The sequence below is a fragment of the Oncorhynchus mykiss genome, chromosome 32, assembly GCF_013265735.2.
Source record: "Oncorhynchus mykiss isolate Arlee chromosome 32, USDA_OmykA_1.1, whole genome shotgun sequence".
NCBI classification, from domain to species: domain Eukaryota; kingdom Metazoa; phylum Chordata; class Actinopteri; order Salmoniformes; family Salmonidae; genus Oncorhynchus; species Oncorhynchus mykiss.
In genome coordinates, this window is record NC_050572.1 from 35,449,104 (window position 1) to 35,558,073 (window position 108,970).

A 108,970-nucleotide genomic window follows, 5' to 3' on the forward strand; every position below is an offset into this window, starting at 1 on the left:
TCCACAAAAATAGTACTGACCACCCCATCAAACACATCCTCAGGTGGTGTACATGTAGGGGGTGTCGGAGGGCATGACTAAGGGGAGTAGAAAGGAGGGCTGTGAGGCATAGAGTCTTCAGGGTCTGGTACCCACAACGTATCGGAGTCCTCATATGGCATATGAATATCCATGGTATATGCTGAAATGAAGAACCGTAGGAGTTATGGTCACCCCTTTTATTGTTGAACCATTCCTTTGGGATCGGGGCGTGGTTACTTGGTTTTTTTCAGGGGTTGACACTTCTGGGGGTTCCTTTGAATCAACATCCTTAGTATTCATATGTATAATGCACTGGCTCTGTAACAAGAGAGCATCCACTACCTAAAAACTATTTCAATTCCATTATTATCCCAACCTTTAAAAGAAATAAGCATACCTAACCTAAAATCCCCTGTCAGCCCACCATCACTGAAGTTCCTGTTGTGTATTTTCTCGTTGCTGATATAGAACTCTACACGAGTCCACAAGGAAGTCCAATTCTTTCTTTGTATTTTCACCCTATGAAATATTCTTCCTGAGGAGGCAGGGGCAACTTCCCAATGGGCCTCCTAGCCCGTGTACACGTTATAACCCTTTGAGCTAACTCTCAGTTCAGGACACACCACCTTGCGAAACACATGCCAGTCTTCAATCCTGTGGTCCACTCCTAAGGTCTGGTCTGTACGTTCTTCTCCTTCGGCTAAGGTATAGAGTTTCACTTTACAGGCCGGGTAATTAAACATATACCTCCACAGTTGTCCATTAGACATCAACACTTGATCTTTCAGTCCAGTTACGGGAGGTATTTGGGTTCTATACAAATTTTGAAAATGCCTTTTTTGACGCATCATATATTGCTGATTTATACTCAACGAGTTTTCTGAAGTTTATCTCTCTTGAGGTTTCTTGTCGCTCGTAGTGTTCACAGGTCTTACTTATACTCAGGCATACCTACCACGGAAATAGCTTTTTTTTTCATTCTACAGGGGCTCACAAGCTTACTCCATAAGTTTACTACAAACATTTACAACTGTTTAAACTTTTCAAACACATTCAACGGTTCAACAAGGTCACTACACATCAATTAACATGACATTTTTATTGCAAACATATGCTTTACTTCAAAGGAACAGCTGCACTATCATGTTACATAAGCACTCACTCGATAGCGTGAGAACATCTGGACAGGATGTCCATAGCGTGAGAACATCCGGACAGGATGTCCATAAAAGGGCATAAACACGTGACACTTAAAATAGATCATCAATCACTTTTGGACACATGCTGTCTACTATATTCTCTCTGTCATACATAATTCATAGATGCACCAAACATCTTTTGTTTGGTCATTATTGTCATTATTCCTGGTAGAGAGTACTGGTTATGATTAATTATTCCTGGTAGATACTACTGGTTATGATTCATTATTCCTGGTAGATACTACTAGTTGTGATTGCAGACAGAGCCCAGAGAATGGGATGGTGTAATATTTAATTAGTCATATATTGATAAGGTGCATGCATGGGGATGTCCACGTCAGCCAGAGATATACCCATGATTTAGAGATACAGCTAGCGGACTGAAACTTCACTGTTGTAGGCATAATACAGCTAGTGCTATCTAGGCTTGCGCTGGCAAACAAATCCATTACATTAGCTAACTAAATGTGAAGTAAACTGAACTGAGTAATGGAGACTTTTAACTTGAAAACGTGCAGGATACTTTCCGTCTAATCACAGGAGGATTCAGGAGCCTGCTCTCAATGAGTGTAGACAGGCTGCTACTGCCTGCTGCCACTCAGTTAATCGTCAGATGGGGAGGAGAAGAGGTGGTAGGGCACAAGTGGTAAATGGGAGGCCCTGCATTGATTGGGTAACTACACTGAACAAAAATATAAGTAATGAATTGGTCCCATGTTTCATGAGTTGAAATAAAAGATCCCAGAAATGTTCCATACGCACAAAAAGCTTATATCTCTCAAATTGTATGCACAAATGTGTTTACATCTCTGTTAGTGAGCATTTCTCCTTTGCCAAGATAATCCATCCACCTGACAGGTGTGGCATATCAAGAAGATGATTAAACAGCATGATCATTACCCAGGTGCACCTTGTGATAAGGACAATATAAGTTAACTCTAAAATGTGTAGTTTTGTCATACAACCACATACAACCACAGATGTCTCAAGTTTTAAGGGAGCGTACAATTGGCATGCTGACTGCAGATATGTCGACCAGAGCTGTTGCCAGAGAATTTAATGTTAATTTCTCTACCATAAGACGCCTCCAACATCATTTTAGAGAGTTTGGCAGTACGTCCAACCAGCCTCACAACCGCAGACCACGTGTCACCATACCAGCCCAGGATCTCCACATCCCGCTTCTTCATCTGTGGGATCGCCTGAGACCAGCCACCTGGACAGCTGAGGAAACAACCAAAGAATTTCTGCGCAAACTATCAGAAACGGTCTCAGGGAAGCTCATCTGCGTGCTCGTTGACCTGACCAGGGTCTTGACCTGGGTCTTGATCAACAGCCTGATCAACTTTATGTGAAGTAGATGTGTCGCGCTGCATGAGGCAAATGGTGGTCACACCAGATACTGACTGGTTTTCTGATCCACGCCCCTACCTTTTTTAAAGGCACGGTGCATTCGGAAAGTATTCAGACCTCTTGACTTTTTACACATTTTGTTACGTTACAGCCTTATTCTAAAATGTATTAAATGAAAAAAATCCTCATCAATCTACACACAAAACTGTTTCATATAAAAATGTTTTGGCAAACTTATTTACATAAGTATTCAGACCATTTGTGATGAGACTCGAAATTGAGCTCAGGTTCATCTGTTTTCCATTGATCATCCTTGATGTTTCTACACCTTGATTGGAGTCCACCCGTGGTAAGTTCAATTGATTGGACATGATTTGGAAAGGTGCACACACCCGTCTATATAAGGTCCCACAGATGACTGTGCATGTCAGAGAAAAAACCAAGCCAAGAGGTCGAAGGAATTGTCAGGTAGAGCTCCGGGACAGGATTGTGTCGAGGCACAGACCTGGGGCAGGGTACCAAAACATTTCTGCAGCATTGAAGGTCACCAAGAACCCCATGGCCTCAATTATTCATAAATGGAAGAAGTTTTGAACCACCAAGCCACTTTCTAGAGCTGGTTGCCCGGCCAAACTGAGCAATCAGGGGAGAAGGACCTTGGTCAGAGCTCCAGAGCTCCAGAGTTCCTCTGTGGAGATTGGAGAACCTTCCAGAAGGACAACCATCTCTGCAGTGCTCCACCGATCAGGCCTTTATGGTAGAGTAGACAGACGGAAGCCACTCCTCAGTAAAATGCACATGACAGGCCGCTTGGAGTTTGTCAAAAGGCACCTAAAAGGACTCTCAGACCATGAGAAACAAAATTCTCTGGTCTGATGAAACCAAGATTCAACTCTTTGGCCTGAATGACAAGCATCACATCTGGAGGAACCTGGCACCATCCCTACAGTGAAGCATGTGGTAGCAGCATCATGCTGTGGGAATGTTTTTTCAGTGGCAGGGACAGGGAAACTAGTCAGGATTGAGGAATAGATGAACCGAGAGATCCTTGATGAAAACCTGCTCCAGAGCACTCGTCATGTTTGGAGGACAAAGAATGCTGAGTTGCATCCAAAGAACACCATACCTACTGTGAAGCATGTTGGTGGAAACATCATGCTTTGGGGCTGTTTTTCTGCAGAGGGACCAGGACGACTGAACTGTGTAAATAAGGAATGAATGGGGCCATGTATCATGAGATTTTGATTGAAAACCTCCTTCCATCAGCAAGAGCATTGAAGATGAAACGTGGCTGGGTCTTTCAGCATGACAATGATCCCAAACACACCGCCCGGGCAACGAAGGAGTGGCTTCGTAAGAAGCATTTCAAGATCCTGGAGTGGCCTAGCCAGTCTCCAGATCTCAACCCCATAGAAAATCTTTGGAGGGAGTTGAAAGTCCGTGTTGCCCAGCAACAGCCCCAAAACATCACTGCTCCAGGGGAGATCTGCATGGAGGAATGGGCCACAATACCAGCAACAGTGTGTGAAAACCTTGTGAAGACTTACAGAAAACGTTTGACCTCTGTCATTGCCAACAAAGGGTATATAACAAAGTATTGAGATAAACTTTTGTTATTGACCAAATACTTATTTTCCACCATAATTTGCAAATAAATTCATTAAAAATCCTACAATGTGATTTTCTGGATTTTTTCCCCTCATTTTGTCTGTCATAGTTGAAGTGTACCTATGATGAAAATTACATGCCTCTCTCATATTTTTAAGTGGGAGAACTTGCACAATTGGTGACTGACTAAATACTTTTTTGCCCCACTATATATATATTTATATACATAAATTAGCAAACATTTCTAAACCTGTTTTTGCTTTGTAATTATGGGGTATTGTGTGTAGATTGATGAGTGGGAAAAAAAACAATTTAATACATTTTAAAACAAGGCTGTACATAACAAAATGTGGAAATAGTCAAGAGCTCTGAATTCAAATACACTGTAAATGTCAATGGAAAACAGGTAAAACAAATTTAAAGGGACTGTTCGCTGTCATTTCAGAGTTTGATGTGACTGGGTTAGCTTTTGTTAGCTATTCAATTCTAAAATCCCTATTACACTTTGGGGTAGGGATAGAACCCTCACGGTTCTTTGCCTTCACTGGGTATATATATAGCCTTTTTTAGTAAATGGTCCTTTAATCTCGTCCAAAGAACCCAACAATTATATAGAACCCTAAAAAAAAGTGTAAGCACTTCACGATCAAGGGATACAACAGTGTGGAGTATAGGATACTACAGAATTCTATAGTAATGTAAGGGATTTCTTCCATTGACGGAGAGGCGGACCAAAGCGCAGCGTGGTTATTTTGACTCATGTTTTAATAAATCACTTCACATGAACAAACTAACAAAAACAAGAACCGTGAAAAACCCAAAACAGCCCTATCTGGTGCAAAACACAGAGACAGGAACAATCACCCACAAACACACAGTGACACCCAGGCTACCTAAGTATGATTCTCAATCAGAGACAACTAATGACACCTGCCTCTGATTGAGAACCATACTAGGCCGAAACATAGAAATACCCAAATCATAGAAAAACAAACATAGACTACCCACCCAACTCACGCCCTGACCATACTAAATAATGACAAAACAAAGGAAATAAAGGTCAGAACGTGACAAGTAAACTAGTATTTGTGGGTAGTGATTCAGTTACCTCTGTCCCTTATTTTAATGTCAACCCTGTTACGTGAACTGAACTCTCATTTTAATATGGTGAAACTTTTTTTAAATATCTTTTACAATGAAACGTTGAACATCTAATAGGAAAAATAGTGTAAAAGCAGGTGAGCTGGTTCTGCTATTTCCGGCCATTATCTGTTTTTTTGTGGTTGATAACTGAGCAGGTCGAACATAACACGTCAACCCTGGCTCCTTTAGATAGACAGGCTAGAATGTTTTAACAATACAAATGTTTGGTGAAGCTTGCATTCAATTGCCGCTTCCTGTTGCACACAAGTTTCCATTCAAATCAAATCAAATTTATTTAAATAGCCCTTCGTACATCAGCTGATATCTCAAAGTGCTGTACAGAAACCCAGCCTAAAACCCCAAACAGCAAGCAATAGAAGCACCCTGTCACAATGGGATTTATGGCTGATTTAAGATGAAATTGTCAACCCTGTTACCTGATATGGCACTTAATCGGCACTTACTATGGTATTTTATTTATTTAACCTCTTTAGATGGGAAAACATAATTTTTTATTAAGTTGAACATGTGCTTATGACAGAATGTTAAAATCCACCCCCCCCCCCCCCCCCCCAATCAAATTGGTGGAACGACCCGTCACTGGAAGCATTTTCAGGTGTCCTCTATTCAATGATAATAAGTGCTGTCCTTCTGCTGAATACCCTTACTAGCATGGCTCAGCTAGAGCTCCTCTACACATTTGATATTTCAACAGTGATACCTGATGATTGGAGCTGCTTTACACAAGAAAGCAAAAAAAGAGACCATGTTTATATGCGGCTTTATTAACTCAATGATAATGAGCTTTCATTGTCTTCTTATATGCCCACTTTATTTATCCTACAGTTCAGACTTGGTGTACAGGGAGAATACTGTAAGAATGGCCCATTTTCTGAAATCTATATTGTACATTTAGTTACAGTTGAAGTTGGAAGTTTACATACACCTTAGCCAAAGACAATTAAACTCAGTTTTCACAATTCTTGACATTTAATCCTAGTAAGAATTCCCTGTCTTAGGTCAGTTAGGATCACCACTTTGTTTTAAGAATGTGAAAAGGCAGAATAATAGTAGAGAGAATTATTTATTTCAGCTTTTATTTATTTATTCACATTCCCAGTGGGTCAGAAGTTTAAAGACACTCAATTAGTATTTGCCTTTAAATTGTTTAGCTTGTGTTCAACATTTCAGGTAGCCTTCCACAAGTGTCCTACAACAAGTTGGGTTCATTTTGGCCCATTCATCCTGACAGATTTGGTGTAACTGAGTCAGGATTGTAGGCCTCCTTGCTCGCACACGCTTTTTCAGTTCTGCCCACAAATGTTCTATAGGATTGAGGTCAGGACTTTGTGATGGCCACTCCAATACCTTGACTGTGTTGTCTTCAAATCATTTTGCCACAACTTTGGAAGTATGCTTGGGGTCATTGTCCATTTGGAAGACCCATTTGCGAACAAGCTTTAACTTCCTGACTGATGTCTTGAGATGTTGCTTCAATTTATCCACATAATTTCTCTACCTAATGATGCCATCTATTTTGTGAAGTGCACCAGTCCCATCCATACAGTGCCTTGCGAAAGTATTCGGCCCCCTTGAACTTTGCGACCTTTTGCCACATTTCAGGCTTCAAACATAAAGATATAAAACTGTATTTTTTTGTGAAGAATCAACAACAAGTGGGACACAATCATGAAGTAGAACGACATTTATTGGATATTTCAAACTTTTTTAACAAATGAAAAACTGAAAAATTGGGCGTGCAAAATTATTCAGCCCCCTTAAGTTAATACTTTGTAGCGCCACCTTTTGCTGCGATTACAGCTGTAAGTCGCTTGGGGTATGTCTCTATCAGTTTTGCACATCGAGAGACTGAATTTTTTTCCCATTCCTCCTTGCAAAACAGCTCGAGCTCAGTGAGGTTGGATGGAGAGCATTTGTGAACAGCAGTTTTCAGTTCTTTCCACAGATTCTCGATTGGATTCAGGTCTGGACTTTGACTTGGCCATTCCAACACCTGGATATGTTTATTTTTGAACCATTCCATTGTAGATTTTGCTTTATGTTTTGAATCATTGTCTTGTTGGAAGACAAATCTCCGTCCCAGTCTCAGGTCTTTTGCAGACTCCATCAGGTTTTCTTCCAGAATGGTCCTGTATTTGGCTCCATCCATCTTCCCATCAATTTTAACCATCTTCCCTGTCCCTGCTGAAGAAAAGCAGGCCCAAACCATGATGCTGCCACCACCATGTTTGACAGTGGGGATGGTGTGTTCAGTGTGATGAGCTGTGTTGCTTTTACGCCAAACATAACGTTTTGCATTGTTGCCAAAAAGTTCAATTTTGGTTTCATCTGACCAGAGCACCTTCTTCCACATGTTTGGTGTGTCTCCCAGGTGGCTTGTGGCAAACTTTAAACAACACTTTTTATGGATATCTTTAAGAAATGGCTTTCTTCTTGCCACTCTTCCATAAAGGCCAGATTTGTGCAATATACGACTGATTATTGTCCTGTGGACAGAGTCTCCCACCTCAGCTGTAGATCTCTGCCGTTCATCCAGAGTGATCATGGGCCTCTTGGCTGCATCTCTGATCAGTCTTCTCCTTGTATGAGCTGAAAGTTTAGAGGGACGGCCAGGTCTTGGTAGATTTGCAGTGGTCTGATACTCCTTCCACTTCAATATTATCGCTTGCACAGTGCTCCTTGGGATGTTTAAAGCTTGGGAAATATTTTTGTATCCAAATCCGGCTTTTAACTTCTTCACAACAGTATCTCAGACCTGCCTGGTGTGTTCCTTGTTCTTCATGATGCTCTCTGCGCTTTTAACGGACCTCTGAGACTATCACAGTGCAGTTGCATTTACACGGACACTTGATTACACACAGGTGGATTGTATTTATCATCATTAGTCATTTAGGTCAACATTGGATCATTCAGAGATCCTCACTGAACTTCTGGAGAGAGTTTGCAGCACTGAAAGTAAAGGGGCTGAATAATTTTGCACGCCCAATTTTTCAGTTTTTGATTTGTTAAAAAAGTTTGAAATATCCAATAAATGTCGTTCCACTTCATGATTGTGTCCCACTTGTTGTTGATTCTTCACAAAAAAATACAGTTGTATATCTTTATGTTTGAAGCCTGAAATGTGGCAAAAGGTCGCAAAGTTCAAGGGGGCCGAATACTTTCGCAAGGCACTGTAGGTACACCTCTAATTGACTCAAATTATGTCAATTATCCCAACAGAAGCTTCTAAAGCCATGAAATCATTTTCTGGAATTTTCCAAGCTGTTTAAAGGCACAGTCAACTTAGTGTATGTAAACGTATGACCCGCTGGAATTGTGATACAGTGAATTGTGAGTGAAATAATCTGTCTGTAAACAATTGTTGGAGAAATGACCTGTGTCATGCAGAAAGTAGATGTCCTAACCGACTTGCCAAAACTATAGTTTGTTTAACAAGAAATTTGTGGAGTGGTTGAAAAACGAGTTTTAATGACTCCAACCTAAGTGTGTGTAAACTTACGACTTCAACTGTATGTTGACTACATCCGTCTTAGCTCACTCATTAATGTCTTAATTGAAATTACAGATATTGCCTCTTATCTGCTCGTCTTCCCCTTATGCCATAGTCATTACATCGCAATTGTCAGTAGAAACCACATTTTTAAGCAAGTCAGCCATATCAGCTATGTTTTTTTAAAAGGCAGTAACTTAGTCTGAATGAACTGTTTTGCTACCAGACAAGTCTGATAACCAGGTGTAGCGGTGGTAAGGATTCACTCCATGGTGCTGAAAAGAAAGACAGCTTTATGTATTGCCCTAACAGTTTCTGTGCACCGTTGTTTACCGTTATAGTGCAATTAATTTAATGTTTAGTGTTGTGTTGTGCCTTTGCTGGCATGCATCTAAAAAATAAATGATGAGTTTGTCCCACCAAGATTTACATGCTAAAATCGTCACTGTTGTGTTCACATTGTTATTTTGCAAGTTCTAGGTTGGGGACTTTGGGTTGTCTGGCACCATGCCAATCAAAGGGCAGAGATGGACCCCACCCTTATCAGAGAGGGCCAGACTAAGGGCAAGATGCGTATTAAGATATTTTACCACCCCTGCGTTGCCTTCCAACCAATCAAACGGAAGCTCACTTTCTGTTACATTTATCCACCTTCAAATGAAGTGGACACCAATGGTGTGGAAAGAGAAGATATCAAATGTTTATGAAACCTCTGCCTATTTGCTTTCTCTGGTATGACTGCAAAACCTACACTAACACCACATCAGACAAGTAAACGGAATAAATTCTACTCACAGATCAGCGACTACTAAGGTGAGTTGTTGTTTTAATTGACTCAGATAAGATACTATATACTTTATTGGTACAGTCTAGATGGAAAAGTGTCTTCTGCTTTTTCCCCAACTCCTCTGATATGACATACTGTAGATTATCTACCAATACACCAATATATTAAATATTATTTTCTATAAAAAATGTGTACTACAAAAAAACTGAACCAAAACCTTATAGAGAAAATTCAGGGACATACAGTAGGGAGGACAGAAGTGAGAAAGTTGTTCTTTGAAAAAAAGAAACGGTCTTTAAAGGTGTTATTTTTTGGCATATCAATATGTTGTGTAAATGTGAAATTTGAAACCTATTTCTCATCTTGTCGTGATATTTTTGTGTGAATCATACTATATGAGTATAAATATTTGGGGTGTATGCATGCGCGCGCGCGTGTGAGCCTGCCTGCGTGCGTGTTCAAACTGAGTTTGATAACATAAAGCCACCTTATCCATTTCAACCAGGCCAGTGATCTCATGGACAGCAGCCCCCTAAGGAACATTGGAAGAGGCAAACATGGCAAAATCAAGAAACCACGGTACAATTTGCGTTCTGCAAAACAGTATATACCCTTTTGCTCTTCAGGATTGAGTTCTTCTTCTTATTTATATATATATAATATATATTATATTATTTTCAATGATTAAAAATGAAACTATAATTCTATTTTGTGGCATCTTTCGATATGTGTTTGTGATTGACAGTTCACCCTTGGCATGTGTGTGCATTGAATCATATAATAATGACATCTAGAGCAAGTAAAAATGACAATTTATTCAGTTTGTACTTATCAGGAGTCGTCTGTAACTATATAAAATTGTATAGAATCTTACAAAAATCTTAACCAGTTATACTTCAAATAAAGCTACATGATAATGAATTAATTAATACATTCAGCAACTCATTGAAATTAATTGATTTAATCCTAGTGGGGGACTTCTTGGAGGAGTTCAGAGAGCAGATCATTGCGCAGGTGAGATTATCTGGGCCCATAGTAGACGCTGTGATCTCACAACATCTTATCCCAGAAGAGCTGGCACACAGCGTCCGTGCAGCCCAGACCACACAAGACCAGATGAGGGCTCTGTTTGAAGCCGTAGAGAGAGAGACACCACAAACCAAACTTGCATTCCATCTGATATTGAGACGGAAAGAGCCTGAACTCATGGACAAGCTAGGTAAGATTAATTCATATTTCTAATCTTCGGTCCACTTTATTATAAAATTGTTGGAACATTCTAGGCATGCTCTTCACCATAAATGTATCTGCCATAAAGTTGTTATTAAACGAACAAACAACACAGTTGTTTTTTTTTAAATGAAGACGAGCAAGATTTTGTTGACGGCGGTTTTTAAGTTAATTTCCTGCAATTCTAAACTTTTTATCATGAGGTGTAAAGAAAATATTGCTGTTTTAAAGAACGTTTCTGAAAATTCTGAAATGTTTATACAAATTTCATGCAATTCTACAAATTTTGCCATGGATCAGTGATCTTTTTTTGTTGCTGTTTTACAGCTAATCTCCTGCAATTCTACCCATTTTGCCATAGGGTGTAGAGAAATCTTTTCCGTTTTAAACAGGGGTTGGAACCGGTTCAGGGAACAAAACCTAAAACCGGAAAATAGTAAACATTTTCGAGGAACGAAACAGAACCAGGCATGAAAGAAATCTCTAGTGTTCCGGAACAGAAACATTATTTTGAAAGCATAGGAACTGGTTAATAATGTTCCAAGCATTTTTTTTTCAGTCCCTCAAAAAACTCAATCAAAGCACCTAAACAAGCACCCATTCTGTCACTCAGAAACGTCTCCTTCCAGTTTCTGCCTACTCGTTTTCTAGGCTAGCTAAGGATACTATAGTTATCACGTTTCACGTTGGATGTATTACCTACAAAAAGGTGAGACGTGTTTTAAATTCCAGCGTTGCTGGGAACACAAACTTGTTCGCTATCTCTGGTCCAGGGCGTTGATCTAGCCTTAGCGTTGAGCCAACTCTCAGACGTTCAAAGTTCCTCCATATTAGCTGCTCTTCCGTAGGTATCTAGCTAGTATATAATTATATAATTCAGTTAAGTAATGATAGGCCTACTAATATCGTAAATATATTATAATGCACGTCAAATCATGATGCCCAGCGCTTCAAACCAAGCCTCAACCATTTCAGTTGCATCTCGCAGCCCTACACTTGTCTGTCCATCAAGCATGTAAAGAACTACCTTGCCCGTCCATGGAAAGCTGCTCTATCTGCACTGATTAGTGGACTAATAATGAGCTAAATGTAAAAACAATGTCAATTTCACAAATACTGGTTCCTTGTCAGAATGAAACGATAAGGAAAATTATTTTGGTTCCAGCCCCTGGACAATTTCCTGCAATTCTACACATTTTTCCATGACTTATGCCATGTAATATTATATCTGAATTGGAGTGACAAACAAAATCAATGACCCCCTGGAGGTCAGGGTCCTTGGTCACCTGCCCTGCGTGCCTGGTCAGTATTCGGCCATGATTACTACAAGTTTTGATAGCTGGCTAGACTAACTTAGGAATTCAAAAATTGTTAGCTGACATGGCTAATTGAGTAACTGTCAGTGACTGATATAACAAGAGAAAAACTTCTCATGAACAACCATATTTCGAAATTGCACCTTATATTCTACTATGCTAACTCTAAACAGTAAGTTGAGACTTCAATATGTCCCCGCCCCAAAAAATAAAGTACATTTTTGCATGTCTACTTTGGGTCACGACCCATACTTTAAAGGAGCTATATGTAGAGATTTTGAATTGTAACTGCAGAAAATGTCCATAATACAGTGCCTTGCGAAAGTATTCGGCCCCCTTGAACTTTGCGACCTTTTGCCACATTTCAGGCTTCAAACATAAAGATATAAAACTGTATTTTTTTGTGAAGAATCAACAACAAGTGGGACACAATCATGAAGTGGAACGACATTTATTGGATATTTCAAACTTTTTTAACAAATCAAAAACTGAAAAATTGGGCGTGCAAAATTATTCAGCCCCTTTACTTTCAGTGCAGCAAACTCTCTCCAGAAGTTCAGTGAGGATCTCTGAATGATCCAATGTTGACCTAAATGACTAATGATGATAAATACAATCCACCTGTGTGCAATCAAGTCTCCGTATAAATGCACCTGCACTGTGATAGTCTCAGAGGTCCGTTAAAAGCGCAGAGAGCATCATGAAGAACAAGGAACACACCAGGCAGGTCCGAGATACTGTTGTGAAGAAGTTTAAAGCCGGATTTGGATACAAAAAGATTTCCCAAGCTTTAAACATCCCAAGGAGCACTGTGCAAGCGATAATATTGAAATGGAAGACCACTGCAAATCTACCAAGACCTGGCCGTCCCTCTAAACTTTCAGCTCATACAAGGAGAAGACTGATCAGAGATGCAGCCAAGAGGCCCATGATCACTCTGGATGAACTGCAGAGATCTACAGCTGAGGTGGGAGACTCTGTCCATAGGACAACAATCAGTCGGATATTGCACAAAAATGGCCTTTATGGAAGAGTGGCAAGAAGAAAGCCATTTCTGAAAGGTATCCATAAAAAGTGTAGTTTAAAGTTTGCCACAAGCCACCTGGGAGACACACCAAACATGTGGAAGAAGGTGCTCTGGTCAGATGAAACCAAAATTTAACTTTTTGGCAACAATGCAAAACGTTATGTTTGGCGTAAAAGCAACACAGCTCATCACTCTGAACACACCATCCCCACTGTCAAACATGGTGGTGGCAGCATCATGGTTTGGGCCTGCTTTTCTTCAGCAGGGACAGGGAAGATGGTTCAAATTGATGGGAAGATGGATGGAGCCAAATACAGGACCGTTCTGGAAGAAAACCTGATGGAGTCTGCAAAAGACCTGAGACTGGGACGGAGATTTGTCTTCCAACAAGACAATGATCCAAAACATAAAGCAAAATCTACAATGGAATGGTTCAAAAATAAACATATCCAGGTGTTAGAATGGCCAAGTCAAAGTCCAGACCTGAATCCAATCGAGAATCTGTGGAAAGAACTGAAAACTGCTATTCACAAATGCTCTCCATCCAACTTCACTGAGCTCGAGCTGTTTTGCAAGGAGGAATGGGAAAAAATGTCAGTCTCTCGATGTGCAAAACTGATAGAGACATACCCCAAGCGACTTACAGCTATAATCGCAGCAAAAGGTTGCGCTACAAAGTATTAACTTAAGGGGGCTGAATAATTTTGCACACCCAATTTTTCAGTTTTTGATTTGTTAAAAAAGTTTGAAATATCCAATAAATGTCGTTCCACTTCATGATTGTGTCCCACTTGTTGTTGATTCTTCACAAAAAAATACAGTTTTATATCTTTATCTTTGAAGCCTGAAATGTGGCAAAAGGTCGCAAAGTTCAAGGGGGCCGAATACTTTCGCCGCAAGGCACTGTATATCTGCAGTAATACTGGAAGGATAGTGTGGAGAGGGGAGGGGGGGGGGGGGCAAAACAAAATCACATTCTAAAATGCAGACTTTCTATTTGACAAGATGGGAAAACTGCACTTTCCCTCTCTTCCATCGGCATCGCTAAGAGGCGTGGTGGTCATGTCCTCCTCGAGCACAGCGAACAATGGCAGCCTGTGGAAAGTGGCCAATGTAGAAATAGTTTCCTGGTTGCAAAAATGTCCTGCTTGCTAAAATTCTACACTCTTCACAGACATACATTTCAGTTCATGTGAGAAAACAATACACACTGTTCAATACATACCATCCAAGAAGGCTCAAGGTCATTACCCACTGATAAAATGACGTCAAATCACGTTATATCTACAGTTGCTTTGATTGGACTCAACATCATACTTTCAAAATCTTAACTAGCTGTTATCATCATGAATCAAGCTAACAATCTACTGGCAAATCCTTTTCAATCCTTGTCATATGAAGAGAAATTGGACATAAACATACACAACAAGACGGAAATCGCAAATTCAACAATGAGTAGTTTGGAAGGAATCAGTGGCTAACTGCAAGCATTGCAATGCAATCACTAGCCTTAACGGTCTTTTTTCCAAGCTTAAATTATAAACATTCAACATTGGCCATGCTCTCAAATCTGACTTCAGTGAGTTCAAGACAACTGGGAACTCAGGGGAAAAACGCAATCCGACTGGGAAAATACATTTCCAACTCGGAATTGTAAGTCGGGAACTCAGGCCTCTTTCTAGAGGCAATACTTGTTTTTTTCCCAGTTGTCTTGAAAGCATCATAAATCCAGAGAATGCTAGACTTTGATGACAAAGTTTCTTGACAAAATTTGTCCACGAAGGACCGTCGCGCCACCTTCCTGTTCAAGTGAGTCCAAAAATGTATTGTATGCTGCTGCTATAATGATGTAATATGCCAGAGAGATACTGTATGTATACTGTAGCTAAGAAAGTAATACTAAATGTATGTTGTGTAGTAAGCTATTAGTAGCCCATGTGCCTCACCCTAATAATCTGGTCTATTTTCCCCTCTTAATTTCGCCTACTGTTCTGACTTGGTGGTGCACATGTAGTCTAGAACCACTTTTAGAGAAATGTAATCATCAAATATTTTAAGAGCTTTCATTGTCTTCTTATACACCCCCTTTATTTATCCTACGGTTCTGACTTGGTGTACAGGGAGAATACTATAAGACCGGCCCATGTTCTGAATTCTGTCACTGTACATTTCAAAAGTGCTGAACAAATACTTATACTGACTACATCCGTCCTAGCTCGCTCATTAATATCTTTATCGATATTGCGGATTGCTTCTTATCCACTTGTCGTCCCCTTATGCCATAGTTTGTACATCTCAATTGTCAGTAGAAACAACATTTGTTTAAGAAAGTCAGCCATATCAGATGTGTTTTTTTTTAAGGCAGTAAATGAGGCTGAATGAACTGTTTCGCTGCCAGAAAAGGCTTGGCTGGTGTAGCAGTGGTAAGGTATTGGGACTCCTGTTGGGGCTCTGCGGTTGGGACAGCTTAAGGCCCTACCAGTTTGTGGGCACCGTTTGTTACCGTTATAGTAGAATTAATGTATTGTTTAGTGTTGTGTTGTGTGTGTGGGGGGCTAGTTGTTGTTGCAATTCATCTAGCTTCCACATGGGTGAGACATTCTGCATGTAGCACCTTTAAGAAAGGCCGCTTTAAAGTATGGCCAGGTGTTCTTTATCTGAAAAAGTGCTCACCTTTTTATAAATGCTATGATCACTGGTTTGCTTTGAGAAAACTCTGATGTATTGCTCTTCCTCACCCACAACAGAGCAGAGACAACGAAACAGTAAGATGACACAGACAGGATTGGATCAAAGGTATGGAGATACCACAACATTAGAGGATAAGACCACACCAAAACTTGGCATACAGACAAAAAAGGAATCTCTTAAGAGACGAAGACAAGAAACAATGCAAGCAATTGAGGAGATTGAAAAACTTTGGGAGGGGTCAAGAAGGGAGAGAAATGAAACTAACTACATGAAAGCAAAGATTAAGCAACAACAAGAGGAAATAGAAAGGCTAATGGCTGAGAAACAAGAGCAAAACACAAAGATGGAGCTGATGAGGATGGAGATCCAGAATGTGAATGAAAAACTGAAACAGAACATGGAGGAAATAAATATAGAGAAAGACGGAATACGACAAATGTGGGCTGATGTCCAAACAGAGAAAGACATTCTGGAGAGAAGATACAATGAGACCATTAACGAGAGACAGAGTTTGGAATTGATCAAGTATGAGACATTGAGAGCAAAAGAGGAGATGGAGCACTGCAAGGAAACAACCAAACAAGAGCAGGAGAAAATGGAACAGATTAAGGCTGACATTCAGGGACAGATAGAGGACATGGAAATAAGAATTGCAGAAACCAATCAAGTAAAAGAAAAAATGGAAGCGATGAAGGCCGATGTACACAGGGAGCAAGGTCAGCTGGAGACAAAAAGAGATGACATTAAAAGACAAAAAGAACAGTTTGAGCAGATTAAATGTGAGATAAACAAAGTAAAAGAAGAGATGGATCGAAGGTGGTATGAAACGGAGAAAGAAGAGCTTGAGCAGAGAGTTAGGATCCAGCAAGAGAAAGAGGAACTTGCCAACGTAAAAGCTGAGCTGCAGAGAGCAAAAGAGGAGGTTGATCAAAACAGGGAGAAGACGAAGCAAGAGAAGGACCTGGTCAACAAAATGAAAGCAGAAATTCTTCTAGAAAAGGATTCACTTGAGAAGGACAAACAAGAAACATTACGAAAACAAAAGGAGTTGGAGCAGATCAAGTATGCGATTCAAATGGACAAAGAGGAGATTGAGCAAAACAGAGAGGAAGCAAAGCGAGAGAATGATAAGATGGAACAGAGGGAAGCTGAACTGCAGAGACAAGTGGAAAAGATTGAGAGAAACATTGAGGAGACAAAGCAAGAAAATTACAGAATGGAAAACGTAAAAGCAGAGATACAGAGAACGAAAGAAGCCCTGGAGAAACAAAAAGATGACACCAGGCGAGTGAAGGAGGAAATGGAGAAAAGAAGGTATGAGACTGTCAAGGAGGAGCTGGAGCAGAGAGCTGAAATACAGAGACAGAGAGAAGAAGTGGAAATGCTCAAGTCTGAAATGCAGAAAGCCAAGGACGTTGAAAAAACAAGAGGAAACCGAGAGAGAGAGGAAGCCAAAAAGTGGAGTGAAGAAGTAAAACGACAGAGAGATGGGATCAAACAATTGAGAGCTGAAGTTCAGAAGGAAAAAGACAACGTGGAGAGGAAAAAGCAAGAGACAATGAGAGAGAGACAAGAATTGGAGAGGATTCATTTTGAAACGCTGAGAATGAAAGAGGAGAATGAGCAAAGCAGGGAGATCACAAGAAGAGAAAAGGAGCAAATGGAGCAGATGAAAGTTAATATACAGAGACAGATAGAAGATATAGAAGAAAAAGTTACAGAGACAAAACAAGCAAAAGACAAAATGGAAGAAATGAAAGCAGAGATACAGAGACAACGTGAAGATTTGGAGAGTAGAAGGGAAAAGACAGAGAAAGAGAGAGCGCATTATGAAGAGGTTAAGTGTGAGATAATTCAATTGAAAGAGGAAATGGAAAGGAAATGGTGTGAAACAGAGAAAGACGAGGTGGAACAGAGAGCAAGAGCGCAGCAAGAGACGGAAACACTTGAAAGGTTGAAGGAGGAAAAACAGAAAGTGCGAGAGGAAATAGAAAGAAACAAGGTGGAAACGCAACGAGAAAGAGAGAACCTAGAAAAAATGAAAGCCCGTGTGAAAGACGAGAAGAACATTGCAGAGAAAATATCAGAAGAGGCCAAGATAAAGAATGAGGACTTAACGGAAATGGAGCGTAACCTTCAGGAAGAAAGGGAAGAGATCGAGAGGAGCAAGCAAGTCACAAAGCAAGAGAAGGAAGAGATCGTAGAGATGAAGGCTGAACTCCAAAGACAAATGACAGAAATAGAGAACCGTGTGAAGGAGACAAACAGAGCAAAATATGAGGTGGATCAGGCAAAGCTGGTCGTACAAAAAGTGGAGTCCCAGCTGAAAAAGCAAAGAGACGAGGCTGGAAGAACAAAAGAGGAAATTGAGAAACAGAGATATGAAGCAGTGAAAGAAGAGCTTGAGCAACGAGCTGAAATCCAACGAGAAAGAGAAATGTTGGAGAAAGTAAGAGACGAGATACGGAGAGCCGAAGAAGACTCCGAAAAAACACAGCTTCAGAGCGAAAAAGGGGACTTACAAAAGAAGATGGATGAAATACAGCAAGAGAGGGAGATGCTTGAGCAAATTAAAACAGAGGTTTTGTCAGAAAGGGCCATGTTGAAAAGACAAATCCATGAAACCGCAAGAGAAAGAGAGGACTTGGAATTGCTTCGGTGTGAGACCCTGGAGAAAAAGCTGGAGCTTGAGAAAAAGAAGGATGAAGCTGTCAAGGAAGAGCTTGAACTGAGAGCTGAAATGCAGAGAGATAGAGAGGAGATAGAGAGAACCAAGAAGAAAATAGAGAGGGAGTTAAAACAAGGCAGGGATGCCACAAGTCTAGAGAGAGGCGAAGTGGAACTGATGAAGGTTGAAGTACAGAACCAGCATGAGGAAATGACTAGATCCATTGAGAGGACAAGGCAAGCCAGAGACGTGATGGAACAGATGAAGGATGAAATTCAGAGAGAAAAACAACTTTTGGAGAGAATAAGGGAAGAAACAATAAGAGAGAAAGAACCCTATGAAACGGTCAAGGATGAGCTAAACAGAGTAAAAGAAGAGATGGAAAAACTCTGGGACGAGGTACAGAGGGACGACCAGGAAGAGAGAGCCAAACTGCATCAAGAAAATGTGGAGCTGAATAAGAGAATGGAGGAAATTAAGACAGAGATTAGCCAGATAGAAACAATTAAATTTGACCTAGAGAGACAGAGAGATGAGATTGAAGCAAGGATGGAGAAGACAAAGAGAGAGATGGACAAGCTGGAACAAACAAAGGCTGAAATACAAAGACAGAAAGAGGACATTGAAAACAAGATGACAGAAACAAAGAGTGAGAAAGAGGAGATGGAAAAGATCAAATCTGAGATACAGAAGCAGAAAGAGGACATTGAAAACAAAATGCAACAAGCAGAGACAGAAATGGATGAGCTGAAAAGTGTGAGGGAAGATATTCAGAGGCAGAGACAAGAGGTTGAGAACATGATGCAGAAGGCCAAGAGAGAGATTGGAGAGATGGAACTAGTGAAGACTGAGATGCAAAGGAAGAAAAAGGACCTTGAACAGATGATGAGAAAGACTAAGAGAAAAAAGGAAGAAATGGAAAAGATGAAGGATGAAATAGAGAGAGCGGAAGAAGAGATGGAACAAAGAAGGGAAGAGACCAAAAGGGAGAGAGATGCAATTGAACAGGCGAAGGCTGAAATAGAAAGAGCAAAAGAGGAACTGGAGATTCGTCTGGAAGAGGGCTTTAGAGATATTGATGAGAAGGAACAGATGAACGCTGAGATACAGAGATTAATCCAAGAGGTAGAGCGAACCAGAGAAATGGTACGACAAACAAAAGTGGCAATGGAAAACAGGATGGAAGAAAGCAATATGGAGATGTGTGACAAAGACAGAGTGAATGCTGTAATCCAGAGGTTGATTCTAGAGGTGGAACAAACCAGAGAGGTGTTAAGAAGGGTGAAAGAAGAAATGGAACTGAGCAAGGGGGAGTTAAAAGGGGAAAAGGACAAAATCAGACTGATGAAGACGGAGACACAAAAAAGAAAAAAAGAGCTGGAGCAAAGGATGGAGAAGATCATGCGAGAGAGGGATGAGTTAGAACTGGTGAAGTCAAAGATACAGAGACAACGGGAAGAGCTGAAACAGAAGATGGAAGATGGAAAGACTGAGAGTGAAAAGATGGAACAGATGAAAGATGAAATTGAGAAACAGAGATGTGAACAACGAGCTGAAATCCAAAGAGAAAGAGAAATGTTGGAGAAAGTAAGAGACGAGATACGGAGAGCCGAAGACGATTCCGAAGAAATACAGTTTCAGAGCGAAAAAGGGGACTTACAAAAGAAGATGGATGAAACAAAGCAAGAGAGGGAGATGCTTGAGCAAATTAAAACAGAGGTTTTGTCAGAAAGGGCCATGTTGAAAAGACAAATCCATGAAACCACAAGAGAAAGAGAGGACTTGGAATTGCTTCGGTGTGAAACCCTGAAGAAAAAGCTGGAGCTTGAGAAAAAGCAGGAGGAAGCTGTCAAGGAAGAGCTTGAACTGAGAGCTGAAATACAGAGAGATAGAGAAGAGATAGAGAGAACCAAGAAGAAAATAGAGAGGGAGTTAAAACAAGGCAGGGATGCCACAAGTCTAGAGAGAGGCGAAGTGGAACGGATGAAGGTTGAAGTACAGAACCAGCATGAGGAAATGACTAGATCCATTGAGAGGACAAGGCAAGCCAGAGACGTGATGGAACAGATGAAGGATGAAATTCAGAGAGAAAAACAACTTTTGGAGAGAATAAGGGAAGAAACAATAAGAGAGAAAGAACCCTATGAAACGGTCAAGGATGAGCTAAGCAGAGTAAAAGAAGAGATGGAAAAACTCTGGGACGAGGTACAGAGGGACGAGCAGGAAGAGAGAGCCAAACTGCATCGAGATAATGTGGAGCTGAATAAGAGAATGGAGGAAATTAAGACAGAGATTAACCAGATAGAAACAATTAAATTTGACCTAGAGAGACAGAGAGATGAGATTGAAGCAAGGATGGAGAAGACAATGAGAGAGATGGACAAGCTGGAACAAACAAAGGCTGAAATACAAAGACAGAAAGAGGACATTGAAAACAAGATGACAGAAACAAAGAGTGAGAAAGAGGAGATGGAAAGGATCAAATCTGAGATACAGAAGCAGAAAGAGGAAATTGAAAACAAAATGCAACAAGCAGAGACAGAAATGGATGAGCTGAAAAGTGTGAGGGAAGATATTCAGAGGCAGAGACAAGAGGTCGAGAACATGATGCAGAAGACCAAGAGAGAGATTGGAGAGATGGAACTAGTGAAGACTGAGATGCAAAGGAAGAAAAAGGACCTTGAACAGATGATGAGAAAGACTAAGAGAAAAAGGGAAGAAATGGAAAAGATGAAGGATGAAATAGAGAGAGCGGAAGAAGAGATGGAACAAAGAAGGGAAGAGACCAAAAGGGAGAGAGATGCAATTGAACAGGCGAAGGCTGAAATAGAAAGAGCAAAAGAGGAACTGGAGATTCGTCTGGAAGAGGGCTTTAGAGATATTGATGAGAAGGAACAGATGAACGCTGAGATACAGAGATTAATCCAAGAGGTAGAGCGAACCAGAGAAATGGTACGACAAACAAAAGTGGCAATGGAAAACAGGATGGAAGAAAGCAATATGGAGATGGGTGACAAAGACAGAGTGAATGCTGTAATCCAGAGGTTGATTCTAGAGGTGGAACAAACCAGAGAGGTGTTAAGAAGGGTGAAAGAAGAAATGGAACTGAGCAAGGGGGAGTTAAAAGGGGAAAAGGACAAAATCAGACTGATGAAGACGGAGACACAAAAAAGAAAAAAAGAGCTGGAGCAAAGGATGGAGAAGATCATGCGAGAGAGGGATGAGTTAGAACTGGTGAAGTCAAAGATACAGAGACAACGGGAAGAGCTGAAACAGAAGATGGAAGATGGAAAGACTGAGAGTGAAAAGATGGAACAGATGAAAGATGAAATACAGAGAGCGGTTGCAGAGATAGACCTGGCAAGGGAGGAGATACAAAGGGAAAAAAGGAAGATTAAAGAGGACAATGCAAGGGAAGAGAAGGTATGTACCGAATTATTGTGTTACATATTTTTTACAAGATTTATAGGGCCAACATCCCAAAGATTGGTTGTCAAATTTGTTGTGGAAAAGTCTCTGATTCACACGCAAAAATCTCTGATTCATTCACAAAAAATGCAGGCCTGCTAATTAAAGTCCAAACTCAAAATAAATCAGAACAGGAATTGAAGTAAACAGAAACTTGCAATTTCTTTGGAATGCCATCAAGAAAATATACTGGAAAGAAAATATGAACGCAACATGTGAAGTGTTGGACAAAAAACATATTTCTCTCAAATGTTGTTTACATCCCTGTTTGTGAGCATTTATCTTTTGCCAAGTTAATCCAAGAAGTTGATTAAACAGCATGATCAGTACATAGGTGCACCTTGTGCTGAGGACAATAAAAGGCCACTCTAAAATGTGCAGTTTTGTCACACAAGACAATGCCACAGATGTCTCAGGATTTGAGGGAGCATGCAATTGGCATGCTCACTGCACGAGCGTCCATCAGAATTGTTGCCAGATAATTGAATGTTAATATCTCATAAGCTGCATCCAACGTCATTTTAGAGAATTTGGCAGTACATCCAACTGGCCTTACAACCGCAGACCACGTGTAACCACGCCAGCCCAGGACCTCCATATCCGGCTATTCACCTGCGGGTTGGTCGGACAGCCATCCGGACAGCTGATGAAATTGTAGGTTTGCACAACCGAAGAATTTCTGCCCAAATTGTCAGAAACCACGTCAGGGAAGCTAATCTGCGTGCTCGTCATCCTCTCCAGGGTCTTGACTTGACTGCAATTTGGCGTCATAACCAACTTCAGTGTGCAAAGGCTCACCGTTGATGGACACTGGCACGCTGGAGAAGTGTGCTCTTTACGGATTAATTCCGGTTTCAACTGTACCGGGCAGATGGCAGATGGCGTCGTGTGGGTGAGCGGTTTGCTGAGGTCAATGTTGTGAACAAAGTGGTCCATGGTGGCGATGGGGTTATGGTATGGGCAGGCAAACACAATTGCATTTTATCGATGGCAATTTGAATGCACAGAGATACCGTGCCAAAATCCTGAGGCCCATTGTCATGCCATTCATCCGCCACCATCACCTCATGTTTCAGCATGATAATGCACGGCCCCATGTTGCAAGGATCTGTAAAAACAAATCCTGGAAGTTGAAAATGTCCCAGTTCTTCCATGGCCTGCATACTTACAAAATATGTCGCCCATTGAAACATGTTTGGGATGCTCTGGATCGACGTGTACGACAGCGTTTTCCAGTTTATGCTAATATCCAGAAACTTTGCACAGCCATTAAATAGGAGCGGGACAACATTCCACAGGCCACAATCAAGTCTATGTGAAGGAGATGTGTCGCGCTGCATGAGGCAAATCGTGGTCACACCAGATACTGCCTGGTTTTCTGATCCACACCCCTACTTTATTTAAGGTATCTTTGACCAACAGATGCAAACCTGTATTCCCAGTCATGTGAAATCCATAGATTAGGACCTAATGAATTGATTTAAATTGACTAATTTCCTAATATGAACTGAACTGAAATTGTTGCATGTTGCTTTTATATTTTTGTTCAATGTATATTTCAAAATGAATCAGATAAGTAACTTTAAGTAACTATGTATATGGAGCTCTCCATCCTCATTACCGTTATCCACAGGGTGAATGTCAAACTGTGAAATTTGATTCATTAAGACATAATGTAGTTTCTATGTAAAGTGCCCAAAAGGCAAGTTTCTATGCTCAAATCAATTTTCTGCTTTGGAAAGGATATGATGGAGTCTATGAAAGCTGAGCTTGACAGACAGAAAGAGGGAAAAAACAGAAGGAAAAAAGAAATGCCAATGATGAAGACCACGGTCCAGAGGCCACAGGATGAAACAGAGAAAGCCTACCTTGGAGATACAACAACTGAGATACCATTTGAGTCACAAGAGCTAAGAACCGCCATTGAAAAAGAAAGAAGAGACTTGGAACGCAGAGAGAAAATGATTATGAGAGAGAAGTATGACCTGGAAAAGTCAAAAGCCGAGTTTGAGAAGGAAAAGGCGGGGATGGAGAACATGATCACAAAACAACGAGAGGAGAGCAGACAAATGATTGAGGACATAGAAAAGAAAAAAGAAAATCTCGAGCAAATGGATGCAGAGATGCAAAGGAAAAGACAGGTCATCGTAAGGGAAATGCAATATAAAACACAAAAGATGCAGGATTTAAAAAAAGCAAAAGATAAATTTAAACAAACGCAAGTTAAATTTAGCAAAGAGAAAATTGAAATGGGAAACATCAAAAAGGCTACCTTGGCGGAAAGAAATAAACTAGCAGTAGAGCAAGCTTACATAGAGAAACGTAAGGAGGAGATGGAAGCCATCCTGGAAACGACAAAGAAGGAGAATGAAGATCTGCTGAACTTAAAAGCTCAAATAGAGGGATGGAAAGAAGACAAAGACGAACGGGGTGAACGCCTGAACAGGGAGAGAAAGGAACTTGAATATCTGAAAAGTAAGATTCAAAAAGAAAAAGAGGATACGATAAGAAACAGGAACATTTCGGAAAAAGAGAAAAAGGACTTGGAGCTGATGAGATCTGAAATGCAGAAAGAAAAGGGGAAGATGGAACAAGAGAAGCTTAAGGTACAAGTTGAGAGACAAAAGCTTGAACAAATGAAACTGGAGTTACAGAGAAAGTCCAACGACCTAGATATGATCATAGAAGACACAAAGAGGGAGAAAGTCAGTGCATCACAAATTCCTGTCCAAATACAACAACAAAAGAACCAAATTGATTGTTTTGTGGAAGAGACAAAGAGGAGTAAAATCGAAGAAGAATTGATGAGCGCTGAAATAAAAAGACAGAAAGAGGAGATAGACAGCAAACAAGACATTCTATCAAATGAGAGAGAAGATCTGAATAAACTCAGAACAGAGGTAAACAATCAGAGAGAAGAGATTGAAAATATCACGCAAGAGCAAATTAAAGAAACATTTCTAATTAATCAGACAAAGACAGAGATGGAAAAAGAGAGATGTGAGATGGACAGAATAAAGAAAATGATAGAGCAGAATATGGATGAGCTAGAGCAGAGAAAGTGTGAGATGAGAAAAGTAGAAAACATAATTATCGAACTGAGAAAAGAAGAAGAGAGTATAACGAATGAGATGAACAGGATGAGAAAGAACACAGAGCAGAAAAGTTTTGAAATGCAGAGACGGTCTGAAGACATGAATCAGCTAATGGATGAGACAAGACGGGAGAGGGGGAAGGTTGAAGAACTGGCTATCCAAACTCAAAAACAAAGAGAAGAAATGGTGGGTTTTATGGAAAAGAACAAACAAAAGCAGAACGAACTGGAACTCATGACTGACAAGATTGAAAGAGAGAAACAAGACATCGAAGACAGTCGGGATGTGCTAACAAAGGAGAGAGAGGAGCTGGAACAAATGAGGAGTGAGATACAGCAACAGAGAGAGGAGACAGAATCTCACATGGAAGACCAAAGGAAAGAGAAAGAACATTTGGAACAAATGACGACGGACATGAAAAAACAGTTGCTAGAGGTGGACAATGACAAGGAAATGATACAAAGCTCAATGGGTGAACTGAGAGTGAAAGAGGCAGAAATGGTGAGAGAAAAAGACAACATGGATAACAAGATGGCTAGGCTCAAAGAGGAAGAGGATAGAATGCGGGAAGAAATAGGAAGGAAGATGGACATCTTAAAGCAGGAAAGTTGTGAAATCAAAAGACTTAGAGATGAAATTGACAGTGAAAAGGACCAGCTGAATGCAAAATTGCTTGAGTTGGAAAAAATGCATGAAGAACTAGATAGAGAGAAGAAGGAAGTGAAAGACAGGAAGGATGAAACACTGAAAGAGAAAGATCAGTTGGAAGAGAGGCGAGGTAAGATAAGTAAGGAGAAAGAGGAATTGGATATCAGTCTTGATCTGATGAAAAGACAAAGGGAAGACTTGATGAGCTTGAAGGCTGAAGCAGAAGTACAGACCGAGCCTATGGAAACAGACTGGAAGGAAAAGCTCACGAGGGAAAGACAACAACTTGAAGATGTAAAGGAGGAGATACAGAAGGAAAAAGAAGCCTTTGAGAGAAAGAAGGGATTGACCGTGAAAGAAAGAGATGAGTTTGATCTGATGAAGTCTGAAACCCAGGGACAATTGGAGGAAATAGAACAAAACAAACAAGACATTCGTGTGGAGAAGGAAAAGCTGGATCAGATCAAAGCTGAGTTAGAAAGACGGTCTGAAGACATCAATCAGCTCATGGATGAGACAAGACGGGAGAGGGGGAAGGTTGACGAACTGGCTGTCCAAACCCAAAAACAAAGAGAAGAAATGGTGGGTTTTATGGAAAAGAACAAACAAAAGCAGAACGAACTGGAACTCATGACTGACAAGATTGAAAGAGAGAAACAAGACATCGAAGACAGTCGGGATGTGCTAACAAAGGAGAGAGTGGAGCTGGAACAAATGAGGAGTGAGATACAGCAACAGAGAGAGGAGACAGAATCTCACATGGAAGACCAAAGGAAAGAGAAAGAACATTTGGAACAAATGACGACGGACATGAAAAAACAGTTGCTAGAGGTGGACAATGACAAGGAAATGATACAAAGCTCAATGGGTGAACTGAGAGTGAAAGAGGCAGAAATGGTGAGAGAAAAAGACAACATGGATAACAAGATGGCTAGGCTCAAAGAGGAAGAGGATAGAATGCGGGAAGAAATAGGAAGGAAGATGGACATCTTAAAGCAGGAAAGTTGTGAAATCAAAAGACTTAGAGATGAAATTGACAGTGAAAAGGACCAGCTGAATGCAAAATTGCTTGAGTTGGAAAAAATGCATGAAGAACTAGATAGAGAGAAGAAGGAAGTGAAAGACAAGAAGGATGAAACACTGAAAGAGAAAGATCAGTTGGAAGAGAGGCGAGGGAAGATAAGTAAGGAGAAAGAGGAATTGGATATCAGTCTTGAACTGATGAAAAGACAAAGGGAAGACTTGATGAGCTTGAAGGCTGAAGCAGAAGTACAGACCGAGCCTATGGAAACAGACTGGAAGGAAAAGCTCACGAGGGAAAGACAACAACTTGAAGATGTAAAGGAGGAGATACAGAAGGAAAAAGAAGCCTTTGAGAGAAAGAAGGGATTGGCCATGAAAGAAAGAGATGAGTTTGATCTGATGAAGTCTGAAACCCAGGGACAATTGGAGGAAATAGAACAAAACAAACAAGACATTCGTGTGGAGAAGGAAAAGCTGGATCAGATCAAAGCTGAGTTAGAAAGACGGTCTGAAGACATCAATCAGCTCATGGTTGAGACAAGACGGGAGAGGGGGAAGGTTGAAGAACTGGCTATCCAAACTAAAAAACAAAGAGAAGAAATGGTGGGTTTTATGGAAAAGAACAAACAAAAGCAAAACGAACTGGAACTCATGACTGACAAGATTGAAAGAGAGAAACAAGACATCGAAGACAGTCGAGATGTGCTAACAAAGGAGAGAGAGGAGCTGGAACAAATGAGGAGTGAGATACAGCAACAGAGAGAGGAGACAGAATCTCACATGGAAGACCAAAGGAAAGAGAAAGAACATTTGGAACAAATGACGACGGACATGAAAAAACAGTTGCTAGAGGTGGACAATGACAAGGAAATGATACAAAGCTCAATGGGTGAACTGAGAGTGAAAGAGGCAGAAATGGTGAGAGAAAAAGACAACATGGATAACAAGATGGCTAGGCTCAAAGAGGAAGAGGATAGAATGCGGGAAGAAATAGGAAGGAAGATGGACATCTTAAAGCAGGAAAGTTGTGAAATCAAAAGACTTAGAGATGAAATTGACAGTGAAAAGGACCAGCTGAATGCAAAATTGCTTGAGTTGGAAAAAATGCATGAAGAACTAGATAGAGAGAAGAAGGAAGTGAAAGACAGGAAGGATGAAACACTGAAAGAGAAAGATCAGTTGGAAGAGAGGCGAGGTAAGATAAGTAAGGAGAAAGAGGAATTGGATATCAGTCTTGAACTGATGAAAAGACAAAGGGAAGACTTGATGAGCTTGAAGGCTGAAGCAGAAGTACAGACCGAGCCTATGGAAACAGACTGGAAGGAAAAGCTCACGAGGGAAAGACAACAACTTGAAGATGTAAAGGAGGAGATAGAGAAGGAAAAAGAAGCCATTGAGAGAAAGAAGGGATTGACCATGAAAGAAAGAGATGAGTTTGATCTGAAGAAGTCTGAAACACAGGGACAATTGGAGGAAATAGAACAAAACAAACAAGACATTCGTGTGGAGAAGGAAAAGCTGGATCAGATCAAAGCTGAGTTAGAAAGACGGTCTGAAGACATCAATCAGCTCATGGATGAGACAAGACGGGAGAGGGAGAAGGTTGAAGAACTGGCTATCCAAACTCAAAAACAAAGAGAAGAAATGGTGGGTTTTATGGAAAAGAACAAACAAAAGCAGAACGAACTGGAACTCATGACTGACAAGATTGAAAGAGAGAAACGAGACATCGAAGACAGTCGGGATGTGCTAACAAAGGAGAGAGATGAGCTGGAACAAATGAGGAGTGAGATACAGCAACAGAGAGAGGAGACAGAATCTCACATGGAAGACCAAAGGAAAGAGAAAGAACATTTGGAACAAATGACGACGGACATGAAAAAACAGTTGCTAGAGGTGGACAATGACAAGGAAATGATACAAAGCTCAATGGGTGAACTGAGAGTGAAAGAGGCAGAAATGGTGAGAGAAAAAGACAACATGGATAACAAGATGGCTAGGCTCAAAGAGGAAGAGGATAGAATGCGGGAAGAAATAGGAAGGAAGATGGACATCTTAAAGCAGGAAAGTTGTGAAATCAAAAGACTTAGAGATGAAATTGACAGTGAAAAGGACCAGCTGAATGCAAAATTGCTTGAGTTGGAAAAAATGCATGAAGAACTAGATAGAGAGAAGAAGGAAGTGAAAGACAGGAAGGATGAAACACTGAAAGAGAAAGATCAGTTGGAAGAGAGGCGAGGTAAGATAAGTAAGGAGAAAGAGGAATTGGATATCAGTCTTGAACTGATGAAAAGACAAAGGGAAGACTTGATGAGCTTGAAGGCTGAAGCAGAAGTACAGACCGAGCCTATGGAAACAGACTGGAAGGAAAAGCTCACGAGGGAAAGACAACAACTTGAAGATGTAAAGGAGGAGATACAGAAGGAAAAAGAAGCCCTTGAGAGAAAGAAGGGATTGACCATGAAAGAAAGAGATGAGTTTGATCTGATGAAGTCTGAAACCCAGGGACAATTGGAGGAAATAGAACAAAACAAACAAGACATTCGTGTGGAGAAGGAAAAGCTGGATCAGATCAAAGCTGAGTTAGAAAGACGGTCTGAAGACATCAATCAGCTCATGGATGAGACAAGACGGGAGAGGGGGAAGGTTGAAGAACTGGCTATCCAAACTCAAAAACAAAGAGAAGAAATGGTGGGTTTTATGGAAAAGAACAAACAAAAGCAGAACGAACTGGAACTCATGACTGACAAGATTGAAAGAGAGAAACAAGACATCGAAGACAGTCGGGATGTGCTAACAAAGGAGAGAGAGGAGCTGGAACAAATGAGGAGTGATATACAGCAACAGAGAGAGGAGACAGAATCTCACATGGAAGACCAAAGGAAAGAGAAAGAACATTTGGAACAAATGACGACGGACATGAAAAAACAGTTGCTAGAGGTGGACAATGACAAGGAAATTATACAAAGCTCAATGGGTGAACTGAGAGTGAAAGAGGCAGAAATGGTGAGAGAAAAAGACAACATGGATAACAAGATGGCTAGGCTCAAAGAGGAAGAGGATAGAATGCGGGAAGAAATAGGAAGGAAGATGGACATCTTAAAGCAGGAAAGTTGTGAAATCAAAAGACTTAGAGATGAAATTGACAGTGAAAAGGACCAGCTGAATGCAAAATTGCTTGAGTTGGAAAAAATGCATGAAGAACTAGATAGAGAGAAGAAGGAAGTGAAAGACAGGAAGGATGAAACACTGAAAGAGAAAGATCAGTTGGAAGAGAGGCGAGGTAAGATAAGTAAGGAGAAAGAGGAATTGGATATCAGTCTTGAACTGATGAAAAGACAAAGGGAAGACTTGATGAGCTTGAAGGCTGAAGCAGAAGTACAGACCGAGCCTATGGAAACAGACTGGAAGGAAAAGCTCACGATGGAAAGACAACAACTTGAAGATGTAAAGGAGGAGATACAGAAGGAAAAAGAAGCCTTTGAGAGAAAGAAGGGATTGACCATGAAAGAAAGAGATGAGTTTGATCTGATGAAGTCTGAAACCCAGGGACAATTGGAGGAAATAGAACAAAACAAACAAGACATTCGTGTGGAGAAGGAAAAGGTGGATCAGATCAAAGCTGAGTTAGAAAGACGGTCTGAAGACATCAATCAGCTCATGGATGAGACAAGACAGGAGAGGGGGAAGGTTGAAGAACTGGCTATCCAAACTCAAAAACAAAGAGAAGAAATGGTGGGTTTTATGGAAAAGAACAAACAAAAGCAGAACGAACTGGAACTCATGACTGACAAGATTGAAAGAGAGAAACAAGACATCGAAGACAGTCGGGATGTGCTAACAAAGGAGAGAGAGGAGCTGGAACAAATGAGGAGTGAGATACAGCAACAGAGAGAGGAGACAGAATCTCACATGGAAGACCAAAGGAAAGAGAAAGAACATTTGGAACAAATGACGACGGACATGAAAAAACAGTTGCTAGAGGTGGACAATGACAAGGAAATGATACAAAGCTCAATGGGTGAACTGAGAGTGAAAGAGGCAGAAATGGTGAGAGAAAAAGACAACATGGATAACAAGATGGCTAGGCTCAAAGAGGAAGAGGATAGAATGCGGGAAGAAATAGGAAGGAAGATGGACATCTTAAAGCAGGAAAGTTGTGAAATCAAAAGACTTAGAGATGAAATTGACAGTGAAAAGGACCAGCTGTATGCAAAATTGCTTGAGTTGGAAAAAATGCATGAAGAACTAGATAGAGAGAAGAAGGAAGTGAAAGACAGGAAGGATGAAACACTGAAAGAGAAAGATCAGTTGGAAGAGAGGCGAGGTAAGATAAGTAAGGAGAAAGAGGAATTGGATATCAGTCTTGAACTGATGAAAAGACAAAGGGAAGACTTGATGAGCTTGAAGGATGAAGCAGAAGTACAGACCGAGCCTATGGAAACAGACTGGAAGGAAAAGCTCACGAGGGAAAGACAACAACTTGAAGATGTAAAGGAGGAGATACAGAAGGAAAAAGAAGCCTTTGAGAGAAAGAAGGGATTGACCATGAAAGAAAGAGATGAGTTTGATCTGATGAAGTCTGAAACCCAGGGACAATTGGAGGAAATAGAACAAAACAAACAAGACATTCGTGTGGAGAAGGAAAAGCTGGATCAGATCAAAGCTGAGTTAGAAAGACGGTCTGAAGACATCAATCAGCTCATGGATGAGACAAGACAGGAGAGGGGGAAGGTTGAAGAACTGGCTATCCAAACTCAAAAACAAAGAGAAGAAATGGTGGGTTTTATGGAAAAGAACAAACAAAAGCAGAACGAACTGGAACTCATGACTGACAAGATTGAAAGAGAGAAACAAGACATCGAAGACAGTCGGGATGTGCTAACAAAGGAGAGAGAGGAGCTGGAACAAATGAGGAGTGAGATACAGCAACAGAGAGAGGAGACAGAATCTCACATGGAAGACCAAAGGAAAGAGAAAGAACATTTGGAACAAATGACGACGGACATGAAAAAACAGTTGCTAGAGGTGGACAATGACAAGGAAATGATACAAAGCTCAATGGGTGAACTGAGAGTGAAAGAGGCAGAAATGGTGAGAGAAAAAGACAACATGGATAACAAGATGGCTAGGCTCAAAGAGGAAGAGGATAGAATGCGGGAAGAAATAGGAAGGAAGATGGACATCTTAAAGCAGGAAAGTTGTGAAATCAAAAGACTTAGAGATGAAATTGACAGTGAAAAGGACCAGCTGTATGCAAAATTGCTTGAGTTGGAAAAAATGCATGAAGAACTAGATAGAGAGAAGAAGGAAGTGAAAGACAGGAAGGATGAAACACTGAAAGAGAAAGATCAGTTGGAAGAGAGGCGAGGTAAGATAAGTAAGGAGAAAGAGGAATTGGATATCAGTCTTGAACTGATGAAAAGACAAAGGGAAGACTTGATGAGCTTGAAGGATGAAGCAGAAGTACAGACCGAGCCTATGGAAACAGACTGGAAGGAAAAGCTCACGAGGGAAAGACAACAACTTGAAGATGTAAAGGAGGAGATACAGAAGGAAAAAGAAGCCTTTGAGAGAAAGAAGGGATTGACCATGAAAGAAAGAGATGAGTTTGATCTGATGAAGTCTGAAACCCAGGGACAATTGGAGGAAATAGAACAAAACAAACAAGACATTCGTGTGGAGAAGGAAAAGCTGGATCAGATCAAAGCTGAGTTAGAAAGACGGTCTGAAGACATCAATCAGCTCATGGATGAGACAAGACAGGAGAGGGGGAAGGTTGAAGAACTGGCTATCCAAACTCAAAAACAAAGAGAAGAAATGGTGGGTTTTATGGAAAAGAACAAACAAAAGCAGAACGAACTGGAACTCATGACTGACAAGATTGAAAGAGAGAAACGAGACATCGAAGACAGTCGGGATGTGCTAACAAAGGAGAGAGAGGAGCTGGAACAAATGAGGAGTGAGATACAGCAACAGAGAGAGGAGACAGAATCTCACATGGAAGACCAAAGGAAAGAGAAAGAACATTTGGAACAAATGACGACGGACATGAAAAAACAGTTGCTAGAGGTGGACAATGACAAGGAAATGATACAAAGCTCAATGGGTGAACTGAGAGTGAAAGAGGCAGAAATGGTGAGAGAAAAAGACAACATGGATAACAAGATGGCTAGGCTCAAAGAGGAAGAGGATAGAATGCGGGAAGAAATAGGAAGGAAGATGGACATCTTAAAGCAGGAAAGTTGTGAAATCAAAAGACTTAGAGATGAAATTGACAGTGAAAAGGACCAGCTGTATGCAAAATTGCTTGAGTTGGAAAAAATGCATGAAGAACTAGATAGAGAGAAGAAGGAAGTGAAAGACAGGAAGGATGAAACACTGAAAGAGAAAGATCAGTTGGAAGAGAGGCGAGGTAAGATAAGTAAGGAGAAAGAGGAATTGGATATCAGTCTTGAACTGATGAAAAGACAAAGGGAAGACTTGATGAGCTTGAAGGATGAAGCAGAAGTACAGACCGAGCCTATGGAAACAGACTGGAAGGAAAAGCTCACGAGGGAAAGACAACAACTTGAAGATGTAAAGGAGGAGATACAGAAGGAAAAAGAAGCCTTTGAGAGAAAGAAGGGATTGACCATGAAAGAAAGAGATGAGTTTGATCTGATGAAGTCTGAAACCCAGGGACAATTGGAGGAAATAGAACAAAACAAACAAGACATTCGTGTGGAGAAGGAAAAGCTGGATCAGATCAAAGCTGAGTTAGAAAGACGGTCTGAAGACATCAATCAGCTCATGGATGAGACAAGACGGGAGAGGGGGAAGGTTGAAGAACTGGCTATCCAAACTCAAAAACAAAGAGAAGAAATGGTGGGTTTTATGGAAAAGAACAAACAAAAGCAGAACGAACTGGATCTCATGACTGACAAGATTGAAAGAGAGAAACAAGACATCGAAGACAGTCGGGATGTGCTAACAAAGGAGAGAGAGGAGCTGGAACAAATGAGGAGTGAGATACAGCAACAGAGAGAGGAGACAGAATCTCACATGGAAGACCAAAGGAAAGAGAAAGAACATTTGGAACAAATGACGACGGACATGAAAAAACAGTTGCTAGAGGTGGACAATGACAAGGAAATGATACAAAGCTCAATGGGTGAACTGAGAGTGAAAGAGGCAGAAATGGTGAGAGAAAAAGACAACATGGATAACAAGATGGCTAGGCTCAAAGAGGAAGAGGATAGAATGCGGGAAGAAATAGGAAGGAAGATGGACATCTTAAAGCAGGAAAGTTGTGAAATCAAAAGACTTAGAGATGAAATTGACAGTGAAAAGGACCAGCTGTATGCAAAATTGCTTGAGTTGGAAAAAATGCATGAAGAACTAGATAGAGAGAAGAAGGAAGTGAAAGACAGGAAGGATGAAACACTGAAAGAGAAAGATCAGTTGGAAGAGAGGCGAGGTAAGATAAGTAAGGAGAAAGAGGAATTGGATATCAGTCTTGAACTGATGAAAAGACAAAGGGAAGACTTGATGAGCTTGAAGGCTGAAGCAGAAGTACAGACCGAGCCTATGGAAACAGACTGGAAGGAAAAGCTCACGAGGGAAAGACAACAACTTGAAGATGTAAAGGAGGAGATACAGAAGGAAAAAGAAGCCCTTGAGAGAAAGAAGGGATTGACCATGAAAGAAAGAGATGAGTTTGATCTGATGAAGTCTGAAACCCAGGGACAATTGGAGGAAATAGAACAAAACAAACAAGACATTCGTGTGGAGAAGGAAAAGCTGGATCAGATCAAAGCTGAGTTAGAAAGACGGTCTGAAGACATCAATCAGCTCATGGATGAGACAAGACGGGAGAGGGGGAAGGTTGAAGAACTGGCTATCCAAACTCAAAAACAAAGAGAAGAAATGGTGGGTTTTATGGAAAAGAACAAACAAAAGCAGAACGAACTGGATCTCATGACTGACAAGATTGAAAGAGAGAAACAAGACATCGAAGACAGTCGGGATGTGCTAACAAAGGAGAGAGAGGAGCTGGAACAAATGAGGAGTGAGATACAGCAACAGAGAGAGGAGACAGAATCTCACATGGAAGACCAAAGGAAAGAGAAAGAACATTTGGAACAAATGACGACGGACATGAAAAAACAGTTGCTAGAGGTGGACAATGACAAGGAAATGATACAAAGCTCAATGGGTGAACTGAGAGTGAAAGAGGCAGAAATGGTGAGAGAAAAAGACAACATGGATAACAAGATGGCTAGGCTCAAAGAGGAAGAGGATAGAATGCGGGAAGAAATAGGAAGGAAGATGGACATCTTAAAGCAGGAAAGTTGTGAAATCAAAAGACTTAGAGATGAAATTGACAGTGAAAAGGACCAGCTGTATGCAAAATTGCTTGAGTTGGAAAAAATGCATGAAGAACTAGATAGAGAGAAGAAGGAAGTGAAAGACAGGAAGGATGAAACACTGAAAGAGAAAGATCAGTTGGAAGAGAGGCGAGGTAAGATAAGTAAGGAGAAAGAGGAATTGGATATCAGTCTTGAACTGATGAAAAGACAAAGGGAAGACTTGATGAGCTTGAAGGCTGAAGCAGAAGTACAGACCGAGCCTATGGAAACAGACTGGAAGGAAAAGCTCACGAGGGAAAGACAACAACTTGAAGATGTAAAGGAGGAGATACAGAAGGAAAAAGAAACCTTTGAGAGAAAGAAGGGATTGACCATGAAAGAAAGAGATGAGTTTGATCTGATGAAGTCTGAAACCCAGGGACAATTGGAGGAAATAGAACAAAACAAACAAGACATTCGTGTGGAGAAGGAAAAGCTGGATCAGATCAAAGCTGAGTTAGAAAGACGGTCTGAAGACATCAATCAGCTCATGGATGAGACAAGACGGGAGAGGGGGAAGGTTGAAGAACTGGCTATCCAAACTCAAAAACAAAGAGAAGAAATGGTGGGTTTTATGGAAAAGAACAAACAAAAGCAGAACGAACTGGATCTCATGACTGACAAGATTGAAAGAGAGAAACAAGACATCGAAGACAGTCGGGATGTGCTAACAAAGGAGAGAGAGGAGCTGGAACAAATGAGGAGTGAGATACAGCAACAGAGAGAGGAGACAGAATCTCACATGGAAGACCAAAGGAAAGAGAAAGAACATTTGGAACAAATGACGACGGACATGAAAAAACAGTTGCTAGAGGTGGACAATGACAAGGAAATGATACAAAGCTCAATGGGTGAACTGAGAGTGAAAGAGGCAGAAATGGTGAGAGAAAAAGACAACATGGATAACAAGATGGCTAGGCTCAAAGAGGAAGAGGATAGAATGCGGGAAGAAATAGGAAGGCAGATGGACATCTTAAAGCAGGAAAGTTGTGAAATCAAAAGACTTAGAGATGAAATTGACAGTGAAAAGGACCAGCTGTATGCAAAATTGCTTGAGTTGGAAAAAATGCATGAAGAACTAGATAGAGAGAAGAAGGAAGTGAAAGACAGGAAGGATGAAACACTGAAAGAGAAAGATCAGTTGGAAGAGAGGCGAGGTAAGATAAGTAAGGAGAAAGAGGAATTGGATATCAGTCTTGAACTGATGAAAAGACAAAGGGAAGACTTGATGAGCTTGAAGGCTGAAGCAGAAGTACAGACCGAGCCTATGGAAACAGACTGGAAGGAAAAGCTCACGAGGGAAAGACAACAACTTGAAGATGTAAAGGAGGAGATACAGAAGGAAAAAGAAGCCCTTGAGAGAAAGAAGGGATTGACCATGAAAGAAAGAGATGAGTTTGATCTGATGAAGTCTGAAACCCAGGGACAATTGGAGGAAATAGAACAAAACAAACAAGACATTCGTGTGGAGAAGGAAAAGCTGGATCAGATCAAAGCTGAGTTAGAAAGACGGTCTGAAGACATCAATCAGCTCATGGATGAGACAAGACGGGAGAGGGGGAAGGTTGAAGAACTGGCTATCCAAACTCAAAAACAAAGAGAAGAAATGGTGGGTTTTATGGAAAAGAACAAACAAAAGCAGAACGAACTGGAACTCATGACTGACAAGATTGAAAGAGAGAAACAAGACATCGAAGACAGTCGGGATGTGCTAACAAAGGAGAGAGAGGAGCTGGAACAAATGAGGAGTGAGATACAGCAACAGAGAGAGGAGACAGAATCTCACATGGAAGACCAAAGGAAAGAGAAAGAACATTTGGAACAAATGACGACGGACATGAAAAAACAGTTGCTAGAGGTGGACAATGACAAGGAAATTATACAAAGCTCAATGGGTGAACTGAGAGTGAAAGAGGCAGAAATGGTGAGAGAAAAAGACAACATGGATAACAAGATGGCTAGGCTCAAAGAGGAAGAGGATAGAATGCGGGAAGAAATAGGAAGGAAGATGGACATCTTAAAGCAGGAAAGTTGTGAAATCAAAAGACTTAGAGATGAAATTGACAGTGAAAAGGACCAGCTGAATGCAAAATTGCTTGAGTTGGAAAAAATGCGTGAAGAACAAGATAGAGAGAAGAAGGAAGTGAAAGACAGGAAGGATGAAACACTGAAAGAGAAAGATCAGTTGGAAGAGAGGCGAGGTAAGATAAGTAAGGAGAAAGAGGAATTGGATATCAGTCTTGAACTGATGAAAAGACAAAGGGAAGACTTGACGAGCTTGAAGGCTGAAGCAGAAGTACAGACCGAACCTATGGAAACAGACTGGAAGGAAAAGCTCACGATGGAAAGACAACAACTTGAAGATGTAAAGGAGGAGATACAGAAGGAAAAAGAAACCTTTGAGAGAAAGAAGGGATTGACCATGAAAGAAAGAGATGAGTTTGATCTGATGAAGTCTGAAACCCAGGGACAATTGGAGGAAATAGAACAAAACAAACAAGACATTCGTGTGGAGAAGGAAAAGCTGGATCAGATCAAAGCTGAGTTAGAAAGACGGTCTGAAGACATCAATCATGTCATGGATGAGACAAGACGGGAGAGGGGGAAGGTTGAAGAACTGGCTATCCAAACTCAAAAACAAAGAGAAGACATGGTGGGTTTTATGGAAAAGAACAAACAAAAGCAGAACGAACTGGAACTCATGAATGACAAGATTGAAAGAGAGAAACAAGACATCGAAGACAGTCGGGATGTGCTAACAAAGGAGAGAGTGGAGCTGGAACAAATGAGGAGTGAGATACAGCAACAGAGAGAGGAGACAGAATCTCACATGGAAGACCAAAGGAAAGAGAAAGAGCATTTGGAACAAATGACGACGGACATGAAAAAACAGTTGCTAGAGGTGGACAATGACAAGGAAATGATACAAAGTTCAATGGGTGAACTGAGAGTGAAAGAGGCAGAAATGGTGAGAGAAAAAGACAACATGGATAACAAGATGGCTAGGCTCAATGAGGAAGAGGATAGAAAGCGGGAAGAAATAGGAAGGAAAATGGACATCTTAAAGCAGGAAAGTTGTGAAATCACAAGACTTAGAGATGAAATTGACAGTGAAAAGGACCAGCTGAATGCAAAATTGCTTGAGTTGGAAAAAATGCGTGAAGAACTAGATAGACAGAAGAAGGAAGTGAAAGACAGGAAGGATGAAACACTGAAAGAGAAAGATCAGTTGGAAGAGAGGCGAGGTAAGATAAGTAAGGAGAAAGAGGAATTGGATATCAGTCTTGAACTGATGAAAAGACAAAGGGAAGACTTGACGAGCTTGAAGGCTGAAGCAGAAGTACAGACCGAACCTATGGAAACAGACTGGAAGGAAAAGCTCACGAGGGAAAGACAACAACTTCAAGATGTAAAGGAGGAGATACAGAAGGAAAAAGAAACCTTTGAGAGAAAGAAGGGATTGACCATGAAAGAAAGAGATGAGTTTGATCTGATGAAGTCTGAAACCCAGGGACAATTGGAGGAAATAGAACAAAACAAACAAGACATTCGTGTGGAGAAGGAAAAGCTGGATCAGATCAAAGCTGAGTTAGAAAGACGGTCTGAAGACATCAATCATGCTCATGGATGAGACAAGACGGGAGAGGGGGAAGGTTGAAGAACTGGCTATCCAAACTCAAAAACAAAGAGAAGACATGGTGGGTTTTATGGAAAAGAACAAACAAAAGCAGAACGAACTGGAACTCATGAATGACAAGATTGAAAGAGAGAAACAAGACATCGAAGACAGTCGGGATGTGCTAACAAAGGAGAGAGTGGAGCTGGAACAAATGAGGAGTGAGATACAGCAACAGAGAGAGGAGACAGAATCTCACATGGAAGACCAAAGGAAAGAGAAAGAGCATTTGGAACAAATGACGACGGACATGAAAAAACAGTTGCTAGAGGTGGACAATGACAAGGAAATGATACAAAGTTCAATGGGTGAACTGAGAGTGAAAGAGGCAGAAATGGTGAGAGAAAAAGACAACATGGATAACAAGATGGCTAGGCTCAATGAGGAAGAGGATAGAAAGCGGGAAGAAATAGGAAGGAAAATGGACATCTTAAAGCAGGAAAGTTGTGAAATCACAAGACTTAGAGATGAAATTGACAGTGAAAAGGACCAGCTGAATGCAAAATTGCTTGAGTTGGAAAAAATGCGTGAAGAACTAGATAGACAGAAGAAGGAAGTGAAAGACAGGAAGGATGAAACACTGAAAGAGAAAGATCAGTTGGAAGAGAGGCGAGGTAAGATAAGTAAGGAGAAAGAGGAATTGGATATCAGTCTTGAACTGATGAAAAGACAAAGGGAAGACTTGACGAGCTTGAAGGCTGAAGCAGAAGTACAGACCGAACCTATGGAAACAGACTGGAAGGAAAAGCTCACGAGGGAAAGACAACAACTTCAAGATGTAAAAGAGGAGATACAGAAGGAAAAAGAAACCTTTGAGAGAAAGAAGGGATTGACCATGAAAGAAAGAGATGAGTTTGATCTGATGAAGTCTGAAACCCAGGGACAATTGGAGGAAATAGAACAAAACAAACAAGACATTCGTGTGGAGAAGGAAAAGCTGGATCAGATCAAAGCTGAGTTAGAAAGACGGTCTGAAGACATCAATCATGTCATGGATGAGACAAGACGGGAGAGGGGGAAGGTTGAAGAACTGGCTATCCAAACTCAAAAACAAAGAGAAGACATGGTGGGTTTTATGGAAAAGAACAAACAAAAGCAGAACGAACTGGAACTCATGAATGACAAGATTGAAAGAGAGAAACAAGACATCGAAGACAGTCGGGATGTGCTAACAAAGGAGAGAGTGGAGCTGGAACAAATGAGGAGTGAGATACAGCAACAGAGAGAGGAGACAGAATCTCACATGGAAGACCAAAGGAAAGAGAAAGAGCATTTGGAACAAATGACGACGGACATGAAAAAACAGTTGCTAGAGGTGGACAATGACAAGGAAATGATACAAAGCTCAATGGGTGAACTGAGAGTGAAAGAGGCAGAAATGGTGAGAGAAAAAGACAACATGGATAACAAGATGGCTAGGCTCAAAGAGGAAGAGGATGGAATGCGGGAAGAAATAGGAAGGAAGATGGACATCTTAAAGCAGGAAAGTTGTGAAATCAAAAGACTTAGAGATGAAATTGACAGTGAAAAGGACCAGCTGAATGCAAAATTGCTTGAGTTGGAGAAAATGCGTGAAGAACTAGAAAGAGAGAAGAAGGAAGTGAACAACAGGAAGGATGAAACACTGAAAGAGAAAGATCAGTTGGAAGAGAGGCGAGGTAAGATGAGCAAGGAGAAAGAGGAATTGGATATCAGTCTTGAACTGATGAAAAGACAAGGGGAAGACTTGACGAGCTTGAAGGCTGAAGCAGACGCACAGACCGAGGCTATGGAAACAGACTGGAAGGAAAAGCTCACGATGGAAAGACAACAACTTGAAGATGTAAAGGAGGAGATACAGAAGGAAAAAGAAGCCTTTGAGAGAAAGAAGGGATTGACCATGAAAGAAAGAGATGAGTTTGATCTGATGAAGTCTGAAACCCAGGGACAATTGGAGGAAATAGAACAAAACAAACAAGACATTCGTGTGGAGAAGGAAAAGCTGGATCAGATCAAAGCTGAGTTAGAAAGACGGTCTGAAGACATCAATCAGCTCATGGATGAGACAAGACGGGAGAGGGGGAAGGTTGAAGAACTGGCTATCCAAACTCAAAAACAAAGAGAAGAAATGGTGGGTTTTATGGAAAAGAACAAACAAAAGCAGAACGAACTGGAACTCATGAATGACAAGATTGAAAGAGAGAAACAAGACATCGAAGAAAGTTGGGATGTGCTAACAAAGGAGAGAGAGGAGCTGGAACAAATGAGGAGTGAGATACAGCAACAGAGAGAGGAGACAGAATCTCACATGGAAGACCAAAGGAAAGAGAAAGAACATTTGGAACAAATGACGACGGACATGAAAAAACAGTTGCTAAAGGTGGACAATGACAAGGAAATGATACAAAGCTCAATGTGTGAACTGAGAGTGAAAGAGGCAGAAATGGTGAGAGAAAAAGACAACATGGATAACAAGATGGCTAGGCTCAAAGAGGAAGAGGATGGAATGCGGGAAGAAATAGGAAGGAAGATGGACATCTTAAAGCAGGAAAGTTGTGAAACCAAAAGACTAAGAGATGAAATTGACAGTGAAAAGGACCAGCTGAATGCAAAATTGCTTGAGTTGGAAAAAATGCGTGAAGAACTAGATAGAGAGAAGAAGGAAGTGAAAGACAGGAAGGATGAAACACTGAAAGAGAAAGATCAGTTGGAAGAGAGGCGAGGTAAGATAAGTAAGGAGAAAGAGGAATTGGATATCAGTCTTGAACTGATGAAAAGACAAAGGGAAGACTTGACAAGCTTGAAGGCTGAAGCAGAAGTACAGACCGAACCTATGGAAACAGACTGGAAGGAAAAGCTCACGATGGAAAGACAACAACTTGAAGATGTAAAGGAGGAGATACAGAAGGAAAAAGAAGCCTTTGAGAGAAAGAAGGGTTTGACCATGAAAGAAAGAGATGAGTTTGATCTGATGAAGTCTGAAACACAGGGACAATTGGAGGAAATAGAACAAAACAAACAAGACATTCGTGTGGAGAAGGAAAAGCTGGATCAGATCAAAGCTGAGTTAGAAAGACGGTCTGAAGACATCAATCAGCTCATGGATGAGACAAGACGGGAGAGGGGGAAGGTTGAAGAACTGGCTATCCAAACTCAAAAACAAAGAGAAGAAATGGTGGGTTTTATGGAAAAGAACAAACAAAAGCAGAACGAACTGGAACTCATGAATGACAAGATTGAAAGAGAGAAACAAGACATCGAAGACAGTCGGGATGTGCTAACAAAGGAGAGAGTGGAGCTGGAACAAATGAGGAGTGAGATACAGCAACAGAGAGAGGAGACAGAATCTCACATGGAAGACCAAAGGAAAGAGAAAGAGCATTTGGAACAAATGACGACGGACATGAAAAAACAGTTGCTAGAGGTGGACAATGACAAGGAAATGATACAAAGCTCAATGGGTGAACTGAGAGTGAAAGAGGCAGAAATGGTGAGAGAAAAAGACAACATGGATAACAAGATGGCTAGGCTCAAAGAGGAAGAGGATGGAATGCGGGAAGAAATAGGAAGGAAGATGGACATCTTAAAGCAGGAAAGTTGTGAAATCAAAAGACTTAGAGATGAAATTGACAGTGAAAAGGACCAGCTGAATGCAAAATTGCTTGAGTTGGAGAAAATGCGTGAAGAACTAGAAAGAGAGAAGAAGGAAGTGAACAACAGGAAGGATGAAACACTGAAAGAGAAAGATCAGTTGGAAGAGAGGCGAGGTAAGATGAGCAAGGAGAAAGAGGAATTGGATATCAGTCTTGAACTGATGAAAAGACAAAGGGAAGACTTGACAAGCTTGAAGGCTGAAGCAGAAGTACAGACCGAAGCCTATGGAAACAGACTGGAAGGAAAAGCTCACGATGGAAAGACAACAACTTGAAGATGTAAAGGAGGAGATACAGAAGGAAAAAGAAGCCTTTGAGAGAAAGAAGGGTTTGACCATGAAAGAAAGAGATGAGTTTGATCTGATGAAGTCTGAAACACAGGGACAATTGGAGGAAATAGAACAAAACAAACAAGACATTCGTGTGGAGAAGGAAAAGCTGGATCAGATCAAAGCTGAGTTAGAAAGACGGTCTGAAGACATCAATCAGCTCATGGATGAGACAAGACGGGAGAGGGGGAAGGTTGAAGAACTGGCTATCCAAACTCAAAAACAAAGAGAAGAAATGGTGGGTTTTATGGAAAAGAACAAACAAAAGCAGAACGAACTGGAACTCATGAATGACAAGATTGAAAGAGAGAAACAAGACATCGAAGACAGTCGGGATGTGCTAACAAAGGAGAGAGAGGAGCTGGAACAAATGAGGAGTGAGATACAGCAACAAAAGAGGAGACAGAATCTCACATGGAAGACCAAAGGAAAGAGAAAGAACATTTGGAACAAATGACGACAGACATGAAAAAACAGTTGCTAGAGGTGGACAATGACAAGGAAATGATACAAAGTTCAATGGGTGAACTGAGAGTGAAAGAGGCAGAAATGGTGAGAGAAAAAGACAACATGGATAACAAGATGGCTAGGCTCAAAGAGGAAGAGGATGGAATGCGGGAAGAAATAGGAAGGAAGATGGACATCTTAAAGCAGGAAAATTGTGAAATCAAAAGACTTAGAGATGAAATTGACAGTGAAAAGGACCAGCTGAATGCAAAATTGCTTGAGTTGGAGAAAATGCATGAAGAACTAGAAAGAGAGAAGAAGGAAGTGAACAACAGGAAGGATGAAACACTGAAAGAGAAAGATCAGTTGGAAGAGAGGCGAGGTAAGATGAGCAAGGAGAAAGAGGAATTGGATATCAGTCTTGAACTGATGAAAAGACAAAGGGAAGACTTGACAAGCTTGAAGGCTGAAGCAGAAGTACAGACCGAACCTATGGAAACAGACTGGAAGGAAAAGCTCACGATGGAAAGACAACAACTTGAAGATGTAAAGGAGGAGATACAGAAGGAAAAAGAAGCCTTTGAGAGAAAGAAGGGTTTGACCATGAAAGAAAGAGATGAGTTTGATCTGATGAAGTCTGAAACACAGGGACAATTGGAGGAAATAGAACAAAACAAACAAGACATTCGTGTGGAGAAGGAAAAGCTGGATCAGATCAAAGCTGAGTTAGAAAGACGGTCTGAAGACATCAATCAGCTCATGGATGAGACAAGACGGGAGAGGGGGAAGGTTGAAGAACTGGCTATCCAAACTCAAAAACAAAGAGAAGAAATGGTGGGTTTTATGGAAAAGAACAAACAAAAGCAGAACGAACTGGAACTCATGAATGACAAGATTGAAAGAGAGAAACAAGACATCGAAGACAGTCGGGATGTGCTAACAAAGGAGAGAGAGGAGCTGGAACAAATGAGGAGTGAGATACAGCAACAAAGAGAGGAGACAGAATCTCACATGGAAGACCAAAGGAAAGAGAAAGAACATTTGGAACAAATGACGACAGACATGAAAAAACAGTTGCTAGAGGTGGACAATGACAAGGAAATGATACAAAGTTCAATGGGTGAACTGAGAGTGAAAGAGGCAGAAATGGTGAGAGAAAAAGACAACATGGATAACAAGATGGCTAGGCTCAAAGAGGAAGAGGATGGAATGCGGGAAGAAATAGGAAGGAAGATGGACATCTTAAAGCAGGAAAATTGTGAAATCAAAAGACTTAGAGATGAAATTGACAGTGAAAAGGACCAGCTGAATGCAAAATTGCTTGAGTTGGAGAAAATGCATGAAGAACTAGAAAGAGAGAAGAAGGAAGTGAACAACAGGAAGGATGAAACACTGAAAGAGAAAGATCAGTTGGAAGAGAGGCGAGGTAAGATGAGCAAGGAGAAAGAGGAATTGGATATCAGTCTTGAACTGATGAAAAGACAAAGGGAAGACTTGACAAGCTTGAAGGCTGAAGCAGAAGTACAGACCGAACCTATGGAAACAGACTGGAAGGAAAAGCTCACGATGGAAAGACAACAACTTGAAGATGTAAAGGAGGAGATACAGAAGGAAAAAGAAGCCTTTGAGAGAAAGAAGGGTTTGACCATGAAAGAAAGAGATGAGTTTGATCTGATGAAGTCTGAAACACAGGGACAATTGGAGGAAATAGAACAAAACAAACAAGACATTCGTGTGGAGAAGGAAAAGCTGGATCAGATCAAAGCTGAGTTAAAAAGACGGTCTGAAGACATCAATCAGCTCATGGATGAGACAAGACGGGAGAGGGGGAAGGTTGAAGAACTGGCTATCCAAACTCAAAAACAAAGAGAAGAAATGGTGGGTTTTATGGAAAAGAACAAACAAAAGCAGAACGAACTGGAACTCATGAATGACAAGATTGAAAGAGAGAAACAAGACATCGAAGACAGTCGGGATGTGCTAACAAAGGAGAGAGAGGAGCTGGAACAAATGAGGAGTGAGATACAGCAACAAAAAGAGGAGACAGAATCTCACATGGAAGACCAAAGGAAAGAGAAAGAACATTTGGAACAAATGACGACAGACATGAAAAAACAGTTGCTAGAGGTGGACAATGACAAGGAAATGATACAAAGTTCAATGGGTGAACTGAGAGTGAAAGAGGCAGAAATGGTGAGAGAAAAAGACAACATGGATAACAAGATGGCTAGGCTCAAAGAGGAAGAGGATGGAATGCGGGAAGAAATAGGAAGGAAGATGGACATCTTAAAGCAGGAAAATTGTGAAATCAAAAGACTTAGAGATGAAATTGACAGTGAAAAGGACCAGCTGAATGCAAAATTGCTTGAGTTGGAGAAAATGCATGAAGAACTAGAAAGAGAGAAGAAGGAAGTGAACAACAGGAAGGATGAAACACTGAAAGAGAAAGATCAGTTGGAAGAGAGGCGAGGTAAGATGAGCAAGGAGAAAGAGGAATTGGATATCAGTCTTGAACTGATGAAAAGACAAAGGGAAGACTTGACAAGCTTGAAGGCTGAAGCAGAAGTACAGACCGAACCTATGGAAACAGACTGGAAGGAAAAGCTCACGATGGAAAGACAACAACTTGAAGATGTAAAGGAGGAGATACAGAAGGAAAAAGAAGCCTTTGAGAGAAAGAAGGGTTTGACCATGAAAGAAAGAGATGAGTTTGATCTGATGAAGTCTGAAACACAGGGACAATTGGAGGAAATAGAACAAAACAAACAAGACATTCGTGTGGAGAAGGAAAAGCTGGATCAGATCAAAGCTGAGTTAGAAAGACGGTCTGAAGACATCAATCAGCTCATGGATGAGACAAGACGGGAGAGGGGGAAGGTTGAAGAACTGGCTATCCAAACTCAAAAACAAAGAGAAGAAATGGTGGGTTTTATGGAAAAGAACAAACAAAAGCAGAACGAACTGGAACTCATGAATGACAAGATTGAAAGAGAGAAACAAGACATCGAAGACAGTCGGGATGTGCTAACAAAGGAGAGAGAGGAGCTGGAACAAATGAGGAGTGAGATACAGCAACAGAGAGAGGAGACAGAATCTCACATGGAAGACCAAAGGAAAGAGAAAGAGCATTTGGAACAAATGACGACGGACATGAAAAAACAGTTGCTAGAGGTGGACAATGACAAGGAAATGATACAAAGCTCAATGGGTGAACTGAGAGTGAAAGAGGCAGAAATGGTGAGAGAAAAAGACAACATGGATAACAAGATGGCTAGGCTCAAAGAGGAAGAGGATGGAATGCGGGAAGAAATAGGAAGGAAGATGGACATCTTAAAGCAGGAAAGTTGTGAAATCAAAAGACTTAGAGATGAAATTGACAGTGAAAAGGACCAGCTGAATGCAAAATTGCTTGAGTTGGAGAAAATGCGTGAAGAACTAGAAAGAGAGAAGAAGGAAGTGAACAACAGGAAGGATGAAACACTGAAAGAGAAAGATCAGTTGGAAGAGAGGCGAGGTAAGATGAGCAAGGAGAAAGAGGAATTGGATATCAGTCTTGAACTGATGAAAAGACAAGGGGAAGACTTGACGAGCTTGAAGGCTGAAGCAGACGCACAGACCGAGGCTATGGAAACAGACTGGAAGGAAAAGCTCACGATGGAAAGACAACAACTTGAAGATGTAAAGGAGGAGATACAGAAGGAAAAAGAAGCCTTTGAGAGAAAGAAGGGATTGACCATGAAAGAAAGAGATGAGTTTGATCTGATGAAGTCTGAAACCCAGGGACAATTGGAGGAAATAGAACAAAACAAACAAGACATTCGTGTGGAGAAGGAAAAGCTGGATCAGATCAAAGCTGAGTTAGAAAGACGGTCTGAAGACATCAATCAGCTCATGGATGAGACAAGACGGGAGAGGGGGAAGGTTGAAGAACTGGCTATCCAAACTCAAAAACAAAGAGAAGAAATGGTGGGTTTTATGGAAAAGAACAAACAAAAGCAGAACGAACTGGAACTCATGAATGACAAGATTGAAAGAGAGAAACAAGACATCGAAGAAAGTTGGGATGTGCTAACAAAGGAGAGAGAGGAGCTGGAACAAATGAGGAGTGAGATACAGCAACAGAGAGAGGAGACAGAATCTCACATGGAAGACCAAAGGAAAGAGAAAGAACATTTGGAACAAATGACGACAGACATGAAAAAACAGTTGCTAGAGGTGGACAATGACAAGGAAATGATACAAAGTTCAATGGGTGAACTGAGAGTGAAAGAGGCAGAAATGGTGAGAGAAAAAGACAACATGGATAACAAGATGGCTAGGCTCAAAGAGGAAGAGGATGGAATGCGGGAAGAAATAGGAAGGAAGATGGACATCTTAAAGCAGGAAAATTGTGAAATCAAAAGACTTAGAGATGAAATTGACAGTGAAAAGGACCAGCTGAATGCAAAATTGCTTGAGTTGGAGAAAATGCGTGAAGAACTAGAAAGAGAGAAGAAGGAAGTGAACAACAGGAAGGATAAAACACTGAAAGAGAAAGATCAGTTGGAAGAGAGGCGAGGTAAGATGAGCAAGGAGAAAGAGGAATTGGATATCAGTCTTGAACTGATGAAAAGACAAAGGGAAGACTTCACGAGCTTGAAGGCTGAAGCAGAAGCACAGAACGAGGCTATGGAAAAAGACTGGAAGGAAAAGCTCACGATGGAAAGACAACAACTTGAAGATGTAAAGGAGGAGATACAGAAGGAAAAAGAAGCCTTTGAGATAAATAAGGGATTGACCATGAAAGAAAGAGATGAGTTTGATCTGATGAAGTCTGAAACACAGGGACAATTGGAGGAAATAGAACAAAACAAACAAGACATTCGTGTGGAGAAGGAAAAGCTGGATCAGATCAAAGCTGAGTTAGAAAGACGGTCTGAAGACATCAATCAGCTCATGGATGAGACAAGACGGGAGAGGGGGAAGGTTGAAGAACTGGCTATCCAAACTCAAAAACAAAGAGAAGAAATGGTGGGTTTTATGGAAAAGAACAAACAAAAGCAGAACGAACTGGAACTCATGAATGACAAGATTGAAAGAGAGAAACAAGACATCGAAGAAAGTTGGGATGTGCTAACAAAGGAGAGAGAGGAGCTGGAACAAATGAGGAGTGAGATACAGCAACAGAGAGAGGAGACAGAATCTCACATGGAAGACCAAAGGAAAGAGAAAGAACATTTGGAACAAATGACGACGGACATGAAAAAACAGTTGCTAAAGGTGGACAATGACAAGGAAATGATACAAAGCTCAATGTGTGAACTGAGAGTGAAAGAGGCAGAAATGGTGAGAGAAAAAGACAACATGGATAACAAGATGGCTAGGCTCAAAGAGGAAGAGGATGGAATGCGGGAAGAAATAGGAAGGAAGATGGACATCTTAAAGCAGGAAAGTTGTGAAACCAAAAGACTAAGAGATGAAATTGACAGTGAAAAGGACCAGCTGAATGCAAAATTGCTTGAGTTGGAAAAAATGCGTGAAGAACTAGATAGAGAGAAGAAGGAAGTGAAAGACAGGAAGGATGAAACACTGAAAGAGAAAGATCAGTTGGAAGAGAGGCGAGGTAAGATAAGTAAGGAGAAAGAGGAATTGGATATCAGTCTTGAACTGATGAAAAGACAAAGGGAAGACTTGACAAGCTTGAAGGCTGAAGCAGAAGTACAGACCGAACCTATGGAAACAGACTGGAAGGAAAAGCTCACGATGGAAAGACAACAACTTGAAGATGTAAAGGAGGAGATACAGAAGGAAAAAGAAGCCTTTGAGAGAAAGAAGGGTTTGACCATGAAAGAAAGAGATGAGTTTGATCTGATGAAGTCTGAAACACAGGGACAATTGGAGGAAATAGAACAAAACAAACAAGACATTCGTGTGGAGAAGGAAAAGCTGGATCAGATCAAAGCTGAGTTAGAAAGACGGTCTGAAGACATCAATCAGCTCATGGATGAGACAAGACGGGAGAGGGGGAAGGTTGAAGAACTGGCTATCCAAACTCAAAAACAAAGAGAAGAAATGGTGGGTTTTATGGAAAAGAACAAACAAAAGCAGAACGAACTGGAACTCATGAATGACAAGATTGAAAGAGAGAAACAAGACATCGAAGACAGTCGGGATGTGCTAACAAAGGAGAGAGAGGAGCTGGAACAAATGAGGAGTGAGATACAGCAACAGAAAGAGGAGACAGAATCTCACATGGAAGACCAAAGGAAAGAGAAAGAACATTTGGAACAAATGACGACAGACATGAAAAAACAGTTGCTAGAGGTGGACAATGACAAGGAAATGATACAAAGTTCAATGGGTGAACTGAGAGTGAAAGAGGCAGAAATGGTGAGAGAAAAAGACAACATGGATAACAAGATGGCTAGGCTCAAAGAGGAAGAGGATAGAATGCGGGAAGAAATAGGAAGGAAGATGGACATCTTAAAGCAGGAAAGTTGTGAAATCAAAAGACTTAGAGATGAAATTGACAGTGAAAAGGACCAGCTGAATGCAAAATTGCTTGAGTTGGAAAAAATGCGTGAAGAACTAGATAGAGAGAAGAAGGAAGTGAAAGACAGGAAGGATGAAACACTGAAAGAGAAAGATCAGTTGGAAGAGAGGCGAGGTAAGATAAGTAAGGAGAAAGAGGAATTGGATATCAGTCTTGAACTGATGAAAAGACAAAGGGAAGACTTGACAAGCTTGAAGGCTGAAGCAGAAGTACAGACCGAACCTATGGAAACAGACTGGAAGGAAAAGCTCACGATGGAAAGACAACAACTTGAAGATGTAAAGGAGGAGATACAGAAGGAAAAAGAAGCCTTTGAGAGAAAGAAGGGTTTGACCATGAAAGAAAGAGATGAGTTTGATCTGATGAAGTCTGAAACACAGGGACAATTGGAGGAAATAGAACAAAACAAACAAGACATTCGTGTGGAGAAGGAAAAGCTGGATCAGATCAAAGCTGAGTTAGAAAGACGGTCTGAAGACATCAATCAGCTCATGGATGAGACAAGACGGGAGAGGGGGAAGGTTGAAGAACTGGCTATCCAAACTCAAAAACAAAGAGAAGAAATGGTGGGTTTTATGGAAAAGAACAAACAAAAGCAGAACGAACTGGAACTCATGAATGACAAGATTGAAAGAGAGAAACAAGACATCGAAGACAGTCGGGATGTGCTAACAAAGGAGAGAGAGGAGCTGGAACAAATGAGGAGTGAGATACAGCAACAGAAAGAGGAGACAGAATCTCACATGGAAGACCAAAGGAAAGAGAAAGAACATTTGGAACAAATGACGACAGACATGAAAAAACAGTTGCTAGAGGTGGACAATGACAAGGAAATTATACAAAGTTCAATGGGTGAACTGAGAGTGAAAGAGGCAGAAATGGTGAGAGAAAAAGACAACATGGATAACAAGATGGCTAGGCTCAAAGAGGAAGAGGATAGAATGCGGGAAGAAATAGGAAGGAAGATGGACATCTTAAAGCAGGAAAGTTGTGAAATCAAAAGACTTAGAGATGAAATTGACAGTGAAAAGGACCAGCTGAATGCAAAATTGCTTGAGTTGGAGAAAATGCATGAAGAACTAGAAAGAGAGAAGAAGGAAGTGAACAACAGGAAGGATGAAACACTGAAAGAGAAAGATCAGTTGGAAGAGAGGCGAGGTAAGATGAGCAAGGAGAAAGAGGAATTGGATATCAGTCTTGAACTGATGAAAAGACAAAGGGAAGACTTGACAAGCTTGAAGGCTGAAGCAGAAGTACAGACCGAACCTATGGAAACAGACTGGAAGGAAAAGCTCACGATGGAAAGACAACAACTTGAAGATGTAAAGGAGGAGATACAGAAGGAAAAAGAAGCCTTTGAGAGAAAGAAGGGTTTGACCATGAAAGAAAGAGATGAGTTTGATCTGATGAAGTCTGAAACACAGGGACAATTGGAGGAAATAGAACAAAACAAACAAGACATTCGTGTGGAGAAGGAAAAGCTGGATCAGATCAAAGCTGAGTTAGAAAGACGGTCTGAAGACATCAATCAGCTCATGGATGAGACAAGACGGGAGAGGGGGAAGGTTGAAGAACTGGCTATCCAAACTCAAAAACAAAGAGAAGAAATGGTGGGTTTTATGGAAAAGAACAAACAAAAGCAGAACGAACTGGAACTCATGAATGACAAGATTGAAAGAGAGAAACAAGACATCGAAGACAGTCGGGATGTGCTAACAAAGGAGAGAGAGGAGCTGGAACAAATGAGGAGTGAGATACAGCAACAGAAAGAGGAGACAGAATCTCACATGGAAGATCAAAGGAAAGAGAAAGAACATTTGGAACAAATGACGACAGACATGAAAAAACAGTTGCTAGAGGTGGACAATGACAAGGAAATGATACAAAGTTCAATGGGTGAACTGAGAGTGAAAGAGGCAGAAATGGTGAGAGAAAAAGACAACATGGATAACAAGATGGCTAGGCTCAAAGAGGAAGAGGATAGAATGCGGGAAGAAATAGGAAGGAAGATGGACATCTTAAAGCAGGAAAGTTGTGAAATCAAAAGACTTAGAGATGAAATTGACAGTGAAAAGGACCAGCTGAATGCAAAATTGCTTGAGTTGGAGAAAATGCATGAAGAACTAGAAAGAGAGAAGAAGGAAGTGAACAACAGGAAGGATGAAACACTGAAAGAGAAAGATCAGTTGGAAGAGAGGCGAGGTAAGATGAGCAAGGAGAAAGAGGAATTGGATATCAGTCTTGAACTGATGAAAAGACAAAGGGAAGACTTGACAAGCTTGAAGGCTGAAGCAGAAGTACAGACCGAACCTATGGAAACAGACTGGAAGGAAAAGCTCACGATGGAAAGACAACAACTTGAAGATGTAAAGGAGGAGATACAGAAGGAAAAAGAAGCCTTTGAGAGAAAGAAGGGTTTGACCATGAAAGAAAGAGATGAGTTTGATCTGATGAAGTCTGAAACACAGGGACAATTGGAGGAAATAGAACAAAACAAACAAGACATTCGTGTGGAGAAGGAAAAGCTGGATCAGATCAAAGCTGAGTTAGAAAGACGGTCTGAAGACATCAATCAGCTCATGGATGAGACAAGACGGGAGAGGGGGAAGGTTGAAGAACTGGCTATCCAAACTCAAAAACAAAGAGAAGAAATGGTGGGTTTTATGGAAAAGAACAAACAAAAGCAGAACGAACTGGAACTCATGAATGACAAGATTGAAAGAGAGAAACAAGACATCGAAGACAGTCGGGATGTGCTAACAAAGGAGAGAGAGGAGCTGGAACAAATGAGGAGTGAGATACAGCAACAAAAAGAGGAGACAGAATCTCACATGGAAGACCAAAGGAAAGAGAAAGAACATTTGGAACAAATGACGACAGACATGAAAAAACAGTTGCTAGAGGTGGACAATGACAAGGAAATGATACAAAGTTCAATGGGTGAACTGAGAGTGAAAGAGGCAGAAATGGTGAGAGAAAAAGACAACATGGATAACAAGATGGCTAGGCTCAAAGAGGAAGAGGATGGAATGCGGGAAGAAATAGGAAGGAAGATGGACATCTTAAAGCAGGAAAATTGTGAAATCAAAAGACTTAGAGATGAAATTGACAGTGAAAAGGACCAGCTGAATGCAAAATTGCTTGAGTTGGAGAAAATGCATGAAGAACTAGAAAGAGAGAAGAAGGAAGTGAACAACAGGAAGGATGAAACACTGAAAGAGAAAGATCAGTTGGAAGAGAGGCGAGGTAAGATGAGCAAGGAGAAAGAGGAATTGGATATCAGTCTTGAACTGATGAAAAGACAAAGGGAAGACTTGACAAGCTTGAAGGCTGAAGCAGAAGTACAGACCGAACCTATGGAAACAGACTGGAAGGAAAAGCTCACGATGGAAAGACAACAACTTGAAGATGTAAAGGAGGAGATACAGAAGGAAAAAGAAGCCTTTGAGAGAAAGAAGGGTTTGACCATGAAAGAAAGAGATGAGTTTGATCTGATGAAGTCTGAAACACAGGGACAATTGGAGGAAATAGAACAAAACAAACAAGACATTCGTGTGGAGAAGGAAAAGCTGGATCAGATCAAAGCTGAGTTAGAAAGACGGTCTGAAGACATCAATCAGCTCATGGATGAGACAAGACGGGAGAGGGGGAAGGTTGAAGAACTGGCTATCCAAACTCAAAAACAAAGAGAAGAAATGGTGGGTTTTATGGAAAAGAACAAACAAAAGCAGAACGAACTGGAACTCATGAATGACAAGATTGAAAGAGAGAAACAAGACATCGAAGACAGTCGGGATGTGCTAACAAAGGAGAGAGAGGAGCTGGAACAAATGAGGAGTGAGATACAGCAACAAAAAGAGGAGACAGAATCTCACATGGAAGACCAAAGGAAAGAGAAAGAACATTTGGAACAAATGACGACAGACATGAAAAAACAGTTGCTAGAGGTGGACAATGACAAGGAAATGATACAAAGTTCAATGGGTGAACTGAGAGTGAAAGAGGCAGAAATGGTGAGAGAAAAAGACAACATGGATAACAAGATGGCTAGGCTCAAAGAGGAAGAGGATGGAATGCGGGAAGAAATAGGAAGGAAGATGGACATCTTAAAGCAGGAAAATTGTGAAATCAAAAGACTTAGAGATGAAATTGACAGTGAAAAGGACCAGCTGAATGCAAAATTGCTTGAGTTGGAGAAAATGCGTGAAGAACTAGAAAGAGAGAAGAAGGAAGTGAACAACAGGAAGGATAAAACACTGAAAGAGAAAGATCAGTTGGAAGAGAGGCGAGGTAAGATGAGCAAGGAGAAAGAGGAATTGGATATCAGTCTTGAACTGATGAAAAGACAAAGGGAAGACTTGACAAGCTTGAAGGCTGAAGCAGAAGTAAAGACCGAACCTATGGAAACAGACTGGAAGGAAAAGCTCACGATGGAAAGACAACAACTTGAAGATGTAAAGGAGGAGATACAGAAGGAAAAAGAAGCCTTTGAGAGAAAGAAGGGTTTGACCATGAAAGAAAGAGATGAGTTTGATCTGATGAAGTCTGAAACACAGGGACAATTGGAGGAAATAGAACAAAACAAACAAGACATTCGTGTGGAGAAGGAAAAGCTGGATCAGATCAAAGCTGAGTTAGAAAGACGGTCTGAAGACATCAATCAGCTCATGGATGAGACAAGACGGGAGAGGGGGAAGGTTGAAGAACTGGCTATCCAAACTAAAAAACAAAGAGAAGAAATGGTGGGTTTTATGGAAAAGAACAAACAAAAGCAGAACGAACTGGAACTCATGAATGACAAGATTGAAAGAGAGAAACAAGACATCGAAGACAGTCGGGATGTGCTAACAAAGGAGAGAGAGGAGCTGGAACAAATGAGGAGTGAGATACAGCAACAGAAAGAGGAGACAGAATCTCACATGGAAGACCAAAGGAAAGAGAAAGAACATTTGGAACAAATGACGACAGACATGAAAAAACAGTTGCTAGAGGTGGACAATGACAAGGAAATTATACAAAGTTCAATGGGTGAACTGAGAGTGAAAGAGGCAGAAATGGTGAGAGAAAAAGACAACATGGATAACAAGATGGCTAGGCTCAAAGAGGAAGAGGATGGAATGCGGGAAGAAATAGGAAGGAAGATGGACATCTTAAAGCAGGAAAATTGTGAAATCAAAAGACTTAGAGATGAAATTGACAGTGAAAAGGACCAGCTGAATGCAAAATTGCTTGAGTTGGAGAAAATGCGTGAAGAACTAGAAAGAGAGAAGAAGGAAGTGAACAACAGGAAGGATAAAACACTGAAAGAGAAAGATCAGTTGGAAGAGAGGCGAGGTAAGATGAGCAAGGAGAAAGAGGAATTGGATATCAGTCTTGAACTGATGAAAAGACAAAGGGAAGACTTGACGAGCTTGAAGGCTGAAGCAGAAGCACAGAACGAGGCTATGGAAAAAGACTGGAAGGAAAAGCTCACGATGGAAAGACAACAACTTGAAGATGTAAAGGAGGAGATACAGAAGGAAAAAGAAGCCTTTGAGATAAATAAGGGATTGACCATGAAAGAAAGAGATGAGTTTGATCTGATGAAGTCTGAAACACAGGGACAATTGGAGGAAATAGAACAAAACAAACAAGACATTCGTGTGGAGAAGGAAAAGCTGGATCAGATCAAAGCTGAGTTAGAAAGACGGTCTGAAGACATCAATCAGCTCATGGATGAGACAAGACGGGAGAGGGGGAAGGTTGAAGAACTGGCTATCCAAACTCAAAAACAAAGAGAAGAAATGGTGGGTTTTATGGAAAAGAACAAACAAAAGCAGAACGAACTGGAACTCATGAATGACAAGATTGAAAGAGAGAAACAAGACATCGAAGACAGTCGGGATGTGCTAACAAAGGAGAGAGAGGAGCTGGAACAAATGAGGAGTGAGATACAGCAACAGAGAGAGGAGACAGAATCTCACATGGAAGACCAAAGGAAAGAGAAAGAACATTTGGAACAAATGACGACGGACATGAAAAAACAGTTGCTAAAGGTGGACAATGACAAGGAAATGATACAAAGCTCAATGTGTGAACTGAGAGTGAAAGAGGCAGAAATGGTGAGAGAAAAAGACAACATGGATAACAAGATGGCTAGGCTCAATGAGGAAGAGGATAGAAAGCGGGAAGAAATAGGAAGGAAAATGGACATCTTAAAGCAGGAAAGTTGTGAAATCACAAGACTTAGAGATGAAATTGACAGTGAAAAGGACCAGCTGAATGCAAAATTGCTTGAGTTGGAGAAAATGCGTGAAGAACTAGAAAGAGAGAAGAAGGAAGTGAACAACAGGAAGGATAAAACACTGAAAGAGAAAGATCAGTTGGAAGAGAGGCGAGGTAAGATGAGCAAGGAGAAAGAGGAATTGGATATCAGTCTTGAACTGATGAAAAGACAAAGGGAAGACTTGACGAGCTTGAAGGCTGAAGCAGAAGCACAGAACGAGGCTATGGAAAAAGACTGGAAGGAAAAGCTCACGATGGAAAGACAACAACTTGAAGATGTAAAGGAGGAGATACAGAAGGAAAAAGAAGCCTTTGAGATAAATAAGGGATTGACCATGAAAGAAAGAGATGAGTTTGATCTGATGAAGTCTGAAACACAGGGACAATTGGAGGAAATAGAACAAAACAAACAAGACATTCGTGTGGAGAAGGAAAAGCTGGATCAGATCAAAGCTGAGTTAGAAAGACGGTCTGAAGACATCAATCAGCTCATGGATGAGACAAGACGGGAGAGGGGGAAGGTTGAAGAACTGGCTATCCAAACTCAAAAACAAAGAGAAGAAATGGTGGGTTTTATGGAAAAGAACAAACAAAAGCAGAACGAACTGGAACTCATGAATGACAAGATTGAAAGAGAGAAACAAGACATCGAAGACAGTCGGGATGTGCTAACAAAGGAGAGAGAGGAGCTGGAACAAATGAGGAGTGACATATACCAACAGAGAGAGGAGACAGAATCTCACATGGAAGACCAAAGGAAAGAGAAAGAACATTTGGAACAAATGACGACGGACATGAAAAAACAGTTGCTAAAGGTGGACAATGACAAGGAAATGATACAAAGCTCAATGTGTGAACTGAGAGTGAAAGAGGCAGAAATGGTGAGAGAAAAAGACAACATGGATAACAAGATGGCTAGGCTCAAAGAGGAAGAGGATGGAATGCGGGAAGAAATAGGAAGGAAGATGGACATCTTAAAGCAGGAAAGTTGTGAAACCAAAAGACTAAGAGATGAAATTGACAGTGAAAAGGACCAGCTGAATGCAAAATTGCTTGAGTTGGAAAAAATGCGTGAAGAACTAGATAGAGAGAAGAAGGAAGTGAAAGACAGGAAGGATGAAACACTGAAAGAGAAAGATCAGTTGGAAGAGAGGCGAGGTAAGATAAGTAAGGAGAAAGAGGAATTGGATATCAGTCTTGAACTGATGAAAAGACAAAGGGAAGACTTGACAAGCTTGAAGGCTGAAGCAGAAGTACAGACCGAACCTATGGAAACAGACTGGAAGGAAAAGCTCACGATGGAAAGACAACAACTTGAAGATGTAAAGGAGGAGATACAGAAGGAAAAAGAAGCCTTTGAGAGAAAGAAGGGTTTGACCATGAAAGAAAGAGATGAGTTTGATCTGATGAAGTCTGAAACACAGGGACAATTGGAGGAAATAGAACAAAACAAACAAGACATTCGTGTGGAGAAGGAAAAGCTGGATCAGATCAAAGCTGAGTTAGAAAGACGGTCTGAAGACATCAATCAGCTCATGGATGAGACAAGACGGGAGAGGGGGAAGGTTGAAGAACTGGCTATCCAAACTCAAAAACAAAGAGAAGAAATGGTGGGTTTTATGGAAAAGAACAAACAAAAGCAGAACGAACTGGAACTCATGAATGACAAGATTGAAAGAGAGAAACAAGACATCGAAGACAGTCGGGATGTGCTAACAAAGGAGAGAGAGGAGCTGGAACAAATGAGGAGTGAGATACAGCAACAAAAAGAGGAGACAGAATCTCACATGGAAGACCAAAGGAAAGAGAAAGAACATTTGGAACAAATGACGACAGACATGAAAAAACAGTTGCTAGAGGTGGACAATGACAAGGAAATGATACAAAGTTCAATGGGTGAACTGAGAGTGAAAGAGGCAGAAATGGTGAGAGAAAAAGACAACATGGATAACAAGATGGCTAGGCTCAAAGAGGAAGAGGATGGAATGCGGGAAGAAATAGGAAGGAAGATGGACATCTTAAAGCAGGAAAATTGTGAAATCAAAAGACTTAGAGATGAAATTGACAGTGAAAAGGACCAGCTGAATGCAAAATTGCTTGAGTTGGAGAAAATGCGTGAAGAACTAGAAAGAGAGAAGAAGGAAGTGAAAGACAGGAAGGATGAAACACTGAAAGAGAAAGATCAGTTGGAAGAGAGGCGAGGTAAGATAAGTAAGGAGAAAGAGGAATTGGATATCAGTCTTGAACTGATGAAAAGACAAAGGGAAGACTTGACAAGCTTGAAGGCTGAAGCAGAAGTACAGACCGAACCTATGGAAACAGACTGGAAGGAAAAGCTCACGATGGAAAGACAACAACTTGAAGATGTAAAGGAGGAGATACAGAAGGAAAAAGAAGCCTTTGAGAGAAAGAAGGGTTTGACCATGAAAGAAAGAGATGAGTTTGATCTGATGAAGTCTGAAACACAGGGACAATTGGAGGAAATAGAACAAAACAAACAAGACATTCGTGTGGAGATGGAAAAGCTGGATCAGATCAAAGCTGAGTTAGAAAGACGGTCTGAAGACATCAATCAGCTCATGGATGAGACAAGACGGGAGAGGGGGAAGGTTGAAGAACTGGCTATCCAAACTCAAAAACAAAGAGAAGAAATGGTGGGTTTTATGGAAAAGAACAAACAAAAGCAGAACGAACTGGAACTCATGAATGACAAGATTGAAAGAGAGAAACAAGACATCGAAGACAGTCGGGATGTGCTAACAAAGGAGAGAGAGGAGCTGGAACAAATGAGGAGTGAGATACAGCAACAGAAAGAGGAGACAGAATCTCACATGGAAGACCAAAGGAAAGAGAAAGAACATTTGGAACAAATGACGACAGACATGAAAAAACAGTTGCTAGAGGTGGACAATGACAAGGAAATGATACAAAGTTCAATGGGTGAACTGAGAGTGAAAGAGGCAGAAATGGTGAGAGAAAAAGACAACATGGATAACAAGATGGCTAGGCTCAAAGAGGAAGAGGATGGAATGCGGGAAGAAATAGGAAGGAAGATGGACATCTTAAAGCAGGAAAATTGTGAAATCAAAAGACTTAGAGATGAAATTGACAGTGAAAAGGACCAGCTGAATGCAAAATTGCTTGAGTTGGAGAAAATGCGTGAAGAACTAGAAAGAGAGAAGAAGGAAGTGAACAACAGGAAGGATAAAACACTGAAAGAGAAAGATCAGTTGGAAGAGAGGCGAGGTAAGATGAGCAAGGAGAAAGAGGAATTGGATATCAGTCTTGAACTGATGAAAAGACAAAGGGAAGACTTGACAAGCTTGAAGGCTGAAGCAGAAGTACAGACCGAACCTATGGAAACAGACTGGAAGGAAAAGCTCACGATGGAAAGACAACAACTTGAAGATGTAAAGGAGGAGATACAGAAGGAAAAAGAAGCCTTTGAGAGAAAGAAGGGTTTGACCATGAAAGAAAGAGATGAGTTTGATCTGATGAAGTCTGAAACACAGGGACAATTGGAGGAAATAGAACAAAACAAACAAGACATTCGTGTGGAGAAGGAAAAGCTGGATCAGATCAAAGCTGAGTTAGAAAGACGGTCTGAAGACATCAATCAGCTCATGGATGAGACAAGACGGGAGAGGGGGAAGGTTGAAGAACTGGCTATCCAAACTCAAAAACAAAGAGAAGAAATGGTGGGTTTTATGGAAAAGAACAAACAAAAGCAGAACGAACTGGAACTCATGAATGACAAGATTGAAAGAGAGAAACAAGACATCGAAGACAGTCGGGATGTGCTAACAAAGGAGAGAGAGGAGCTGGAACAAATGAGGAGTGAGATACAGCAACAGAAAGAGGAGACAGAATCTCACATGGAAGACCAAAGGAAAGAGAAAGAACATTTGGAACAAATGACGACAGACATGAAAAAACAGTTGCTAGAGGTGGACAATGACAAGGAAATGATACAAAGTTCAATGGGTGAACTGAGAGTGAAAGAGGCAGAAATGGTGAGAGAAAAAGACAACATGGATAACAAGATGGCTAGGCTCAAAGAGGAAGAGGATGGAATGCGGGAAGAAATAGGAAGGAAGATGGACATCTTAAAGCAGGAAAATTGTGAAATCAAAAGACTTAGAGATGAAATTGACAGTGAAAAGGACCAGCTGAATGCAAAATTGCTTGAGTTGGAGAAAATGCGTGAAGAACTAGAAAGAGAGAAGAAGGAAGTGAACAACAGGAAGGATAAAACACTGAAAGAGAAAGATCAGTTGGAAGAGAGGCGAGGTAAGATGAGCAAGGAGAAAGAGGAATTGGATATCAGTCTTGAACTGATGAAAAGACAAAGGGAAGACTTGACAAGCTTGAAGGCTGAAGCAGAAGTACAGACCGAACCTATGGAAACAGACTGGAAGGAAAAGCTCACGATGGAAAGACAACAACTTGAAGATGTAAAGGAGGAGATACAGAAGGAAAAAGAAGCCTTTGAGAGAAAGAAGGGTTTGACCATGAAAGAAAGAGATGAGTTTGATCTGATGAAGTCTGAAACACAGGGACAATTGGAGGAAATAGAACAAAACAAACAAGACATTCGTGTGGAGAAGGAAAAGCTGGATCAGATCAAAGCTGAGTTAGAAAGACGGTCTGAAGACATCAATCAGCTCATGGATGAGACAAGACGGGAGAGGGGGAAGGTTGAAGAACTGGCTATCCAAACTAAAAAACAAAGAGAAGAAATGGTGGGTTTTATGGAAAAGAACAAACAAAAGCAGAACGAACTGGAACTCATGACTGACAAGATTGAAAGAGAGAAACAAGACATCGAAGACAGTCGGGATGTGCTAACAAAGGAGAGAGAGGAGCTGGAACAAATGAGGAGTGAGATACAGCAACAGAGAGAGGAGACAGAATCTCACATGGAAGACCAAAGGAAAGAGAAAGAACATTTGGAACAAATGACGACGGACATGAAAAAACAGTTGCTAAAGGTGGACAATGACAAGGAAATGATACAAAGCTCAATGTGTGAACTGAGAGTGAAAGAGGCAGAAATGGTGAGAGAAAAAGACAACATGGATAACAAGATGGCTAGGCTCAAAGAGGAAGAGGATGGAATGCGGGAAGAAATAGGAAGGAAGATGGACATCTTAAAGCAGGAAAATTGTGAAATCAAAAGACTTAGAGATGAAATTGACAGTGAAAAGGACCAGCTGAATGCAAAATTGCTTGAGTTGGAGAAAATGCGTGAAGAACTAGAAAGAGAGAAGAAGGAAGTGAACAACAGGAAGGATAAAACACTGAAAGAGAAAGATCAGTTGGAAGAGAGGCGAGGTAAGATGAGCAAGGAGAAAGAGGAATTGGGTATCAGTCTTGAACTGATGAAAAGACAAAGGGAAGACTTGACAAGCTTGAAGGCTGAAGCAGAAGTACAGACCGAACCTATGGAAACAGACTGGAAGGAAAAGCTCACGATGGAAAGACAACAACTTGAAGATGTAAAGGAGGAGATACAGAAGGAAAAAGAAGCCTTTGAGAGAAAGAAGGGTTTGACCATGAAAGAAAGAGATGAGTTTGATCTGATGAAGTCTGAAACACAGGGACAATTGGAGGAAATAGAACAAAACAAACAAGACATTCGTGTGGAGAAGGAAAAGCTGGATCAGATCAAAGCTGAGTTAGAAAGACGGTCTGAAGACATCAATCAGCTCATGGATGAGACAAGACGGGAGAGGGGGAAGGTTGAAGAACTGGCTATCCAAACTAAAAAACAAAGAGAAGAAATGGTGGGTTTTATGGAAAAGAACAAACAAAAGCAGAACGAACTGGAACTCATGACTGACAAGATTGAAAGAGAGAAACAAGACATCGAAGACAGTCGGGATGTGCTAACAAAGGAGAGAGAGGAGCTGGAACAAATGAGGAGTGAGATACAGCAACAGAAAGAGGAGACAGAATCTCACATGGAAGACCAAAGGAAAGAGAAAGAACATTTGGAACAAATGACGACAGACATGAAAAAACAGTTGCTAGAGGTGGACAATGACAAGGAAATTATACAAAGTTCAATGGGTGAACTGAGAGTGAAAGAGGCAGAAATGGTGAGAGAAAAAGACAACATGGATAACAAGATGGCTAGGCTCAAAGAGGAAGAGGATGGAATGCGGGAAGAAATAGGAAGGAAGATGGACATCTTAAAGCAGGAAAATTGTGAAATCAAAAGACTTAGAGATGAAATTGACAGTGAAAAGGACCAGCTGAATGCAAAATTGCTTGAGTTGGAGAAAATGCGTGAAGAACTAGAAAGAGAGAAGAAGGAAGTGAACAACAGGAAGGATAAAACACTGAAAGAGAAAGATCAGTTGGAAGAGAGGCGAGGTAAGATGAGCAAGGAGAAAGAGGAATTGGATATCAGTCTTGAACTGATGAAAAGACAAAGGGAAGACTTGACGAGCTTGAAGGCTGAAGCAGAAGCACAGAACGAGGCTATGGAAAAAGACTGGAAGGAAAAGCTCACGATGGAAAGACAACAACTTGAAGATGTAAAGGAGGAGATACAGAAGGAAAAAGAAGCCTTTGAGATAAATAAGGGATTGACCATGAAAGAAAGAGATGAGTTTGATCTGATGAAGTCTGAAACACAGGGACAATTGGAGGAAATAGAACAAAACAAACAAGACATTCGTGTGGAGAAGGAAAAGCTGGATCAGATCAAAGCTGAGTTAGAAAGACGGTCTAAAGACATCAATCAGCTCATGGATGAGACAAGACGGGAGAGGGGGAAGGTTGAAGAACTGGCTATCCAAACTCAAAAACAAAGAGAAGAAATGGTGGGTTTTATGGAAAAGAACAAACAAAAGCAGAACGAACTGGAACTCATGAATGACAAGATTGAAAGAGAGAAACAAGACATCGAAGACAGTCGGGATGTGCTAACAAAGGAGAGAGAGGAGCTGGAACAAATGAGGAGTGAGATACAGCAACAGAGAGAGGAGACAGAATCTCACATGGAAGACCAAAGGAAAGAGAAAGAACATTTGGAACAAATGACGACGGACATGAAAAAACAGTTGCTAAAGGTGGACAATGACAAGGAAATGATACAAAGCTCAATGTGTGAACTGAGAGTGAAAGAGGCAGAAATGGTGAGAGAAAAAGACAACATGGATAACAAGATGGCTAGGCTCAAAGAGGAAGAGGATGGAATGCGGGAAGAAATAGGAAGGAAGATGGACATCTTAAAGCAGGAAAATTGTGAAATCAAAAGACTTAGAGATGAAATTGACAGTGAAAAGGACCAGCTGAATGCAAAATTGCTTGAGTTGGAGAAAATGCGTGAAGAACTAGAAAGAGAGAAGAAGGAAGTGAACAACAGGAAGGATAAAACACTGAAAGAGAAAGATCAGTTGGAAGAGAGGCGAGGTAAGATGAGCAAGGAGAAAGAGGAATTGGATATCAGTCTTGAACTGATGAAAAGACAAAGGGAAGACTTGACAAGCTTGAAGGCTGAAGCAGAAGTACAGACCGAACCTATGGAAACAGACTGGAAGGAAAAGCTCACGATGGAAAGACAACAACTTGAAGATGTAAAGGAGGAGATACAGAAGGAAAAAGAAGCCTTTGAGAGAAAGAAGGGTTTGACCATGAAAGAAAGAGATGAGTTTGATCTGATGAAGTCTGAAACACAGGGACAATTGGAGGAAATAGAACAAAACAAACAAGACATTCGTGTGGAGAAGGAAAAGCTGGATCAGATCAAAGCTGAGTTAGAAAGACGGTCTGAAGACATCAATCAGCTCATGGATGAGACAAGACGGGAGAGGGGGAAGGTTGAAGAACTGGCTATCCAAACTAAAAAACAAAGAGAAGAAATGGTGGGTTTTATGGAAAAGAACAAACAAAAGCAGAACGAACTGGAACTCATGACTGACAAGATTGAAAGAGAGAAACAAGACATCGAAGACAGTCGGGATGTGCTAACAAAGGAGAGAGAGGAGCTGGAACAAATGAGGAGTGAGATACAGCAACAGAAAGAGGAGACAGAATCTCACATGGAAGACCAAAGGAAAGAGAAAGAACATTTGGAACAAATGACGACAGACATGAAAAAACAGTTGCTAGAGGTGGACAATGACAAGGAAATGATACAAAGTTCAATGGGTGAACTGAGAGTGAAAGAGGCAGAAATGGTGAGAGAAAAAGACAACATGGATAACAAGATGGCTAGGCTCAAAGAGGAAGAGGATGGAATGCGGGAAGAAATAGGAAGGAAGATGGACATCTTAAAGCAGGAAAATTGTGAAATCAAAAGACTTAGAGATGAAATTGACAGTGAAAAGGACCAGCTGAATGCAAAATTGCTTGAGTTGGAGAAAATGCGTGAAGAACTAGAAAGAGAGAAGAAGGAAGTGAACAACAGGAAGGATAAAACACTGAAAGAGAAAGATCAGTTGGAAGAGAGGCGAGGTAAGATGAGCAAGGAGAAAGAGGAATTGGATATCAGTCTTGAACTGATGAAAAGACAAAGGGAAGACTTGACGAGCTTGAAGGCTGAAGCAGAAGCACAGAACGAGGCTATGGAAAAAGACTGGAAGGAAAAGCTCACGATGGAAAGACAACAACTTGAAGATGTAAAGGAGGAGATACAGAAGGAAAAAGAAGCCTTTGAGATAAATAAGGGATTGACCATGAAAGAAAGAGATGAGTTTGATCTGATGAAGTCTGAAACACAGGGACAATTGGAGGAAATAGAACAAAACAAACAAGACATTCGTGTGGAGAAGGAAAAGCTGGATCAGATCAAAGCTGAGTTAGAAAGACGGTCTAAAGACATCAATCAGCTCATGGATGAGACAAGACGGGAGAGGGGGAAGGTTGAAGAACTGGCTATCCAAACTCAAAAACAAAGAGAAGAAATGGTGAGTTTTATGGAAAAGAACAAACAAAAGCAGAACGAACTGGAACTCATGAATGACAAGATTGAAAGAGAGAAACAAGACATTGAAGACAGTCGGGATGTGCTAACAAAGGAGAGAGAGGAGCTGGAACAAATGTGGAGTGAGATACAGCAACAGAGAGAGGAGACAGAATCTCACATGGAAGACCAAAGGAAAGAGAAAGAACATTTGGAACAAATGACGACGGACATGAAAAAACAGTTGCTAGAGGTGGACAATGACAAGGAAATGATACAAAGTTCAATGGGTGAAGTGAGAGTGAAAGAGGCAGAAATGGTGAGAGAAAAAGACAACATGGATAACAAGATGGCTAGGCTCAATGAGGAAGAGGATAGAATGCGGGAAGAAATAGGAAGGAAAATGGACATCTTAAAGCAGGAAAGTTGTGAAATCACAAGACTTAGAGATGAAATTGACAGTGAAAAGGACCAGCTGAATGCAAAATTGCTTGAGTTGGAAAAAATGCGTGAAGAACTAGATAGAGAGAAGAAGGAAGTGAAAGACAGGAAGGATGAAACACTGAAAGAGAAAGATCAGTTGGAAGAGAGGCGAGGTAAGATAAGTAAAGAGAAAGAGGAATTGGATATCAGTCTTGAACTTATGAAAAGACAAAGGGAAGACTTGACGAGCTTGAAGGCTGAAGCAGAAGTACAGACCGAGCCTATGGAAACAGACTGGAAGGAAAATCTCACGAGGGAAAGACAACAACTTGAAGATGTAAAGGAGGAGATACAGAAGGAAAAAGAAGCCTTTGAGAGAAAGAAGGGATTGATCATGAAAGAAAGAGATGAGTTTGATCTGATGAAGTCTGAAACCCAGGGACAATTGGAGGAAATAGAACAAAACAAACAAGACATTCGTGTGGAGAAGGAAAAGCTGGATCAGATCAAAGCTGAGTTAGAAAGACGGTCTGAAGACATCAATCAGCTCATGGATGAGACAAGACAGGAGAGGGGGAAGGTTGAAGAACTGGCTATCCAAACTCAAAAACAAAGAGAAGAAATGGTGGGTTTTATGGAAAAGAACAAACAAAAGCAGAACGAACTGGAACTCATGACTGACAAGATTGAAAGAGAGAAACAAGACATCGAAGACAGTCGGGATGTGCTAACAAAGGAGAGAGAGGAGCTGGAACAAATGAGGAGTGAGATACACCAACAGAGAGAGGAGACAGAATCTCACATGGAAGACCAAAGGAAAGAGAAAGAACATTTGGAACAAATGACGACGGACATGAAAAAACAGTTGCTAGAGGTGAACAATGACAAGGAAATGATACAAAGCTCAATGGGTGAACTGAGAGTGAAAGAGGCAGAAATGGTGAGAGAAAAAGACAACATGGATAACAAGATGGCTAGGCTCAAAGAGGAAGACGATGGAATGCGGGAAGAAATAGGAAGGAAGATGGACATCTTAAAGCAGGAAAGTTGTGAAATCAAAAGACTTAGAGATGAAATTGACAGTGAAAAGGACCAGCTGAATGCAAAATTGCTTGAGTTGGAGAAAATGCGTGAAGAACTAGAAAGAGAGAAGAAGGAAGTGAACAACAGGAAGGATGAAACACTGAAAGAGAAAGATCAGTTGGAAGAGAGGCGAGGTAAGATGAGCAAGGAGAAAGAGGAATTTGATATCAGTCTTGAACTGATGAAAAGACAAAGTGAAGACTTGACGAGCTTGAAGGCTGAAGCAGAAGTACAGACCGAGGCTATGGAAAAAGACTGGAAGGAAAAGCTCACGAGGGAAAGACAACAACTTGAAGATGTAAAGGAGGAGATACATAAGGAAAAAGAAGCCTTTGAGAGAAAGAAGGGATTGACCATGAAAGAACGAGATGAGTTTGATCTGATGAAGTCTGAAACCCAGAGACAATTGGAGGAAATAGAACAAATCCAGAAAGAAAGGGAGGAAATGAAAAGTGTTATTGAAGATATCAAGAGAGCAAAAGCTAATCAGGAAGTGATGGAATCTGAGATTGTGACAAAGAAACGAGAAACAGATAATATCATGGAAATTATCTCAAAAGAAAAAGACAACATGGACAAAATTAAGATTGAAGTGGAAAGGGAGAGTAACGAATTTGAGATCACCAAGGGCAAGATGGTGACGGAGATGGATGAGCTGGGACAGAGAAAAGCTGAGATCGAGAATGATAAATATGAAGCAGAAATGTTGATGGCTGAACTGAAAGAGGAAGAGCAAAGAATGAGGGAAGAAATTTGCAAGATGAAAGACAGTCTCGAGCAGATCAAAGCTGAAATACAACCACAGAGAGAAGACATTGAAAGCAAGATGGAGGAGCTGAATGTCCAAAAGGCTGAGATGGAAAGTGTTATGACAGATATCGACAGACAAAAAAAGGACATGCAAAACCAAAGACAGCAAATTGAACAAGACAAACAAAAGATGATCAAGGAAAAGGATGATCTGGAAAGGATTAAGATGGAGATTGCTGAATTGAAGGAGGAACACCAAAGAATGAGGGAGGATATCAGGAAGATGAAAGAAAACCTAGACACTGAAATACAGCTGAAGAGAGATGGTATTGAAAGTAAAATGGAAGAGTTGGATGTCAAAAAGAGAGAGCTGGAAAACATGTGGACCGATATTTACAGAGAAAAGGAGGAACTACAAAACCAGAGAAAGGAAATAGAAGAAGACAAACAAAATATACTAGATGAAAAGGGTGGGCTGGAACACATCAAGGCTGATTTACAAATGAAGAGCAGAAAGGAGAATGTTGAGGGCATGGCTGTCCAATTCCAGATGGAAAAGGAGGAAATTGAAAGTGTCATGGTAGAACCCGAGATAAGAAGACAAGTACTGGAATTTACAAAAGTGGAGGTAGAGAAGGAAGAAACGGAGAACATCAAGGACATTGTATTAAAGGATCAGAAATATCTGGAAAAAATGAAGATTGAGATGGAAAGAGAAAGAGAAGAAATTGATAATACCAAGATCAAGATAGCAATCGATATGGAAAGGCTGGAAGCGACAAAGGTTGTAATAGAGAGACAACTGAAAGAAGAACAACGACAAATGAGGGAGGATATCGAGAAGATGAAAGACAACCAAGAGCAGATCAATGCTGAAATACAATTACAGCGAGAGGACATTGCAGCCCAAATGGCTGAGTTAAATGTCAAAAAAGCAGAGTTGGAAAACATTCAAGCTGATCTAGACAGACAGAAAGTAGAACATGATGACATGAGAAAATACATATTTGTGGGAAAGAATCCACTGGACGAGAGGAATGCTGCCTTGCAAAAACAAAGGGAGGAGATGGATAAAATCATGGAACCAACAGCTGTGATAAAGGCTGAAGCACAAACACAGACAGAGCCCATGGAAGACAGCTTGGAGGAACAGCTCAAAGGGGACATGGAAGAAGTTGAAGGTCATGACATAGACAAAGAGAAAGAGGACCTGGAACAAACCAACAGGCTGGCAATGATAGAGAGGGATGAGTTGGAATCCATGAAGTCTGAAATAGGAAAACAAAGACAGGAAATAGAGGAGAACAATCAAAAGATACAGGATGAGAAGGCTGAGATTGAAAAGATCAAGAATGATTTACAGAAACGGTCAGATAATCTAGACAACCTCGTGGAAGAGACAAAGAGGGAAAAGGAGAATGTTAAGGACAGGGCTGCTCAAATCCAGAAGGGTCAGGAGGGAATTGAACGTGTTAGTGAGGATATCAAGACAAAGAGCCCTGAACTGGAAATGTTGAAAGCTGAGATAAAGACAGAGAAACAAGAAACATTCAACCTGAAGGACATGACATCAAAGGAGAAACGTAACTTGGAACAAATTAAAGTGAAGATGGAGAAAGAAATACAAGAACTGGAGAACACCAAGGAAACGACAGAAATTGATATTAGTCGGCTGGAACAAAGAAGAGTTGAGTTAGAAGGAGAAGAAGATGGAGTGAAAAATCAGATGGCTTCACTGACAGAGGAAGAGCAGAGTATGAAAGAGAATATTGGGAAGATGAAAGAAAATTTAGAGCAGATTAATGCTGAAATACAAGTACAGAGAGATGACATTGCAACACAAATGGAAGAGTTAAATGTCAAGAAAGAAGAGCTGGAAAACATTCAAATGGACATCGACAGACAAATAGAACAGATGGGCAAAACACAAAATGCTATAATCATGGAAAAGAATGAACTGGAAGAGAAGCTTGCTGGCGTGCAAAAACAAACAGAGGAGGTGGAAGCCATCATTGAAATGACAAAGAGGGAGAGGGAGGATGTGGCGAGGATAAAGGCTGAAACAGAGGAACAGAAAGATCAAATGGAAGACAACCTGATGGAAACTCTGAAACACGACAGAGAAGAACTTGAACGCCTAAAAGAAACAGAAAGAAAGGAGGAAACTAAGGACATTAAAAAGAAGACAGGGAGGGAGACGGAGGGGTTAGAACGGGTTAACATAGAGTCCCAGAGAGCGCTGGAAGATCTGGAGAACGTTGTGGAGGAAACCATGGAGAACGAGGGTGCAGAGGAAATGGCTATCCAAATACAAAAGCAAATGGAGGACAATGTGAGAATCATTGAGGAGATGGAGCAAGAGAAGGCATATTTAGAGCTGATGAACATTAAGATGCAAAGTGAGAGAGAAGAAATAGACTCTAACAAGGCCATGATTGAAAGGGAGAAGGATGACCTGCAACAAATGAAGTCTATGATTACGCGGCAGAGATGCGAAATTGAACAAATTACCGCCGTCTTAAGGGACGAGAGGGACACTCTTGAGCAATTTAAGACTGATATGGAAAGACAGCGACAGGAGATGATGAACAATATGGACTTGGTGGAAAGAGAGAGAGATGAACTGGGAAAGACGAGGTCGGAGATGGATGAGTTGGAACACATGGCAGCTGAAATAGAAAGACCGAAGGAGAAGATTGACAAAAGAAAGGGTGCAGCAATGATGGAGGCGCCTCTGCTGGAGGAAAGAGAAGACAGCGTTCAGAAACAGAGTGATGAAGTTGTCTTCATCTCAGACACAACACAGACAGAAAAAATAAAGGATGAACCCGAACAAAGCACGGTTGAGACACTTCAGACACAGGACGAAACGATGGACTCAGTCAAGAAGGACAGAGATGATCTAGAACAAATGAGAGCAACAGATGAAAGGCTCCCAAAGAGAGATCATTTGGAGAAAATCCGTCAGGAGGCTCAGGCAGAAAAGGAGGAGATTGAGAAGATTAAGCACAGAGTTCATGAGATGAAAGAACATCTAGAGGGAAGACTAGCAGTGATTCAGAGACACGAGTTGGTACAGAGAACAAGGATACAAAGAGAGAAAGAAGAGCTAAAGAAGATGAAGGAAGAGTTGGAGAGAGACAGCCAAGCTCGGCAAACAGAGTGGGACAGAGGTAGGAGGAAACTTCAGGAGAAGGACCAGGAGCTTGAGATGCTAAAAGTGGAGATGTTCCGAGAGATCGAGAGACTGCAGGTTCATATGGAAAAAGAGATGGAAACACTGGAGACAAGTGACAAAGGTGTCCAAACCTCAGACGTGGTATTAACCATAGAAGAAGAGAGAATGTGGTTGATGGAGGACTCAACGACAGAGGAGTACAGTATGCTGGCAGAAATAAGTCAAGAAACAGAGCAAACCACAGTGGATATGACATTCGCCAGTTCATCACTGGAGCTCCAGGGTCAATCAGAGGAGCACACAGTGATAGAGGATGCTCAGATGAGCGTAGTAAGAGCAGAGGCTTCTCCATTCAGCAGGTTGCTACGGTGGCTTTGGCGCTACTGCTGTGGCTGCTGCCGCTGTTGTGACTGCTGCGGAAGGGAGTGTGAAGAAGAAGAGGAGGAGAACATAGTATAGTCCCAACTATATCAGTGGGGCTTAAAATAAATACATTTGCTATGTAAAGGCTGTGTGGGAAAAAATCTGGTTCAGTAATATGAATTGTGATACAACACCATCAGTTATCATTCATTCAGTTACATCACGTATGATCTCTATTCTACGACGCCCAAGTGATAAGAAATCATGTCGAGATGATGATATGCAACAACCTGATTTATATGCGGTGTTGTAAGGGTTGTGCAGTATCGCAGTGCTATGTATTTACAATGATGGTCAACTAAGTTTGCACTGAATATTAGATCTAGAGAGAGCAACATGTAGCTTTATTTATTTGTTATATTTATTATGAAACATGTATTTATTACATCTCTTTACAGCTTTTGTTAAAGGTGCACTGGATACTGAATGGACTCTTATCACGATTTGTCGTCATAATTTGTCAAAACAAGTTATTTTATACTTTTAGTTTTCTTATTTTTATACACACGGAATTTGCAGTAAACAAAGCGCTATTCTATCATTTTCTCAGGGACAGCTGTTGTTCTTTAAGCCAGTATTTTGTAAGTGTAAAAGCCTTGTAAATTCATTTATAAGCGTGTCATTCTAATGTATTTAATTTGGTTATTTCTGCATCTCTTTCTCTATACATCCACAATTACAACAAACAAATGTGCTATTATGTTCTCAGATGGGATGAATTCACAGTGAAGTAATGGATACTAGCAGTGACTGAAGAAGTACAAAATACACTTGATTCTTTTGATATGAGCAATGGTTCCCTTCATGAACTTCAGTGGGGTCTGGGATTCACTCAGTCAGTCCTAATTGAAAAGCATTTACATTGCAAGGTTGGGTCAATAATCAGCAATGACAGTAACCCAGACACAGAGGGTTAGGTTGGCCTCAGCAGACCTAAACCATTGTTGTCGGGGGCAGCTGAAAGGGGACACTAATAAAGTAGTCATGACCCAGGAAATTGCTTATAACCTGTTCCTTGTCTTGAATGGCAAGGAAAGTTACTCAAAGTTGGCACATGAACTTGGCAGTTCACACTTGCCCCACAACAGTGGTCTATGAGAGCTGAGTTTGAAGTTTTGCAAAAACTTCATGTCATGTCAAAAGAATCAATGCACTATGGGCCGGTTTCCTGGACCTAAAAGGATTCTCTATGGAGACTATCCATACTTTAGTTTTTTAGTTCAGGAATAGGTTTAACTAAATGATTTTCTCAAGAATAATGTTGACCCAAAGGCTGATGGTGGCGATAGAGGAATAAAAAGCATATCTCACTCACAATTTGACAGACACTATTAAAAGTGCGAGAATACGGCAATACAAAAAGTATGTTTCTGACATTGGATGGAACATTCATATTCCTGTGGAAAAGCACAGCTGCAATGCCTGGGAAATCGACCAATCACTCATGTACCTGGATACTATTTAACATTGTTGTCAAATTACTGTTTGCCTGTAACCCAATAAAGACACCATTAATAAATGTGTTCTGTTTCTTTCGTCAATCCCTCATACTGGTCTCTCACATCATCATAGCTTATCTGTTAATTTATGCTTCGCATTATTGAATGTAATAAGCACCCCCATGTCTGGTAAAAGGACTAACAATTGCATCGGTGGCAAGAATGCATCTGTGGTAGGCTATCTCCTAGCCTACATATTATATTTTGAGAGATTTGCAGGCAGTGGTTAACTATATGTGCCTGGTTAACTACAATGCAGTGCCATTTCCTGAGTTTCTGAACTCCCCTCACTCCTCTGGGGTACAGGTCGACTTTTGTTGACACAACTCAAAGGCAAAAAGAAAAAAGGACATTCGAGAAGGCGAAGGAAAAACTATTATATAGCTAAATGTCTCAAGAAACATTACGTTTACCTTTCTGATGCCGTTACAGTAGTAGATCAATTCATGCATGTCATTAGGCTACACTTAAGTGACAGACTCCTTTCAAACAGACTCGATCATTTCAATCCCTGAAACATTGATGTTATATGGCTTGTCCTGTTCACTTAGCGTGGTAACTACCACTTAACTACCCAAATACACACATTTCTTAGTCTGCAACATAGAAATAGAGGACTCAACTTTATATCGGTGCCATTATAGCATCTGTGATAGCATGGGCAGCAGCCATTGAGGCTACAACCCATAGGAAGTCCCAACCAATTGGCTACTTTAAAAGGGGTGGAAGCCCTCAATGGCCCTTTGGGCCACTAGAGGCCTCTATCATTCTCTATGGTCTGCACTGCAGAAGTCTGCACAAGAGACGTACACATGCACGCTTTGGATGTCCCCAATTTCTTGAACGATGTGATGCACAGTTCACAGACCAGAATATTACTACCATAACCATTCCACAAAAACACTCAACTCAAATGCACTGTTGTTATTTGCATCATTTATTCCACACATACAGGTGTCTTGGAAAAATAAAATAACCTGAGGGACAGGCAGTCACTCAACATGTTTTAGCCAGTCAAATTAACAGACACAAAGATGAGATGACAAAGTGACCAAACACATTGAGACAAAATGACAGATCAAAATGAGTCACAACTGTAAAAATTCTAACAAAGACAAAGTACAACTCAGGAGAACATATCCAACCTTGTCCCACATGGAATGGTGATAGGATGGGACTAGAAGGCAAAAAAGGGATGGAAGACAAAGAAAAGAGAAAGGAACAGAGAAAATACAAAATGTAGCCCACTAGTACAAGTGAAAAGTCACAACAGATGTGTTGGGTCAAGGAAGATGACATGGGGAAAGATGTCATAGGAGACAAATTAAGGAGTAAGAGACATTCATTAAATAGCGGAACAATCAATACAGATTTTTTTATTCTCCAATGTCTACCCTTTTAAATGAGGTTTCAGTAACACAGAATAGGTCATCATAAAGAGAGAAAACATTGACAAAAGGAAAAGACAGAACATCTTATTTTAGCACACTAACTCAGTTAAAAGTCATACACCCAAGAGCCACAAGTTGTTCAAGATTAATGCTTTTTAAAAATCACCCTTCAATTAAAAGGAACAGCTTCTTTCTATCAAAGCCTTCCCAGTGTATAACCATTTTCAGAGTTAACTCTGACCTTTTCACACTTTACTAGTGGGTGCCAGTAAGTTGTCAAATGAGTAAATGGTTTTGTTCCGACTGTAAAAATGACCTGTCAGCGTGAGAGCCGAGACTGATTTGTGCTGGACACATGGATGGAATGGAACTTGAATCACTGGTCAAATGCTAGATGCTGAGAGGGAACAGCTAGGAAGAGCTGCAGTCAAATGAGTCCAGTTGTGTCTACTACACTTTATGTCCTGGTCTGGTTCCATCTGGTGTGAGACACGACCAATCTAGGTTTAGCTTTCATTTCTAGGATTTTTTTAAAGCCCTAAGCCATTTAAGGTTCATGTAATTCAACATTTTAATATTTGTCAGTCAATACATTTTTATGAAATCCTGCCACTTCAGTTTTGTTATCATTCCCATTCATGTCAAACAAAATAAATCATAAAATGTACACTTTATCCACATCATCAATAGCCCTAAATTGCGGTAAAGAACAGAAGATGGCGGCAAAAGTAATGATCCATAGGTTTCCTTTATTTATTTATTTTAATAATAATGTCAGATATTTGAATCAGCACAAGTAGGGGCACCCAGGAGTAACAGGGGCATCCCATGGGTAGCTGGGGTGTGACCACAACCCCACCAGTGGCCGTGAACCCGTTGGGAACAGCATGCAGAGCAGCGTGGCACCAGAGTCACTCCAGACGGCACCAGTCACTCCAGACGGCACCAGAGTCACTCCAGACGGCACCAGGCCTCGGGGCCTGAGGACCAGAACCACAGGCTGCTGAACCTGAGCCAGGCTCTCTGACACCGGGTGGCATCTAGCAACAGGGCCACCTGCACACTAACTGCTTCACTGACACACACAGCATAGGAGGGAAACAGGAGTGGAGGTTGTGAAAGGAGGAGAGAGATTGAGAGAAAGAAAGAGGGGACAATGGCGGGTTGGATAAGAGAGAAAAGAATCCTAGGGGAATGTACTGTGCGAGTGTGTGATTCTCGCTCAAAAAGGTAAGACTTGTGTGTGCACTTCAGTGTGTTAACAAATGTGCGTTTATAAATGGTGTGTCCAGTATAATGTGCGTTGGTTGGATTTTTATGGAATGTATTGTGTGTATATGATGATGATATGTGAAAGTAAGTGTTACTGTGTATGTATGGGGAGGGAGGGGGCAGTGCTCATGGCTGTTTCCAGTGGGAGAATGGCAGGTCAGAGGTGAGAAGTCAGTGTTTAAGGGTCACAATGGGGTTGAGGTGAGGTCAGATTCGGGGCAACTGCTTCTCAATGAATTCCTTCACTGCTGCCATCTCCTGCAAAATCAAAATAAAGAGGCTTATAAGAAACCGAACACCATGAATACTTCCACACCGATACTCATAGAAAGATATTAACACATATAGAACATTGATACTCATGCATGTTACAACCAAAATCCCCTTTTACCTGAGGACAGGAGCTGTGCATGAGTCCCGGGTAGGTCCGGAAGGTGATTTTCTGAGGGTTGACGATGACCTTGAGCTTCTCGGCCGTCATGGCCCCAAACTGCACTGGGATCATGGGGTCCATCTCCCCATGACACTGCAGTATGGGCATGTCTCTGTTCCCACTGGCGCTCGCCGCCTAATGGGAACAACAGACCATTACATCCAAATAATACAAGCAAAAAGTGAAGACAAGACCAGGTTCTAACACCAAATCACATATTCAGCTCATTCATATCTACACAGCAAAATCATCAAGACAAACAGAGAGTACATTTTCCAGTTTGGAATCCAGCCCAGTAATAAAAGAAACAGCTCTGTGGAATGTTCAGGGGCCCCGAGAGTACTGTACAAACAAGTAAGCTGTGTAGCTGTACCTGTGGGAAACTCTTGTGAAGCGGTAACCAGCAACTGAGAGCGACCACGCCCGCCAATTGCTGCTGACAGGTGAGAGCGGTATACAAGGACAGAGCCCCACCCTGGGAGAAATGGAACAATCGAGGGAAAGAGAGGTAGAATGGGTTTAGAGCTATAGAGATGTTCACATGGTTTACACAGTTTAAACAGCAATGTTGACAAAAAGAAATCACCGAGAATCAGGTACTCGAAAAAGAGGACTTCATTTGCACAACACCTCCATAGCGATTCACATTGACGCTTACCTGAGAGAACCCTCCAAGCAGCACACGATTGGCGGGTATCCCATTCTTTGCCTCATGGTCGATTATGGCCTTGACTGTGGAATAGAGTGAAAACGGAAATTGAACATCACAGTACATAGTGGGGCTGATAATGTCTAATAAAGATGCATACTGTGCTTTAGCTAACATGGTTATGTGAATAGGGCTTGCTTGGTATGATACCTATATGCATCTACAATGCTATTATATAAATAAATAAATAAATAAATAAATATATATATATATATATATTACTGGTGTCACACTGAATGACTTACTGTTCTCCGCTGCCCTCTTGATGCCAGCCTCGTCCTCTGGAGAATCTGGGCTGAGACCCATCAGGTCAAACCTACAGATCCATGGTCAGTCGATTTAATACGCATCTCATACAGTGACCTCCAAAAGTATTGGCACAGTGAAATGTTTTGTTGTTTTGGCTCTGTACTCAAGCACTTTGGATTTGAAATGATTCAATGTCAATGAGGTTAAAGTGCAGACTGTCAGCTTTAAATGTGTTTTTTTTTCATCCATATCGGATGAACCGCTTAGAAATTACAGCACTTTTTGTATATTTTAAGAGATTAAAGCTGACAGTCTGCACTTTAACCTCAATCATTGTATTATTTCAAATCCAAAATGCTGGAGTACAGAGCCAAAACAACAAAAAATATATGTCACTGTCCCAATACTTTTGGAGCTCACTGTATATCTTATGTGCCCCTGGTATCCTGGTAGTGTGTGTGTGAATCCGTCTTTGAAGGAAATCCTTGTTCAACAAATCTTACCAAAAGGAAATATTTTCCCACTGAAGTGTAGGTTAGAGTCAATTGGCCAATGACATATTTTTCAGATCAGGGCAAACATATGACTCACCATGAGGGCATGGTCATCTTCATATTGAGAGTGACGGGGATTCTGGGCCTGCGGACAAACAAGTGAGTCAATGTAAGTACACATGGGTGGAGGAATACAAAGTGGTTGTATAGAAAGAACAGAGATGAGACACTACCAAATATAAAACTCTCTTATTACAGCCTACTCTGGAAATTGAGACAGAGGCACTTAAGCAGAGAAATAAACTTGTCAGAAAATGACAGATAATCATACAGACTTACGCGTGGGGGCAGATATACTTTACATGTGGCAGTCGGATAGCCGTCATGGCATCTGCCCAGCCATGCCTGACAACAGGAAGAAAAAGAGCAAATCAGAGAGAGAACGTTGTACTCTTTACAGATTAGGCTATAAGACAGAACGATTTATACAGAGTATAAAAGGTGCCCGCATACTAGGTTCGGTTTCCTCATAGCAGAACTTGGCTAGGCAAAGTGAATGTCTGTGCCTCTCATACTCCCTTAAAAGACTATCGTTTTTCTTTTTTTTTTTAAATAAGCCATTTTTACCGTTTGTCCCTCTTGAGACGCCGTAGCAACAACATAGTCAGTATACACCATGACCGTATATATGAAGGTGCACACTTGCTCAAAATAGTCTGAATTAATCTAACTGTAATAAATTATCTTGATTTTCACGTTTTTGCAGAGGAAGTCTTAGTCGCGCAATTTTACATCTAACTAAGATGTTTGGTGCAGTATTTCTCAAGTGAAAACATTTGCATGAAAACTAGTCGTCTGTCGTTGAATGACAAGCAACACTTTAATTGAAGAATCCCGTCCATAGTACCTAATCCTACTAGGAGTAGTACGGTTGATCAATCACTGACAAAGGGGCGCAGACTTCGGCTACCGAACTTCGACTTGCCTCAAGAAAAAAAGAAAAAAACGTGTGCATGAACAGCCGGAAAAAAACCTGCCGAACACCAAAACGCCTCAAAATGTTGTAAAAATATATGCAAAATGTTGGCTGGGAAGCATGCAACAGAATTCAAACAGAAAACTCACCCTGAGTCACCCAAACCATGAAGGAAGATCACCTGTGGTAGAGTTGGGGAGATTGTAAAATGGTCAATGGTGCATTACGAACCACAAAGAACACCAATGGCTACTGCACTGTATTTGCATATGAACACCATGTACAAGTGAATCAGGCCAAACAACAACAAAGGGCAAATTCCTACTCAGTTGATATTACTGCTTGCCAACGCTAAATAATAATATTTAATCAGAGGCAGCATAAAATAAAGAAAATGAATTTGGCGAGCCAGATAGAATGTAAGAATGTGTTTTTTTTATTTTTATTTTAAAATGAATTTTAATTCTGTAAAAATCAAATATGAGCATTCACAAGTGAATTAAATCAAGTTGGTTTTGACCTTACAAGTGCTTACAGACCCAAATAACTGGTGTAATCAGTTTGTTATGCCTTCAAGCTGCAATATTTTAACATAGCACAGTTCTGATAGGGCTGTGCAACCATACCAAATAATTTCCCACAGGGCACAGACGGCAGTTCAACGTTTTTATGTTATTTACATTTGGTTGAATTGTTAACTAACGTCAAATCAAATTTTATTTGTCACATACACATGGTTCACAGATGTTAATGCGAGTGTAGCGAAATGCTAGTGCTTCTAGTTCCGACCATGCAGTAATATCGAACAAGTAATCTAACCTAACAATTTCATAACCACTACCTTATACACACACAAGTGTAAAGGAATGAATAAGAATATGTACATAAAAATATATGAATGAGCGAAGGCCGAACAGCATAGGCAAGATGCAGTAGATAGTAGAGTACAGTAAATACATATGAGATGAGTAGTGTACATTATATAAAGTGGCATTGTTTAAAGTGGCTAGTGATGTAATTGATGTAATAAATGTTTCATTATTAAAGTGGCTAGAGATTTGAGTCAGTATGTTGGCAGCAGCCACTTAATGTTAGTGATGGCTGTTTAACAGTCTGAGATAGAAGCTGGCTTTGAGATAGAAGCTGTTTTTCAGTCATATGTTCTCATGTTCTGAGCAAGTAACTTAAACGTTAGCTTTCTTACATAGCACATTTTGCACTTTTACTTTCTTTGCCAACACTTTGTTTTTGCATTATTTAAACCAAATTGAACATGTTTCATTATTTTTATTTTTTTTATTTTACTAGGCAAGTCAGTTAAGAACAAATTCTTATTTTCAATGACTGCCTGTTCAGGGGCAGAACGACAGATTTGTACCATGTCAGCTCGGGGATTTGAACTTGCAACCTTCCGGTTACTAGTCCAAAGCTCTAACCAGTAGGCTACCCTGCCGCCCCAATTTACTGGAGATTTTATTGATGTATTATATTAACTTAAAATAAGTGTTCATTCAGTATTGTTGTAATTGTCATTATTACAAATAAAAAATGTAATTATATAAAAACTTTTTTTTTTTATAAAAATGTTAAAAATATATTTAAAAATAATAATAATAATAAAAAATCATTTTAAAAATTAAAAATCGTCCGATTAATCGCTATCAGCTTTTTTGGTCCTCCAATAAATCGGTATCGGCGTTGAAAAATCATAATCGGTCGACCTCTAATCTGTACTGACCTCGCCTTCTGGATGATAGCGAGGTGAACAGACAGTGGCTCGGGTGGTTGTTGTCCTTGATCTTTTTGGCCTTCCTGTGACATCGGGTGGTGTAGGTGTCCTGGAGGGTAGGTAGTTTGCCCCCGGTGATGCGTTGTGCAGACTTAACTACCCTCTGGAGAGCCTTACTGTTGTGGGTGGAGCAGTTGCCGTACAAGGTGGTGATACACAATCGAGAGCATCCTGTCAGGCTGTATCTGTAAAAGTGTGTGAGTGTTTTTGGTGACAAGTCGAATTTCTTCAGCCTCCTGAGGTTGAAGAGGCGCCCTTCACCACGCTGTCTGTGTGGGTGGACCATTTCAGTTAGTCCGTGATGTGTACGCTGAGGAATTTAAAACTTTACACCTTCTCCACTACTGTCCCATCGATGTGGATAGGGGGCTGCTCCCTCTGCTGTTTCCTGAAGTCCACGATCATCTCCTTTGTTTTAATGACATTGAGTGTGAGGTTATTTTCCTGACACCACACTCCGAGGGCACCTCATCTCCACCATGTAGGCCGTCTCGTCGTTGTTGGTAATCAAGCCTACCACTGTGGTGTTGTCTGCAAACTTGATGATTGAGTTGGAGGCGTGCATGGCCACGCAGTCATGGGTGAACAGGGAGTACAGGAGAGGGCTGAGAACGCACCCTTGTGGGGCCCCAGTGTTGAGGATCAGCGGGGTGGAGATGTTACCTACCCTCACCACCTGGGGGCGGCCCGTCAGGAAGTCCAGGACCCAGTCGCACAGGACAGTGTCAAGACCTAGGGTCTCAAGCTTAATGACGAGTTTGGAGGGTACTATGGTGTTAAATGCTGAGCTGTAGTCGATGAACAGCATTCTTACATAGGTATTCCTCTTGTCCAGATGGGTTAGGGCAGTGTGCAGTGTGATTGCGTCATCTGTGGACCTATTGGGGCGGTAAGCAATTTGGAGTGGGTCTAGGGTGTCAGGTAGGGTGGAGGTGATATGGTCCTTGACTAGTCTCTCAAAGCACTTCATGATGACGGAAGTGAGTGCTAGTCATTTAGCTCAGTTACCTTCGCTTTCTTGGTAACAGGAACAATGGTGGCCCTCTTGAAGCATGTGGGAACAGCAGACCGTGATAAGGATTGATTGAATATGTCTGTAAACACACCAGCCAGCTGGTCTGCGCATGCTCTGAGGATGCGGCTAGGGATGCCGTCTGGGCCAGCAGCCTTGCGAGGGTTAACACGTTTAAATGTTTTACTCACGTTGGCAGTGAAGGAGAGCCCGCAGGTTTTGGGCCGTGTCAGTGGCACTGTGTTGTCCTCAAAGCGAGCAAAGTAGTTTAGTTTGTCTGGGAGCAACACATCGTGGTCCGCAACGGGGCTGGTTTTCCTTTTGTAGTCCGTGATTGACTGTAGACCCTGCCACATACCTCTCGTGTCTGAGCCGTGGAATTGCGACTCTACTTTGTCTCTATACTGACACTTAGCTTGTTTGATTGCCTTGTGGAGGAAATAGCTACACTGTTTGTATTCGGTCACATTGCCCTGATTAAAAGCAGTGGTTCGCACTTTCAGTTTTGCGCGAATGCTGCCATCAATCCACGGTTTCTGGTTGGGGAATGTTTTAATAGATGCTGTGGGTACAACATCACCGATGCACTTGCTAATAAACTCGCTCACCGAATCAGCGTATTCATCAATGTTATTGTCCGACGCTATACGGAACATATCCCAGTGCAAGTGATCGAAGCAATCTTGAAGCGTGGAATCCGATTGGTTGGACCAGCGTTGAACAGACCTGAGCACGGACGCTTCCTGTTTTAGTTTCGGTCTATAAGCTGGGAGCAACAAAATGGAGTTCTGGTCAGATTTTCCGAAACGAGGGCGGAAGAGGGCTTTATATGTGTCGCGGAAGTTAGAATAACAATGATCCAGGGTTTTGCCAGCCCGGGTCGCGCATTCAATATGCTGATAAAATTTGGGGAGCCCTGTTTTCAGATTAGCCTTGTTAAAATCCCCAGCTACAATAAATGCATCCTCAGGATATGTGGTTTCCAGTTTACATAGAGTCAAATGAAGTTCTTTCAGGGCCATCGATGTGTCTGATTGGGGAGGGATATACACGACTGTGATTATGATCGAAGAGAATTCTCTTGGTAGATAATGCGGTCGGCATTTCATTGTAAGGAATTCTAGGTCAGGTGAACAAAAGGACTTGAGTTCCTGTATGTTGTTATGATCACACCACGTCTCGTTAATAATAAGGCATACACCCCCGCCCTTCTTACCAGAGAGATGATTGTTTCTGTCGGAGCGATGCGTGAAGAAGCCAGGTGGCTGTACCAACTCTGATAACGTATCCCGAGTGATCCATGTTTCCGTGAAACAAAGAACGTTAGTCTCTGATGTCTCTCTGGAAGGCAACCCTTGCTCGGATTTCATCTATTTTGTTGTCAAGAGACTGGACATTGGAGAGTAGTACACTCGGGAGCGGTGCACGATGTGCCAGTCTACGGAGCCTGACCAGAAGACCGCTCTGTCTGCCCCTTCTGCGGTGCCGTTGTTTTGGGTCGCCGGCTGGGATCCGATCCATTTTCCTGGGGTGGTAAACCAAACAGAGGATCCGGTTCGGAAAAGTCTTATTCCTGGTCGTAACGTTGGTGAGTTGACATTGCTCTTATATCCAATAGTTCCTCCTGGCTGTTTGTAATAAAACCTCATATTTCCTGGGGAAACAATGTAAGAAATAACACAAAACAAAATACTGCATAGTTTCCTATGAACGCGAAGCGAGGCGGCCATCTGTCGGCGCCGGAAGTACAATGTGAAATCAACAACAAAAAATAACCATGTCATTGGATTTGGGTTAAAAGTTGGGTGAAAAAAGGATTAAATTCCCTTACGTTGAGGACTTTTTGCAAATCCAATCAACTTTCCACATTGATTCAACGTCACCACATTGATTCTTTTTTTTGAAATCACATGGAATAAAACGTTGATTTAAGCACTTTTTGCCCAGTGGGTTCACAGTAGGGCTGGGACGATACCAGTATCACAATACTTGTTGCTGTAAACTAGGGTTTGGGACGATACCAGCATCACGATACTTGTTGCTGTAAACTAGGGCCGGGACGATACCAGCATCACGATACTTGTTGCTGTAAACTAGGGCCGGGACGATACCAGTATCACGATACTTGTTGCTGTAAACTAGGGCCGGGACGATACCAGTATCACGATACTTGTTGCTGTAAACTAGGGCCGGGACGATACCAGTATCACGATACTTGTTGCTGTAAACTAGGGCCGGGACGATACCAGTATCACGATACTTGTTGCTGTAAACTAGGGCCGGGTTGATACCAGTATCACGATACTTGTTGCTGTAAACTAGGGCTGGGACGATACTAGTATTGCAGTATTTTTTCCATGGCAAAAATTTTAAACCAAAGTCTTTAGTCCTTTAAAAACCCGCTGTAGGTAAAATAGTGTTCTTTGAATTGGAAAACAAATAAATACTTGTCAGTATCTTGGCAAGTAAACAAAATACGAAGCAGATTTAACTTCTTTAGGAAAAAGTCCTAATTTTAGAGAAACATCATTGTCATCATTTATTTATTTTCCAATTCAAAGAACCCAATATTTTACCTACAGCAGGTTTTTAAAGAACTAAAGACTTGTTTAAAATTTTCGTCCCAGCCCTAGTTTACAGTGCCTCTGAAGTACAAATTAGGTTTACCAAGGCAACTCTTCCACTTCCTTTGATACTTTGCAACAAGTGGGCAAATTTGCTGATGGATGCCATAAGTTACAGTATGGTGTTGGTGTGGTCTCTCACCGCAGCGGTCTCCTTCTCTGTCCCAGACACCGTCACAGCCTCGGCAAGCAGCGGCAGAGACATGTTGTTGCCACACATACACTGTAAGGGGTGCTAGAGAGAGGACGGGGGGGGGGGGGGGGGGGGGGGGGGAAGGGCATATCAATGACGTTGGCTGGTTATCAACGCAGCTATTCAGCATAGGGACAGACATGATGACAAAAGAACTGAACATCCCACAGATTATGGCTGCTTTGAACCAAAGAGACAGGCTGAATACTGAGAAGAATCTCTTCAGTCAGCAAGTTTTGAAACTCAACTAAATGTACTCCTCTTAACTGTATTTATGTAATTAACCAAGATGCCAATAGGCTAGGACTGATGCCACTGCCTATCCACTGATAATGGATATTGGCTAGCTAGAGCATATTGTTTTCAAAGTCAACTTTTAATACCCTCAAAGTCAGGTTGAGTGACATATGACAACCAAAAGATGAGGCGAGCAAGAGAAAGAAACAATGGGGGGAGAAAATAAAAGGAAACGTAAGGAGGTTTAATATTAGGGAGATCATACACCGAGTTAGTTACAATTCCACCCACCTAATGACCGGCAGTTAGTGAAAGCAAAGGGAGAGACAGAAAAGAGCCAAATCAGGGGAATGATAATGACAGGCTCAATAGGGAGAAAGAACAGGGCCGTGCATCACACATCACAATAACTTTCTGAACTGCAGTGACACGCATGCTCATTGTGCCTTTGCCTCATTTCCTTGCGACGTGTCAGCTATTGCACGCGTTAATAGACCAAACTATACGATTCCCCCAGGCAGGTAGGCCTACAGCATTTGGTCCATTGCTATCCAGGATCCTTGGGACATCCATACCAAATTGAAGTTGACATTTAAAATGGTTAAGGTTAGGTATAAGTTATGGTTACGGTAGGGACGTACCAAGGACCCCAGATTGCATTAACCAGAGATTTGCTTCAGAACAGGCCTATCAGAGAGCACTTGGATAGTAGCATCAATGACACAGAGGAGGCTTTGTTCCAGCATGCCAATGTAGTCCTTTGACTTTATACCACCACTTAATGTTAGGCAGACTATAATTGTGTTTGCAAGGCAAACATTCTCAGTCCCTTCAGAGATAACAGAAAGACCACAAAAAGCTAATTGGGTGGAAATACACTGATTTCAGTCACACCTCTCTCCCTCTGCGCAAGGCTTCTGCTTGTGATACAAACAATGCCGTCCATGCACGGCTACAACATCACGAGTTCCCATCTGACTTGCATTAAACTGTCTAGGACAAACTAAACGTTGACTGGTTCCGTGGTTGGCGTAAGAAAATGTCCCGCCTTGGCTCTTTATTCACTTGCATTTACAGCAGCTAATGGCTCGATTTCCTCAGTAGTCAAGAGCAATAATTATTGGGATAAAGGCCCTGTAAGGTAAACCCGGTGCATAAATTCTATCCACCTGGCAAGCATCAAGTCATATGCGGCAGTCAGTATAGCAGTCTTTCACCAGCAACACATGGGTGTATTCATTCCGACGATTATGTTGCAAAACGGTTCTTAAACGGAACAGGGAGGGACCTACCTGAATTTTTCCAATAGAAAATCTAGCTGTAGTTGCAAAACGGAACTGTTTGGACTAATGATTACACCCCCTAATTTTAAAAGCCAGCTTGGTTATGCAGGCTAGCTAGTTGGTGTGGCTACTTGCAACATAAGTCAGTTCTTTTTACATGACTTTATTTCGAAAATTTGAGGTAGACGTGTGGCTATACATAGACAACCTGCGATTCAGGTTACGGATATTTTGTTCATTAGTTAGCTAAAGGAAAGGAAGGGGGTGGGGATGAAGAAACAATGGGGCTGAGAAGCAGCTTAGCTCACTAACCCAGTCGTTGAGCGACCCGTTGGGAGAATTCGGGAGAGGATTAGTGCAAAGCCACTAGCTAGATTGTTTCAAACACGGAAAAGCTAGTTAGCTACATCCAAGTAGCCAGTTTAATCCCGTTTAGCGGGCTATAAATCCGCACAATGACTAGTTTAGAAAGATAACCACACAGCAGCAATCTGTATCGTCTCAGTACACTGCCATTCGAGCTTGGTTCGATTGACATGTGGCCTAAATTCGACCAGGTATTTGAATACATCATTTTTCCATGCCCTTGAACCCCAGTGGTAACCGAAGGCCCATGTGGATTCGGTACGGACGGGGTAAATGATTATTGTAAAACCGCGGCCCGCTAATACAAATTCATACACTCACCAATTGCTGTCCAAGAATATCAACAGAACTTCCGCTACTGGTGTGGAGGGCGGGGATTCTTCGACGTGATGTCATGATGACGTACAAACCCTTTCTCGAGCTCGCGCTTACCGTACACCCCTCCATCAATCGATAGGCAGTATATTCTAGTCCAATTTACACTAAACAAATAAATTATACCAAATGCAAAGAGCATATTTTTACACAAATAACAAAACTGCCTTTTATTAATCCAAAATCTACATTTCAATTAAATTCTATACTAATTAAAAAATATATTATGTAACGCATCTTTATTCTTCAAATAATTACATTACACACAACAGCTGAGGACATTTTCTATTTCTCAGCCTACGCATACAGCAAATTCCCAACCCCAATATGTCGCACCAAGCCATCACATTCAGCCACTGGCGGTCATAGACCGCAATGTGACACCACATTAATAATGCAATGAAATCATGAGTTAAATAGCTTTTGTGTTTGGTGGGTGTCAAAGAAAGCTGTGTGGTATAGTAAGCAACTCACCCCTAAAGTAAGTGTGTGTATATGAGTCTAATCAAATGAAAACCTTATGCTGATCTACTTTGGTTGTGTCAAAATGTCTACATAGTCACATTATTGCCATGCCATTCAGAGCTTGGATGAAAGAATGTGAGTGAGCTCCCACTGCAGGGGACTTGAGTCATTCCAGTTTTGCTGAGACAAGTTGTCATATTACAACAAACCACTAGGTGGCAGACAGCGACCAGATATAGTTTTAGATAAAAGCACCGTGATGCTTTATCACAGGGTTACCAGCAACTGACATTAAATGTATTCATTTACCAAACGAAAAAGTACTTCTTTCAGCCTCCACTCGGTGGTACAATAAGTGTAACTGAGAAAATCCAGATTAGACACTTATGTTCAGTATTAGGCATACCTGACCTCCAATGAGAAAGTTCACCCACCAGGCCTAAGTATCCATCACACTTCCTTTTGACCCATCTCCGTCAATGCAACTATCCCACCCCTCCTTTCTCTCAGGAGATTACATTTGTTTGTGGGATGATGCTGTCGACTTTATGGTCTGCGGGGTTAGCGGACACCTCGTAGTTGCAGATGGTCAGTTCATGTCTATGAGCCTGGGAGGAAGAAAACAGATGAGACAGAGGTGAGGTGTTTTGCCATTTAAAAAAATGGACAACATATAACAGTCAAAGTAAAGCCTGATACAAAAGTGAAACAATTCTGGAAATCCTTAGAGCAATAAGAAAAATAAACTCAGCTGAGGCATACACTGTCTGAGCTGTATAAGATCATTTACTGAACGTTGGTCTCATGTTTGTTCTCACCTGGGAGTACTCCCCTCTCAGCCCAATGTAGTAGACCCGTGTGTACTCTGTCCCAAAGTTCCGTGATATGTGAACTGACAAGTGATTAACGTTGGAAAAACGCGCAACTCTGGAAAGAATGTCAATTTAGGATTGATTCGTTTGGTGTGTTTTAGGTTTGGTGGGTACTTAGGCATAATGGTTTTGCTATTTTGTCTCAGAAATAGTCTATGGGTGAGCAATGACCATAAACCCCATTGCTTTCTTGGAAAACAATACTACTTTTAGTGTGTTTGCGCACTTCTGTTGCTCTTACCTAGTTAGGTATTCCAGCTGAGCCAGTGGATCTCTATTGAGACGGAAGACTTCCTCAGGTTCTCTGCATGTGTCAAAGGACATGTGGGTTATGTTCTTGTATCTACAGGGAGAATGCAACAACACATAGTTATCAAAACCACACACGCTGACAATAAATAAAATGCAATTCCATGCCGATGTAGCAGAAGCTGTCTTGATCTCACGGTGTGAAGAATGAGTCAAATGTCACTCACGGAGCAATAAGCTAACTACAATACTTGCTCTTTCAGTTTGCACAGCGGTCTCAGAGCTGGGGGTGAATTCACTATGAACCAAACAAAAGCAAACAGAAGCAAACAGAATTAAACAGGGATGGACCTACCGGAATATGTCCAATAGAAACTAGTTGTAAAACATTTCCCGTTGTAACCCCTTTTGCACAAATTAATACACACCTGTTGACTTGTTGTGAGTAATAACCACCAAATCTCAAAGAGTTGATACATGCTACACTGGCTCAAGGTGAAACAGTACTCACTCACAGTCTCATTTCAGCAGGATGCGATTCACCGTCTTCACCGGCGATGACGATCCCTTTCAGCTTGACCCTTCGGTGAACCTGAGAAAAATATGATTTGTGAAAAATAACAAACATAATATGATGAAACAGGTTTAAAGTTAAAATGACAGAATAAGAAAGGGTGAAAAGGGGGTTGAAGGGGGGGGGGGTCTTACGGGATGTTGAACAGGAGCTCTTCATCAGCATCACTCTCAACAAACTGCAGAAGATGGAGACCGTTTCAAGATAATTCATTCAAGATAATTAATTCAAGATAATTCCAACTGCTCTTAAATGCAAATAAAACTAAATGCATGCTATTCAACCAATCATTGCCCGCACATCACTACTCTGGACGGTTCTGACTTCGAATACATGGATAACTACAAATACCTAGGTGTCTGGCTAGACTGTAAACTCTCCTTCCAGACTCACATTAAGCATCTCCAATCAAAAATTAAATCTAGAATCGGCTTCCTATTTCGCAACAAAGCTTCCTTCACTTATGCTGCCAAACATACCCTCGTAAAACTGACCATCCTACCGATCCTTGACTTCGGCGATGTCTATAAAATAGCCTCAAACACTCTACTCAACAAACTGGATGTAGTCTATCACAATGCCATCCGTTTTGTCACCAAAGCCCCATATACTACCCACCACTGCAACCTGTACGCTCTCGTTGGCTGGCCCTCGCTTCATTCTCGTCGCCAAACCCACTGGCTACAGGTTATCTACAAGTCTCTGCTAGGTAAAGCCCCGCCCTATCTCAACTCGCTGGTCACCATAGCAGCACCCACCCGTAGCACACGCTCCAGAAGGAATATCTCACTGGTCACCTCCAAAGCCAATTCCTCCTTTGGTCGCCTTTCCTTCCAGTTCTCTGCTGCCACTGACTGGAACGAACTGCAAAAATCACTGAAGCTGGAGATTCCCATCTCCCTCACTAGCTTTAAGAACCAGCTGTCAGAGCAGCTCACAGATCACTGCACCTGTTCATAGCAAATCTGTATACAGCCTATCTACCTCATTCCCATACTGTATTTATTTATTTTACTCCTTTTGCACCACAATATCCCTACTTGCACATCCATCTTTTGCACATCTACCATTCCAGTGTTTAATTGCCATATTGTAATTACTTCGCCACCATGGCCTATTTATTGCCTTAACTTCCTTATGTGCACTCACTGTATATAGGCTTTTTTTCCTACTGTATTATTGACTGCATGTTTTGTTCATTCCATGTGTAACTCTGTATTGTTGTATGTGTCGAACTGCTATGCTTTATTTTGGCCAGGTCGCAGTTGCAAATGAGAACTTGTTCTCAACTAGCTTACCTGGTTAAATAAAGGTGAAATAAAAAATAAATATAAAAAAATTAATTCATTAGTATCACATAACAGTTATGATAAAGTTAACCAACAGTGAGTGAGTGACCCTTCATCACATTCAGGCTCATTGACACTAAAATATTCCACCACCTGTGTACATATTTCGTTCAGTGTACAAAATGAGTAAACATGGGTGTTAATTTTTTCAATGTTTGATTTAACGCAGAACCACGTAATTTTAGTGGGGGGGGTTCATTGATTCTACACCAAAATGGTTCATTTAAGATGATGTTACGTTATACGTTTAATGAGTTGATAACATTACCTTCTCCCCGTCTGTCCGTTGATCCCATGGTTTAAATACGAGTTTCCCATCGCCTTCTCTTGCTTCGTTGAGGCACTGCAGTTTCTCGACGTCAATGCGCTGATAAAGTGCATACTCCAGGCCCCGTTCCGCTGGCTCGTGCTCGTCTTCACAGCAGCGGTGACCAGACATCGCGGGTACTAACTATATATCGCACTTTAGGGAAATGTAAGTCCTAGCTAGTGATGATACGGGCTGTCTAACTAGCTAAGTTATTTGTTTCAGACTGACTTGACTGGTTTCACTTTTCCACAACATTCAGGAGAGGAAACATTTTAAAATGACACTTACGTTAATAGCCAATCAAGATGGACGTACAGACGCACAACGCCAAAGTGCTCTGATTGGCCTGGCCAACACCAATGAACAAGCACAAGGTTTCACTAGATTTTTGACCAATGAGTTATAAATCATGTATATATACACTAGGATTACTAATTGATTGGGGACGCGGTGTTGAAGCCACTGTGCCTCCATTTTGGCACTACCCCAACATTGTAAAACATCGTTTGGAAGCTATTGAAATGCATTTATTAATGTAAATCTACATTCCTTTTTGCGACGTTTATTCTATTAGACACCTTAATGCAGGGGTTTCAAACTCATTCCATGGAGGGCCAAGTGTATGCTGGTTTTCGTTATTTCCCGTCAGTTTTGTGTCGAATTAAGACCTAGACAACCAGGTGAGGAGAGTTCCTACTCCCCTCAATCAAGTACAAGGAAGCAGCGAAAATCCGCAGACACTTGGCCCGCCATGGAGTTTGACACGTGCCTTAATGCATACTTGAAATTATACTAGGTGAGTAAACATAAAAAAATATAACATTCTTTAAAGTATAACTTTTAGAGATCACTAATGTTACCGTCCCCACTGCAACAAAACATTTAATTGAAATACCGTAGAATTCCATTAATTCCTGTGGAGAACTGCCCCTACTGGCTTGGCTTCAAAGCCTCTCAATAGCCAATACATAGCATCTGCAAACCAGGGTTTGTATACATAATTGCTTTATGCAGTCAGATTGCACCGCCACAAAGTCAAAATTGGCTACAGAAATGAGCTTTTTGGTCTTGATTTAAGGTCAGGGTTAGGCATAAGGTTGGCAGTGTGGTTAAAGTTCAGTTTAAAATCTAAATTTAAAGATAAATTGTAAAAATGGGCAGGGTTTATGACTTTGTAGGTATACAAAGTAGTGGCAACCCAAGCACACATGCAAAATCAATAACTGAGCTTAGATCAGTGTCTAGTGGAAAGCTACTCCCATTTGTTTTGCACCCAACATCCATTGCACATTTCTGCATTTCTGTCATTATTACAGTGATACAATATAAAGCTTAACAATGACATTCTCTGTTCTCAGTGTGGGGCATACAGAATATACCCTATTACAGCAATTTATTCAGTGCACTATTGCTTGGTTCCATTGCTAGATTTGAGCTGTGTTTTTCAACATCAACACAGACTGAAGAAAATAGACCATTAACATATGAGGGCAAAAAGTCAATTTTATTAAAAATGTCCATATAACATTTATTAAAATCTATTAAAATTACTATTTCATCCACTTCCATTTGGGTCTGGGTTCAGGGTGACCCCGGGGTCCCAGAGTTTAAAATAAATACATACGAGTGAAGCTGCAGGGTCCTATCACTTGCTCTTTACTCTCTCCCTTTTTGTGTTTTCCTCTTCCCACAGTCACTTCTTTCCTCACTCATCACAGTGAACCAGATAAAAGTAGAGATGCACATGTGGTTCAACACTGAACACAGTAGGAAAAGAAAGTGGGAATACACTGGAGTAAAAGGATGTCTACTCAATTGTATTTAAAAAAAAACATGACTGACTGTAACAGCACTATGTAGTTTGACGTCTTAACTTATGAGTACCATAATAAAGAATAGTTCTGTCTGTCAGAGTCCCTCTGTAGTGTGATACTGCTTGTATGAACTTGTAACAAATGACTAGTTTCACCTTTGAAATGTTATTTTGTCTGTGTGTGTACAAGTGTGTGTTTGCCAGGGTCAAACTGGGAACAGTTAAAAAAAAAATAGGACAATTGTGTGTGTATTTAAGAAATGCTAAAATAATGGAATAAATCTGTGTGTGTGTCTGTGTGTACACATGTCTGGTCGGGGTTTGTAGATCTTCCATAATTCATTGAATTAAAAAAAAAAAGAGCTTAGCTCACTTAGCTCCTACAATCTCTCTTCTTCTCAATAACTCCATACATTCATCTCTCTCCAACTCTATCGGCGGGAGAATCTGTTCTTGAAAGCTTTGATAGTTTTAGCCATCATGGGGGCGATTTCTGCAAGATAAACAGACGTGACATTGTAACAGCAGAAAAGTTAGCCACGCAGACATGTCCTCAACACAGATTAAAGACAAAATGTTTTAAAACAGAAAAAAAAAATATATATATATATTATTTATTTTTTTACATGAATGTTGGGTCCAATTGTTTTTGAAAGAAAAACAATTTTTTTGTCCATTAAAATAACTTCAAATGTATCAGAAATACAGTGTAGACATTGTTAATGTTGTAAATGACTACTGTAGCTGGAAACGGCAGGTTTTTAATGGAATATCTACATAAGCGTACAGAGGCCCATTATCAGCAACCATCACTCCTGTGTTCCAATGGCACGTTGGGTTAGCTAATCCAAATTTATAATTTTAAAAGGCTAATTGATCATTAGAAAACCATTTTGCAATTATGTTAGCATAGCTGAAAACTGTTGTTCTGATTAAAGAAGCAATAAAACTGGCCTTCTTTAGACTAGTTGAGTATCTGAAGCATCATTTGAGTGTTGGATTACAGGCTCAAAATGTCCTGAAACAAATAACTTTCTTCTGAAACTCGTCTGTCTATTCTTGTTCTGGGAAATTAAGGCTATTCCATGTGAGAAATTGCCAAGAAACTGAAGATCTCGTACAACGCTGTGTACTACTCCCTTCACAGAACAGCACAAACTGCCTCTAACCAGAATAGAAATAGGAGTGGGAGGCCCCAGTGCACCACTGAGCAAGAGGACAAGTACATTAGTCTGTCTAGTTTGAGAAACAGAGTCCTCACAAGTCCTCAACTGGCACCTTCATTAAACAGCACCCACAAAACACCAGTCTCAACAGCAACAGTGAAGAGGCGACTCCGGGATGCTGGCCTTCTAGGCAGAGTTGCAAAGAAAAAGCATTATCTCAGACTGGCCAATAAAAAGAAAAGATTAAGATGAGCAAAAGAACATAGACACTGGACAGAAGAACTTGGCCTAGAAGGCCAGCATCCCAGAATCACCTCTTCACTGTTGAGACGGGTGTTTTGCGGGTACTATTTAATGAAGCTGCCAGTTGAGGACTTGTGAGGCGTCTGTTTCTCAAACTAGACACTCTAATGTACTTGTCCTCTTGCTCAGTAGTGCACCGGGGCCTCCCACTCCTCTTTCTACAGTTTTTGCTGTTCTGTGAAGGAAGTAGTCATCTACAACATTAACAAATGTCTACACTGTATTTCTGATAAATTTTGTTATTTTAAAATGGACAAAAACTGCTTTTCTTTCAAAAACAAGGAAATTTCTAAGTGACCCCAAACGTTTGAACGTTAGCGTACATTTCTGCACCCATTTTCTCTCACACACACACACGATACTCACTTTTGACCTGTGGCTTGTTGTCTCTTGCGCTGGGGCAACCCCCACCGCTGGGGCCTGAGGAGCGAGAGGTCTCAGGGGGACTGTCGTGAGAGGAGGAGAGGCTGGGCTCAGCCAAGTGAGAGCTATAAGACATGGCTGGCCTTATTCTGAAAAAAAAAAAAAACGCAGGAAGGACGATCCAATCAGTGTACAGGAATATACAAAACAGTATCATAATAGTATGTTTTCAAGCCCGGGGGGCATTATAAGCACCGTCTACATCACTTAATAGTTCTCAAAATCAACATTTCAAGAAAGTTTCTATTTGCTCTTCTTTACTCATGTAGTCTAGCTGCTATATCCTCAACCTGTCGTCAGATTGAACAACTGTCTCGTTTTCTTTTCCTGTCAAGCTTTCACAATGTCTCTGAAGCTTGCCGTTTCCCTGCATGTTCGGGAACGGACAGAAAACGTCAGAATGTCTGCCTCTGTTCCATTTCATCCTCCAGTGTGTTGAAACTTTATGATATATTATGACTACTCATTCATTCTTCAAAACAATCAAATTTTGGATACAAATATGCTGAAGTGCATATTATCTTAAGTTAGCATTCAGCCAAGCATTTCTGTGTATATGAAAATGTAAGTGCCAGCATATCAGAATGTTTGATGGTGGTGGAGAGATTAAAGGAATTCTGGAATGTTTGTATGTGCTCTTCTCTTTCAGCCTCTCCATCCTCACCCTGACACCAGATTGAACACTGGGAAATCTTTCACTTTAGTCTCTTGCTTTTCCTGTTTAACATATGGTCCTCTGGCTACTCTGGCATCCCTGAAGCTGTGTGTCCTCCTGCAAGTTCAGAACAGCCATAAAATGTCAGGGGGAGTTTCAGCATTTTATTTAAATGTAAGGAATCGTAATCCCTGTGTGAACTTGATAACCTTTATAACTTCCCATGATGACGTTGTAACAATTCACATAGACTCATAACGGTCGGCCTCCCGAGTGGCACAGCGGTCTAAGGCACTGCAGTGCAGAGGTGTCACTACAGACCCGGGTTCAATCCCGGGCTGTATCACAACCGGCCATGATCGGGAGTCCCATAGGGCGGCAGACAATTGGCCCAGCGTCGTTAGGCGAGGGTGTGGCCGGAGGGAGCTTTACTTGGCTCATCGCGATCTAGCGACTCCTTGTGGCAGGCCGAGCGCCTACAGGCTGACCTCGGTTGTCAGTTGAACTGTGTTTCCTCCGACACAATGGTGCAGCTGGCTTCCGGGTTAAGCGGGCGGGTGTTAAGAAGCACGGTTGGGTGGGTCATGTTTCTGAGGACGCATGACTCGACCTTCGCCTCCCGACCCAGTTGGGGAGTTGCAGAGATGAGACAAGATAAAAATTGGGGTGAAAATCATAACGGTCAACTTGTTGATGAAAATATGATCTAGTGAACCTTTGAGAATAAGTTTGAGAGTCTGAATTACATGTTAGCAAACAAAGTTACCATTCAGCCAATCATATCTTCAGATAAGGAAATGTAAGTAGGAAAAAATAAACACGGAAGTGCATGCAGTACTATGCAGTGTTTGATAGTGGTATGCACACTAGTGTCCACATACTTGATCGGAGCAGCAGCTGCGGTGGAGCTGGCAGTGGAGGTGCTTGTGGTGCCAAACTTCTCCTGTCGCCGGCGGACATCACGTGGAGGTTTTGCGACTGAGTTCACGAATGCCATTTTAACCTGTCGACCTGCGAGGCACACACACACACACACACACACACACACACACACACACACACACACACACACACACACACACACACACACACACACACACACACACACACACACACACACACACAACCAGTTAAATAATAATATCTAAGACATCAAAACTATGAAATAACACATATGGAATCATGTAGTAACCAAACAACAAATCAAAATATATTTTATATTCTTCAAAGTAGCCACCCTTTGCCTTTGACAGCTTTGCACACTCTTGGCATTTTCTCAACCCACTTCACCTGGAATCCTTTTCCAACAGTCTGGAAGGAGTCCCCACATTTGCTAAGCACTTGTTGGCTGCTTTTCCTTCACTCTGCGGTCCAACTCATCCCAAATCATCTCAATTGGGTTGAGGTTGTGCGATTGTGGAGGACAGGTCATCTGATGCAGCACTCAATCACTCTCCTTCTTGGTCAAATAGCCCTTACACAACCTGGAGGAGTGTTGGGTCAGGTCATTGTCCTGTTGAAAAACAAATGATATCCAATCTGGTTTGTACTTAGTGGGACTGGCGTATCACTGCAGAATGCTGGCGTAGCCATGCTGGTTAAGTGTGCCTTGAATTCTAAATAAATCACAGACAGTGTTACCAGCAAAACATCTCCACACCATCACACCTCCTCCTCCATACTTCACGGACGGAACCACACATGTGGAGATCAAAGGTTATGTATGTAACCACGGTTATGTGAGCTATATGGATCACTCCAATTTATTGGTATTACTCCGCGACGGAGGGATACATCCAAGGTGAGGATTTACAGATTTACTCCCGTGTACACATGTATCACGGCTGGAGTCCGCCCCTATATATAGACCCCATGGCTGCGACACATGTTCTCCAAATAATTTTTGAAGCACCTCTAGCACTGTCGAGGATTGGAGTAATCCATATAGCTCATGTAACCTTCATTATGTTTCACTCTATTGGATCACTCCAATACATTAGTATACCCGTATCAGATTTAGCTGGTGGTAGAGGGAACTGGCCAGCCAGCAGCGAAATCCCAGCACAGGACCGAGATGCAGGGGTCGCCAATGTGGAAGGGGGGGGGGGGGGGGGTCTCGGCACAGTCCCTGGAAGGGGAGGCGACGCCCATGACTGCTGAACCAACCGCAGAGGGAGGTGCCACATTTACCCGATAGTACCTAGCAAAGGTGCAAGAGGAAGCCCAGCTGGCCGCAGCACAGAAAGCATGAGGGGCACTCCTCTCAGTAGAGCCCAGGACACAGCCACACCTCGTGTTGAATGTGCCACCACAGATCCCAGCACTGGCCTGCCAGTCAAGGCGGTATGCTGTGGTAATCGTGTCCACGATCCAGTGAGAGAGCCTCTGCTTTGAGAGCCCGGCCCCCAGGACTCTCTCACCATAGCAGACAAAAAGCTGGTCTGTTGTTCTCACTGACCGTGTCCGCTCCACATAGGCAGCCAGTGCTCGGGCAAATAGGCAGGGGGGGGTAGAACCTAGAACCTTCGGGAGGAATGAAGGGTTGGGGCTGAGAGATATACTCCTCCCACCAGGGTCCATCTGGTAGCACTCAGAACTTATGGAGCATGGAGCTCACCCACCCTCATCATGGAAGTAATCACTACCAAGAAAAACACCTTCATAGAGAGGTGTTAGAGGGAGGCAGACTCCCAATGGGTCGAAAGGCAGCTTTGCCACATCCAGATCCCAGCTCGGCATTGAGCGGGTCCTAGCTGGACGCAAGCAACAAACCCACTTCATAAGTGGGTGGCGCCCCACTGGCCTGTCCATCCACCCCACATGGCAGGCAGCTATAGCAGCCAAATACCTTCTCAGTGTAGAGGCTGCAAAGCCTTCATCCAAGTGAGACTGCAAGTATTGGAGGACACTCTGCACCCCACGAGGCACAACCTCAATAACAGTGCGGCAAAAGCAGAACAACCACCAGCGCAACTGGCATGCCGCGGTTGTAGCCGGTGCCCTAGCGCTCTGAATGGTGTTCATTACACCCTCCTGTAGCCCTTATGTGGACCATTGGTGCCGTTCAGTGGCCAAGCCCACAGACTGAGGCGGTCAGGTCTCGGATACCCCAGAGTTCCCCCACGGCCGCTTCTCCCGGGTCCAAGGTGACGGTCCGTCTGCCTTGGACTTATGGCCTGAGGTGGCAGCATGAACCGTCTCAGGGTCTCCCAATCCCTACGAACCTTATCGGTCTGTCCCCAGAATGTCATCAACCCCTAAGCCAAACGTCAGAGCTGGGGTGATGGGGAGAGTGGCACTGGGAGAGTGGCTCTGGAGAGCAGCTGGCAGACGGGATTGAGCCAGCCAGAGATGGCGACAGGAGGTAACCACTTGCGCCATGGCCCGTCTGTTGGCACGGGCCACATCCCTCCTGGAGCAGGGAAAGCAGGCAAGACACAACCATCGCTTCCCGGAGGAGCTCCTCTGTGCCCTTCGGCAGCCGGGGCAACAGAGTATGCAGGTAGGCCTGCAGCTGCATGGTAAGGCAGTTGGTAGGGCGGCCAAGAAAGCAGAGGGACCCATGTGTGGCTTTCAAGTCTGCATCAAAGACTCTGGGGGGTTCCGGCTTCAGTCGCAGGTTCCGTCCTATAATCTCCCGGTGCGGGAGGACCATGGCAGCTATCATGGTGTCTTTGATCGGGTACTCCCAGAGGCCAAATGACTCTGTGCCTGCAAACATAACTCCATGGTCCAGTCTCTGCTGTGAGTCAGAAGCACCCCCTGACAGAGGCCCAGCTCTTCTTCAACACCTCGCAGAACTCAGCAGAGATGGAGAGTCATCACTATCCACTAGTTTGATGTCCAGTGCAGTGGCTACCCGAGTGAGTAGGTTCCTCATAGCCTCTCGAGCCGCCGGGGGCGATGAATCCCCGCTGCCGGCTTCTGATGGCCTGACCGCCCCGCTCACGGTGGTGAACAGTGCCAGCATCGTCCCCCAGGAACAGCCTATCAACCTCCTGACGCAAGACGGAATCGTATGCATACGGAATCGTAGTGTAACGCTAACGAAACAAGTACGACAAACCACGGGCGGAAGATACAGATCAAACGAGTGCAGCGAGTGGAGCACTTCCATGAAAGATATTACACTTACAAGTACTTACCAGAGCAAACCGCAGAAAGTTTGTACCTCAAACCACACGGAGATCCACCGAGAAAAAAAAGAGAACGTGTGTCGCGGCCATGGGGTCTATATATAGGGGCGGACCCTAGCCGTGATACAGGTGTACACAGGAGTAAATCTGTAAATCCTCACCTCGGATGTATCCCTCCGCCGCAGAGTGATACCAATATAATGGCGTGATCCAATATAGTGAAACATAACATTCGTTCACCTACTCTGCGTCTCACAAAGACAGTTAGAACAAAAAATCTCAAAATCAGGAAACAGACCAAAGGACAGATTTCCACCAGTCTCATGTCCATTGCTCGTATTTCTTGGCCCAATCAAGTCTCTTCTTATTATTGGTGTCCTTTAGTAGTGGTTTCTTTGCAGTATTTTAACCATGAAGGCCTGATTAACGCAATCTCCTCTGAATAGTTGATGTTGATGTGTCTGTTACTTGAATTCTGTCAAGCATTTATTTGGGCTACAATTTCTGAGGCAGATAACTCTAATGAACTTATCCTCTGCAGCAGAGGTAACTCTGGGTCTTCCTTTCCTGTAGCAGTCCTCATGAAAGCCAGTTTCATCATAGCGCTTGATGGTTTTTGCGACTGCACCTGAAGAAACTTTCTGGATTGACTGACCTTCATGTCTTAAAGTAATGATGGACTGTTGTTTCTCTTTGCTTATTTGAGCTGTTCTTGCCATAATATGGACTTGGTCTTTTACCAAATAGGGCTATCTTCTGTATTCCACCCCTACTGATAGGCTCAAACACATTAAGAAGGAAAGAAATTCCACAAATTAACAAGGCACACTTGTTAATTGAAATGCATTCCATGTGACTACCTCATGAAGCTGGTTGAGGGAATGCCAAGTGTACAAAGCTTTCAAAGGAAAAGGGTGGCTACTTTGAAAAATCTCAAATATATTTTGATTTGTTTAACACTTTTTTGGTTACTACATGACTCCATATGTGTTATTTAATAGTTTTGATGTAGAAAATAGTCAAAATAAAGAAAAACCCTGGAATGAGTAGGTGTGTCCAAACCTTTAACTGGTACTGTATATACACACATATGCTCACTCAAAATAAACACCCTCAGTACACTTTCATGGATGAAATAACTCCTAGTAATAAGTACTGTATAGTAGGATCCAGTTCATAGATAGGACATAGAAAACCTTTGGGCTTGTTGGCATGGGCCGAGCTGATGTTTTGGGTGAGCTTGCGCAGGCGCTCCTCCCGCTCGTCGTGTTTCCGCAGGTACATCTCCCGCCATGATTCGTACTCCTGGGGCGTCTCACGCTTGAAGTCACGCTGGCAGTGGCGTTGCCAAAGCTCATCAGAGTCCTCCATAAAACACTGAGAGGAAAATTTTGGGTTAAAATTATAAAATACAATACAATTTACAAGAGTGTTGACACGAAATACAGTGCCTTCAGAAAGTATTCATATCCCTTGAATTATTCCACATTTTGTTGTGTTAGAGCCTGAATTCAAAATTGATTGAATATATATTTTTTCCCCTCACTCATCTACCCATACCCCATTGTGACGACCCTCCCACTCTGTCTGCCGAATTCTCTCTCTTTGCTCTTGTTTTCCTTAATAGGATGTCAGTGGGCGGAGCCGGGAGGGTCGTCAGTGAAGTGGGACACACCTGGGTTCGGGTGTGTCCCAGCATAAATGCACCTCGTTCCCCATTCATTGAGGAGACTCTCTCCATGCAGACACAGATTTTGGTTGTTTGCATTGGCAACTTTCAACACCCATCATTATCACATTTATGCACGCAACCACTCACACCATTGTTAATTCTATTTAGTTAACTTTTGTTAATAAATATATTTTGTTATTCCTTATCTCCACGTTGTCTCCCTTTTTGTTACGCACTTTGAGCCGTTTGTGACAAGTGGGGGCTCGTCCGGGATCATAAGGTTGGTTCCCTAGACATTTTGGCGTATGGCACTTTATTGTATTATGAAGGACTAATACTAGTGTCGTTTGGCTTGCTAGTATGTGTGTTGTGTTTGGGAGAAAATGTGGAATTAATGTTAAACTCTGTAGGGGCATTGTTTGCATCTTTTGTTACAGCTTGTTTGAGTTGTAATGTTTGGTGGCCAGTACTAGTTGCCTTTGTTTGTTTGGTAAACTTGCCACTGCGGTGGATAGTTTGTGTGTGGCGTTGAAGAAAGTACATTGGTTAGTTTCCAGGCCCCTGCCAAGGCTGGAGACTTGTTTTACTCGCTGTTGGTTAATCGGTCTGAAGTGAGTACAATTGGCTGTGTACCTCAGTGGGCGATTTGGGAGGGTAGTGACACTAGCTACCCGGAGCTATAGCCTTTTTAATTCTGTTAGGCTTAGTAACATGTTTCACTTTGGAATACGTTGGGCATGCTTATTTTGTTTTATTATTGTGTGGTGTCTGGACTGAGCAGTTGTCTCGGGGGCACATCCGTGGCTTGGGTCTCTGCCAGTGTGGCTTATTTCATTGCCAGTGGGCTACAGTGCCTAACTACCCACTGCAAATCCACATGAAGATTAGAGTTGAGTTACTGTAGGTTTTGGGGAAGCTCCATATCTCATCTCTCTTCTGTGATGCCCAGTATGATTGTCATTTCTGTGTGGTCTGGTGTGTTCAGCAGAGGGGAAGAGTTTATTTGTATTTTTTTTCTTGCGACTATCGTGTCTTATGTAGATGAGTTCATTTGCTTTTCATCAGAGGAACTGTTACAATTATGTACTAAAGAACAGCTGAAGGTTGAACACTACAAGGTTGAAATTGGTGATAAATGTCAAATTCTATTAGGTTAATCTGATGGAGAGTGTTATTCTTGAAGTTACCACTGGGGCAGCCTCTGCTGAGGACTCTCCGTCTCCCTGTAATGTCACAATGGCCACGCCATCGGTTAGTCCTAGTAGTGTTCTTTTTGAACAGCAGAAACCTGCTTCTGTTACACCTAGAGCATGATTGTGTAAAATATGAAAATGAATTGGAATTTAAAGGTTTTGGGGCGTGCTAAAAATCAAGCTGCAACAAGAGCGGCTAGAGCTGGTTAGGGAAGGAGAACTCAGGGGAGAGTTTGCTCTGGGTGACCCAGATGTACCTAGGGGTCGCTCCTCTTTTGGTCGTGCCCCGGACACATATGATGTTGCATTCCATCTCAATGTGCGGCACATCCGGGGGACTAATGTCGTTGCGCTACAGGTCGGTAGTCATTTAGGCAGGTTACCGCAGTGTTCTTGGGCACAGGGACTATGGTGGTCTGCTTAAAACATGTTGGTATTACAGACTCAGGGACAGGTTGGAAATGTCAGTGAAGACACTTGCCAGTTGGTCAGCGCATGTACACGTCTTGGTAATCTGTCTGGCCCGAGGGTCTTGTGAATGTTGACCTGTTTAAAGGTCTCACTCACATCAACTGCGGAGAGTGTGATCACACAGTCATCCGGAATAGATGGTCTCCTGCATGTTTCAGTGTTATTTGCCTCGAAGCAAGCATAGAATTAGTTTAGCTCGTCTGGTAGGCTCGCGTCGCTGTGCTGCTCTTTGTAGTGTGTAATGGTTTGCAAGCCCTGCCACATCCGTCAGAGCCGGTGTGGTACGATTCGATCTTAGGCCTCTATTGAAGGTTCATCAGAGGGCATAGCGCGATTTCTTATAAGCTTCCGGGTTATATTCCCGCTCCTTAAAAGTGGCAGCTCTACCCTTTAGCTCAGATGATGCCTGTAATCCATGGCTTCTGGTTGGTATGTGCACTTTTATTGACTGAGTCACTGGTGCTTCCTGGTTTAATTTTTTCTTAGACAAATACATCAACTCAGTTTCACAATTCCTGAAATTTAATCCTAGTAAAAATTCTGTCAGGTCAGTTAGGATCACCAATTTTTTTTAAGAATGTGAAATGTCAGAATAGTACTGATTTTATTTCAGATTCCAGTGGGTTAGAAGTTTACATACACTCAATTAGTATTTGGTAGCATTGCCTTTTAAATTGTGTAACTTGGGTCAAACGTTTTGGGTAGCTTTCCACAAGCTTCCCACAATAAGTTGAGTGAATTTTGGCCCATTCCTCATGACTGAGTCAGGTTTTTCATGCTTTTCCAGTTCTGCCCACAAATGTTCTATAGGATTAGGTCAGGGCTTTGATGGCCACTCCAATACCTTGACTTTGTTGCCATTTTGCCACAACTTTGGAAGTATGCTTGGGGTCATTGCCCATTTGGAAGACCCATTTGCGACCAAGCTTTGACTTCCTGACTGTCAGTTGTTACTTCAATATATCCACAATTTTCCTACCTATGATGCCATCTATTTTGTGAAGTGCACCAGTCCCTCTGCAGCAAAGCACCCCCACAACATGCTGCCACCCCGTGCTTTAAAATACATCCACAGGTATCCCTCCAATTATGTCAATTAGCCTATAAGAAGCCATGACATTATTTGCAGGAATTTTCCAAAGGCACAACTGACAACTGACCATTTCATACCGCCTGTGGGTTTGTGCATTCATACTTGTCTGTTACCTGATTGCACTGCTCAATGCGGTAAAGCTGTTCTGGGGTGCATCGCTCTAGTACTGGTTCCAGTATCTCAAAAGGCACGCCTCCCACCTCATCAATTGCTGGACAAACATACAATGACACAATCGGCAGGGTGTCAAGCACCTCTAAGAAACAATGATAATGTGATTTGAAAATTGTGGCAGGAACACATTTCCTGGATTTTAGACAAATATAAGTCAATGTTTTGTGGGAGTGTAATGTTAACTAAGAGCAACACATGACGTTATGTTTTAATGATTTTGAGAGTGTGTACAAGTGGATCTAAGTTGGCCAGCAGCCATAAGAAACCACTCAATTAAGTTGGTGTTTGAACAATAGACCATTATAAATTAGGTAAATTGTCTTTGCCTTCTGGGAGATGTTAGGTGTAGGACATTAACATGTACATAATAAGACACTGAAATAAAACTTAAGCATTATGATTACATGGCATTCACAGTGTCACTACAAGACAACACTCACAGTCAATGTTGTTTTGTAGCACCCTGATGCACTGCTCGTACAGGCTCATCATCTTGGGCAGATAAGACGTCTTTGAACCCGAGTAGACAGTCATTTTAGAGTTAAAGCGTCTCCCAGTGAAGCCGGTGTCCTCCTCGGCGTCATTTGACACAGGACCTGCCGGAAAGAGGTGAAAAGTTAAGCATGACAAATTGCTGACAATCAGAACTAACTGGTTTAGGCCTAGAGACTAATACATACTGTATTTTAATACACATTTACCCAAATTACAAGTCCAGACCAGCACATACAAATTCTACTACCAATATCCACGCTATCATAACACAGAATTAATCAATGTATTGGGAATGCAATCTGTTGTACAGTATTATGGATATTGGAAAGTACACACACACAGTGTGAAGGAGGAACCAACTTTTTTTTTTAAGTACCTTTGCGCCGCTGAGGGGACAATGGTGTGAGATCAATGGAAGGCAGAGGTCTGTAGTAAGGCTGGATGGCCGGCAGAGGGATATCAGGCAGTGTGGACACAACCTCGACCACCTGGGGTAAAAGAGGAAGAGTTCAGTCAACAAGCTGAGAACAACATCTATTGGAAAATCAGGGTCAGGGCAACTGGTTAATAAAAACAAACGATTGGAAAGGACTTACTGTCCAGCACCAAAAAAAAAATGACAGCAAATATAACATTCTCCAATTGGACATACGCATGATTGAGTGAGGAAAAGTTCAGTGAAAGTCTGTTCTTACCCTCCTGCGTTTCTCAGGCACCGGGGTCGTTGCCGTTGGGGTCTGGGCTGGATCAGCCCTCTTACTGCGGTTCCCGTTTGCCTTGCTGGGCTTGGACTCCTTGGAGGAGGAAGGGGCAGCAGGCGAAGGCTGGACAGGAGGACGAGGTGTGTGGTGGTGGGAGGTGTGGTGGGAGGAGGGCCGACTGCTGCTGCCGGGCTTCTTCTTCTTCTTAGTGGGCGTAGGGGCGTCATATGTGAGGAAGGATTCAAACGACACGGTGGGGGTATCAAATGCCTCTTCTGCCTGCTCCTCAGGTGTCTGGGCTAATATAGGAGAGTCCCTAGGCTCACGTGACCTCCCTAAAGAATAAGGAGAACAGGGAAGGATGTTATGGGATGTATATTTTTTTTTTGGGGGGGGTGTAGACGTGAGACAACCCACATCTTTTAAGGGTCAAATTAATGGGGAAATGGTAACAATCACTACTATCATCGCATATTTTAATCACCCATAGCAGTACTGTTACAGAGTTCTGATGAAAAAGACCATGGGTCACCATATCCACAATACAGTAAAGTTCTTATTATCCCACATGTATAAATATAATATACAATTGGAAAACCATCTGTTAACAGACCAATACTGACTCAAAGATTGAAAGAGGCATCTATGGAATAGGATGTCATTTGAGAACCAGCCTCTGTAAATGTCACAATGACACAGAAGTCACAGTGAACTTCTCTCAGCAAACTCACTCGGCAGCACACTCACCATCACTTCCCCCTCTCTTGTCCTTCTTGCTCTCGTGCTGCGTAGAGTGCCGACTGTGCTTGGAGGCCTTGCCACTGTGCTGCGGTTCCTTTCCCACACTGCTCTTCTTCCCTTCCCCACCACGGCTGCTCGCCTGGGCGTGACGTTGCCGTCTCTCCTCGCCCCGGTCGCCGTGGGAACCGTGATGCTCCCTCCCAGGCTCTTTTTGCGGTTTGGCGTGTCGGACCTCTTTGCGAGGGGGGCTGGGCACGGGCTCTGGCTCTTCCTCCGTGGGGCTCTCGTAGCCCTCCGACAGGTACCCCCCTCGTTGGCCACCGTGGCCAACCTGTGGGGGGCTGTAGTGGTGCTGAGGGGGGGAGGGGGAGTAGTTTGTGCGGTAGCCTCTTTCCTCCTCCTCTTCGTCGTCGTCCTCTACATGAGGAGGCGGCTCCTCCGGGGATAGTTCCCGAACACGTTCGCGCCTCCCGTCCTTTCCCTCGGAGCTGCGAGGGTGCGCGTGTGTCCGTACATCCTTCGCGTTGCTGGGTCTGTGAGGAAGAAGAAAAACATTAAAGCTACACTTCAGTAGAATCCAGGTGAAAATACGCTCGATGATGAAGAAAATGAAGACGAAGAATCAGAAGAAATCCCCAAATTCCCTCAATAATAAATGTACCTTTCAGCAGACGGGGTGGGAACCAGTTTCTTCCACTTGGCCACAAGGCTCTTCGCAAGATCTCCAGCAAGATCATGTTTCCGGAACGAATTCACAGTTTTTCCTACTCCAGTTTCCTGCACCGGAGAGAACAAAATATAAGCGGGACACAGATAGTAGTAGGGTGTCCTCCTCATCTGTACATTATGTTTTGACATTAGTGTCACTGATAGAAACATGGGTGGTTTGTATAGATTCAGGAGCTCTAATGGTTAAGTGAGCAGGCCAGCACTCTTAGTATTGCACATAAAATAGGCCAAATTAGCATTATTGCCCATGGTAAAAGGAAGTGAGCATGCTCTGAAGGTTGCTTGACAATATTAAAAAGCACATCAACTCCTATAGGGAAACTGGCTACACAGGGCCACATCATCCGGTTGCATAACCGAAGACTGTATTTGGCTTCCTCTTCTAAAGAACACTTTGCAGTGACTGAGGAACTAGGGCGCAATGCAATCAATGTGGGGCTTTGAGACTAAAGAAAGAGATACTATCAAAATTGTGACATGAGCATTTTTACATTTGTCATTTAGCAGACGCTCTTATCCAGGGCAACTTACAGTAGTGAGCGTGCACTGATTTATAAAAAAATAAATACAAATTAGAACCCACTATCCGGCGTTGCAAGCACCATGCTCTACCAACAGCCACACATTATTTCAAAATCTTACCACAAGGATATCCACAGTCATAGGCAGCTCCCCCAGCCTTTTGAGGGTCTTCAGGAGCTAAATAGTGCAAATACAGAAGATTTACACTGTGCTCACTACATCCTTGGTACTGATTGACCTAACTAGCCGGATTCTGAGAAAAACAGAACAGTCTGCACACTAGCAAAGTGCACAAAATTCAGGTATGACAAAAGGGAGGACATAGCTGGTTAAAGGTAATGGTCAGGTTAATTCAAGGCTGCTGAGCATTGAATGAATGAAAACATAGCGACATAACAATATTTACAAAATCACAGCATTGATGACATGGGTCTACTGTGTGAAAGCGTACGATAGCGTTATCTGTGTAAAAGTGTAGGCCTACTGGTAGTTGACTTTGTAGGCTATATATGTCAAACTGTGTCGTACTTTGAGGACGTATTTGAGTCAGAAATTGACAAATGTGCCCGAATTGCGCACTGTCATGGCTCATCAAGATGTGTCCGTTGTCGTGGCCTATGGGGGTTGTGAGGTAGACTAGTTACGCATATCCGGAGAGGGGGTTGTGTTTACTAAAGTCGATCAGCTGATAAAAATCCACCCCGACACGGCAGTGTGTGTGTGTGTAGGGATTGCGTTGTTCAATGAGACACAATCAAGAAACTGCCGACATCACAATAACGCAGCACAACCCAATGTATTGTTGTTGCCCTTCAAATTTGGACTGGTCCATGAGTGAAGTGCAACAATCTACCAACTAGGCCCGTGCTGATGTTGCTGTCACTCGATCGTGGAGCTTATACAATCGGTGTCGTTTCTTGAACACTAGCTAGATGGCTACATTATTAGCATTTGAAAGTGGCAATGTCCGTTGGCTCCAAGGCATAAAGAACAGTTCTGCGGACTTGGCAGCTAGCTCGGGGACTCGTTTAAACTTAACATGAACTATGGTTAAGAAACACAGTTAGTTGGCTAAGTTACGCATCGTGATCTTAGAAAAATCAGTCGCTAGCGACATTCGCGGAACTACCTGCCACGCGACAATATTTGAAAACATTCTAGCGAGGCGAAGCCATCCGCTACAGCCTTGCCATTTCATTCTGGGCCTTACGACTATTACCTTGCGAGGCTCTAGGTTTTCGGAGAGCCGAGACTGAAGTCTCTCCACCACTTCCAACAGCTCCTCCGCCATGTTTAGTGCTGGTGTCCTGTGACCCGGAAGCTGCTTCATTACAGCAGAAATGGGTCAGCGCTGTCATATCCGCTGCTTCAGTCAGCCTGCAGTTGACATGGAGATTGACGGAACTACGTAATAAAACAGCTGACAAAGGATAAACCTGTTTGACGATGAAAGGTCCAATGCAGACGTTTTTTTATTATTTTTTATCTCAATGTAAAATCCTTTCTGGGTAACAATTAAGTACCTTACTGTGATTGAGTTAAATTAAAATGGTCAAAAAGAAAAAAATATCCCTTTGAGTCCGGAACCAGAACTCCGACACAGTGGCCCATTAATGTGTTGTCTGCAGCATTTGGTCACATGACAGCTCGATCAGCGGTTTGATTTCATTTACCAGCATGTCAACACAGCCAGGATCATAGTCAAACGTATTTCGTAGAATTTTGGTGTATTTCCCTCTGCATGTTTGCGTTTAGTTCGTTCAGTTTCTCAAATATGTCTGTTACATAGCCACATTTTATTTTGTTATACAGAAAGTCAACAAAGTCTCTTTTTTTGTTTCACAGACATTGTGATTGACAGCAGTTTCTCTCTCAATTATTTTTTTCCCCCCAACACTCCCCCTCGATAACCACCAAGCCTCGGTGTGCAATAGAACATTGTCATGCTCTGATCCCATATCTCCACATAGTTTTGCCAACAGGCGTGCGCGATTTAGGTTACAATCGAAGTTACCTGCTGCATATCCCCAGAGTTGTGCGCATAGCTCTTTTGCCGCCAGTTGCAAAAGAGGGTGTATCATATAGTGCGTCCACATAGCAGAGGGAGACACATTCATAACTAGAGTACAGAGGCTTTCTGCCGTCCCTTAATAGATGTAGCCCCATCTGTGCAATAGCCCACCATTAGATCTCATGGAACCTGTTTTTCGTCAATATAGCCACGCAGCACACTGAATATCCCCTGCTTCATTTCATGCTTGGGAATCGTGAGACAGAACAATGTTTACTTGTGAATAGCATGCCCCTAGAAAACAAAAGTCAATGCATGGGCATCTCGGCCCTCACAGCTAATAGAGCATAGTGTGGGGAGTTTTTGAGTCGTTCAGTCAGTTTCCTCTTGATAGTTAGCGATAGCATCAATTCTTAGTTTCACAGTGTTATCTGACAAAGGTATTGATGTGAGTTTCTCTGCCTCCCCACACATTTTTTTCACATATTAATTGTGGTTGGTAATATCAAAGTATCTGGAATAGTATGGGGTTTCATAGCATAGCAGGCTTACACATTCACGGTGGGAATGATTCAAGTACAACGGTCAAGTTCGGCCGTTCCCACGATCTAAGGGGCTCTTTGGTTGAATTTTAACTTTTACATTGAAATAATTTTCATTTAGATGTTTTATGTTAACCACATTATAATGATTTTGAGAGACAAAGACAGCATTTTCAGGGTGGCAGGTAGCCCAACAGTTAAGAGCATTCGCCCAGTAACCCCCAAGCCCACTAGGTTAAAACTCTGTCTATGTGCCCTTGAACAAGGCACTTAACACTAATTGTTCATGTAAGTCACTCTGTATAAGATTGTCTACTATAATGTTACATTCTTTTCCGGATTTTGGAAATTCTCCCATGACCCCATTTTCATATCAGGCTAGTTTGGGAACCACTGTTTTACACTAAAGGGGATTATCATCATTTTCACAGTTTCACAGCGTTATTCCAACCTCATAATGTTGAAATATATATAAAACACAGGAGAATTACGTATTTACTGCACTGGGCCTTTAATATCCTTTGTGACCTCAATGATATTGGTGATAATATACTGATATGGCCCTATATAAATGTTACCT

The 108,970-nt window shown here is 41.7% G+C and overlaps 6 protein-coding genes across 11 annotated transcripts; 3 read left to right on the forward strand and 3 right to left on the reverse strand.

The window, feature by feature from the left end:
- The first annotated feature begins 9,448 nt into the window (after window positions 1-9,448).
- LOC110489254 lies at window positions 9,449-39,066 on the forward strand. The gene is made up of 5 exons (XM_036971109.1): window positions 9,449-9,648; window positions 10,128-10,201; window positions 10,593-10,841; window positions 15,943-21,977; window positions 23,765-39,066. The coding sequence occupies exons 2-5, from the start codon at window positions 10,180-10,182 to the stop codon at window positions 38,807-38,809; spliced, it is 21,351 nt and encodes a 7,116-aa protein (XP_036827004.1). The 5' UTR covers window positions 9,449-9,648; window positions 10,128-10,179; the 3' UTR covers window positions 38,810-39,066.
- Window positions 38,806-43,415, forward strand: LOC118936453 (trichohyalin-like). The gene has a single exon (XM_036971112.1). The coding sequence runs from the start codon at window positions 38,874-38,876 to the stop codon at window positions 42,759-42,761; it is 3,888 nt and encodes a 1,295-aa protein (XP_036827007.1). The 5' UTR covers window positions 38,806-38,873; the 3' UTR covers window positions 42,762-43,415.
- Window positions 43,202-72,350, forward strand: LOC110489253 (titin). The gene has a single exon (XM_036971071.1). The coding sequence runs from the start codon at window positions 43,230-43,232 to the stop codon at window positions 70,863-70,865; it is 27,636 nt and encodes a 9,211-aa protein (XP_036826966.1). The 5' UTR covers window positions 43,202-43,229; the 3' UTR covers window positions 70,866-72,350.
- Window positions 72,351-73,244: 894 nt separating this feature from the next.
- On the reverse strand, window positions 73,245-85,809 carry LOC110489310 (acyl-protein thioesterase 2). Of its 5 annotated transcripts, none has more exons than XM_021562024.2 (10): window positions 85,678-85,809; window positions 83,420-83,512; window positions 78,002-78,033; window positions 77,216-77,281; window positions 76,974-77,021; window positions 76,379-76,449; window positions 76,083-76,156; window positions 75,798-75,899; window positions 75,383-75,559; window positions 73,245-75,249 (listed from the first exon to the last, which is right to left on the reverse strand). In XM_021562024.2, exons 1-10 carry the CDS (start codon window positions 85,801-85,803, stop codon window positions 75,199-75,201), a joined length of 840 nt encoding a protein of 279 aa, XP_021417699.2. In that variant the 5' UTR covers window positions 85,804-85,809; the 3' UTR covers window positions 73,245-75,198. The 5 variants fall into 5 exon arrangements, with proteins under 5 accessions (XP_021417699.2, XP_021417701.1, XP_021417700.1 ...); XM_021562026.2 differs by lacking the exon at window positions 85,678-85,809 and adding an exon at window positions 83,999-84,554; XM_021562025.2 differs by lacking the exon at window positions 83,420-83,512 and having other exon boundaries at window positions 85,678-85,767.
- A 63-nt stretch (window positions 85,810-85,872) lies between these two features.
- On the reverse strand, window positions 85,873-89,866 carry LOC118946455 (PITH domain-containing protein 1-like). 2 transcript variants are annotated; one of them, XM_036970823.1, is made up of 6 exons: window positions 89,509-89,866; window positions 88,026-88,069; window positions 87,833-87,909; window positions 87,310-87,411; window positions 87,015-87,123; window positions 85,873-86,804 (listed from the first exon to the last, which is right to left on the reverse strand). In XM_036970823.1, exons 3-6 carry the CDS (start codon window positions 87,838-87,840, stop codon window positions 86,703-86,705), a joined length of 321 nt encoding a protein of 106 aa, XP_036826718.1. In that variant the 5' UTR covers window positions 87,841-87,909; window positions 88,026-88,069; window positions 89,509-89,866; the 3' UTR covers window positions 85,873-86,702. The 2 variants fall into 2 exon arrangements, 1 of the variants encoding a protein (XP_036826718.1); XR_005041285.1 differs by lacking the exon at window positions 85,873-86,804 and having other exon boundaries at window positions 87,091-87,123; window positions 87,545-87,909.
- Window positions 89,867-91,033: 1,167 nt separating this feature from the next.
- Window positions 91,034-107,227, reverse strand: LOC110489270 (elongin-A). Its single transcript, XM_021561945.2, has 12 exons — window positions 107,057-107,227; window positions 105,958-106,014; window positions 105,248-105,363; window positions 104,593-105,119; window positions 103,840-104,180; window positions 103,521-103,632; window positions 103,090-103,245; window positions 102,589-102,686; window positions 99,243-99,423; window positions 94,792-94,921; window positions 93,199-93,344; window positions 91,034-91,856 (listed from the first exon to the last, which is right to left on the reverse strand). The coding sequence occupies exons 1-12, from the start codon at window positions 107,165-107,167 to the stop codon at window positions 91,795-91,797; spliced, it is 2,037 nt and encodes a 678-aa protein (XP_021417620.2). The 5' UTR covers window positions 107,168-107,227; the 3' UTR covers window positions 91,034-91,794.
- Window positions 107,228-108,970: the final 1,743 nt, after the last annotated feature.

Bases quoted from the DNA above. Each gene is read 5' to 3' on its own strand.
- LOC110489253 (XM_036971071.1), top strand. From the start codon at position 43,230: ATGGAAGACCAAAGGAAAGAGAAAGAACATTTGGAACAAATGACGACA.
- LOC118936453 (XM_036971112.1), top strand. From the start codon at position 38,874: ATGGTGGGTTTTATGGAAAAGAACAAACAAAAGCAGAACGAACTGGAA.
- LOC110489310 (XM_021562024.2), bottom strand. From the start codon at position 85,803: ATGGAGGGGTGTACGGTAAGCGCGAGCTCGAGAAAGGGTTTGTACGTC. The intron at 78,034-83,419 runs GTGAGAGACCAC...ACTCTACCACAG, and splicing joins CAGAGAAGGAGACCGCTGCG to GTGATCTTCCTTCATGGTTT. The intron at 77,022-77,215 runs GTAAGTCTGTAT...GTTTGTCCGCAG, and splicing joins AAGTATATCTGCCCCCACGC to GCCCAGAATCCCCGTCACTC.
- LOC110489254 (XM_036971109.1), top strand. From the start codon at position 10,180: ATGGCAAAATCAAGAAACCACG. The intron at 10,202-10,592 runs GTACAATTTGCG...ATTTAATCCTAG, and splicing joins GGCAAAATCAAGAAACCACG to TGGGGGACTTCTTGGAGGAG. The intron at 10,842-15,942 runs GTAAGATTAATT...CACCCACAACAG, and splicing joins TGAACTCATGGACAAGCTAG to AGCAGAGACAACGAAACAGT.
- LOC110489270 (XM_021561945.2), bottom strand. From the start codon at position 107,167: ATGAAGCAGCTTCCGGGTCACAGGACACCAGCACTAAACATGGCGGAG. The intron at 105,120-105,247 runs GTACATTTATTA...TCTTCCTCACAG, and splicing joins CCCACCCCGTCTGCTGAAAG to ACCCAGCAACGCGAAGGATG. The intron at 103,246-103,520 runs GTACTTAAAAAA...TCTTTCCGGCAG, and splicing joins GTCCCCTCAGCGGCGCAAAG to GTCCTGTGTCAAATGACGCC.
- LOC118946455 (XM_036970823.1), bottom strand. The intron at 87,124-87,309 runs GTAAGAGCAACA...CATTCTTTCCAG, and splicing joins CAGCTGGAATACCTAACTAG to AGTTGCGCGTTTTTCCAACG. The intron at 86,805-87,014 runs GTGAGAACAAAC...TCTTCCTCCCAG, and splicing joins TGAGAGGGGAGTACTCCCAG to GCTCATAGACATGAACTGAC.